This window comes from Sander lucioperca, chromosome 21, assembly GCF_008315115.2.
Source record: "Sander lucioperca isolate FBNREF2018 chromosome 21, SLUC_FBN_1.2, whole genome shotgun sequence".
NCBI lineage: Eukaryota > Metazoa > Chordata > Actinopteri > Perciformes > Percidae > Sander > Sander lucioperca.
The window spans coordinates 24,415,074-24,549,449 of NC_050193.1; the positions used below are offsets into that span (position 1 = coordinate 24,415,074).

At 41.5% G+C, this 134,376-nt stretch overlaps 9 protein-coding genes and 1 long non-coding RNA gene across 18 annotated transcripts in view; 5 read left to right on the forward strand and 5 right to left on the reverse strand.

Moving 5' to 3' along the window:
* The window catches only part of map3k3 (mitogen-activated protein kinase kinase kinase 3), a 16,206-nt gene extending 14,688 nt beyond the window's left edge, over nucleotides 1-1,518 (reverse strand). The window contains exon 1 of the mRNA XM_031318947.2: nucleotides 156-1,518. The gene's annotated coding sequence lies outside the window, so the exon portion shown is untranslated. The remainder of the gene's footprint in view (nucleotides 1-155) is intronic.
* A 715-nt stretch (nucleotides 1,519-2,233) lies between these two features.
* On the reverse strand, nucleotides 2,234-20,774 carry limd2 (LIM domain containing 2). The gene is made up of 4 exons (XM_031318950.2): nucleotides 20,528-20,774; nucleotides 5,486-5,530; nucleotides 5,106-5,242; nucleotides 2,234-5,004 (listed from the first exon to the last, which is right to left on the reverse strand). The coding sequence occupies exons 1-4, from the start codon at nucleotides 20,528-20,530 to the stop codon at nucleotides 4,845-4,847; spliced, it is 345 nt and encodes a 114-aa protein (XP_031174810.1). The 5' UTR covers nucleotides 20,531-20,774; the 3' UTR covers nucleotides 2,234-4,844.
* Nucleotides 20,775-53,597: 32,823 nt separating this feature from the next.
* On the reverse strand, nucleotides 53,598-64,260 carry ddx42 (DEAD (Asp-Glu-Ala-Asp) box helicase 42). Of its 3 annotated transcripts, none has more exons than XM_031318927.2 (18): nucleotides 64,141-64,260; nucleotides 62,309-62,527; nucleotides 62,028-62,178; nucleotides 61,813-61,874; nucleotides 61,370-61,406; nucleotides 60,851-61,003; nucleotides 60,646-60,750; nucleotides 60,327-60,446; nucleotides 59,205-59,381; nucleotides 58,956-59,084; nucleotides 58,746-58,845; nucleotides 58,616-58,663; nucleotides 58,419-58,516; nucleotides 56,924-57,200; nucleotides 56,508-56,734; nucleotides 56,311-56,421; nucleotides 55,265-55,375; nucleotides 53,598-54,859 (listed from the first exon to the last, which is right to left on the reverse strand). In XM_031318927.2, exons 2-18 carry the CDS (start codon nucleotides 62,518-62,520, stop codon nucleotides 54,239-54,241), a joined length of 2,739 nt encoding a protein of 912 aa, XP_031174787.1. In that variant the 5' UTR covers nucleotides 62,521-62,527; nucleotides 64,141-64,260; the 3' UTR covers nucleotides 53,598-54,238. The 3 variants fall into 3 exon arrangements, with proteins under 3 accessions (XP_031174787.1, XP_035852832.1, XP_031174788.1); XM_031318928.1 differs by lacking the exon at nucleotides 64,141-64,260 and adding an exon at nucleotides 62,689-62,814 and having other exon boundaries at nucleotides 54,239-54,859; XM_035996939.1 differs by lacking the exons at nucleotides 61,370-61,406; nucleotides 62,309-62,527; nucleotides 64,141-64,260.
* On the forward strand, nucleotides 64,157-83,363 carry strada (STE20 related adaptor alpha). 3 transcript variants are annotated; one of them, XM_031318935.2, is made up of 13 exons: nucleotides 64,157-64,372; nucleotides 73,159-73,216; nucleotides 74,106-74,163; nucleotides 76,313-76,341; nucleotides 78,848-78,950; nucleotides 79,378-79,499; nucleotides 79,755-79,863; nucleotides 79,991-80,114; nucleotides 80,709-80,880; nucleotides 81,082-81,186; nucleotides 81,419-81,672; nucleotides 81,775-81,817; nucleotides 82,359-83,363. In XM_031318935.2, the coding sequence occupies exons 2-13, from the start codon at nucleotides 73,205-73,207 to the stop codon at nucleotides 82,512-82,514; spliced, it is 1,287 nt and encodes a 428-aa protein (XP_031174795.1). In that variant the 5' UTR covers nucleotides 64,157-64,372; nucleotides 73,159-73,204; the 3' UTR covers nucleotides 82,515-83,363. The 3 variants fall into 3 exon arrangements, with proteins under 3 accessions (XP_031174795.1, XP_031174796.1, XP_035852833.1); XM_035996940.1 differs by lacking the exon at nucleotides 76,313-76,341 and having other exon boundaries at nucleotides 64,238-64,372; XM_031318936.2 differs by lacking the exons at nucleotides 74,106-74,163; nucleotides 76,313-76,341.
* Nucleotides 83,364-83,410: 47 nt separating this feature from the next.
* Nucleotides 83,411-86,245, reverse strand: rnf113a (ring finger protein 113A). Its single transcript, XM_031318938.2, has 10 exons — nucleotides 86,064-86,245; nucleotides 85,552-85,631; nucleotides 85,376-85,474; nucleotides 84,915-85,022; nucleotides 84,457-84,566; nucleotides 84,239-84,345; nucleotides 84,042-84,131; nucleotides 83,863-83,956; nucleotides 83,670-83,776; nucleotides 83,411-83,556 (listed from the first exon to the last, which is right to left on the reverse strand). Exons 1-10 carry the CDS (start codon nucleotides 86,167-86,169, stop codon nucleotides 83,489-83,491), a joined length of 969 nt encoding a protein of 322 aa, XP_031174798.1. The 5' UTR covers nucleotides 86,170-86,245; the 3' UTR covers nucleotides 83,411-83,488.
* Nucleotides 86,246-87,128: 883 nt separating this feature from the next.
* rundc3aa (RUN domain containing 3Aa) lies at nucleotides 87,129-100,625 on the forward strand. 2 transcript variants are annotated; one of them, XM_031318932.2, is made up of 11 exons: nucleotides 87,129-87,382; nucleotides 96,058-96,185; nucleotides 96,435-96,568; nucleotides 96,690-96,775; nucleotides 97,051-97,140; nucleotides 97,761-97,841; nucleotides 97,929-98,094; nucleotides 98,203-98,360; nucleotides 99,100-99,213; nucleotides 99,323-99,429; nucleotides 99,815-100,625. In XM_031318932.2, exons 1-11 carry the CDS (start codon nucleotides 87,276-87,278, stop codon nucleotides 99,955-99,957), a joined length of 1,314 nt encoding a protein of 437 aa, XP_031174792.1. In that variant the 5' UTR covers nucleotides 87,129-87,275; the 3' UTR covers nucleotides 99,958-100,625. The 2 variants fall into 2 exon arrangements, with proteins under 2 accessions (XP_031174792.1, XP_031174794.1); XM_031318934.2 differs by having other exon boundaries at nucleotides 96,058-96,173.
* LOC116063926 lies at nucleotides 91,350-95,213 on the reverse strand. The gene is made up of 2 exons (XR_004896247.1): nucleotides 94,778-95,213; nucleotides 91,350-92,042 (listed from the first exon to the last, which is right to left on the reverse strand). It is a non-coding gene; the product is annotated as an uncharacterized LOC116063926 (long non-coding RNA).
* Nucleotides 100,626-101,995: 1,370 nt separating the features above from the next.
* fam117aa (family with sequence similarity 117 member Aa) lies at nucleotides 101,996-112,578 on the forward strand. Of its 4 annotated transcripts, none has more exons than XM_031319022.2 (8): nucleotides 101,996-102,548; nucleotides 103,901-104,046; nucleotides 106,511-106,606; nucleotides 106,789-106,902; nucleotides 109,213-109,329; nucleotides 109,700-109,931; nucleotides 110,062-110,236; nucleotides 111,219-112,578. In XM_031319022.2, exons 1-8 carry the CDS (start codon nucleotides 102,425-102,427, stop codon nucleotides 111,430-111,432), a joined length of 1,218 nt encoding a protein of 405 aa, XP_031174882.1. In that variant the 5' UTR covers nucleotides 101,996-102,424; the 3' UTR covers nucleotides 111,433-112,578. The 4 variants fall into 4 exon arrangements, with proteins under 4 accessions (XP_031174882.1, XP_031174881.1, XP_031174884.1 ...); XM_031319021.2 differs by having other exon boundaries at nucleotides 101,997-102,548; nucleotides 111,213-112,578; XM_031319024.2 differs by lacking the exons at nucleotides 101,996-102,548; nucleotides 103,901-104,046 and adding an exon at nucleotides 105,239-105,757 and having other exon boundaries at nucleotides 111,213-112,578.
* An 842-nt stretch (nucleotides 112,579-113,420) lies between these two features.
* Nucleotides 113,421-121,632, forward strand: slc35b1 (solute carrier family 35 member B1). Its single transcript, XM_031318894.2, has 9 exons — nucleotides 113,421-114,006; nucleotides 114,963-115,066; nucleotides 117,230-117,360; nucleotides 117,467-117,497; nucleotides 117,865-118,025; nucleotides 118,166-118,292; nucleotides 120,017-120,123; nucleotides 120,270-120,423; nucleotides 120,872-121,632. Exons 1-9 carry the CDS (start codon nucleotides 113,882-113,884, stop codon nucleotides 120,922-120,924), a joined length of 993 nt encoding a protein of 330 aa, XP_031174754.1. The 5' UTR covers nucleotides 113,421-113,881; the 3' UTR covers nucleotides 120,925-121,632.
* A 631-nt stretch (nucleotides 121,633-122,263) lies between these two features.
* Nucleotides 122,264-124,282, forward strand: ndufa4l (NADH:ubiquinone oxidoreductase subunit A4, like). The gene is made up of 4 exons (XM_031318895.2): nucleotides 122,264-122,513; nucleotides 123,174-123,262; nucleotides 123,532-123,592; nucleotides 124,012-124,282. The coding sequence occupies exons 1-4, from the start codon at nucleotides 122,472-122,474 to the stop codon at nucleotides 124,066-124,068; spliced, it is 249 nt and encodes an 82-aa protein (XP_031174755.1). The 5' UTR covers nucleotides 122,264-122,471; the 3' UTR covers nucleotides 124,069-124,282.
* Nucleotides 124,283-134,376: the final 10,094 nt, after the last annotated feature.

Here is a 134,376-nt window from a genome sequence, read left to right on the forward strand (position 1 = left end):
CATGTTGGAAAATTATTTTTTTAAAGAAAAAAAAAAAACATGACATATGGATATAGTATTTCAAAACTCCTGACTACAGTTACCATTTTCCCCACATGACATGAATGCAGCATTCATCATATACCTGTCAACCCTGTCACGTGCACAACCCTCACCTGTCGCCTGACGACCTTCGTCACGACAAGACCGCTTCTCCCGCGTGCAGCCGACTCCGGTCACCGATGTCTCGCGGCAGGGATGACGCAGTAGGTCCAGCCGTTGCTCATGTCCATCGGTGCCCTCAGACCGACACACCGGAGAGTGTGTGTGAGAGCGGGGGCGCCATGGCGGGGCTGACCCCCCCAGGTAACTCGTCTTCTTCAACGGGAAATTAAAGCACTCAGACAAACGGATAATTTTCAAGTTGTAAAAACAAACACATCAGACAGCTGTGCGTTTTACAGAGAAATTGTTCCGATGGAAAAAAAAAAAAAGCCTACATCAGGCTGCTCCAGCTGTGGCCCAAAGACAAACTTCTGCTCCACTGCAGCCTCGGATCTTTGAAAAACTTAAATTTCCAAAACATTTTCACATTTGCCACACACGTTATCAACGCTTTCGGGCTTGCAGGACAGGGATATGTATCCCATAAAATACGAACAAAAAACTACCAAACAAGGTGTAACAATAACCGTGTGGCCTGTATGAAATCCATCTGTGAGTAACGGCTTCGCCAGAGGAAAAGACCGAACGATTTCCGTGATTTTGATAGTCTCTCTTCCTGCTAAGTTTGCAGATTTTCCTTCTCTGTGTTGCCAGGGTTAGAGTCCAAAACAGTCTAGGCTGCAGATATCTTTACTTTTGCATAAAACTGCATCGCATTGCAGCTTGAATATGATCATAACCATATAAGAATGCATATAGGCCTATAAAAAAGGACAATTTGATTTAGCTCGCGACATGATGGAGTTCAACCATTTAGCAAAAAGTGACTGAAATGACACTGGCAGAAAAAATACATGTATACATTTATTATACACATAACCTCGATTTATGATGTCAAGCGAAGCGAAGTTGGGTAAACTCCATCGATGTTTAAACTTTGCAGCTTCGGACTCTTATATTAGCCTACGGTTCCTTAAGTATTCGTGTGAGCTCCAAACTGACTTTAACGTGAAAGAGAACGCAGTCTTTTCTCAGAATCACAGAGTCATCGCGCGGTTAGTCAACTACAGTCCACAACTTTCCCCCCGAACCAAAACAAAGTAAGAAATAATCTTCAGCCGAATACGTCAAACTTCCTGACAGAAAAAATATCGCTACCGGAACCCACTTTTAAGATTCCAACATGTCGTGACAAAAACTGTACTTCAAAGTCGCGTCCATGTTTTCCGAATGCTTCACTCTCCGTCGTCCATACGTGTGTAATAACACGGATTTATTCCCATGGGGGATTTCTGGTTACTAAACTATCCAAATAAGCGACGCGCAGCTGCGGGAGCGCGCTGTTACTCGGTCGAAGTCTTTCTACAGGCAAGCGCACAATATTATTAATGGGGCGTACCAGCTGTGACGTAGTTCGGGTTTTGCTGCATTCATAACTATAGGAAAATCGGGCTTTAAGTCTTCATTGTCATTTTACTGCTGCATCCAAAACCCAGCTTTTGGCCACTTAATTAATGCCATAATACTTAAAAGTACTCAACGTAGAAAAATGTCCCCTGACTAATGTATTAATACTCCTGCATTATTGTACTGTTGTAGTTGGTTGAGGTAGAGCTATTTTTAAAACTATTTTGTATAGGACTGAAACTAATGATTATTTTTTCCATTATTCAATTGATTGGTTTACAGAAAACAGTGAGAAATGCCATCACAATTACCCAGAGCCCAAAGTGACACCTTCACAATGTTTGTTTTCTGCTACCAACAGTCCAAACCTTAAAAAATATTAAAAAGAAATTAAAATAATTTAAAAAAATAAAAGCAGCAAATCTTCTGGAACCATGAAAGTTTTTAACTAATAACTTAAGCTGTCAAATACAGTAAATGTAGTAGAGTAAAAAGTACAATATTTCTGTCTAAATAGTGCAGAAGAAATAGAAATTAACTGATAGTAATTTAGCCATAGAACTGAAAATGTTGAGATCCTTGAGTCAATCTCCTGGGAATTCAAGAATTTAGCCACCTTTACATCAATAAACACACTAAAATCACTGAATTAAATCAACACCAGCATTTAATTTTTTTTCTCCAAAAGCATGTAAAAAAAAAAAAAAAAAAAAAAAGAGAAAGAAAATGCACAGGATGATTGTGTATATTAGCGTAGAAAGGGGGGCGCTTACATTTTAAAATGTTACACTTCCGTACCACAACTAAGCAACAAGAGAGAAGAGAGAATAGAGGAGAACGACTGAAAACAGTCCAAGCGTTCTTTTGCTGTAAGGCCACCTCAATCCACAGGTCAAGTCTGTAATACAGAATACATTTTCAAAGATGTATACATTTAAAATGTCTCGATGACAACAGCATTGAAAAGTAAGTTCACATCAAGATAAGCACAAAAATGAAATGACTCACAGGTTTAACATTTACAACGTTACACTGCAATCATTCACCTGAGCCTCTTGGCACCAGTGTTAAGTGTACCTTGTCTGCTCTGTTACACTACACAAAGTTGCAGTTCACAGATTCTGCAGTACCTTGGCGAACTGCTAACGGAGAATGACAGACAGCATTTCTAGATACAATACTCTGTAAAATGAAAAAATAAAATATACATTGTCACACAGAATTATTGTACATTGTATGTGGATAAAAAGTGGTTAGATAGGAAAAATGGCTGCTGGTTGATTATAATCCTATGCTAAAGTGTGGGGCTCTAGAGTAAGCAGGTCTGTTTTTATAAAGGCATGATCAGGAGATTTCTTTGTAAAGATCTGTGCACTCAAAGGAATTTTTTCAAAAAGCAGTAAGGTTAGCTATTTATTTCTAAGGCTTCTCTTTAAAAAAAAAGTAGCAGATATTAGTTCTTTAAAAAAAAAAGTAGCAGATATCCATCTGTTTCCATTTAGCTTTCTATTCTGCACAGCATGCTCAAATTCACAGTAAACCTTCAGTCACAAAAGTACTTTGTCATTCAAGTGTCATTTTCTAAAATGAGATATTTGAATGGCTTTAGACTCATTCTTTGAATAGAATAAAATATTGATGTGGAAATCTTGTCTTAACTGGTTAGGAGGCAACATATTCAAAAACTTTGAATAAAGGCTACAGTATGTTGAGTTCAGGGGCAAGTTATTTTTTCTCTCTCACACACTAGACACTACTGTCACACTTTCCCCAGCAGGGGGTGCTCTGCAATGGGTTTTGCATGCGGCAGGCAGGAGCACATCAGGTGACCTCCCCCCCACCCCCAGTAAGTAAATTCAATACTAAGATATAGGTCCAGGTGCTAAGATGCATTTAGCTAATAAGACAGGAGATGAGAACAGGAAGGCATTCATTTAAAAAAGAAACCTGTCCACGCTTACTGGTGGTAACAAAATGATGGATGTTGAAGACACTGATTGGGTCTGTCTACATCCCCCATAAAAACTGTCCAGCTATATGAACACACTCAAATACAGCAAGGGAAAAAATCACTACAAGACGCCAACAACTGACAAAGGGTGAAATGACGAAGGAACACTGTTGTGTGGTTTTCATGCAAGGCTTAAGCTCCGTCCATCAACATCCTCATTTGTGACAGAAGTGTAATTGTAGTAATTAAATTTCACGAAATGTTTACAGCTCCTCTTAAGATGTTTCATCCAACGGAGTGAGGGATGTTTACGAGCGAGGCCTCAGTTTCCCAGTGATCATCTTGTCTGGTCATCGTGTGTATGTGCAAGACGAGAGTACAGTAAGGTGGGGAATGTTCACTAATCACAAACTACAGCTCTACATACACATAGTATACAAAACACAATCTGAGAATTCCATTAAAATTTCAACCATTAATAAAAGCTCAGAGAGGATCAAACTTATGCCATAACATCAATAAAATCCAAACTCAAGTGTTTCTAAAAAAAAAACTTTAAAAAGTGAGCTGCTATGCATCAATGAAACAAATCAGATTATTCACAACACAAAAGATGGATACAGTCATAAGATAAGGCTATTAAGACCCAGTCATCCCAACATGCAAGGACGAGACTTACAGTGGTCGATGAAATTAGAACAAACCTTGGGATGAAGCGAACAATAATTAAACTAAACACAAAGCTTTAAACACGAGAGGTGAGCTGTTGCTGATGTGCACGGTTATTTTACAGTACTCTGTACCCTGTCTGTTCCTCAAATATATATAACCTAACAAACTGACATAACTGTCTGACAGCAAAGTCACAATACTGAGGACTATTATTTTGATTTGTGTTTTGTTAAAATGAGTGAAACTATGCCATTTGTTTTTTTTAAAACCCTGGGTGAAAATTGACCTGAGTGTATGCTCTGTAACCCCTCGTATGTTTGCCTGAGCATACGGTTTAATTATTCAAAAAAATAAAAAGGGTGCAAATTATTTTAAAAGAATAAAAAAAAAAAGTGATTATTATACTCCCCATACCAGAGAAGGCTTTTGGTCACAATCAACTCCCGAATTCCAAACATGAGATTGAAAATAAAATACAGATATCAATTAAATTTAACCTTAAATCCCCACAATTACATTTTAAGTGGTATGGATTATGACTGGCCAGTCATTTTCTAGCTGTTTGTGCATGTATCTGTTCTGATGGCATTTAAAAAGCAAGTGAGCGGTAGGGTGATTGAACTGTGCCCCAGCATATGAGACATATGTTCATTGTGATGTATTGGAGGTGTTATGCCGTCTTTGTTATATTATCTGTCTCCTTGGAGGCCCAGAGCTCTTTGTGCTGTTTGCGTCCGAAGCCCTCGTCGTAGTTGCCTTTGCTTTTGAACAGCTGCTGATAGTGGGGTTTACAGTAAAATTCACCTTGAAGAGCTGCGAAGGTGCCAAGGCTGCAGGGAAAGGAGGAATGAAACCGTTATATACGAACAAAAAGGAGTCAGGAGAAGAAGAAAGTCAAGTAAACAAACAGGGAAACAGTGTATATAGTCACCTAAGTTTGGCGTTGCAGTGCTTGCAGCAGAAGCATGTTGAATGGAAGACCAGGTTGTTGGCAACCAATCTCTCCATTGGGTAGACCGTCTTCTCACATGATGAACACACTTCCTTTGGGGTCTTAAAGCTGAAGGACTGAGCACATACATATATACCGATTTGCTACCAGACACACAAACAGGCGGTGATCTTTTCCTTGATCCTCAGTGAGATGAAAGCTGGCATTTACAAAAAGACACAAAATGCAGGAAAGACTTCCCTTGCTCTTTTCGGAGATCAAAAGGCTGATGAGAGTGAAGTGGGGCAAGAGTAACGCACACAGAAGAAGAGAACCATGAATGAGGGATAAGAAAGAAAAGACAGGCGATGCATATTTACCTTAGATCGCTGGACAGGTTTCTCTTCCGTGGTGTTCCTGGTGTCCTGGATAAGTAAACAGAAAAATAAACAAATGTATTCAAATGTGTGTAAAGACTATTACTGGGATAACCTTTCAGATGAGGAAAGTGACAGTTTAGCAGATGGCGGTAATGCAACGCTTATAGATGTCAACCGCCATAAAACTCAACAGAAGAAGAAGATGGGGCGAGGCCGGATGTTCGTGTACGTGGCGGTCTCTTATTATTTTCAGGATCATGGCAGGCGCGGAGCCGTTTTTGTCTGGTGCCAATGTTCTTGTAAAAAAATTTGCTTGTTTGCAAACAAAAGAACTTATATTGCTTGTTAGTTGTGAAATCACCGGCGAAAGCATTGCCATTAATGCTAAACCGTAAACAAGTCAAAGATTTAAATGTGTTGTGATTGGTTTGCTCACTACAAGAGAAAGAGTCTTTTGTCAGATGGACGTAACCTTTTACGTTCTTGTCCCTGCATTGTTACCGTTTTCATTAACTAGCAGCCGTACCAGCATTTTCCCTGACATGTTACTAGGTCTTGAGGTGGGAAACTGGCGGTACAGATTTCCCTGAATATCGATCCCTGCTCCCTTTCACACATGACCCTGTGCAGGAAATCTTCCTGAACATTTTAGGTCTATACTGCACAGTGTTTCCTCTATGTTGATAAACACGGTATCAGAAATAGGGCAGACGCACAACAGGGTTTCCGCTATGTACTAGGGGTGCAAGATATATCGACTCAATATCGTTATCGCAATATATCGAAAGTGTCGCAATAAGTATGCAATATTTATTTTATTTTGTGCAGCGATGCGTTGCGTCCCGTCCGTTGGCTGTGTGGCTTAGTTAGTGTCCGCTTGAAACACTATAATGATCAGGTTTCATTGGCCAGTTACCGTGCCACTTGCACATGTTAGTGCACGTCAGTGCACGGGTCCACTATGTGACAAACCCTATGGAGCGTACCATATTGTGTGCATATTTCAACAGAGTGACAGTGTAAGTGAAGAAATAGATAGACAACAAAACGGAACAAATCATGTTGGACCAGTCCAATATGACAGTCAAATAAACCTTGTGTTGTAAGAAAACTTGTTTAATTTGTTAAGAATATATTTTGATGCATTTTCCCGTAACTTTTGTAATTTTACATAGGTTTAAAAATATCAAAATTAATATCGATATCGCAATATCACATTTTGTCAATATCGTGCAACCCTACTATGTACACCGCACACCTTCAGCTGTTTATGAAAAGTCATAAAGTCGTAATTACACGACTCTGCAGAGCCGGGTGCTCTACTGAACGCAAGCCAACTGTCATCGGCTCTCTCTCCCCTTTAGGGTGAGCAACTGGAACAGTGACAGGACGTCACCACTCACGAAGTCATGGCAACCAAATAAACAACAGGGCGAGTACTACTTGTCACTCAATCTTAGGCAAAGTGACAAACAGCGACGAAAGCCGCGACATGAAATTTGCACTCACGCGGGTCCCGTGAAATATGACAGCTACAGTTTACTGGAAAATAGCATTGTGGACACTGAATTTGATGAATTTACTGTTTATCAGACCCCAGATGAGACAAGAAGCTAACGTTAGCGAACGCTGCGGTCCCTCTGCCTTTGACTCCCCGCTGCAGGAGACTCTGTATTCCTTCGACACGCTGTATTAACGTTACTGTTTTAAAACCGTTTTCCAGGCTAGTGGGGGTGCATACCACTCAAAATCAACATGAAAAACGTAGCTAGTAATGTTCACTCTGCGTTTTGTTGTTAAACTGTGTGTAAAATGAGCGGTGGCGTTAAATCACCGGTTTCAGGTAACGGCACCCTGCGGTACTGTCTATTTGCTGGATGGTTTCAAGGTAACAGTCGGTAGCTAACATTAGCAGATAAGCCCTTTGACAGCGACATTATTGTTCATATTTTGGCACAATGTTTCTGACCGTAGTAGTGGTCATAGTGACTGAAAGTGTCATGTGAGATGCTAAAAAGAAACTACACGCTGTTTTCAGGTAACGTTGCTTTTTGACGTTCAACAACCCCCCCCCCCCCCCCCGCCGCCACCTGCTGCTGCTAAAAAAAAATTCTAGAGGAAACACTGCTGCATGTGTGAAAAGGGCTTTGGATTACATGCAACAGAAGAACGTCACCAGGATGGAAGAATGTATTTTTTTCACTGACCTCTTATTACCTTTACCAGTGTATCAGTATTGTCAATCTGATCTCTTTTTCTCCCCCACCCTTTTTCTATTCGCTCCATCTGTCTCTTTGCACCCCTGGGAGAGGATCAGGTGCCTTCTGTCTGGTCATGTGAGCTGAGCTGTGGGACGCTCTGCATGGGGCTGCCCTCAACAAAGCAGAACAGCTCAGACCCAGCCTTCTAGTTAAGAAACTTCACAGGGAAATATTACATGAAGTCTCTTACAAATAGTAGGAGATTTCTCAGTGAAATAACATGACTGACACCTATTCTGCCGGTCTTTATCTTTGTAATGCATGAATGTATTGAAGCATTTCTTTCACTCAACCCCTACAATCATAGGTCCACTCTTAAATTCTATGGCTGCCATTTAACATAGGTCACCACATTTCCCTGCACATTATAGGTGTCAGGTAATTACAGTTTGGTTCATGCTGACAGGAAGAATTGAAAGACTTCCCCAGAGGTGCTCAGAAGGTTAAGAAGAAAGAAAAAAAAGCTTGCACCATCTCAAGCTGGAGGAGGTTACATACAGTATGACTGTATCTGCCCTCTCGAGTATAGCAGCCAGTCCCCAGCAGCAACAAGCACGGCCACATCTTAAAGCAAGGCTAACAGGTAGTTCAAGCAGATAATAAACAGACAGAGAGATATTCACACAGTAACTGCCATGGAGCAGCCAGTGTGCAGGGAAGAAGGGCAGCCTCTGTTTAGGCAGGGGAAAAGTCCACTGCAGACTTTGCTAAAACCCTGTTATGTAAGGCCATTTGGCTGGAGCTGGAGGAAGTGGTGGAGGTGGGGTGGGGGGGTTCAAGTATTGCTACCAGAGTTGCAAAGACAAGGAGATCTTTGGCAACTGCTGATCTTCATTTTTGTAGGTCTATTACTCTCTGACTTGCAAAATGTCTTGCTTTGTAAGCAAAATCACAAATCAAGAATCCGTCACAGTGATGGAAATGAAATAATGAAGTATGTACCTTCCTCATAAAAATGTTGACCTGCTTAATGTGAGTTGAGATCAAAAGCTGTTTAAGTGACCAATTAATGAAGTGTGTTTCACTTACAAAGACTTAAGGAAAAGAAGGGGTAGACAATCACAATACATGTGAGACATTAGCAATTAAGGTACTTCTTCATAATGACCACAAACATTTAACTTGTTGATTGCCACTAGGTGTATGTGACACTTTTGTTTAACTTGCCATGAAAATACACCAATTGTGTTCAAAATATGGGTATAAAATCATTGGAGCTTAGGGTTCGGTCATCTTCTCTTCAAAAGATGTTACGGCCATGATCAGCATAAAATGTTCAGTGTGTATTAAGCACACAATTCATGCTGACAGAGGCCCTGCTACTACTGAGTACTATTGCTGACCCTTTAACCTTAATGCACCACTTAACTCAGTAGGAAAAGCAGCAAGGGTGGTGTCTGCACTTATGAGAACCGGATGACATGCTTTTTAAACGATTGGCTCATTAAGTGAGCTTCCTGGAGATGCAATCACATCCCAACAGTCTCCTCTTCATCCCCGAACCCTCTCGAGCTCAGTTAATGTGTTGGTGCTAAGCTAGCAGACAGCTCACACTTTGCTGGTTATCTAGCAGATTGCATGCTAGACCACTTCCTGTTGCTGCAGCACGACTGCTGAGCCAACATGACTTTGATCTTCTCAACATTATTGAACTTTGAATGTGTGAGGTTCTCACAGGACATTTTTGCGGCAGGTTGTAAGAGCAGGAAAATTAGGTCAATAAGGGCATCATTTGTACGTATGAAATCATGATAATAATGCTGCCAAAAAAGGAAAACTGATCTGATGAAGGCACGGAATTGCCAAAAACAAAACACAGATTAGTTACCATGTTAGGAGATAGGCATGCATTCCAAGCACACAGACACACACACATACACAGGCATCCCGGAAGAATTCAGATTCGCTTGTGCCATCTCGTCTTCTTTTACCTTATATGTGCATGATTCTCAATTGCCACCAAACAGCTCAAATGTGGCAGGAAGCTGTTATGACACATACGGCTTCCTCTGTCTCTCTTTCAGAATCCGTACGAGGACAGCAGCAGCAGCTAAAGTCCTAACTGACTTTCATCCCCAAAAAATGAATGCTAACGACCACTTGTTCTGTATGAATGCTTTAGCTGCAGAGTGAAACAACCATTGCCGATTTTAGACCCTTTTTAGGGGGGCTCAAGCCCCTGCTAAATTTCATCTCAACCCCCCTAAAAATTATAATAGTAAAAAACATTTCTTTTTCTTTTTTTAAATCAATTTTAGTGCTTCAAGTTAGAATTTGCAAACTTGTCTGTTAGTGACAGAGGACAAACAATTACAGGTTCAATGAGCTCATAATATCCTGTTTTGCTGTCGCTGAGGCTATGCATCTGTAACCCAGTCAAGGAAAGGGTTAACAGAAACGTAGTTTTGGCCAATCGGAGGAGGTTGTGCCAGACTCCCGCCTTCGGCTGAATCTCTATCTAATCTGTCAGAGGGAGAGCCGGAGTGTGGTTGAAAAGTTTAACGTTAGTCCGTTAGTCAGAGAAGATGTTGGTAATTGTATGGCACAGATTAGAACCCAAATTGAAACGTAAGCAACTAAAATTGCTGAATGTTAGAACATTGTGTCAAATTGGTCGTTATTACTGTGACTTATAAAGTGTCAGGTTTAGTTCCATCACAGTGTCAAAAAACGTTAGCTGACGTTGTTGTTCAGTAGCTAGCTCAAAGGTTATTGGCTAATGAAATTACTGATTTAGCAAGGGGGGTTAACACTTTTGCAAGGCACTGTATCCGTGTCACATTCTCATTAGGGGGCTGAGCTAAAGGTCTGGTCCTAGAATCGCCCCTGGAAACAACTCCAAAAGATGTATGATCTCTGTTTAGAAGCATACAAATTAGCTCAAGAGTCCTCCTGGCTAAGTAAAGAGACAAAGGATAATCAAATACTTGGAGGGGTAGGAAATGAAGGGCCTTCATGAGCACAGGACAAGGTGTTCAATGTAAACATCAATAAAAGGTTTGCTGTGTAGTTGATTAGCTATGTACAACACTGTTTTAAATGTGAAGCAATTAGACATACCACACCACTGTGAGAAGTTAGAGCCAGCTGAGGAGTTGTGTCTTTAATAAGACCATTTTCACACAAGTTAAATTTCTTGAACAGAGGGTTCAACTCATTCCCTCACTTACATTTTAATCACGCCTGCACATGTCTGCGTGTGTGTGTGTGTGTGTGTGTGTGTGTGTGTGTGTGTGTGTGTGTTTCTATGTTAATGTTGCAGCCACACAGAAGCTTTTGGTACGATAGTGCCAGGTTTCCTTTTTCCATTTTAATTTGTTTAGAAGAATAGATCATTTTGGGAAATTTATTTGCTTGCTTGCTGAGGGTTGGAGAAAAAGATCAATACCGCTCTTGCGTCTGTACGGTAATTATGAAGCTACAACCAGCAGCCAGTTGGCTTAGCTTAGCATTAAGACTGGAAACAGGGAAAACAGCTATTTGTCCGGCACATACCCACCATGAAACCACTTTTTTTACACTTCAATTTTTGTATAGATTAAACAAACAAGATATAGCCTAGCTTGTTATTTGGTGAGCTATAGAGGTGCTATTAGGTGGATTTTACCGCTTGTTAGCCATTTCCCCCTGTTCCAGTTTTTATGCGAAGCTAAGCTAACCAGCTGCTGGCAATAGCTACATATTTACCCTACAGACAAGAGAGTGGTTTCAATCTTCTCATCTAACTCTCATCAAAAAGCAAATAAGTGTATATTTCCCAACTATTCCTTTAATCCAGCATCTCTATCTGTACACTGAAGAACGAGTTTGGATTTAACCTTTTGTGTTGGGGATCAACATGTTCCTAGTGTTGATGGACACAACACAATTACACCCCCCTCCCCCGATATACTTGATCATCACTGAATTCTGAATACACTGTGGTGCACGATTCACTGCAACAGGCCCCTAGAAGGGAAGGCAGGCGCTATGTTAACAAACGTCTTATGTCATTCATCTAAAACGAGGCTCCCACACTCTCTCATCCTTTATTTTTAGAAACGTGATTTAACCAAACATCATTTTCCAGTCCAGTACTAGCAACATAAAACCATGAGTCTTAAGTTTAAAGGACAGTTTCGGTGCAAAATGAACCTAGGGGTTAATAACATATGTGTACCAGGTCAAACGTTCTCTGGGATATGTTTTCATGCTAATTGAATGTGTCTCTAGCTTGAAACAAGCTACCGCAAACCGGGGGTTAGCTGCTAAGGCTAGCTTTCGGGGTAAATCGCTATTTGATACCACTAACAAGGCTCGAAATAGCACCACACTTAAACGGTAGCATAATGAGGGTCCATACGTGTAAACCGAAGCATTGAGAACTTTGTAAGTGTACAGATAGTTTATTACAAAGATAGATTATAAAGATAGTAGCGTCAAAGCCCGTCTACGGAAAGCCGTTCCACTCCCTATTAAGCCCCATTGTACCTACGTTGGTTGCAGTTCCACCAGAGTTCCACTGGGGGTGATCACGGACCAGTGCAAAATGAATGGGACCCTATGGAGCTAGACGGCTAAATTTGTCTCTTTCGCCTGATTGTTGTTGAGAAATCTCAGATTTGATTGTAGTTTTTGCAAGTTCAACTTGGATTATAGGTCAAAAGTTGAATGAACGAGTACTTATGCCCTTTCGATTTGTTACAGGTTGAGTCGTTGTTGCCCATAACACGCTAGCATTCTGCTAATGAATGCTGATTGGTCAGTGAAGGACTGATTACGATCGGAGATCCCGCTTGACAGCATCCGAAGCAGAACCAGAATGTCAGAGTGAATATTTTGGCGTGGTCTTAGCAAACCTCTTTCTAGCACGTGTATTAACAGGGAGAGTCTAATCTGTCAGCTGTGTTGTCGACGCCTCGAGAGAAAAAAGGAAGCAACTCAGAGCTTGCCGTAAAGCAGAATCTCTGGCCGTATATGTGTATGACGTCATTGACATTTTAAAAGGCTTTTTAGAACAAAAAAGCCACTTTAAAAAAATCTAACACCCAGCAGTGTGTATTTTCTTAGCCTCCCCTTTCAAATGCAACATTCAAATTACTAGACAAAAAATGATATCCTGAGAAAAGTGGATTTTGAGGGGTATAGCTCCATAGAGTCCCATTCATTCTGCACTGGCCTGTGAGCGCCCCCTATATGGAAATCTGGTGGAACTGCAACCAGTTCAGAAGCCGGAAGTAACGAGAGAGTGTAACTTCTTCCCATATTAGAAATTCTTTGGTAGCATTAATGATTACATGCGGCCACTATCTTGGATAACAGTCATGACCAGTCGAATGACGAACGCAGTGCAACCAGTAATATAGCTCAAGCACAGCGTTCGTGTACTGTCTGTACACTTACAAAGTTCTCAATGCTTCGGTAGCTTGTTTCAAGCTAGAGACACATTCGATTAGCATGAAAACAGATCCTAGAGAACGTTCGACTCGGTACACATATATTAACCCCTAGGTTCAATTTGCGCCGGAATTGTCCTTTAATATTTTTTTGCAGATAACATCTTACAGTATATATTGCACTTTTTAGACATACTTAGCCATGGTACTGGTCCAACAACTAAAACAGTTGCTGCAGGGATGATATATAGGCTCCCCTTGACAGCAATCTTCCATCAATAACTCAACATGAAGCAAGTTTTGTGGACAAGAAAAAAAATAAAAAATTGGCACGTGGCTAATAAAACAAAAAAAAATACTTTCTGTGATGGAAGAGTACGTATTAGCTGAGGTTTTGACACTTGACTGGCTGGGGAACTGATGAAACTAAGAATGAAACCGTCTGATCCTGGAGAGTGCAGATAGAGGTTCACAGTCTGCAGAGTAATCACATCTGTGAGTGTGTTGTGCCGTTTGGTCAGCCACTACTTCTCTTCCCTTTTTTTGGCTTCCTGTATGCAACCAGAAAGTGACGGGGCAGTTTCTGTGTTTGAAGGCACAGGCCATCAAACGTCTGCATGTCTCTGTCTTTAGTCAGCTGATGTTGGCACGCTTGTTTTTTCACTTCCTATCTGGAGAGACTGTTTAGGTCCAGATAAAACCTTTTAAAAAGAATTTATCTAAATATGTGGCTATGTTGCTGTTGTATGACAAGAGCTTAAAAACTGCCCAACTTAAGAGGTGGAAAAAATTAGGGCTACAACTACCGATTATATCCATTAACAATTCATTTACCAATTTTATTTTTTCAATTTAACAACTAATTCTATATTAAATGTTAGAAAAAAGAAAGAAAAATGGCAATCACAAAAGGCGATGCCTTCAAATGTTCTATCAACAGTACAAAGCCCAAAGATATTCAGACTATAAAAACAGAGAAAAGAAGCAATTGGAGAAGCTGGCACTAGGAATTGTTTGACATTTTTGCTTTAAAAAGTACTTAAGGATTACTTAAGGATTAATTGATTATCAAAATACTTGCAGATTATCTTTTTGCTTACCCACTAATTAATAATCAACTAATGATTGCAGGTCTAGATTACTTTAACACCATTAAAAAAGGCTGCATTTCAGACGTGTTATTGTTCTTTGCTGTTTTGTTGATTCAAAAGGAGATCTACAGTCTTTCAAAAGTAAAAAAACTAAATGCTCACATTTTACCATAATTCCGAAGGAGCTGCTGCCCTTTCAGATCAAGAAAGTGATCCGGATTTTCCCCTTGTAATTAGTAGTCAGCAACCTTTGCTCACAGAACCTTAGGTTCTGCACTGCATTGTCTGTTTAACTATGCTGAAAAGGCCCTCAGTGTTTCCTTGCGTCACTCCTTCGGAGAAGCTGCCTGAGGGCACAATTAAAACTACTTAAGTCCTCTGATCGTTTGTCAGAGATCTGTCTATTACCAAGCAAACATCTTATAAAATCAGATACTAAAGCCAAAAAGCCAAATACAATGTCTGTTCTTCAAGAAAAATTGCATTACATCTCTCATTTTTGTCCCTAAACCAGTCCTTCCAGAAAAATGCGGAGTTTTTTTGTGATTGTTGTGGGCAAAAATCCTTGATTATGCGGCACGTTTTCTTAAAAAATGCGATGGAATATGCAGGATATTTATGCAATTTTATGCGATGAAATTGCGGGAACTTGCAAAAACTGCGGTTTCATCACGGGGTTTGCAGCTTTTCGATGATGTTCACGTCGCGTAATTACGTCACTTCATAACGTTCCCATGGCAACAGGGGAAAATGGCTGCTCTTGTGTGAAGTAAACGCAACATTTTTCAACTTTCTGCTAAGATATATGTGACTTTTTTGCAACGAAAATGCGGGGATTATGAAATCATGCAAGCCCCGCATATTTTGCACGGAAATCGGCAATTTAAGTGCGGCGTATTTGAAAAAATGCGGCCCCCGCATAAATATGCGGACTTTGGCTGATTATGCATTGAATTATGCGATCGCATAATCACGTTTTCCTGGAGGGACTGGTAAACTAAATGGTGTTCAAACCTGCGATGTTCATGAAAACTCATGGTTGATGCTGGTATGCTGCAGCAGCTGGTCTGTTTAGGTTTTTTCTTTTAAATGGCAAATAACAAAACCTGCGATGGCCTGTAAAAGAATGTGTTGAAGACTTTGTAGAGCCTGTGTTGACTCGACATAGCGAGAGGCTGCTGCCTTCTGCAACTCACTTAAGGTAGAGAAAAAAACAGCTTCAAGTGCTAGATGTTATCACAGACTGAAGAAGAGAGAAATGTTTCTGCTATGTACATTTAGCAGCCGCTCGTCCCATGCCCCAGCCTTTCTTCAAAAAACAAAATCTCACATGCAAATATCTGCTTTGAGATCAGAACATTTCCATCATAAACTGAAGGCTCCTTAACTGCAGACTGAGACGTTGTCGACTGGGACAATGAAGGCCACAGGGACAGGGGAATTAATGTTTTAGACTTTTTTTTCCACCAAATAAATCGTCTTAAGTAGTTATTTCCCAAGATTAAATGTGGATATTTTAAGTTACAGCGAGTACATTGCCACAGAGCTCTGCAGACTTCAAAATGTGCCTCTTGGACGTTTGCTGTTGACGGAAAATACTGTAGGAAACTCTACACGTTGAGTCTTTCTAAACAGTCACTGCCCTAAGGTCCTTACAAACCAGATAGCCTGCATTAGATCAGTGCTGACAGCCACAGAGATGCAAAACAATGTGAGTGAATGGTTGTTGTTTAGACAATACGGAGAATATCCACATAAAAGATTTAAACAGCTGAGAGCTACGGATTTAAAAAATATATATAAAAATAATGCCAACAAATAAAATCCCTTTAAAGCATTAAATCACACAGTGACACATCTACAATTTTTCCAGGTCTGAAATAGGCTTTATGCTTCTTTGTTCACACAACCACCCTGACTATATTTCTCATTTTCAAAGTAATGCCTAACTAACACAATAAATGATTGGAAATGGGAAAGAAAGGGACGGCCAAGCAGCTAGTTAAAACTATTGCCGTTTTTCAATTACATGGTACCTGCTCGAGTCTACTCTACTTGGCTCGACCGCGGTGTCCCGTCCTCCATTTACCATTGCAGATTTAGTACCGCCTCATGCCTTTAGGTTAGCGTGGCTGGTCGTCATAGCGACGCCGCAAGAAACTGCCGTGACCTAACTAGAGGTCGACCGATTCATCGGTTTTGCCGATTAATCGGCAGCGATAGTTGATTGGTAGAACTATCGTTATCGGCAAAAATCCATACCGATGGTTGCGGCAGTTGCTGGAGCGGCTGAGAAGCGCGTGCTGTCATTCATTACACAGTACGCGAGAGCTGAGAAGGGTCTGCTGGCATCATACATTACAGAGGCGAAATAAAAACTATCACTGATGCCTCGTGTTGTTTATTTTCGACACGTGTTACTGTGCGCTGCACGGAGAGCACATGTTGTGCGGAGAAGGCTGACATCAGATGCTCGTTTAAACCATCGACCGCAAAAAGGTATGTATACAGTACATATTAATTTGTTGAATAGACGCTGCATTAGTAGAGAAAGAACAGCACAACAGTATGTTTGCTTTCGAGGCTGAGATGACGCTAAACATTGGTAGTAGGCTAACTTACCTCAAGCGGTTAAAACACTGACAAAAATAAACGCTAAAAAGTCCGACCCAAATGTCAGAATCAGAACCCTAAAGGCTCGTCCACGATCCCAAACGGCACCTCTGATTCATATTAGGTAAATTAATAACAGTTAAACGTAGAGACTTACTGATTGCTGCAGCTAAAAGCTACCGAGTTAGCCGTCACGGGGGTGTCTTTGGTGTCTTTCTAGCCTCTACAGGTGATTTTCTATCCAGCCTGGAACTTGTGCCTTTTTTCGGGGTTATTGAGCATTAAATCCAAACTGTTATATCCAAGATTTATCCACTTGATGTCCATAATTCATCACATTTTCGGTCATTTCTGCCGCTAACTCCGTGCTACCCATAGACAGTAGGTGCTACCGACAAGGGGATCTCCCATGATGCCTTTGTTTATGTTTTCAACCAATGGGAAGGCAGGTCCGTCATACATTACGCCTTATATGGGCATCCAAGCGAGAACAAAGAGTATAAAGTGGGAAAGATAGATCCCTCCAGGTCAGAGATCGTCTGTTACCGTTCTAAACCGTTACTCTACTACTCTACAGAAAAGAATGGCATCACTGTTTTGAGATTGTTTGTCCTTTATATGAATTATAATGCTCATTATGTTTATTTTTGCACTGGATGACTCCAAATATGTAGGAGAACTGTTTTAGACAACACACATGCTTGTGTAGCATTGCTGTGGGTTTAATATCAATAAATATGACATTATTATTTTGATTATTGCCAAAAGCGTCTGGACTTTTTTTGAAACAATGTATGTATTTTGTCAACTGTATAAGTTATAAATACTATCGGTCGATTAATCGGTTATCGGCAAATACGGCCCAACCTAGCTATCGGTATCGGTAAAATCCACTATTGGTCGACCTCTAGACCTAACGCGACACACACACAGAACGTCGAAGGTGCGTTGTTTTTGATTCTCGGCATGTGGCTGTTGCCACAGCCAGAAGACAAATTTTGTTTCAAAAGAAGCTGGAGGCAGCAAAAAAAAAAAAAAAAAAAAAACACCGCTTGCTAAACTATTTAAAAATGGCATGATCTCACTAATTGGCGTATGTATGACACGCCAATTCGTATGCCATTTTGGCGTGTTATCAAGATGCATAATCGTTTTTTAGCATGTTTATCAATGCCGTTTGGCCTCCATTGACCTACATTACATGTGAATTATCGCTGTAGTGAGTAGTATGAAAGGACGGAGGTTGGTTGGGGTGGCGGATGGGTAAAACACAGGACTTTTCACCCAGGAGAGCCGTTTTTTTTTAAATGTAATAAAGCCTTCCCCAATATTCTTTTCCTAAACCCAACCGTTTATTGTTTTCCTAAGCGTGTGACGTTAGTCACCGTCGTGTTTTTGTCATTTTTTTTAGTGTTACTAAAGCCTTTCCCAATGTTCTTTCCCTAAAACCAACTTTTTTTTTTTTTTTTTTTTTATACACGCGTGTGACGTATCTCGCAATAGCACGGCACGTTCTTGCAATAACGCGTGTGTATGTTTACATCCGCTGTATACAGCGTAGACATACACGTGGATAGCTCAAAATGGGTACAGATAACACGCCATTTGGCTTTAGGAAAGGACAGGACACCCCCGTCTGTCACTAGCAATGATGACGAAGTGATTAGTGACGATTCTTTCTGACCAATCAGTAGTCTGCAGGTTTTCACGTCACCTTCTGGTATCGCCTCAGCTCGCTTGGAACCTCAATGGAGGTGATACTAAAAAAAAATACCTGTTAGCCGGTACCAGGGACTTTTTTTTCGTAATGGAAAACCAAAAAAGGCGAGTAGAGTCGAGGCGAGTCGAGCAGTTACCATGTAATGGAAAAACGCCATATTAGTCTAGCCATTTTAGCTCACAGCTCTATCGCCTGAGCCTGGTGGCGACCCATTTAATACTGTTCTGCACATCTGAAAGCATGAAAACACCCCCCCTCCCAACATATGGCACTTTTGACATGACCAACAAATCAGGTTAGTGTGCCTTTAATGGCAATTGTTTTACAGAAGAGCATATGGTGAAACAAAATAAATGGTATTAGTCCTCACTGTAGCTTGTACAACATGCTTTGTCTAAATCTGCATTATGTGGTTATATTTTGGACAAACAAGTCAAATTGCAACAACAGCCTCTCAAATCCACCAGAATACTGACGTAAATCAGCCAGCCGAGCAGGGTGTCAATGTGTGCTGTCAACTCTGACTGAAAATACAGTCAGGCAGCCCACTGACGATGGCAGGAAATGAAAATGAACATATACTACTTACTTAAGCCTTGTCGCCATATGCCAGGGCTATAATGACAGACTGTTGTAAATGTGGTGCCCTGGATGGATAAAAAGTGGTTTTACCAGACCACAGAGCCATTTGTAAACTACTCGACAACACAAACACAAGACAAGAGATTTGGATAAAAGAGTGAAACACGTGTTTTCTTCAACTGATGTAGAGTTTTAAATTTAATGCTGAATTACACAGGTTTAATCCAGTCACTCATCCATTTGGTATTACTTGTATGACAATCTCAGGAGCTGTAGGTGAGTTCATTAGCTGCAGTGGACATTTTGCACACTGGTATCCCACTTACTCTGTTTTTTAGACTATATACACCTCTATCCCTGGGTTCAAACGTGGATACGTTTTGAGAAAACCTGGGTATGCTAGCTGGAGGATACTGTGACATGTAAAGACCTCAGTGGTTTCTGATCACTCTCGACAGAAGGGAGTGGCTGAGAGAGATGATCAAAAACCTGGATACTGTTATGATCATGTATATGGTGATATGGATAACCAGGTTGCCCCATGTTCTCTGTAAAATGTCATATTGCAAATAAGATTAAAAGTAGAACAAAAAAAACCTCAAAACTAGGATATTAATGCTAATGTCTCAATAAGATCAATGTTGTAACCATGGTACATGGTAACTAATTTATTTGTGGTCTATGGGGTTAAATCCCTATTACGGACTACTTCACTGCCTGTGCATACCGGTACAGTACTTGTACTAAAGACCTTTATGTAACACTTGGCAGGTTGGAGGCTACATTAGGCCAGTTACAGCATATATAATTGCAACAACAACAAAAACACATTCATCTGCTAAGGCTTGTAACTGCTACTCGAACAACATAAGATCAGGGCACATAATATAAAACCACAAATCAATTTACAAATCGGCTGATAGCGGAGGACAATTCAATTAATTATCTGTTAGAAATGTGACTAACGCTACTCAAATTAGCTTGGGTAAATTTGTGTTGGATGTATAATTCAGTGGGTTTGAATCACATTTGATATTAATTAGCTAGCCAGCCAGCAAGCTAGCTAACTAACGTTAATAACGTTACACGTTCAAGCGGCGCTCTGCTAGCATTGAGGAACACGACGGTGACCGTTTAAATTCTACTTAAATTCAACACAAAAGCCTCCTTTAATGTTACTTGTAACGTTACCTAAATAAATACGGCATTTACATCCAACATTCATACCGCGGCTTATATAACAAACTGGCTCCCGGTAAGCTGACCCCGTTAGCGAGTGGACGAATATCATCACCTCACCTCATCTCACAAAAAAAGAGAAGCAGAGAGGAGAGCAGCGCAGGGAGAGAGGGAGGGGAGGCTGCAGACACTAACGGACGAAAAAAAAAAAAATCACTCACCATCTGCGCTTCTTGTCTGCGACACTGGCTGATAACGTCTGTTCACTCAGTGGCTTGAGGTCAAAATGTGCTCTCTCATTCAGTTTTCTGCGAGGCTTTTGTTGTAGACGCTGGCCCCGCTGCCGGTGATTTTTTGCTCTCCGCTTCGCTTCACGTCTTTTTCAATAGAACGTTTTTTTTTTTTTTTTTTTTTTCTTCTTCGGCAGGATGTCGCACGCTATTGGTTCTCATCTGCTATTGATGCATTCACGGGCTGTCGGACAAATCCCTACTAAGGGTGGAACAAGGATGGCACTCAAGCTTTTACATAAATATTAACCCACCTCTCTAAGCCTCAGTGGTGGAAGAATTACAGTGTAGAAATACTATATTACAAGTAAAATTCCTGCCTTCAAAATTGTATTTAAGTAAAAGTACACAAGTATTGGCATTAAAATATACTAACTACTAACATAAAAGTACTTGTAGAATGGCCCATTTCATAATGTACATTAGCTATATTATTGATGCATTAATGACTACATTGTTGATTTGCATTATCAACAACATATCTAGCTAACTAACTAGGTTATCAAATACATGTAGTGGAGCATATTTGTATCTAAATTGTAGTGTATTATAGTGTAGAAGTATATAGTAGCATAAAATAGAAAGGCTCAAGTAAAGTACAAGTACCTCAAAATTGTGCATAAGTACAGTACTTGAGTAAATGTAGATACTTTCCACCACTGCTAACCTTTATTTAAGTTGGTAACTGCTCTCAGGTAAATTATGTTTGTTTTGATGTTAGTGCTTTTATTGTTGATCATATTCCTCCTGAATTTGTTTTGTGTTTTTGAACATACAGCTGGTTGGTCTTCCCATGTCTACGCCATAACTAAGTTGGTACACTAACGGAAGTGCGCGATTTGAGACACACTAAGTCTAAACACTATTATCTACCTAATTATCATGTTGGCTGAAAAATAACACACACAAAAACAACAAGGATGAGTATTTCCATGTTATGCTGCTTTATGCTACTCTACTACAATTTAGAGGGAAATATTGTACAATTTTCTCCACTACATTTATTTAACAGCTACAGTAACTACTTTGCACACAAAACATACAAAATGTGATGCATAATAATATCTTCAAACATGAAGTCAGACAAGATTGGCCATTGTAAGACTTCTGGCCAATACTTTAATACATTGAAAATAAATCTAACTGTAGCAATCAGAAACGTATTAACAGGAATGATGGTTTTAATAGTTCTGTAGTGATCACTGTTGAAGACTACAACTCAACATTATTAGTGTTATCAGTGTTGATAACATTCCCTTTGTCATCAGACAAAAACAACAGGGGGAGTTAAAGGGTTGATTTAAGCCTTGAATTTTTAAAATCCTGGATCGGAAGGGTCCGATATTGGCCAGTGACAGACCGGGATGTGTACGGTATCACCCTGAGGTGAAATGAGTCTGACTTAACAGGACGTTTGGTTTTTAGAGCAGCCGGAAAAAGAGTCCCAACATGGCTTGAATTCCCAGCCCAAATACAGCCAAAGCATAACTTTAATCGGACGTTTAAGCCTTGAATTTTTAAAATCCTGAATCGGAAGGGTCCGATATTGGCCAATGACAGACCGGGATGTGTACGGTATCACCCTGAGGTGAAATGAGTCTCACTTAACAGGACGTTTGGTTTTTAGAGCAGCCGGAAACAGAGTCCCAACATGGCTTGAATTCCCAGCTCAAATACAGCCAAAGCATAGCTTTAATCGCACGTTTAAGCCTTGAATTTTTAAAATCCTGGATCGGAAGGGTCCGATATTGGCCATTGACAGACCGGGATGTGTACTGTATCAGCCTGAGGTGAAATGAGTCTGACTTAACAGGACGTTTGGTTTTTAGAGCAGCCGGAAAAAGAGTCCCAACATGGCTTGAATTCCCAGCCCAAATACAGCCAAAGCATAACTTTAATCGGACGTTTAAGCCTTGAATTTTTAAAATCCTGAATCGGAAGGGTCAGATATTGGCCAATGACAGACCGGGATGTGTACGGTATCACCCTGAGGTGAAATGAGTCTCACTTAACAGGACGTTTGGTTTTTAGAGCAGCCGGAAACAGAGTCCCAACATGGCTTGAATTCCCAGCTCAAATACAGCCAAAGCATAGCTTTAATCGCACGTTTAAGCCTTGAATTTTTAAAATCCTGGATCGGAAGGGTCCGATATTGGCCATTGACAGACCGGGATGTGTACTGTATCAGCCTGAGGTGAAATGAGTCTGACTTAACAGGACGTTTGGTTTTTAGAGCAGCCGGAAATAGAGTCCCAACATGGCTTGAATTCCCAGCCCAAATACAGCCAAAGCATAGCTTTAGTCGCACGATTAAGCGTTGAATTTTTAAAATCCTGGATCGGAAGGGTCCGATATTGGCCAGTGACAGACCGGGATGTGTACGGTATCACCCTGAGGTGAAATGAGTCTGACTTAACAGGACGTTTGGTTTTTAGAGCAGCCGGAAAAAGAGTCCCAACATGGCTTGAATTCCCAGCACAAATACAGCCAAAGCATAACTTTAATCGGACGTTTAAGCCTTGAATTTTTAAAATCCTGAATCGGAAGGGTCCGATATTGGCCAATGACAGACCGGGATGTGTACGGTATCACCCTGAGGTGAAATGAGTCTCACTTAACAGGACGTTTGGTTTTTAGAGCAGCCGGAAACAGAGTCCCAACATGGCTTGAATTCCCAGCTCAAATACAGCCAAAGCATAGCTTTAATCGCACGTTTAAGCCTTGAATTTTTAAAATCCTGGATCGGAAGGGTCCGATATTGGCCATTGACAGACCGGGATGTGTACTGTATCAGCCTGAGGTGAAATGAGTCTGACTTAACAGGACGTTTGGTTTTTAGAGCAGCCGGAAAAAGAGTCCCAACATGGCTTGAATTCCCAGCCCAAATACAGCCAAAGCATAACTTTAATCGGACGTTTAAGCCTTGAATTTTTAAAATCCTGAATCGGAAGGGTCAGATATTGGCCAATGACAGACCGGGATGTGTACGGTATCACCCTGAGGTGAAATGAGTCTCACTTAACAGGACGTTTGGTTTTTAGAGCAGCCGGAAACAGAGTCCCAACATGGCTTGAATTCCCAGCTCAAATACAGCCAAAGCATAGCTTTAATCGCACGTTTAAGCCTTGAATTTTTAAAATCCTGGATCGGAAGGGTCCGATATTGGCCATTGACAGACCGGGATGTGTACTGTATCAGCCTGAGGTGAAATGAGTCTGACTTAACAGGACGTTTGGTTTTTAGAGCAGCCGGAAATAGAGTCCCAACATGGCTTGAATTCCCAGCCCAAATACAGCCAAAGCATAGCTTTAGTCGCACGATTAAGCGTTGAATTTTTAAAATCCTGGATCGGAAGGGTCTGATATTGGCCAGTGACAAACCGGGATGTGTACGGTATCAACCTGAGGTGAAATGAGTCTGACTTAACAGGACGTTTGGTTTTTAGAGCAGCCGGAAACAGAGTACCAACATGGCTTGAATTCCCAGCACAAATACAGCCAAAGCATAGCTTTAATCGGACGTTTAAGCCTTGAATTTTTAAAATCCTGAATCGGAAGGGTCCGATATTGGCCAGTGACAGACCGGGATGTGTACAGTATCACCCTGAGGTGAAATGAGTCTGACTTAACAGGACGTTTGGTTTTTCGAGCAGCCGGAAAAAGAGTCCCAACATGGCTTGAATTCCCAGCCCAAATACAGCCAAAGCATAGCTTTAATCGCACGTTTAAGCCTTGAATTTTTAAAATCCTGGATCGGAAGGGTCCGATATTGGCCATTGACAGACCGGGATGTGTACTGTATCAGCCTGAGGTGAAATGAGTCTGACTTAACAGGACGTTTGGTTTTTAGAGCAGCCGGAAAAAGAGTCCCAACATGGCTTGAATTCCCAGCCCAAATACAGCCAAAGCATAACTTTAATCGGACGTTTAAGCCTTGAATTTTTAAAATCCTGAATCGGAAGGGTCAGATATTGGCCAATGACAGACCGGGATGTGTACGGTATCACCCTGAGGTGAAATGAGTCTCACTTAACAGGACGTTTGGTTTTTAGAGCAGCCGGAAACAGAGTCCCAACATGGCTTGAATTCCCAGCTCAAATACAGCCAAAGCATAGCTTTAATCGCACGTTTAAGCCTTGAATTTTTAAAATCCTGGATCGGAAGGGTCCGATATTGGCCATTGACAGACCGGGATGTGTACTGTATCAGCCTGAGGTGAAATGAGTCTGACTTAACAGGACGTTTGGTTTTTAGAGCAGCCGGAAATAGAGTCCCAACATGGCTTGAATTCCCAGCCCAAATACAGCCAAAGCATAGCTTTAGTCGCACGATTAAGCGTTGAATTTTTAAAATCCTGGATCGGAAGGGTCTGATATTGGCCAGTGACAAACCGGGATGTGTACGGTATCAACCTGAGGTGAAATGAGTCTGACTTAACAGGACGTTTGGTTTTTAGAGCAGCCGGAAACAGAGTACCAACATGGCTTGAATTCCCAGCACAAATACAGCCAAAGCATAGCTTTAATCGGACGTTTAAGCCTTGAATTTTTAAAATCCTGAATCGGAAGGGTCCGATATTGGCCAGTGACAGACCGGGATGTGTACAGTATCACCCTGAGGTGAAATGAGTCTGACTTAACAGGACGTTTGGTTTTTCGAGCAGCCGGAAAAAGAGTCCCAACATGGCTTGAATTCCCAGCCCAAATACAGCCAAAGCATAGCTTTAATCGCACGTTTAAGCCTTGAATTTTTAAAATCCTGGATCGGAAGGGTCCGATATTGTCCAGTAACAAACTGGAATGTGTATGGAATCACCCTGAGGTAAAATTAGTCTGACTTAACAGGACGTTTGGTTTTTAGAGCAGCCAGAAAGAGTCCCAACATGGCTTGAAATCCCAGCCCAAATACAGCAAAAGCATAGCTTTTTAATCGGACGTTTAAGCCTAGAATTTTTAAAATCCTGGATCGGAAGTGTCCGATATTGTCCAGTAACAAACTGGGATGTGTATGGAATCACCCTGAGGTGAAATGAGTCTGACTTAACAGGACGTTTGGTTTTAAGAGCAGCCGGAAAAAGATTCCCAACATGGCTAGAATTCCCAGTCCAAATACAGCCAAAGCATAGCTTTTTAATCGGACGTTTAAGCCTTGAATTTTTAAAATCCTGGATCGGAAGAGTCCGATATTGTCCAGTAACAAACTGGGATGTGTATGGAATCACCCTGAGGTGAAATTAGTCTGACTTAACAGGACGTTTGGTTTTAAGAGCAGCCGGAAAAAGATTCCCAACATGGCTAGAATTCCCAGTCCAAATACAGCCAAAGCATAGCTTTTTAATCGGACGTTTAAGCCTTGAATTTTTAAAATCCTGGATCGGAAGAGTCCGATATTGTCCAGTAACAAACTGGGATGTGTATGGAATCACCCTGAGGTGAAATGAGTCTGACTTAACAGGACGTTTGGTTTTAAGAGCAGCTGGAAAAAGATTCCCAACATGGCTAGAATTCCCAGTCCAAATACAGCCAAAGCATAGCTTTTTAATCGGACGTTTAAGCCTTGAATTTTTAAAATCCTGGATCGGAAGTGTCCGATATTGTCCAGTGACAAACCGGGATGTGTATGGAATCACCCTGAGGTGAAATGAGTCTGACTTAACAGGACGTTTGGTTTTAAGAGCAGCCGGAAAAAGAGTCCCAACATGACTAGAATTCCCAGCCCAAATACAGCCAAAGCATAGCTTTTTAATCTGACGTTTAAGCCTTGAATCTTTAAAATCCTGGATCGGAAGGGTCCGATATTGTCCAGTGACAAACCGGGATGTGTATGGAATCACCCTGAGGTGAAATTAGTCTGACTTAACAGGACGTTTGGTTTTTAGAGCAGCCAGAAAGAGTCCCAACATGGCTTGAAATCCCAGCCCAAATACAGCAAAAGCATAGCTTTTTAATCGGACGTTTAAGCCTAGAATTTTTAAAATCCTGGATTGGAAGGGTCCGTTATTGGCCAGTGACAGACTGGGATGTGTATGGTATCACCCTGACGTGAAATGAGTCTGACTTAACACAACGTTTGGTTTTTAGAGCAGCCGGAAAAAGAGTCCCAACATGGCTTGAATTCCCAGCCCAAATACAGCCAAAGCATAGCCTTGAATTTTTAAAATACTGGATCGGAAGGGTCCGATATTGGCCAGTGACAGACCGGGATGTGTATGGTATCACCCTGAGGTAAAATGAGTCTGACTTAACAGGACGTTTGGTTTTTAGAGCAGCTGGAAAAATAGTCCCAACATGGCTTGAATTCCCAGCCCAAATACAGCCAAAGCATAGCTTTTTAATCGGACGTTTAAGCCTTGAATTTTTAAAATCCTGGATCGGAAGGGTCCGATATTGTCCAGTGACAAACCGGGATGTGTATGGAATCACCCTGAGGTGAAATGAGTCTGACTTAACAGGATGTTTGGTTCTTAGAGCAGCCGGAAAAAGAGTCCCAACATGGCTTGAATTCCCAGCCCAAATACAGCCAAAGCATAGCTTTTTAATCGGACGTTTAAGCCTTGAATTTTTAAAATCCTGGATCGGAAGGGTCCGATATTGTCCAGTGACAAACCGGGATGTGTATGGAATCACCCTGAGGTGAAATGAGTCTGACTTAACAGGACGTTTGGTTTTTAGAGCAGCCGGAAAAAGAGTCCCAACATGGCTTGAATTCCCAGCCCAAATACAGCCAAAGCATAGCTTTTTAATCGGACGTTTAAGCCTAGAATTTTTAAAATCCTGGATCGGAAGGGTCCGATATTGTCCAGTGACAAACCGGGATGTGTATGGAATCACCCTGAGGTGAAATGAGTCTGACTTAACAGGACGTTTGGTTTTTAGAGCAGCCGGAAAAAGAGTCCCAACATGGCTTGAATTCCCAGCCCTAGTACAGCCAAAGCATAGCCTTGAATTTTTAAAATCCTGGATTGGAAGGGTCCGTTATTGGCCAGTGACAGACTGGGATGTGTATGGTATCACCCTGACGTGAAATGAGTCTGACTTAACACAACGTTTGGTTTTTAGAGCAGCCGGAAAAAGAGTCCCAACATGGCTTGAATTCCCAGCCCAAATACAGCCAAAGAATAGCCTTGAATTTTTTAAATCCTGGATCGGAAGGGTCCGATATTGGCCAGTGACAGACCGGGATGTGTATGGTATCACCCTGAGGTAAAATGAGTCTGACTTAACAGGACGTTTGGTTTTTAGAGCAGCTGGAAAAATAGTCCCAACATGGCTTGAATTCCCAGCCCAAATACAGCCAAAGCATAGCTTTTTAATCGGACGTTTAAGCCTTGAATTTTTAAAATCCTGGATCGGAAGGGTCCGATATTGTCCAGTGACAAACCGGGATGTGTATGGAATCACCCTGAGGTGAAATGAGTCTGACTTAACAGGACGTTTGGTTTATAGAGCAGCCGGAAAAAGAGTCCCAACATGGCTTGAATTCCCAGCCCAAATACAGCCAAAGCATAGCTTTTTCATCGGACGTTTAAGCCTTGAATTTTTAAAATCCTGGATCGGAAGGGTCCGATATTGTCCAGTAACAAACCGGGATGTGTATGGAATCACCCTGAGGTGAAATGAGTCTGACTTAACAGGACGTTTGGTTTTAAGAGCAGCCGGAAAAAGATTCCCAACATGGCTAGAATTCCCAGTCCAAATACAGCCAAAGCATAGCTTTTTAATCGGACGTTTAAGCCTTGAATTTTTAAAATCCTGGATCGGAAGGGTCCGATATTGTCCAGTGACAAACCGGGATGTGTATGGAATCACCCTGAGGTGAAATGAGTCTGATTTAACAGGACGTTTGGTTTTAAGAGCAGCCATAAAAAGAGTCCCAACATGGCTAGAATTCCCAGCCCAAATACAGCCAAAGCATAGCTTTTTAATCGGACGTTTAAGCCTAGAATTTTTAAAATCCTGGATCGGAAGTGTCCGATATTGTCCAGTGACAAACCGGGATGTGTATGGAATCAACCTGAGGTGAAATGAGTCTGACTTAACAGGACGTTTGGTTTTTAGAGCAGCCGGAAAAAGAGTCCCAACATGGCTTGAATTCCCAGCCCAAATACAGCCAAAGCATAGCTTTTTAATCGGACGTTTAAACCTTGAATTTTTAAAATCCTGGATCGGAAGGGTCCGATATTGTCCAATAACAAACTGTTATGTGTATGGAATCACCCTGAGGTGAAATTAGTCTGACTTAACAGGACGTTTGGTTTTAAGAGCAGCCGGAAAAAGAGTCCCAACATGGCTAGAATTCCCAGCCCAAATACAGCCAAAGCATAGCTTTTTAATCGGACGTTTAAGCCTTGAATTTTTAAAATCCTGGATCGGAAGGGTCCGATATAGTCCAGTGACGAACCGGGATGTGTATGGAATCACCCTGAGGTGAAATGAGTCTGACTTAACAGGACGTTTGGTTTTTAGAGAAGCCGGAAAAAGAGTCCCAACATGGCTTGAATTCCCATCCCGAGTACAGCCAAAGCATAGCCTTGAATTTTTAAAATCCTGGATTGGAAGGGTCCGTTATTGGCCAGTGACAGACTGGGATGTGTATGGTATCACCCTGACGTGAAATGAGTCTGACTTAACACAACGTTTGGTTTTTAGAGCAGCCGGAAAAAGAGTCCCAACATGGCTTGAATTCCCAGCCCAAATACAGCCAAAGCATAGCCTTGAATTTTTAAAATACTGGATCGGAAGGGTCCGATATTGGCCAGTGACAGACCGGGATGTGTATGGTATCACCCTGAGGTAAAATGAGTCTGACTTAACAGGACGTTTGGTTTTTAGAGCAGCTGGAAAAATAGTCCCAACATGGCTTGAATTCCCAGCCCAAATACAGCCAAAGCATAGCTTTTTAATCGGACGTTTAAGCCTTGAATTTTTAAAATCCTGGATCGGAAGGGTCCGATATTGTCCAGTGACAAACCGGGATGTGTATGGAATCACCCTGAGGTGAAATGAGTCTGACTTAACAGGATGTTTGGTTCTTAGAGCAGCCGGAAAAAGAGTCCCAACATGGCTTGAATTCCCAGCCCAAATACAGCCAAAGCATAGCTTTTTAATCGGACGTTTAAGCCTTGAATTTTTAAAATCCTGGATCGGAAGGGTCCGATATTGTCCAGTGACAAACCGGGATGTGTATGGAATCACCCTGAGGTGAAATGAGTCTGACTTAACAGGACGTTTGGTTTTTAGAGCAGCCGGAAAAAGAGTCCCAACATGGCTTGAATTCCCAGCCCAAATACAGCCAAAGCATAGCTTTTTAATCGGACGTTTAAGCCTAGAATTTTTAAAATCCTGGATCGGAAGGGTCCGATATTGTCCAGTGACAAACCGGGATGTGTATGGAATCACCCTGAGGTGAAATGAGTCTGACTTAACAGGACGTTTGGTTTTTAGAGCAGCCGGAAAAAGAGTCCCAACATGGCTTGAATTCCCAGCCCTAGTACAGCCAAAGCATAGCCTTGAATTTTTAAAATCCTGGATTGGAAGGGTCCGTTATTGGCCAGTGACAGACTGGGATGTGTATGGTATCACCCTGACGTGAAATGAGTCTGACTTAACACAACGTTTGGTTTTTAGAGCAGCCGGAAAAAGAGTCCCAACATGGCTTGAATTCCCAGCCCAAATACAGCCAAAGAATAGCCTTGAATTTTTTAAATCCTGGATCGGAAGGGTCCGATATTGGCCAGTGACAGACCGGGATGTGTATGGTATCACCCTGAGGTAAAATGAGTCTGACTTAACAGGACGTTTGGTTTTTAGAGCAGCTGGAAAAATAGTCCCAACATGGCTTGAATTCCCAGCCCAAATACAGCCAAAGCATAGCTTTTTAATCGGACGTTTAAGCCTTGAATTTTTAAAATCCTGGATCGGAAGGGTCCGATATTGTCCAGTGACAAACCGGGATGTGTATGGAATCACCCTGAGGTGAAATGAGTCTGACTTAACAGGACGTTTGGTTTATAGAGCAGCCGGAAAAAGAGTCCCAACATGGCTTGAATTCCCAGCCCAAATACAGCCAAAGCATAGCTTTTTAATCGGACGTTTAAGCCTTGAATTTTTAAAATCCTGGATCGGAAGGGTCCGATATTGTCCAGTAACAAACCGGGATGTGTATGGAATCACCCTGAGGTGAAATGAGTCTGACTTAACAGGACGTTTGGTTTGTAGAGCAGCCAGAAAAAGAGTCCCAACATGGCTGGAATTCCCAGCCCAAATACAGCCAAAGCATAGCTTTTTAATCGGACGTTTAAGCCTAGAATTTTTAAAATCCTGGATCGGAAGGATCCGATATTGTCCAGTGACAAACCGGGATGTGTATGGAATCACCCTGAGGTGAAATGAGTCTGACTTAACAGGACGTTTGGTTTTTAGAGCAGCCGGAAAAAGAGTCCCAACATGGCTTGAATTCCCAGCCCAAGTACAGCCAAAGCATAGCCTTGAAATTTTAAAATCCTGGATTGGAAGGGTCCGTTCTTGGCCAGTGACAGACTGGGATGTGTATGGTATCACCCTGAGGTAAAATGAGTCTGACTTAACAGGACGTTTGGTTTTTAGAGCAGCTGGAAAAATAGTCCCAACATGGCTTGAATTCCCAGCCCAAATACAGCCAAAGCATAGCTTTTTAATCGGACGTTTAAGCCTTGAATTTTTAAAATCCTGGATCGGAAGAGTCCGATATTGTCCAGTAACAAACTGGGATGTGTATGGAATCACCCTGAGGTGAAATTAGTCTGACTTAACAGGACGTTTGGTTTTAAGAGCAGCCGGAAAAAGATTCCCAACATGGCTAGAATTCCCAGTCCAAATACAGCCAAAGCATAGCTTTTTAATCGGACGTTTAAGCCTTGAATTTTTAAAATCCTGGATCGGAAGAGTCCGATATTGTCCAGTAACAAACTGGGATGTGTATGGAATCACCCTGAGGTGAAATGAGTCTGACTTAACAGGACGTTTGGTTTTAAGAGCAGCTGGAAAAAGATTCCCAACATGGCTAGAATTCCCAGTCCAAATACAGCCAAAGCATAGCTTTTTAATCGGACGTTTAAGCCTTGAATTTTTAAAATCCTGGATCGGAAGTGTCCGATATTGTCCAGTGACAAACCGGGATGTGTATGGAATCACCCTGAGGTGAAATGAGTCTGACTTAACAGGACGTTTGGTTTTAAGAGCAGCCGGAAAAAGAGTCCCAACATGGCTAGAATTCCCAGCCCAAATACAGCCAAAGCATAGCTTTTTAATCTGACGTTTAAGCCTTGAATCTTTAAAATCCTGGATCGGAAGGGTCCGATATTGTCCAGTGACAAACCGGGATGTGTATGGAATCACCCTGAGGTGAAATTAGTCTGACTTAACAGGACGTTTGGTTTTTAGAGCAGCCAGAAAGAGTCCCAACATGGCTTGAAATCCCAGCCCAAATACAGCAAAAGCATAGCTTTTTAATCAGACGTTTAAGCCTAGAATTTTTAAAATCCTGGATCGGAAGTGTCCGATATTGTCCAGTAACAAACTGGGATGTGTATGGAATCACCCTGAGGTGAAATGAGTCTGACTTAACAGGACGTTTGGTTTTAAGAGCAGCCGGAAAAAGATTCCCAACATGGCTAGAATTCCCAGTCCAAATACAGCCAAAGCATAGCTTTTTAATCGGACGTTTAAGCCTTGAATTTTTAAAATCCTGGATCGGAAGGGTCCGATATTGTCCAGTGACAAACCGGGATGTGTATGGAATCACCCTGAGGTGAAATGAGTCTGATTTAACAGGACGTTTGGTTTTAAGAGCAGCCATAAAAAGAGTCCCAACATGGCTAGAATTCCCAGCCCAAATACAGCCAAAGCATAGCTTTTTAATCGGACGTTTAAGCCTAGAATTTTTAAAATCCTGGATCGGAAGTGTCCGATATTGTCCAGTGACAAACCGGGATGTGTATGGAATCAACCTGAGGTGAAATGAGTCTGACTTAACAGGACGTTTGGTTTTTAGAGCAGCCGGAAAAAGAGTCCCAACATGGCTTGAATTCCCAGCCCAAATACAGCCAAAGCATAGCTTTTTAATCGGACGTTTAAACCTTGAATTTTTAAAATCCTGGATCGGAAGGGTCCGATATTGTCCAATAACAAACTGGGATGTGTATGGAATCACCCTGAGGTGAAATTAGTCTGACTTAACAGGACGTTTGGTTTTAAGAGCAGCCGGAAAAAGAGTCCCAACATGGCTAGAATTCCCAGCCCAAATACAGCCAAAGCATAGCTTTTTAATCGGACGTTTAAGCCTTGAATTTTTAAAATCCTGGATCGGAAGGGTCCGATATAGTCCAGTGACGAACCGGGATGTGTATGGAATCACCCTGAGGTGAAATGAGTCTGACTTAACAGGACGTTTGGTTTTTAGAGAAGCCGGAAAAAGAGTCCCAACATGGCTTGAATTCCCATCCCGAGTACAGCCAAAGCATAGCCTTGAATTTTTAAAATCCTGGATTGGAAGGGTCCGTTATTGGCCAGTGACAGACTGGGATGTGTATGGTATCACCCTGACGTGAAATGAGTCTGACTTAACACAACGTTTGGTTTTTAGAGCAGCCGGAAAAAGAGTCCCAACATGGCTTGAATTCCCAGCCCAAATACAGCCAAAGCATAGCCTTGAATTTTTAAAATCCTGGATCGGAAGGGTCCGATATTGGCCAGTGACAGACCGGGATGTGTATGGTATCACCCTGAGGTAAAATGAGTCTGACTTAACAGGACGTTTGGTTTTTAGAGCAGCTGGAAAAATAGTCCCAACATGGCTTGAATTCCCAGCCCAAATACAGCCAAAGCATAGCTTTTTAATCGGACGTTTAAGCCTTGAATTTTTAAAATCCTGGATCGGAAGGGTCCGATATTGTCCAGTGACAAACCGGGATGTGTATGGAATCACCCTGAGGTGAAATGAGTCTGACTTAACAGGATGTTTGGTTCTTAGAGCAGCCGGAAAAAGAGTCCCAACATGGCTTGAATTCCCAGCCCAAATACAGCCAAAGCATAGCTTTTTAATCGGACGTTTAAGCCTTGAATTTTTAAAATCCTGGATCGGAAGGGTCCGATATTGTCCAGTGACAAACCGGGATGTGTATGGAATCACCCTGAGGTGAAATGAGTCTGACTTAACAGGACGTTTGGTTTTTAGAGCAGCCGGAAAAAGAGTCCCAACATGGCTTGAATTCCCAGCCCAAATACAGCCAAAGCATAGCTTTTTAATCGGACGTTTAAGCCTAGAATTTTTAAAATCCTGGATCGGAAGGGTCCGATATTGTCCAGTGACAAACCGGGATGTGTATGGAATCACCCTGAGGTGAAATGAGTCTGACTTAACAGGACGTTTGGTTTTTAGAGAAGCCGGAAAAAGAGTCCCAACATGGCTTGAATTCCCATCCCGAGTACAGCCAAAGCATAGCCTTGAATTTTTAAAATCCTGGATTGGAAGGGTCCGTTATTGGCCAGTGACAGACTGGGATGTGTATGGTATCACCCTGACGTGAAATGAGTCTGACTTAACACAACGTTTGGTTTTTAGAGCAGCCGGAAAAAGAGTCCCAACATGGCTTGAATTCCCAGCCCAAATACAGCCAAAGCATAGCCTTGAATTTTTAAAATACTGGATCGGAAGGGTCCGATATTGGCCAGTGACAGACCGGGATGTGTATGGTATCACCCTGAGGTAAAATGAGTCTGACTTAACAGGACGTTTGGTTTTTAGAGCAGCTGGAAAAATAGTCCCAACATGGCTTGAATTCCCAGCCCAAATACAGCCAAAGCATAGCTTTTTAATCGGACGTTTAAGCCTTGAATTTTTAAAATCCTGGATCGGAAGGGTCCGATATTGTCCAGTGACAAACCGGGATGTGTATGGAATCACCCTGAGGTGAAATGAGTCTGACTTAACAGGATGTTTGGTTCTTAGAGCAGCCGGAAAAAGAGTCCCAACATGGCTTGAATTCCCAGCCCAAATACAGCCAAAGCATAGCTTTTTAATCGGACGTTTAAGCCTAGAATTTTTAAAATCCTGGATCGGAAGGGTCCGATATTGTCCAGTGACAAACCGGGATGTGTATGGAATCACCCTGAGGTGAAATGAGTCTGACTTAACAGGACGTTTGGTTTTTAGAGCAGCCGGAAAAAGAGTCCCAACATGGCTTGAATTCCCAGCCCTAGTACAGCCAAAGCATAGCCTTGAATTTTTAAAATCCTGGATTGGAAGGGTCCGTTATTGGCCAGTGACAGACTGGGATGTGTATGGTATCACCCTGACGTGAAATGAGTCTGACTTAACACAACGTTTGGTTTTTAGAGCAGCCGGAAAAAGAGTCCCAACATGGCTTGAATTCCCAGCCCAAATACAGCCAAAGAATAGCCTTGAATTTTTTAAATCCTGGATCGGAAGGGTCCGATATTGGCCAGTGACAGACCGGGATGTGTATGGTATCACCCTGAGGTAAAATGAGTCTGACTTAACAGGACGTTTGGTTTTTAGAGCAGCTGGAAAAATAGTCCCAACATGGCTTGAATTCCCAGCCCAAATACAGCCAAAGCATAGCTTTTTAATCGGACGTTTAAGCCTTGAATTTTTAAAATCCTGGATCGGAAGGGTCCGATATTGTCCAGTGACAAACCGGGATGTGTATGGAATCACCCTGAGGTGAAATGAGTCTGACTTAACAGGACGTTTGGTTTATAGAGCAGCCGGAAAAAGAGTCCCAACATGGCTTGAATTCCCAGCCCAAATACAGCCAAAGCATAGCTTTTTAATCGGACGTTTAAGCCTTGAATTTTTAAAATCCTGGATCGGAAGGGTCCGATATTGTCCAGTAACAAACCGGGATGTGTATGGAATCACCCTGAGGTGAAATGAGTCTGACTTAACAGGACGTTTGGTTTGTAGAGCAGCCAGAAAAAGAGTCCCAACATGGCTGGAATTCCCAGCCCAAATACAGCCAAAGCATAGCTTTTTAATCGGACGTTTAAGCCTAGAATTTTTAAAATCCTGGATCGGAAGGATCCGATATTGTCCAGTGACAAACCGGGATGTGTATGGAATCACCCTGAGGTGAAATGAGTCTGACTTAACAGGACGTTTGGTTTTTAGAGCAGCCGGAAAAAGAGTCCCAACATGGCTTGAATTCCCAGCCCAAGTACAGCCAAAGCATAGCCTTGAAATTTTAAAATCCTGGATTGGAAGGGTCCGTTCTTGGCCAGTGACAGACTGGGATGTGTATGGTATCACCCTGAGGTAAAATGAGTCTGACTTAACAGGACGTTTGGTTTTTAGAGCAGCTGGAAAAATAGTCCCAACATGGCTTGAATTCCCAGCCCAAATACAGCCAAAGCATAGCTTTTTAATCGGACGTTTAAGCCTTGAATTTTTAAAATCCTGGATCGGAAGAGTCCGATATTGTCCAGTAACAAACTGGGATGTGTATGGAATCACCCTGAGGTGAAATTAGTCTGACTTAACAGGACGTTTGGTTTTAAGAGCAGCCGGAAAAAGATTTCCAACATGGCTAGAATTCCCAGTCCAAATACAGCCAAAGCATAGCTTTTTAATCGGACGTTTAAGCCTTGAATTTTTAAAATCCTGGATCGGAAGAGTCCGATATTGTCCAGTAACAAACTGGGATGTGTATGGAATCACCCTGAGGTGAAATGAGTCTGACTTAACAGGACGTTTGGTTTTAAGAGCAGCTGGAAAAAGATTCCCAACATGGCTAGAATTCCCAGTCCAAATACAGCCAAAGCATAGCTTTTTAATCGGATGTTTAAGCCTTGAATTTTTAAAATCCTGGATCGGAAGTGTCCGATATTGTCCAGTGACAAACCGGGATGTGTATGGAATCACCCTGAGGTGAAATGAGTCTGACTTAACAGGACGTTTGGTTTTAAGAGCAGCCGGAAAAAGAGTCCCAACATGGCTAGAATTCCCAGCCCAAATACAGCCAAAGCATAGCTTTTTAATCTGACGTTTAAGCCTTGAATCTTTAAAATCCTGGATCGGAAGGGTCCGATATTGTCCAGTGACAAACCGGGATGTGTATGGAATCACCCTGAGGTGAAATTAGTCTGACTTAACAGGACGTTTGGTTTTTAGAGCAGCCAGAAAGAGTCCCAACATGGCTTGAAATCCCAGCCCAAATACAGCAAAAGCATAGCTTTTTAATCAGACGTTTAAGCCTAGAATTTTTAAAATCCTGGATCGGAAGTGTCCGATATTGTCCAGTAACAAACTGGGATGTGTATGGAATCACCCTGAGGTGAAATGAGTCTGACTTAACAGGACGTTTGGTTTTAAGAGCAGCCGGAAAAAGATTCCCAACATGGCTAGAATTCCCAGTCCAAATACAGCCAAAGCATAGCTTTTTAATCGGACGTTTAAGCCTTGAATTTTTAAAATCCTGGATCGGAAGGGTCCGATATTGTCCAGTGACAAACCGGGATGTGTATGGAATCACCCTGAGGTGAAATGAGTCTGATTTAACAGGACGTTTGGTTTTAAGAGCAGCCATAAAAAGAGTCCCAACATGGCTAGAATTCCCAGCCCAAATACAGCCAAAGCATAGCTTTTTAATCGGACGTTTAAGCCTAGAATTTTTAAAATCCTGGATCGGAAGTGTCCGATATTGTCCAGTGACAAACCGGGATGTGTATGGAATCAACCTGAGGTGAAATGAGTCTGACTTAACAGGACGTTTGGTTTTTAGAGCAGCCGGAAAAAGAGTCCCAACATGGCTTGAATTCCCAGCCCAAATACAGCCAAAGCATAGCTTTTTAATCGGACGTTTAAACCTTGAATTTTTAAAATCCTGGATCGGAAGGGTCCGATATTGTCCAATAACAAACTGGGATGTGTATGGAATCACCCTGAGGTGAAATTAGTCTGACTTAACAGGACGTTTGGTTTTAAGAGCAGCCGGAAAAAGAGTCCCAACATGGCTAGAATTCCCAGCCCAAATACAGCCAAAGCATAGCTTTTTAATCGGACGTTTAAGCCTTGAATTTTTAAAATCCTGGATCGGAAGGGTCCGATATAGTCCAGTGACGAACCGGGATGTGTATGGAATCACCCTGAGGTGAAATGAGTCTGACTTAACAGGACGTTTGGTTTTTAGAGAAGCCGGAAAAAGAGTCCCAACATGGCTTGAATTCCCATCCCGAGTACAGCCAAAGCATAGCCTTGAATTTTTAAAATCCTGGATTGGAAGGGTCCGTTATTGGCCAGTGACAGACTGGGATGTGTATGGTATCACCCTGACGTGAAATGAGTCTGACTTAACACAACGTTTGGTTTTTAGAGCAGCCGGAAAAAGAGTCCCAACATGGCTTGAATTCCCAGCCCAAATACAGCCAAAGCATAGCCTTGAATTTTTAAAATCCTGGATCGGAAGGGTCCGATATTGGCCAGTGACAGACCGGGATGTGTATGGTATCACCCTGAGGTAAAATGAGTCTGACTTAACAGGACGTTTGGTTTTTAGAGCAGCTGGAAAAATAGTCCCAACATGGCTTGAATTCCCAGCCCAAATACAGCCAAAGCATAGCTTTTTAATCGGACGTTTAAGCCTTGAATTTTTAAAATCCTGGATCGGAAGGGTCCGATATTGTCCAGTGACAAACCGGGATGTGTATGGAATCACCCTGAGGTGAAATGAGTCTGACTTAACAGGATGTTTGGTTCTTAGAGCAGCCGGAAAAAGAGTCCCAACATGGCTTGAATTCCCAGCCCAAATACAGCCAAAGCATAGCTTTTTAATCGGACGTTTAAACCTTGAATTTTTAAAATCCTGGATCGGAAGGGTCCGATATTGTCCAATAACAAACTGGGATGTGTATGGAATCACCCTGAGGTGAAATTAGTCTGACTTAACAGGACGTTTGGTTTTTAGAGCAGCCGGAAAAAGAGTCCCAACATGGCTTGAATTCCCAGCCCAAATACAGCCAAAGCATAGCTTTTTAATCGGACGTTTAAGCCTAGAATTTTTAAAATCCTGGATCGGAAGGGTCCGATATTGTCCAGTGACAAACCGGGATGTGTATAGAATCACCCTGAGGTGAAATGAGTCTGACTTAACAGGACGTTTGGTTTTTAGAGCAGCCGGAAAAAGAGTCCCAACATGGCTTGAATTCCCAGCCCTAGTACAGCCAAAGCATAGCCTTGAATTTTTAAAATCCTGGATTGGAAGGGTCCGTTATTGGCCAGTGACAGACTGGGATGTGTATGGTATCACCCTGACGTGAAATGAGTCTGACTTAACACAACGTTTGGTTTTTAGAGCAGCCGGAAAAAGAGTCCCAACATGGCTTGAATTCCCAGCCCAAATACAGCCAAAGCATAGCCTTGAATTTTTAAAATCCTGGATCGGAAGGGTCCGATATTGGCCAGTGACAGACCGGGATGTGTATGGTATCACCCTGAGGTAAAATGAGTCTGACTTAACAGGACGTTTGGTTTTTAGAGCAGCTGGAAAAATAGTCCCAACATGGCTTGAATTCCCAGCCCAAATACAGCCAAAGCATAGCTTTTTAATCGGACGTTTAAGCCTTGAATTTTTAAAATCCTGGATCGGAAGGGTCCGATATTGTCCAGTGACAAACCGGGATGTGTATGGAATCACCCTGAGGTGAAATGAGTCTGACTTAACAGGATGTTTGGTTCTTAGAGCAGCCGGAAAAAGAGTCCCAACATGGCTTGAATTCCCAGCCCAAATACAGCCAAAGCATAGCTTTTTAATCGGACGTTTAAGCCTTGAATTTTTAAAATCCTGGATCGGAAGGGTCCGATATTGTCCAGTGACAAACCGGGATGTGTATGGAATCACCCTGAGGTGAAATGAGTCTGACTTAACAGGACGTTTGGTTTTTAGAGCAGCCGGAAAAAGAGTCCCAACATGGCTTGAATTCCCAGCCCAAATACAGCCAAAGCATAGCTTTTTAATCGGACGTTTAAGCCTAGAATTTTTAAAATCCTGGATCGGAAGGGTCCGATATTGTCCAGTGACAAACCGGGATGTGTATGGAATCACCCTGAGGTGAAATGAGTCTGACTTAACAGGACGTTTGGTTTTTAGAGCAGCCGGAAAAAGAGTCCCAACATGGCTTGAATTCCCAGCCCTAGTACAGCCAAAGCATAGCCTTGAATTTTTAAAATCCTGGATTGGAAGGGTCCGTTATTGGCCAGTGACAGACTGGGATGTGTATGGTATCACCCTGACGTGAAATGAGTCTGACTTAACACAACGTTTGGTTTTTAGAGCAGCCGGAAAAAGAGTCCCAACATGGCTTGAATTCCCAGCCCAAATACAGCCAAAGAATAGCCTTGAATTTTTTAAATCCTGGATCGGAAGGGTCCGATATTGGCCAGTGACAGACCGGGATGTGTATGGTATCACCCTGAGGTAAAATGAGTCTGACTTAACAGGACGTTTGGTTTTTAGAGCAGCTGGAAAAATAGTCCCAACATGGCTTGAATTCCCAGCCCAAATACAGCCAAAGCATAGCTTTTTAATTGGACGTTTAAGCCTTGAATTTTTAAAATCCTGGATCGGAAGGGTCCGATATTGTCCAGTGACAAACTGGGATGTGTATGGAATCACCCTGAGGTGAAATGAGTCTGACTTAACAGGACGTTTGGTTTATAGAGCAGCCGGAAAAAGAGTCCCAACATGGCTTGAATTCCCAGCCCAAATACAGCCAAAGCATAGCTTTTTAATCGGACGTTTAAGCCTTGAATTTTTAAAATCCTGGATCGGAAGGGTCCGATATTGTCCAGTAACAAACCGGGATGTGTATGGAATCACCCTGAGGTGAAATGAGTCTGACTTAACAGGACGTTTGGTTTTTAGAGCAGCCAGAAAAAGAGTCCCAACATGGCTGGAATTCCCAGCCCAAATACAGCCAAAGCATAGCTTTTTAATCGGACGTTTAAGCCTAGAATTTTTAAAATCCTGGATCGGAAGGATCCGATATTGTCCAGTGACAAACCGGGATGTGTATGGAATCACCCTGAGGTGAAATGAGTCTGACTTAACAGGACGTTTGGTTTTTAGAGCAGCCGGAAAAAGAGTCCCAACATGGCTTGAATTCCCAGCCCAAGTACAGCCAAAGCATAGCCTTGATATTTTAAAATCCTGGATTGGAAGGGTCCGTTCTTGGCCAGTGACAGACTGGGATGTGTATGGTATCACCCTGAGGTAAAATGAGTCTGACTTAACAGGACGTTTGGTTTTTAGAGCAGCTGGAAAAATAGTCCCAACATGGCTTGAATTCCCAGCCCAAATACAGCCAAAGCATAGCTTTTTAATCGGACGTTTAAGCCTTGAATTTTTAAAATCCTGGATCGGAAGGGTCCGATATTGTCCAGTGACAAACCGGGATGTGTATGGAATCACCCTGAGGTGAAATGAGTCTGACTTAACAGGATGTTTGGTTCTTAGAGCAGCCGGAAAAAGAGTCCCAACATGGCTTGAATTCCCAGCCCAAATACAGCCAAAGCATAGCTTTTTAATCGGACGTTTAAGCCTTGAATTTTTAAAATCCTGGATCGGAAGGGTCCGATATCGTCCAGTGACAAACCGGGATGTGTACGGAATCACCCTGAGGTGAAATGAGTCTGACTTAACAGGACGTTTGGTTTTTAGAGCAGCCGGAAAAAGAGTCCCAACATGGCTTGAATTCCCAGCCCAAATACAGCCAAAGCATAGCTTTTTAATCGGACGTTTAAGCCTTGAATTTTTAAAATCCTGGATCGGAAGGGTCCGATATTGTCCAGTGACAAACCGGGATGTGTATGGAATCACCCTGAGGTGAAATGAGTCTGACTTAACAGGATGTTTGGTTCTTAGAGCAGCCGGAAAAAGAGTCCCAACATGGCTTGAATTCCCAGCCCAAATACAGCCAAAGCATAGCCTTGAATTTTTAAAATCCTGGATCGGAAGGGTCCGATATTGGCCAGTGACAGACCGGGATGTGTATGGTATCACCCTGAGGTAAAATGAGTCTGACTTAACAGGACGTTTGGTTTTTAGAGCAGCTGGAAAAATAGTCCCAACATGGCTTGAATTCCCAGCCCAAATACAGCCAAAGCATAGCTTTTTAATCGGACGTTTAAGCCTTGAATTTTTAAAATCCTGGATCGGAAGGGTCCGATATTGTCCAGTGACAAACCGGGATGTGTATGGAATCACCCTGAGGTGAAATGAGTCTGACTTAACAGGATGTTTGGTTCTTAGAGCAGCCGGAAAAAGAGTCCCAACATGGCTTGAATTCCCAGCCCAAATACAGCCAAAGCATAGCTTTTTAATCGGACGTTTAAGCCTTGAATTTTTAAAATCCTGGATCGGAAGGGTCCGATATTGTCCAGTGACAAACCGGGATGTGTATGGAATCACCCTGAGGTGAAATGAGTCTGACTTAACAGGACGTTTGGTTTTTAGAGCAGCCGGAAAAAGAGTCCCAACATGGCTTGAATTCCCAGCCCAAATACAGCCAAAGCATAGCTTTTTAATCGGACGTTTAAGCCTAGAATTTTTAAAATCCTGGATCGGAAGGGTCCGATATTGTCCAGTGACAAACCGGGATGTGTATGGAATCACCCTGAGGTGAAATGAGTCTGACTTAACAGGACGTTTGGTTTTTAGAGCAGCCGGAAAAAGAGTCCCAACATGGCTTGAATTCCCAGCCCTAGTACAGCCAAAGCATAGCCTTGAATTTTTAAAATCCTGGATTGGAAGGGTCCGTTATTGGCCAGTGACAGACTGGGATGTGTATGGTATCACCCTGAGGTGAAATGAGTCTGACTTAACACAACGTTTGGTTTTTAGAGCAGCCGGAAAAAGAGTCCCAACATGGCTTGAATTCCCAGCCCAAATACAGCCAAAGAATAGCCTTGAATTTTTTAAATCCTGGATCGGAAGGGTCCGATATTGGCCAGTGACAGACCGGGATGTGTATGGTATCACCCTGAGGTAAAATGAGTCTGACTTAACAGGACGTTTGGTTTTTAGAGCAGCTGGAAAAATAGTCCCAACATGGCTTGAATTCCCAGCCCAAATACAGCCAAAGCATAGCTTTTTAATCGGACGTTTAAGCCTTGAATTTTTAAAATCCTGGATCGGAAGGGTCCGATATTGTCCAGTGACAAACCGGGATGTGTATGGAATCACCCTGAGGTGAAATGAGTCTGACTTAACAGGATGTTTGGTTCTTAGAGCAGCCGGAAAAAGAGTCCCAACATGGCTTGAATTCCCAGCCCAAATACAGCCAAAGCATAGCTTTTTAATCGGACGTTTAAGCCTTGAATTTTTAAAATCCTGGATCGGAAGGGTCCGATATCGTCCAGTGACAAACCGGGATGTGTACGGAATCACCCTGAGGTGAAATGAGTCTGACTTAACAGGACGTTTGGTTTTTAGAGCAGCCGGAAAAAGAGTCCCAACATGGCTTGAATTCCCAGCCCAAATACAGCCAAAGCATAGCTTTTTAATCGGACGTTTAAGCCTTGAATTTTTAAAATCCTGGATCGGAAGGGTCCGATATTGTCCAGTGACAAACCGGGATGTGTATGGAATCACCCTGAGGTGAAATGAGTCTGACTTAACAGGATGTTTGGTTCTTAGAGCAGCCGGAAAAAGAGTCCCAACATGGCTTGAATTCCCAGCCCAAATACAGCCAAAGCATAGCTTTTTAATCGGACGTTTAAGCCTTGAATTTTTAAAATCCTGGATCGGAAGGGTCCGATATCGTCCAGTGACAAACCGGGATGTGTACGGAATCACCCTGAGGTGAAATGAGTCTGACTTAACAGGACGTTTGGTTTTTAGAGCAGCCGGAAAAAGAGTCCCAACATGGCTTGAATTCCCAGCCCAAATACAGCCAAAGCATAGCTTTTTAATCGGACGTTTAAGCCTTGAATTTTTAAAATCCTGGATCGGAAGGGTCCGATATCGTCCAGTGACAAACCGGGATGTGTACGGAATCACCCTGAGGTGAAATGAGTCTGACTTAACAGGACGTTTGGTTTTTAGAGCAGCCGGAAAAAGAGTCCCAACATGGCTTGAATTCCCAGCCCAAATACAGCCAAAGCATAGCTTTTTAATCGGACGTTTAAGCCTTGAATTTTTAAAATCCTGGATCGGAAGGGTCCGATATTGTCCAGTGACAAACCGGGATGTGTATGGAATCACCCTGAGGTGAAATGAGTCTGACTTAACAGGATGTTTGGTTCTTAGAGCAGCCGGAAAAAGAGTCCCAACATGGCTTGAATTCCCAGCCCAAATACAGCCAAAGCATAGCCTTGAATTTTTAAAATCCTGGATCGGAAGGGTCCGATATTGGCCAGTGACAGACCGGGATGTGTATGGTATCACCCTGAGGTAAAATGAGTCTGACTTAACAGGACGTTTGGTTTTTAGAGCAGCTGGAAAAATAGTCCCAACATGGCTTGAATTCCCAGCCCAAATACAGCCAAAGCATAGCTTTTTAATCGGACGTTTAAGCCTTGAATTTTTAAAATCCTGGATCGGAAGGGTCCGATATTGTCCAGTGACAAACCGGGATGTGTATGGAATCACCCTGAGGTGAAATGAGTCTGACTTAACAGGATGTTTGGTTCTTAGAGCAGCCTGAAAAAGAGTCCCAACATGGCTTGAATTCCCAGCCCAAATACAGCCAAAGCATAGCCTTGAATTTTTAAAATCCTGGATCGGAAGGGTCCGATATTGGCCAGTGACAGACCGGGATGTGTATGGTATCACCCTGAGGTAAAATGAGTCTGACTTAACAGGACGTTTGGTTTTTAGAGCAGCTGGAAAAATAGTCCCAACATGGCTTGAATTCCCAGCCCAAATACAGCCAAAGCATAGCTTTTTAATCGGACGTTTAAGCCTTGAATTTTTAAAATCCTGGATCGGAAGGGTCCGATATTGTCCAGTGACAAACCGGGATGTGTATGGAATCACCCTGAGGTGAAATGAGTCTGACTTAACAGGATGTTTGGTTCTTAGAGCAGCCGGAAAAAGAGTCCCAACATGGCTTGAATTCCCAGCCCAAATACAGCCAAAGCATAGCTTTTTAATCGGACGTTTAAGCCTTGAATTTTTAAAATCCTGGATCGGAAGGGTCCGATATTGTCCAGTGACAAACCGGGATGTGTATGGAATCACCCTGAGGTGAAATGAGTCTGACTTAACAGGACGTTTGGTTTTTAGAGCAGCCGGAAAAAGAGTCCCAACATGGCTTGAATTCCCAGCCCAAATACAGCCAAAGCATAGCTTTTTAATCGGACGTTTAAGCCTAGAATTTTTAAAATCCTGGATCGGAAGGGTCCGATATTGTCCAGTGACAAACCGGGATGTGTATGGAATCACCCTGAGGTGAAATGAGTCTGACTTAACAGGACGTTTGGTTTTTAGAGCAGCCGGAAAAAGAGTCCCAACATGGCTTGAATTCCCAGCCCTAGTACAGCCAAAGCATAGCCTTGAATTTTTAAAATCCTGGATTGGAAGGGTCCGTTATTGGCCAGTGACAGACTGGGATGTGTATGGTATCACCCTGAGGTGAAATGAGTCTGACTTAACACAACGTTTGGTTTTTAGAGCAGCCGGAAAAAGAGTCCCAACATGGCTTGAATTCCCAGCCCAAATACAGCCAAAGAATAGCCTTGAATTTTTTAAATCCTGGATCGGAAGGGTCCGATATTGGCCAGTGACAGACCGGGATGTGTATGGTATCACCCTGAGGTAAAATGAGTCTGACTTAACAGGACGTTTGGTTTTTAGAGCAGCTGGAAAAATAGTCCCAACATGGCTTGAATTCCCAGCCCAAATACAGCCAAAGCATAGCTTTTTAATCGGACGTTTAAGCCTTGAATTTTTAAAATCCTGGATCGGAAGGGTCCGATATTGTCCAGTGACAAACCGGGATGTGTATGGAATCACCCTGAGGTGAAATGAGTCTGACTTAACAGGACGTTTGGTTTATAGAGCAGCCGGAAAAAGAGTCCCAACATGGCTTGAATTCCCAGCCCAAATACAGCCAAAGCATAGCTTTTTAATCGGACGTTTAAGCCTTGAATTTTTAAAATCCTGGATCGGAAGGGTCCGATATTGTCCAGTAACAAACCGGGATGTGTATGGAATCACCCTGAGGTGAAATGAGTCTGACTTAACAGGACGTTTGGTTTTTAGAGCAGCCAGAAAAAGAGTCCCAACATGGCTGGAATTCCCAGCCCAAATACAGCCAAAGCATAGCTTTTTAATCGGACGTTTAAGCCTAGAATTTTTAAAATCCTGGATCGGAAGGATCCGATATTGTCCAGTGACAAACCGGGATGTGTATGGAATCACCCTGAGGTGAAATGAGTCTGACTTAACAGGACGTTTGGTTTTTAGAGCAGCCGGAAAAAGAGTCCCAACATGGCTTGAATTCCCAGCCCTAGTACAGCCAAAGCATAGCCTTGAATTTTTAAAATCCTGGATTGGAAGGGTCCGTTATTGGCCAGTGACAGACTGGGATGTGTATGGTATCACCCTGAGGTGAAATGAGTCTGACTTAACACAACGTTTGGTTTTTAGAGCAGCCGGAAAAAGAGTCCCAACATGGCTTGAATTCCCAGCCCAAATACAGCCAAAGAATAGCCTTGAATTTTTTAAATCCTGGATCGGAAGGGTCCGATATTGGCCAGTGACAGACCGGGATGTGTATGGTATCACCCTGAGGTAAAATGAGTCTGACTTAACAGGACGTTTGGTTTTTAGAGCAGCTGGAAAAATAGTCCCAACATGGCTTGAATTCCCAGCCCAAATACAGCCAAAGCATAGCTTTTTAATCGGACGTTTAAGCCTTGAATTTTTAAAATCCTGGATCGGAAGGGTCCGATATTGTCCAGTGACAAACCGGGATGTGTATGGAATCACCCTGAGGTGAAATGAGTCTGACTTAACAGGACGTTTGGTTTATAGAGCAGCCGGAAAAAGAGTCCCAACATGGCTTGAATTCCCAGCCCAAATACAGCCAAAGCATAGCTTTTTAATCGGACGTTTAAGCCTTGAATTTTTAAAATCCTGGATCGGAAGGGTCCGATATTGTCCAGTAACAAACCGGGATGTGTATGGAATCACCCTGAGGTGAAATGAGTCTGACTTAACAGGACGTTTGGTTTTTAGAGCAGCCAGAAAAAGAGTCCCAACATGGCTGGAATTCCCAGCCCAAATACAGCCAAAGCATAGCTTTTTAATCGGACGTTTAAGCCTAGAATTTTTAAAATCCTGGATCGGAAGGATCCGATATTGTCCAGTGACAAACCGGGATGTGTATGGAATCACCCTGAGGTGAAATGAGTCTGACTTAACAGGACGTTTGGTTTTTAGAGCAGCCGGAAAAAGAGTCCCAACATGGCTTGAATTCCCAGCCCAAGTACAGCCAAAGCATAGCCTTGAAATTTTAAAATCCTGGATTGGAAGGGTCCGTTCTTGGCCAGTGACAGACTGGGATGTGTATGGTATCACCCTGACGTGAAATGAGTCTGACTTAACACAACGTTTGGTTTTTAGAGCAGCCGGAAAAAGAGTCCCAACATGGCTTGAATTCCCAGCCCAAATACAGCCAAAGCATAGCCTTGAAATTTTAAAATCCTGGATTGGAAGGGTCCGTTCTTGGCCAGTGACAGACTGGGATGTGTATGGTATCACCCTGAGGTAAAATGAGTCTGACTTAACAGGACGTTTGGTTTTTAGAGCAGCTGGAAAAATAGTCCCAACATGGCTTGAATTCCCAGCCCAAATACAGCCAAAGCATAGCTTTTTAATCGGACGTTTAAGCCTTGAATTTTTAAAATCCTGGATCGGAAGGGTCCGATATTGTCCAGTGACAAACCGGGATGTGTATGGAATCACCCTGAGGTGAAATGAGTCTGACTTAACAGGATGTTTGGTTCTTAGAGCAGCCGGAAAAAGAGTCCCAACATGGCTTGAATTCCCAGCCCAAATACAGCCAAAGCATAGCTTTTTAATCGGACGTTTAAGCCTTGAATTTTTAAAATCCTGGATCGGAAGGGTCCAATATCGTCCAGTGACAAACCGGGATGTGTATGGAATCACCCTGAGGTGAAATGAGTCTGACTTAACAGGACGTTTGGTTTTTAGAGCAGCCGGAAAAAGAGTCCCAACATGGCTTGAATTCCCAGCCCAAATACAGCCAAAGCATAGCTTTTTAATCGGACGTTTAAGCCTTGAATTTTTAAAATCCTGGATCGGAAGGGTCCGATATTGTCCAGTGACAAACCGGGATGTGTATGGTATCACCCTGACGTGAAATGAGTCTGACTTAACAGGACGTTTGGTTTTTAGAGCAGCCGGAAAAAGAGTCCCAACATGGCTTGAATTCCCAGCCCAAATACAGCCAAAGCATAGCTTTTTAATCGGACGTTTAAGCCTTGAATTTTTAAAATCCTGGATCGGAAGGGTCCGATATTGTCCAGTGACAAACCGGGATGTGTATGGAATCACCCTGAGGTGAAATGAGTCTGACTTAACAGGATGTTTGGTTCTTAGAGCAGCCGGAAAAAGAGTCCCAACATGGCTTGAATTCCCAGCCCAAATACAGCCAAAGCATAGCTTTTTAATCGGACGTTTAAGCCTTGAATTTTTAAAATCCTGGATCGGAAGGGTCCAATATCGTCCAGTGACAAACCGGGATGTGTATGGAATCACCCTGAGGTGAAATGAGTCTGACTTAACAGGACGTTTGGTTTTTAGAGCAGCCGGAAAAAGAGTCCCAACATGGCTTGAATTCCCAGCCCAAATACAGCCAAAGCATAGCTTTTTAATCGGACGTTTAAGCCTTGAATTTTTAAAATCCTGGATCGGAAGGGTCCGATATTGTCCAGTGACAAACCGGGATGTGTATGGTATCACCCTGACGTGAAATGAGTCTGACTTAACAGGACGTTTGGTTTTTAGAGCAGCCGGAAAAAGAGTCCCAACATGGCTTGAATTCCCAGCCCAAGTACAGCCAAAGCATAGCCTTGAATTTTTAAAATCCTGGATTGGAAGGGTCCGTTATTGGCCAGTGACAGACTGGGATGTGGATGGTATCACCCTGACGTGAAATGAGTCTGACTTAACACAACGTTTGGTTTTTAGAGCAGCCGGAAAAAGAGTCCCAACATGGCTTGAATTCCCAGCCCAAATACAGCCAAAGAATAGCCTTGAATTTTTAAAATCCTGGATCGGAAGGGTCCGATATTGGCCAGTGACAGACCGGGATGTGTATGGTATCACCCTGAGGTAAAATGAGTCTGACTTAACAGGACGTTTGGTTTTTAGAGCAGCTGGAAAAATAGTCCCAACATGGCTTGAATTCCCAGCCCAAATACAGCCAAAGCATAGCTTTTTAATCGGACGTTTAAGCCTTGAATTTTTAAAATCCTGGATCGGAAGGGTCCGATATTGTCCAGTGACAAACCGGGATGTGTATGGAATCACCCTGAGGTGAAATGAGTCTGACTTAACAGGACGTTTGGTTTTTAGAGCAGCCGGAAAAAGAGTCCCAACATGGCTTGAATTCCCAGCCCAAATACAGCCAAAGCATAGCTTTTTAATCGGACGTTTAAGCCTTGAATTTTTAAAATCCTGGATCGGAAGGGTCCGATATTGTCCAGTACCAAACCGGGATGTGTATGGAATCACCCTGAGGTGAAATGAGTCTGACTTAACAGGACGTTTGGTTTTTAGAGCAGCCAGAAAAAGAGTCCCAACATGGCTGGAATTCCCAGCCCAAATACAGCCAAAGCATAGCTTTTTAATCGGACGTTTAAGCCTAGAATTTTTAAAATCCTGGATCGGAAGGGTCCGATATTGTCCAGTGACAAACCGGGATGTGTATGGAATCACCCTGAGGTGAAATGAGTCTGACTTAACAGGACGTTTGGTTTTTAGAGCAGCCGGAAAAAGAGTCCCAACATGGCTTGAATTCCCAGCCCAAGTGCAGCCAAAGCATAGCCTTGAAATTTTAAAATCCTGGATTGGAAGGGTCCGTTCTTGGCCAGTGACAGACTGGGATGTGTATGGTATCACCCTGACGTGAAATGAGTCTGACTTAACACAACGTTTGGTTTTTAGAGCAGCCGGAAAAAGAGTCCCAACATGGCTTGAATTCCCAGCCCAAATACAGCCAAAGCATAGCCTTGAATTTTTAAAATCCTGGATCGGAAGGGTCCGATATTGGCCAGTGACAGACCGGGATGTGTATGGTATCACCCTGAGGTAAAATGAGTCTGACTTAACAGGACGTTTGGTTTTTAGAGCAGCTGGAAAAATAGTCCCAACATGGCTTGAATTCCCAGCCCAAATACAGCCAAAGCATAGCTTTTTAATCGGACGTTTAAGCCTTGAATTTTTAAAATCCTGGATCGGAAGGGTCCGATATTGTCCAGTGACAAACCGGGATGTGTATGGAATCACCCTGAGGTGAAATGAGTCTGACTTAACAGGATGTTTGGTTCTTAGAGCAGCCGGAAAAAGAGTCCCAACATGGCTTGAATTCCCAGCCCAAATACAGCCAAAGCATAGCTTTTTAATCGGACGTTTAAGCCTTGAATTTTTAAAATCCTGGATCGGAAGGGTCCGATATCGTCCAGTGACAAACCGGGATGTGTATGGAATCACCCTGAGGTGAAATGAGTCTGACTTAACAGGACGTTTGGTTTTTAGAGCAGCCGGAAAAAGAGTCCCAACATGGCTTGAATTCCCAGCCCAAATACAGCCAAAGCATAGCTTTTTAATCGGACGTTTAAGCCTTGAATTTTTAAAATCCTGGATCAGAAGGGTCCGATATTGTCCAGTGACAAACCGGGATGTGTATGGAATCACCCTGAGGTGAAATGAGTCTGACTTAACAGGACGTTTGGTTTTTAGAGCAGCCGGAAAAAGAGTCCCAACATGGCTTGAATTCCCAGCCCAAATACAGCCAAAGCATAGCTTTTTAATCGGACGTTTAAGCCTTGAATTTTTAAAATCCTGGATCGGAAGGGTCCGATATCGTCCAGTGACAAACCGGGATGTGTATGGAATCACCCTGAGGTGAAATGAGTCTGAATTAACAGGACGTTTGGTTTTTAGAGCAGCCGGAAAAAGAGTCCCAACATGGCTTGAATTCGCAGCTCAAATACAGCCAAAGCATTGCTTTTTAATCGGACGTTTAAGCCTTGAATTTTTAAAATCCTGGATCGGAAGGGTCCGATATTGTCCAGTGACAAACCGGGATGTGTATGGAATCACCCTGAGGTGAAATGAGTCTGACTTAACAGGACGTTTGGTTTTTAGAGCAGCCAGAAAAAGAGTCCCAACATGGCTGGAATTCCCAGCCCAAATACAGCCAAAGCATAGCTTTTTAATCGGACGTTTAAGCCTAGAATTTTTAAAATCCTGGATCGGAAGGGTCCGATATTGTCCAGTGACAAACCGGGATGTGTATGGAATCACCCTGAGGTGAAATGAGTCTGACTTAACAGGACGTTTGGTTTTTAGAGCAGCCGGAAAAAGAGTCCCAACATGGCTTGAATTCCCAGCCCAAGTACAGCCAAAGCATAGCCTTGAATTTTTAAAATCCTGGATTGGAAGGGTCCGTTATTGGCCAGTGACAGACTGGGATGTGTATGGTATCACCCTGACGTGAAATGAGTCTGACTTAACACAACGTTTGGTTTTTAGAGCAGCCGGAAAAAGAGTCCCAACATGGCTTGAATTCCCAGCCCAAATACAGCCAAAGAATAGCCTTGAATTTTTAAAATCCTGGATCGGAAGGGTCCGATATTGGCCAGTGACAGACCGGGATGTGTATGGTATCACCCTGAGGTAAAATGAGTCTGACTTAACAGGACGTTTGGTTTTTAGAGCAGCTGGAAAAATAGTCCCAACATGGCTTGAATTCCCAGCCCAAATACAGCCAAAGCATAGCTTTTTAATCGGACGTTTAAGCCTTGAATTTTTAAAATCCTGGATCGGAAGGGTCCGATATTGTCCAGTGACAAACCGGGATGTGTATGGAATCACCCTGAGGTGAAATGAGTCTGACTTAACAGGACGTTTGGTTTTTAGAGCAGCCGGAAAAAGAGTCCCAACATGGCTTGAATTCCCAGCCCAAATACAGCCAAAGCATAGCTTTTTAATCGGACGTTTAAGCCTTGAATTTTTAAAATCCTGGATCGGAAGGGTCCGATATTGTCCAGTGACAAACCGGGATGTGTATGGAATCACCCTGAGGTGAAATGAGTCTGACTTAACAGGACGTTTGGTTTTTAGAGCAGCCAGAAAAAGAGTCCCAACATGGCTGGAATTCCCAGCCCAAATACAGCCAAAGCATAGCTTTTTAATCGGACGTTTAAGCCTAGAATTTTTAAAATCCTGGATCGGAAGGGTCCGATATTGTCCAGTGACAAACCGGGATGTGTATGGAATCACCCTGAGGTGAAATGAGTCTGACTTAACAGGACGTTTGGTTTTTAGAGCAGCCGGAAAAAGAGTCCCAACATGGCTTGAATTCCCAGCCCAAGTACAGCCAAAGCATAGCCTTGAATTTTTAAAATCCTGGATTGGAAGGGTCCGTTATTGGCCAGTGACAGACTGGGATGTGTATGGTATCACCCTGACGTGAAATGAGTCTGACTTAACACAACGTTTGGTTTTTAGAGCAGCCGGAAAAAGAGTCCCAACATGGCTTGAATTCCCAGCCCAAATACAGCCAAAGAATAGCCTTGAATTTTTAAAATCCTGGATCGGAATGGTCTGATATTGGCCAGTGACAGACCGGGATGTGTATAGTATCACCCTGAGGTGAAATGAGTCTGACTTAAAAGGACGTTTCGCTTTTAGAGCAGCCGGAATAAGAGTCCCAACATGGCTTAAATTCCCAGCCCAAAAATAGCCAAAGCATAGCTTTAATCGGACGTTTAAGCCTTTAATTTTTAAAATCCTGGATCGGAATGGTCCGATATTGGCCAGTGACAGAACGGGATGTGTATAGTATCACCCTGAGGTGAAATGAGTCTGACTTAACAGGACATTTCGCTCTTAGAGCAGCCGGAAAAAGAGTCCCAACATGGCTTAAATTCCCAGCCCAAATATAGCCAAAGCATAGCTTTAATCGGACATTTAAGCCTTTAATTTGTAAGTGCATTTCTAATCATGGGTGTTAACTGTCCCCTAGTGGTCACAGTGAGGAACTGCAATGCTACATTTTCTCGTGGCTGTGTTGTATAGTTATTTAACTCAATATTTACAACTTATTAGTGTTATCATTTTGCAATAATAATATTAGCTATGCTATTAACTCTACAAATTAACTCTTGTTTTAACAATTTTCTGATCTAAAGATCAGTTTAACTTGTTAAAAGCGATAGCTTCCGGTGTCATTTGGAGAAATATGATAGCATACTAGTGCTACCGGTAAATACTTTCAAAATAAATAAATTTCTTTCCAAATCTGCACTAAAATCTGAATACATACATAGTATTTTATGGCAATATTATAACCAACAAAAATACTTTTAATGCAACAAGTCTTATGACATCTATTTTCTCACGGTGCTCTGTTTCACATCTAGGGTTAAAAAATGTTTGTCTGCCAGCCAAATGGCTAGTGAATGTTCATATTTTACCTGCCACTCAATAGCTTACCATTGTTTTTTTGGGCTGGTGAGTGAAGCAAATCTACCAGCCACTTGCATATTTTACCAGCATTTGGCTGATTCTAATTTTGAACCCTTCTTACATCTCATGCCTGATGCTGTCTGCCCCAAGAATGGGACATTGTAGGACAAAATAAAACAATATAAAATTGATATAACTGCACAAAATAACCAATTCAAGCAGTGCAGTGGTTTTCAGTCACAAAAGAGTGACATAGTTTAACTGTCATAGCAAGCAGATACAAAAGTAGATGCCAAAGGAGTCTTTTAATCAAAACTTCACATTTTCCATGTTTGAACACTTCCTCTCATACAAACAAATGCATCTTCTTGAAAAACATTTCAAAAGCATAGACAGACTAAATGCCAAAAAAAGGCACTTCACTAGAACTTGAATACAAGACACAAAAAGAGCTATACATAGTTTAAACGTTTATGTGTGTGACTGTGAATCATCACAGAGCGCTTTCAAAAATAAAACAATTACAAGAGTTAGCTTTGTAGATTAACAAAATGCAAACACACAAACACACTTGGCAAAAAAATAAAGCTTCAGGTTTGCAAGCACAAAAGAATGTTAGGAGCTCAGTGATGGGAAACAAGGCAATAACCAACATGTCCTATAAGTACAGTGACTGTCTCTGAGCTGTTTGTGTTTATCTGTCTGACACACACTGTTGAGCTCTGACCAAATCATGAGGTCCTAACCAACCTGACAGAAGTGTCAGTACACTATTATTTGAAATAAGTCCACAAAATTCACCCTACAGTCCTGTGCTTTTGTCCGTCTCTGACATGCTCTGATATCTGCCTACACAACAGACAAGCTCATCATTGAGCAGTTGGTTGCACATATTATTCTATTGATGTGTTTATTTATTTTTTTCCTTCAGTTGTCCCACCTGCTCTTTCTACGCTTTGGTGGTTCAGGGACAGCAAAGCTATCATCTCCTCTGTCCCTGCCCTCCCCATTCCCCCTGTCTCCCCCATCCCTCTCACTCCTCCGGTCATCTCTGTCCCTCTTGCTTGCATCTCCGTTGCGACTATCGCTGTGGCGGCTGCTGCTGCTGCTGCTGTAGCGGTCCCGGTCCCCGTGGCGGTCCCGATCTCTGTCGCCATAGCGATCCCGGTCTCCGTCTCCATGCCGATCCTGGTCTCCATAGCGATCCTCTCCACTGTGTCGATCGCTCCTGTCGCTGTGGCGGTGGTAACTATCATGGCGCCCTCGGTCCTCACCGTGTCTGTCTCGTGGGATGTCTCTCTGTGGGGGAGGTGGAGGGTAGCTCTGCTGTGAACTGGTTTGACTGGTGGGCACAGAGCTCAGGGAGCCAGCGCTGGTGAAGCCAGACATGCACAAGGCGGCGCTCTGGGACCTTTCTGAACTGTTAGGGGACTCAGTCGGCACAGAGCTCAGGCTGCCGGCACTGGTCCAGCACGAAGAGCTATTAGACTTAGTGGTGAGCTTTGGAGGGCCGCTGGACGCAGCCACAAAGTGGCTTTTATACTGAGCCTAGAAGAAAAAGAGCCATTGAGAGGACAAGATTAGCTGCCTGGGAGGCAAAACAAGAAATTCTTACTTTGAAACTTTAAAATAAGGATTGCACATAGACTGTTAAAAGGAATTACCCTGCATCACGACACAAAATGACCAAAATATAGTTGCAGGATGGTAATAGTAGTAAATAAATGCTGATTTATATATTTCTTGGCCAGGTGCTGAGATTTCTGCTCCTGAAAAGTCACTCTGCTGCTTATGCTGTTTGAAAATTTCAAGACCGTGTGCTAGGAATGACTGACTGGCACAACACAACTGTCTCCCTCATAATACAAGTTGAAGTAACAATACAATCGGTTTTTAGTAACATGTTAAAATGAATGAACTCAAGGCAGAACAACAGAAAGGAGAGAGTTCTACCTGGAAGGCTTGTTTCATCGCAGACATGCGATCTCCCATAGCCCCAGTGGCTGGTTTGCTGTAACCTTCAAAGCTGCTAGTGGAAGACAACAAGCTGCTGCTGCTGCGTTCCTGCAAAAACAACATAGTTGCTCACATCTCTTAATTTTCTCCAACTATCACCATGAAACTCAATCTAAAATAATTATCTAAGCCATCATAGAACATTTAATGCTGTCAGAGGAGAACATTTACAGATGTCTGGAATTTTGTTTAATTTGGTTCATTTTACAGTGCATAATAATAACTATGAACAGGGACTGAAGTTAACTTTTTTGGCCACCAGCCACTGTGGCTAGTGGATTTTAAAATCATTTTTATCAGCCATTTTTTTTGCCTCATAAATGAAATCCACAAGCATCGTTCTTGAACTTGTTAAGAATACACATTTAAGTGCTGTCAAGTTATTAATGAAATCAATATAATTAATGACTCTTATCAAACATATTTTTTTTTATCTTTTTATTTAATGATTTCCCCTGTCAGAGACAGTCCTTTTTAGCTCAAATCCAAGCAAATGGCAGACTTGGTTGAAATGTAAAAGAACAACAATGGCAACTCTGAATCACTCAATTGTCATTGGCTGCCAAGGTGGCAGGTAGATTGACAGTTTTACCCGCCAATGGCAAAATTCACCCGCATTTGGCGCGTGGTCGGGTGTTAATTTCAGGCCCTGACTATGAATATTAGTGCAATTCAGAGAAAAATATTGCACAATTTTCTCCACTACATTTATTTAACAGCTACAGTAACTACTTTGCACACAGAACATATGATCTGCTTACAAAATATGATGCATAATAATATTTTCAAACATGAAGTCAGACAAGATTGGCCATTGTAAGACTTCTGGCCAATACTTTAATACATCAAAATAAATCTAACTGTAGCAATCAGAAACGTATTAACAGAAGCTATGGCTTTAATAGTTCTGTAGTGATCACTGTTGAAGACCACAACATATATTAGTGCAGAAAAAAAGAACAGTGTGGTAAGTAGTTACTCACAGAACTTTCAGCCCCCAGGCCTGGTCTCTCTCTGTAACCAAGACCACCTCCACCAATATTCATCTTTTTTCCTTTACCACCCTTGAATCGGGATTTCCTGAACCAGGGATTCTGGGAAATAAATGTGAAGAAAACAAAGTTGAAAATATTCAATTGACTTTACAGCTTTTTTTATTCTTTGACATATTTATTCTCACCTGCATGGCTAAATCCATCAGTTCTTTGGAAACGGCTTGATTAGCTCCCTCTAGATTTCTGACGAGGTCACCAGCGAATGTGGTGTCTTTGTTGGTGAGGAGAGTGTAAGCGACACCCTTCTCTCCAGCGCGACCAGTTCGACCAATTCTGTGTGTGTGCGTATCGATGTCTCGTGCCACGTCGTAGTTTACCACTGTGCGAATGGATGGGATGTCCAGACCACGAGCTGCAGAGGAATGCAAACAGGAAGCAGGAAAGTGTTGATACTATAGTTTTGACACTCGGCTCTCGATATGCAGTAGTCTGAACTGTCACTTCACTGAGCAAGTGTTTGAAATGGAAAGCGATGAGGGGGGAAAGAAATGGGAGGTAGAAAACTTCTCCCATTAACCTCACCATCTCCTCTTGTACTCACCAGCTACATCAGTGGCCACCAGAACAGGCAAATTCTGCTTCTTGAAGTCGCTGATGACCTTGTTCCTCTCACTCTGGTCCATGTCTCCGTGTAGGAGGCCCAGGCTGTAGCCCTCCTGAGTCAGATTAGTAGCCAATTCCTCACAGTTTGCCTTCTTGGTAACGAAGATGAGAACTGAGCCGGAGGAGGTGAACTCGACCAGCCGCCGAGTCAGCCAGCCCCATTTATCTGTCGAGCTGGGCAGCATTTCCACCATCTGGGTGACATCCTCATTGGCCTGGTCAGAGAAGTAAGGTAATTAAAACATGGGATCTGCATGTTAAAGCGCGTCTTTATCGACATTTTATTACATTTTAATAAAAGTGTAATACGCCCCTAAAAACATAAAACTTTTGCTACCTCAATATTTTACCAGGACAGAATTATCTGTGCCTTTCAACTTTTTCAAGTCACACTTAAAGGTCCAATGTGTAGGAATTTCTCCCATCTAGCGTTGAGATCATATATCAACAAGAACTAAGAAAAGAGATCACATTTCTCCTGTATTAGCTTCTCTGCATTGGCTTCCTGTAAAATCCAGGATTGAATTTAAAATCCTTCTTCTGACCTACAAAGCTCTAAATGGTCAAGCACCATCATATCTTGACGAGCTCATAGTACCTTATTGTCCCACTAGAGCACTGCGCTCCCAGAACGCACAGTTACTTGTGGTCCCTAGAGTCTCTAAAAGTAGAATGGGAGCCAGAGCTTTCAGCTATCAGGCTCCTCTCCTGTGGAACCAGCTCCCAATCTGGGTTCGGGGGGCAGACACCACTTTTAAGAGTAAACTTAAAACTCTCCTCTTCGATAAAGCTTATAGTTAGGGAGTGAGGAGTTGCAGCATTCTCCTAGCCTGGCGGGGGAGGGTGTGTTGCCACAGTCATGGCGCACCCCCTCCCTATCTCTGCTTCTCTTCATAGAAAGCTTACGTATATTTATATATATATGTGTGTGTGTGTGTGTGTGTGTGCGCGTGTGTGTGGTCCTCCATGTTTCCCTTCTTCAACCTTGCCGGGGCCGGGAAGCTACGATACCCATTAGCAGCATTAGCAGCACCTGCGAGTTTATCATGTGACAGCGAAAACATGAAAGGCGGAGCAGTATGTCCTGTATGTCCCTTACCAGCTAACGTATTTCAAGATGGCGCATGAATATGGAGCGTCTACCCCAGTTCATGTGAATGCAGATGTAAAATTTCAAGCCAAAAGGAATACTGGGAATTGATGGTGGGGGTAAATATTCATGAAAAAAAGGGGAACACAGATTTTGATAATGAACAACTAAACACGTTACACACTAAAAAAAATTAATTAAGAGTATTGTAACTGTGTTTTCATTTTGTAGCCTTGAATTTGTGTTTTGGGAATTTGAGGCACAGTGAACAAGGAATAATTTATCTCTTTGTGTAGCTACATCTTTAAAAAGTTTATTTGCAGATATGTATGATGTTGCATACCTCTCCGATGTCTCCCTGCACCACACGAATAGGATCTACCAAGATGTCTCTGGCCAGTCTCTCTATCTTCTTTCGGAAAGTAGCGCTAAACAGAAGGGCTGAGAAGGAAATCATATTGAGAATCATACAAAAAAAACGCTCTGAAGCCTAACTATCTATGACAATGAAACACTTAATACTTAAGGAAACCCACTTACTCTGTCTGTCTGGGCGGACATGGCTAGCAACAGATCTAACCTGATATTCTGAAAGGGAAAAGAGAAATAAGCTGCAGTGCACAAAACAGGTTTAAACATCTCTGATACAGCACTGATAATGCCAACCCACCAAAGCCCATATCAAACATGCGATCTGCCTCATCAAACACCAGGTATGACACTCTCTGCAGTGACGTGGCCTTCTTCTTAACATGGTCAATCAGACGACCCTGTGAAAACACACAGAAACAGTAAATATCTCATTTGTTGCAGCAGTGGAGTGTGAATTTTCTTCTTAGAAGGTGGGTTAAAGACAAAAGCTGGTTGTCTCTTCTCTTACCGGAGTGCACACCACAATCTCTGCTCCCTCCTGCAGAGCTTTGGCCTGCTCCCACATGCTGCCTCCTCCATAAACCGCCACAGAACGCAAAGAGTAGGCTTTCCCAAAACGCTTACATTCTGCATGGATCTGGCAATGTGACACACATCAGTGGAACAACTCGCTTAACAATGTTTATTTTCGTTAACACTACAGCAAATATCCTCTATACGTTCACAAAGCCTGACTCAGTCCCTTCCCATTTCTCACCTGCTGACAAAGCTCTCTGGTGGGACACACAATGATGGCGATGGGCCCTTCTCCTGCCTCCAGTTCCTTTTGGTCCATGATGTGAACCAGCATGGGCCAGATAAAAGCTGCAGTTTTGCCACTGCCAGTTTTTGCAATACCAATCATGTCACGTCCAGACAGAGCTATGGGCACACCCTAAAACCCAGATTGAGAACAAAAACAATAAAGATTATTTATGAAATCATCAAAAAAAATTGATATTAAACTATGTTGCAACATTAAAGAAGTATTGTACCGCTGGAAAGTGTCTTTTCAGTAACCTGGGCTGTCTATGCAGTAGAATGGCGCAAACATTTTTTTTTTTTTTTTTTTTTAAATTGGTGCTACATGGCTAGAAAAATCTGAGAAAAGGGGCTATGGTATTCCCTTTCACTCAAAAAAGTAGAAAACCTACAACTACCAGAATACACTGCGCCGCAACAGACCAATCAACGCACCCACTGGTGGGTGACAAGCACGTCACAGAATCAATAGGGCGGTGGGCTGGTAACAAGCAACCATGTCTTACAGTTCAACGGTAAGCTAGAATATGTTTCTGAAAACATTTCAGGCGAGACATAGGCAATACATTAACTGATAATTGGTTGATATTTGATTAGAGCTGCCTAGTTTTACCATTTCATCTGGGTTTTTTTGCCTCGGTTTTCGCAATACAGGAAACAGTAAGGAACCCACTTTCTGTTCCCAAACTCTCACATTTCAACCAAACAATGCACTGAAATATGTTTCTGAAAACATTTTAGGCAAGAAATATTCAATACAGTAACAGAATTTGGGGTTTATATTTGATCAGCACTGTCTGCTTTTAGAGTTTAATCTGAGTTTGGTTTGAGTTTGAGAAAGAGAGAGAAGGGCAGCTGTCTCTCCCAATCCGCTTCTATAATCTTTGTATCTGCATGCGGAAGTACAATCTGTAGTTTGAGCAGCAGCGTCATTTGGCGTTTTTCTGCTGGCCTGTGAGTAGGGAGATCTGGGCACTGGTAAAATGGAGGGAAGTTACACATACTACCAACATTATTATGGTACAAAGTTGGTTGAATATTGCCAAAGTATCCCTTCAAGGTAAACGTGCAGCATTACCTGGCACTGAATCGGTGTGGGCTGAGTGTACTCAGACTTGCGGATTTGGTGCATTAGTTGCTCATCAAAGTTGAAGTGGGCAAAGCTAGTGCAAGGTTTTGGAGGGGCAGCACCAGATACCTGAAAAAGACAACAAATTTAAAGACATTCAAAACAATTATGATGATGACAGTTTACACATGATGAAGTCTCTCCAAAGAGCAATAAGTGTTGCTAAAAATTTGACCAAAATAACTGAATCAAAGTAATAATTACTATAACGTGTATCATTTCAGCCATATAACATTTATTTACTTGTGTGCATAAATCCCGGACTTACCCTTAGGTTCAATTTGTGCCTTAACTCTAACACTTGGGTTCCAGTCAGGTTGCTGACCTCTTCATGCTCATTGTAGAAGTTTTTCTCAAAAGGTGGGTAATCAATCTATAGGAAAAACATGACACACGTTAAAGACATAAAATGGTGATCCATTGTTGAGACAACTAAAACTGTCTCTGTGCTCAATCAATAGTGTCAACTGTACCTCGGAGTGGTCAATGGGAGGAAGCGGCAAGATTATTTTCTTGGTAGTAGAGGCGATTGGGTTACCATCACTGTCATAGTCAATGTTTTCATCCTCTTCCTCTAGGGTCAGCCCGGCTGTGGGATTCTCTGCCATGTAGCGAAAGTAGGCTTCCTGCAGAGAGCACAGCATTTCAAGGTAAAATTGAGCCGGTGTGCTGCTTACCACAGCGTCCAGGCACCAGTAACTGACAGGAGACATTCAGCTCAACAGAAGGACAGCTTACTATTCACAATCTGATATCATCATATGACATTTCCTGACATAAACATGCTTTTTTTAACACTTTCTAAACAACAAGAATATTCTACACAAAACCAAATCCATCACAATACTCCTAAATGCAACCTGCATGGTCAAATAGATGGGAAGGCAAGGGGGGGCTTTATAACATTAGAGGGGGTAGATTTAGAGAATGTTTGGTCTGAAGACCTCTGATCAACGATGTAGTGGATGAAGAACTTTGGAGGGCTCACTCACTTGTTCATCTTCTTCTTCAATGTCATCACGAATACCCCTGAAATGACAAGCGGAGAAAAAAAAAAACTTCCCTGCGGCTCGTTCATACACCCAAGACAGCCCACATCCCATTATGACTAAGGTCAGTGCTTACCTGATGATATCTATTAAGCCAGCAAAAACATTGCTGGATGTGCTATGCTTTGTGCCAGAAATTGAAGAAACTTAATATATAATGTCTGCATTTGCCACATTGCTACTGGTAGTTAAGACAGTGAATAGTACAGGAGTATACAAATTAACATTATTATTATCATCATCATCTCAAATTAGTGGGCTTATAATTTCGCTCACAAAATAATAATCCTTTTCTTTCCCCTTATGGTCAAATTTAAATTTAAGCACATACATAAGGACCTCAGAAATGACTAAAAATCAAACAAATGAAAACATTTGAATCTTACTTGGCTGACTTTTTCTCTTTTTCCTTTTCCTCCAGTTTCCTCATGTCTTTAGCTGCTTGGTCCTGGAGGAGAAAACAAAGCAAGATTGTTAGAGCAAACCGCAGATTAAGCATTTGGAAGCATATTCTAGTTTGCCTCTTATCTGCCGAACGGCAGATAAGAGGCAAACTAGAATATGCTAGAATAGAATAATAATAGAATAATTCTCTTCTCACCTCAACCTCTGCCATGAAGGCATCCAGTGGGTCATCTTCACTGTCTGACCCACCACCAGACTGCATCTGCTGCCGTGTGGGCGAGTTCTCAGCTGGGATGTACGGAAGATCCACATTGCTGCTGGATTCCTCCTCATCATCTTCAAAATACCTTGTTGAAAATGACAAAGATGCAGTTTTCTAAATATTTAATACCACAAATCACTTTATATACTGATAAGGAGTTGCACTGAACATATGTAAAAGTGTATACGTATGTATGGGAGAGATGTAATACTCACGCATTTTCCTCATCAAAATTAGCTCTTTTTGTCCCTATTTTGTAGAACGATGGGAGCTGCTGGCCCCTCCCATATCCACTTGATCCTGGAGGTCCTCCAAATGTTGTGTGAGATTTCTGAGGAAGGCTGGGTTCCTCTTTTCGCCCTGCAAGGGAAAAGCCTCCAAACCCAAACCCTCGCTTCACACCCGGACCACCTTTGTTCCAGTTCATGGCTGTGCTGTGAAAACATAGGGGGGGAACAAGCATTTAAGATACCTCTGTTATTACACCAAATCTCGTTGCATTCATTTGTTCTTGGCTTGGTTCTTTATTGACGGTACTACCAATTAAACATGACTTAGCAATTGTCTGAATCATGGAAAACTCTTGTCAGCTTGCCATTTAGTCAACAGTCCGAAGCCCCCCAGGGATGTGTTTTGAGTCCACTGCTGTACTGCCTGTACACACACGACTGTGTAGCCACTTTCGACGCCAACACCATCATCAAGTTTGCTGACAACACAGTTGTGGTGGTCCTGATCACAGACAACAATGAACAGGCCTACCTGAAAGAAGTAGAGAGCCTGACCTGCTGGTGTCAGGACAACAACCTACTCCTGAATGTCAGCAAGACTAAAGAGATGATAATGGACTTTGGGAAGAAGCAGGGAAGGAACTTCACCCCCTTAATATCAACAGGTCCTTGGTGGAGAGGGTGGACAGCTTCAAGTACCAGAGAGTCTGACCTGGGCGCTGCATACAGTAGTGACTCAGTGGTGAGGAAGGCAACGGTTTCATCTCAGGGGAACATCACAGCCTGGTACGGAAACAGCACCGAACAGGACTGCAAGGCCCTGGAGAGTGTTTTTCCCCCCAACTGAACACACAATAGGCAGTGCCCTACCATGCCTAAAGGACATATACCTTACATCTTAATTAGCAAAAAACGTGTACACTCCAATTTCTTAATTTTTTAATGTTATAGAATTGACAATTTCCTAACCTCTCCTTAAGTTTTGATGTTGTGCACGCTATCGATTGAGCAACAGCAGACTTGAGTATATGGTGGGTAGGTGACACATGAATCCTTAATGTTGCCTATGGTTTTCTGTATCACCTCAAATTACTTCAGTTTTCACATTTATCATTAGTCAAAAGGCCAAGTAGTAAATTATTAGCCCTGACTGTCATTCATTTTGCTAGTTGATTTGAATTGCAACTAACCAAAAAAACGACTTAACTAGCAACCTCACAGAAAAAACCCTTTGAATACGTTTTTACTGACTAACGTTACCTCCAACGCAGCAACGTTAGTGCAGCATTAGCTTAACAACATAGTGTGTGCATAGCTACAAGTCATATCTACGTAGATGTGAGAAGGCATTTCCACTCACGTCCATAGATAAACGCATGTTTTCCAAAAAGCAATATTACATTAATCAGGCATAATTTAAGTTGGACTTTGCAGCAGGAGACACCGTTATCAGGCTTAGAAACTGACGTAACCGCGTTAACATAAAGCTAATTAGCCATTAGCCATCTTAACACGGCGGTACAAAGCAAGACAACATTATGATTTACTTGCTGGCTTAGGGCGGTTTATTAGATTTAGAGTAACTTGATAACACGACAACATTGGCCACGATGATCTAGCTAGCCACACATAACGTTAGCATTAGCTCAAGGCCGCAAAATGCACTAGGCCGTGATGGGGGTGTGCCATATACGGTTGTGCGAAGCTAGGGTCAACACCGTGAATTTAGTGTAGTTGGGCTGCATTTGACAACCGATATACGATAACATTATTCGTTGACTGAATGTATCAATTATTTTGTAACAGGGCTTATTTACCTTTTTCTGATGCCAGTAAACGCTCCAGTGTTTTCAGTAGATCAAGCGGTGCTTACGTCATCTGTACGCGCAAAGTGCCTGTCGTTGTTGTTAGTGTGCGACGACGACGATCAACCAAAGCGTAGTGGAGAACTGCCAAAAACATCTCGTTGGAGAGAATAGCTAGCTGAATAAGTTATCATAAAATACAACAGCACTCCAGCCAGGCATTGCTGTTCTAAACATCATATAGGTAAGTTATTAAGTCAATAAAATAATGCATTTCTTGTTGCTAAAATAATCCCAGGTAGTTGCTTTAGCTAACGGTAATCTACTATTGCTAGCCCTGCGCATTTTATTAGCGAGCCATTAGCAAGAACTGAGCTCTACTTGGGACGATTTTGATATTAATGATTTGTTGGTCTGTTCAGATTACTTCGTTTGCTATCGTTGGAAGTCAGCATCTCTGTGTTTGCATTTTAACCACTATTTTTCAAGCGTGAATGTGATTGGTTTCAGCCCCACATTAGCATTGATAAAGATATAATCACTCAAAGCCAGCACTAACTACTGAGAGATCATCTGGCTGGTGGATTTTACTTTACTATATAAGGTTTAATAATCACTCTAATAACGTATATGCATAACATGCATTAGGCATGACAAGTTAACATGTTTGCCTAAAACACAAGTAATTTCACTAAGTATCACTTACATTTTAAAATGTTTATGTTCTACAGATGTGTGCTGTTTGTCAGGGTATGTTTATTCTATGATAGAATTCTAAACTGTAGTAATGATAATCGCTCTCATTGACAAAGAGGATTCAATTAAAAGTTAATCCTCACCTGATTCAGTGTTACCATTTATTTCTTACAAATAGAGTACATGTAGTTAAAGAAGGGAGGGAGGTATACTTTATTAATACCTCGAAGGGGAACTACATTTTTCACTCTGTTATATATTCACACACACACACACACACACACACACACACACACACACAAACACACAGAATACACACATGCACAAACAGGACCTATACACATGCATTAATGTATGGAGAGATGTAAGCGTGGGGGTGTGCCCCATAGGATGGCGCCCCGAAAGTTTATCAGATATATTCCACACCCCAGGTACCCTTCTATGGAGGAAATATTTATTCATAATTCAAATTGAAAGTCCAAAGAGAAATTGAAAGTCCAAAGAGAAAACAAAGCAAGATCAAATTAAAAATATTATTTTTTTTAAATTTTCCATTGATCAAATTAAAAATATTATTATTTTTTTAAAATTTTCCATTTGGCTTTTCCATTTGGATTTAATATTTGGCTTTTGAATTTAAATTTAACATTGGCTTTTCCATTTGGATTTAATATTTGGCTTTTGAATTTAAATTTAACATTGGCTTTTAATTTGGATTTAATATTTGGCTTTTGAATTTAAATTTAACATTGGCTTTTAATTTGGATTTAATATTTGGCTTTTGAATTTCAATTTAACATTGGCTTTTAATTTGGATTTAATATTTGGCTTTTCGATTTCAATTTAACATTGGATTTTCATTTGGATTTAATATTTGGCTTTTGAATTTACATTTAACATTGGCTTTTCATTTGGACTTGACACATGTCAATGTAAATGAGGAGGCGTGGCCCAAAGGCTGGTAGGAGGGTCTGAAACGAAAGGGGTGCAGAGGCACCTTATGAACAGCAGGGGGAGCTGACTGCTGGGGAGCTCACTGTTGAGCATCTGTCTACAGCTTGGCCACAAGGCTGGCTTATCCTCTTATTTCACATGATAGAAACTGATGATGTAGGCTAAACACAAACGACATTTCATGCAACAACAGTGAAGTTTTCATGTAGATACTATAATTGGGCCTGTGTTAGTGAGGACTAGATTAGGACTGTATTTAAAGCTGATTCTGGTTTCCAACTTCGCCCCAGGTGTGTCTGTTTAAAACACGGACGGAGACAACTTCTCTCTTCTGATGTTTTATTTAATTAAGCAACAGTACAATCTCAACCGGGTAGTCATCGTCCGAACTGCGACCTCTCCTTTTTCTTTCTCTCACTTTTTTCTCCGGGTGGTGCGCGCAGTGTGAGGTGCGTGTCTGCGCTATTCTCCGACACGTACTCACAACAATCACTCCTGATTGACGGCCTTTTGTACAGCCTGTGTACTTTTTTGTTCATTTGATTTCCGATTTTGAAACGATATCCAAATTTGAAAAATGGGTCATTTTAAACCTTGTTAATATTGATGACAATGTGTTCAAACGGAAAACAAGCCATATTTCAGGAAATAAACATGATTCTATTGAGAGACTTCCAGCTGACAGCGGTGTCTGTGAGCATCACTGGCCGGCCGGCAGAGAGGCGATCCCGGCCACCACCAGCTGGCTGTCCCGTCAGACTGGAGCTTCTGACAACATCGGAGAAAATGTGCAGTTGGCCATCAATGTTTGTGAAACTGCCCATATTCAAACTCTACACAGTTAATTGCTCGCATAAAAAAGTCTAAATAGTGAATTTAGTGGTGAAATAGCAGACAAAAATTGTAAGAAGTTTCCAGTTGTTTGCTGCTGCTGCTACGGCAAACTCCGATCTAGATTATAGAATTGATTTCTTTTTTATAATTTCCATCTGCTGTTTCACACACGTTTTCCGTTTGAACACATTGTCATCAATATTAACAAGGTTTAAAATGACCCATTTTTCAAATTTTGGATATCGTTTCAAAATCGGAAATCAAATGAACAAAAAAGTACACAGGCTGTACAAAAGGCCGTCAATCAGGAGTGATTGTTGTGAGTACGTGTCGGAGAATAGCGCGGACACGCACCTCACACTGCGCGCACCACCCGGAGAAAAAAGTGAGAGAAAGAAAAAGGAGAGGTCGCAGTTCGGACGATGACTACCCGGTTGAGATTGTGTGTGTGTGTGTGTGTTTGTGTGTGTGTGTGTGTGTGTGTGTGTGTGTGTGTGTGTGTGTGTGTGTGTGTGTGTCCTTGAGATCTGACAACACACAAACACATGTAGCAGAGCTACCCACACCCATGTTTGTACTGTTGCTTAATTAAATAAAACATCAGAAGAGAGAAGTTGTCTCCATCCGTGTTTTAAACAGACACACCTGGGGCGAAGTTGGAAACCAGAATCAGCTTTAAATACAGTCCTAATCTAGTCCTCACTAACACGGGCCCAATTATAGTATCTACATGAAAACTTCACTGTTGTTGCATGAAATGTCGTTTGTGTTTAGCCTACATCATCAGTTTCTATCATGTGAAATAAGAGGATAAGCCAGCCTTGTGGCCAAGCTGCAGACAGATGCTCAACAGTGAGCTCCCCAGCAGTAGGCTCCCCCTGCTGTTCATAAGGTGCCTCTGCACCCCTTTCGTTTCAGACCCTCCCACCAGCCTTTGGGCCACGCCTCCTCATTTACATTGACATGTGTCAAGTCCAAATGAAAAGCCAATGTTAAATGTAAATTCAAAAGCCAAATATTAAATCCAAATGAAAATCCAATGTTAAATTGAAATCGAAAAGCCAAATATTAAATCCAAATTAAAAGCCAATGTTAAATTTAAATTCAAAAGCCAAATATTAAATCCAAATTAAAAGCCAATGTTAAATTTAAATTCAAAAGCCAAATATTAAATCCAAATGGAAAAGCCAAATGGAAAATTAAAAAAATATATATATTTTTAATTTGATCAATGGAAAATTTAAAAAAATAATAATATTTAGGGCCAGAGCGCCGACAGCGGCGAAGGCCCTATTGAAACTGAAGGAATTATTAGGGCCCGAGCGCCGACAGCGGCGAAGGCCCTATTGAAACTGAAGGAATTATTATTAGGGCCCGAGCGCCGACAGCGGCGAAGGCCCTATTGAAACTGAAGGAATTATTATTATTAGGGCCCGAGCGCCGACAGCGGCGAAGGCCCTATTGAAACTGAAGGAATTATTATTATTAGGGCCCGAGCGCCGACAGCGGCGAAGGCCCTATTGAAACTGAAGGAATTATTATTATTATTAGGGCCCGAGCGCCGACAGCGGCGAAGGCCCTATTGAAACTGAAGGAATTATTATTATTATTAGGGCCCGAGCGCCGACAGCGGCGAAGGCCCTATTGAAACTGAAGGAATTATTAGGGCCCGAGCGCCGACAGTGGCGAAGGCCCTATTGAAACTGAAGGAATTATTAGGGCCCGAGCGCCGACAGCGGCGAAGGCCCTATTGAAACTGAAGGAATTATTATTAGGGCCCGAGCGCCGACAGCAGCGAAGGCCCTATTGAAACTGAAGGAATTATTATTAGGGCCCGAGCGCCGACAGCGGCGAAGGCCCTATTGAAACTGAAGGAATTATTAGGGCCCGAGCGCCGACAGCGGCGAAGGCCCTATTGAAACTGAAGGAATTATTATTATTATTAGGGCCCGAGCGCCGACAGCGGCGAAGGCCCTATTGAAACTGAAGGAATTATTATTATTATTATTATTATTATTATTATTATTATTATTATTATTATTATTATTATTTTCCCGGCAAATGAATTGGCTTTTTGAGGGGCTTAACATATTCAAAAACTCACCAAATTTGGCGGTCGCATCAAGTCTGGTGAAAATTTACGTATTTTAAGGGTTTCGGGAATAGGCGCGCAAAAATGGCTCGCTAGCGCCCCCTACAAAGTTAACAAAATTGAGCCCCTGCAGTGCATTTAACGTAGACTCACGAAACTTGGTACACATATGTACCATGTCAAGACGCACACAAAACGTCATTGGAGCCATACCCTAAACCCAACAGGAAGTCCGCCATTTTGAATTGAAAGTTCGAAATTAGTGCGATTTTGGCCATTTCCACATGTCGTACTTTAACGAACTCCTCCTAGAGATTTCATCTGATCAACTTAAAATTCGGTCTGTACCATCTTAAGACATTAAAGATGAAAAGTTGTTAAAAGAAAAACTTTTCGTCATAAGGCGTGGCCGTGGCGGGGCGGCCATTTTGTGCGTTTCGCCGCCTAGTGGCAACAGGAAGTAGGCCTAAAAGTCAAGGTGCTATACTTTAACGAACTCCTCCTTGAGATTTCATCCGATGTACTTCAAACTTGGTCTCTATCATCCCAACACCATAAAGATGAAAAGTTATTAAAAGAAAAACTTTTCGTCAGACGGTGTGGGTGTGGCGTGGCGGCCATTTTGAGTGTTTAGCGATGAACAAAGAAGTTGTTGTAACTTGAGTGTACGTTGTCGTATCTGCCAGGGTCCAGGCCTGAGGACACCTACAGGCCATATTTGACTTTTGGTCATAGCGCCCCCCGCTGGCAACACGAAATGCGCCTTATATGACAAACATCATCCGATTTACATGAAACTTAGAATGTGTGGTCTACATGTGATAATGAGCCGGCCCCTATAATATAACCATGCCCACTTACTCAGGCCACGCCCCCTTTCATAACATTTGTACCGTTTAAGGTAGAGTCTTGTGTGAGGTGTCATTGAACTCAGCAGAGAGTTGCTTCTTCATTGGTGATGGTTTGGCCCGCCCCCTATGCTTAAGCCACACCCCCTTTCATGAATGCTGATCCATCTAAGGTAGAGTCTTGTGTGAGGTGTCATTGAACTCAGCAGAGAGTTCCTTCTTCATTGGTGATCGTTTGGCCCGCCCCCTATGCTTAAGCCATGCCCCCTTTCATAACATTTGAACCATTTAAGGTAGGGTCTTGTGTGAGGTGTCATTGAACTCAGCAGAGAGTTGCTTCTTCATTGGTGATGGTTTGGCCCGCCCCCTATGCTTAAGCCACACCCCCTTTCATAACATTTGAACCGATTAAGGTAGACCCTTGTGTGAGGTATCATTGAACTCAGCAGAGACTTCCTTTTTAATTGGTGATGGGTTGACCCGGCCCCTATAATTTAGCCACGCCCCTTTTTATAACTGGTGACCCATTTAAGGAAGAGTCTTGTGTGAGGTGTCATTGAACTCAGCAGGGAGTTGCTTCTTCATTGGTGATGGTTTGGCTCGCCCCCTATGCTTAAGCCACGCCCCCTTTCATAACATTTGAACCATTTAAGGTAGGGTCTTGTGTGAGGTGTCATTGAACTCAGCAGAGAGTTGCTTCTTCATTGGTGATGGTTTGGCCCGCCCCCTATGCTTAAGCCACGCCCCCTTTCATAACATTTGAACGATTTAAGGTTGACCATTCTGTGAGGTATCAATGAACTCAGCAGAGAGTTACTTCTTCATTGGTGATGGTTTGGCCCGCCCCCTATGTTCAAGCCACGCCCCCTTTCATAAATGCTGACCCATCTAAGGTAGAGTCTTGTGTGAGGTATCATTGAACGCAGCAGGGAGTTCCCTTTTCATTGGCGACGATTTGCGGTGTCTGAGTGCCGCGCAAATGCACGGTCGCAAGGAGCGGCGACCGCCGGTGACCCCGACGCGCGCAGAGGAGCGAGGGCCCGTCCATCGCTGCTCGCAGCTTTAATTATTATTATTCTTTTTCCCGGCAAATGAATTGGCTTTTTGAGGGGCTTAACATATTCAAAAACTCACCAAATTTGGCGGTCGCATCAAGTCTGGTGAAAATTTACGTATTTTAAGGGTTTCGGGAATAGGCGCGCAAAAATGGCTCGCTAGCGCCCCCTACAATGTTAAAAAAATTGAGCCCCTGCAGTGCGTTTAAAGTAGACTCACGAAACTTGGTACACATGTGTATCATGTCAGGATGTACAAATAACGTCATTGAAGCCATACCCTACGCCCAACAGGAAGTCCGCCATTTTGATTTCAAAGTTCGAAATTAGTGTGATTTTGGCCATTTCCACATGTCGTACTTTAACGAACTCCTCCTAGAGATTTCATCCGATCAACTTCAAATTCGGTCTGTGCCATCTTAAGACATTAAAGATGAAAAGTTGTTAAAAGAAAAACTTTTCGTCATAGGGCGTGGCCGTGGCGGGGTGGCCATTTTGTGCGTTTCGCCGCCGAAACAGGAAGTGAGTGTAACTCGAGTGTACATTGTCCGATTGGCTCGAAACTTTTCAGGATTCATAAGAGTCCAACCCTGAGGACAAATAAAGGCCGATATTTACTTAAAGTCATAGCGCCCCCTAGTGGCAACAGGAAGTAGGCCTAAAAGTCAAGGTGCTATACTTTAACGAACTCCTCCTAGAGATTTCATCCGATGTACTTCAAACTTGGTCTCTATCATCCCAACACCATAAAGATGAAAAGTTATTAAAAGAAAAACTTTTCGTCTGACGGTGTGGGCGTGGCGTGGCGGCCATTTTGAGTGTTAAGCGATGAACAAATAAATTGTTGTAACTTGAGTGTACGTTGTCGTATCTGCCCGAAAATTCTCACGATTGACAAGGGTCCAGGCCTGAGGACACCTACAGGCCATATTTGACTTTTGGTCATAGCGCCCCCCGCTGGCAACAGGAAATGCGCCTTATATGACAAACATCATCCGATTTACATGAAACTTAGAATGTGTGGTCTACATGTGATAATGAGCCGCCCCCTATAATATAACCACGCCCACTTACTCAGGCCACGCCCCCTTTCATAACATTTGTACCATTTAGGGTAGAGTCTTGTGTGAGGTGTCATTGAACTCAGCAGAGAGTTGCTTCTTCATTGGTGTTGGTTTGGCCTGCCCCCTATGCTTAAGCCACGCCCCCTTTCATAACATTTGAACGATTTAAGGTTGACCATTGTGTGAGGTATCAATGAACTCAGCAGAGAGTTACTTCTTCATTGGTGATGGTTTGGCCCGTCCCCTATGTTCAAGCCACGCCCCCTTTCATAAATGCTGACCCATCTAAGGTAGAGTCTTGTGTGAGGTATCATTGAACGCAGCAGGGAGTTCCCTTTTCATTGGTGACGATTTGCGGTGTCTGAGTGCCGCGCAAATGCACGGTCGCAAGGAGCGGCGACCGCCGGTGACCCCGACGCGCGCAGAGGAGCGAGGGCCCGTCCATTGCTGCTTGCAGCTTTAATTTTAATTTGATCTCGCTTCGTTTTCTCTTTGGACTTTCAATTTGAATTATGAATAAATATTTCCTCCATACCCTTCATACTTTATACAGATGCTTGTAAAACTGATATTCCACATTTTTTTTTTAGGTTTTCAGATGACACTACACTGTTGTCTTTGTTATGCACTGAAGATGATGCTATTCATCACTATTGTACAAATAATTGTTGGTCTCCCTGTGAACTCTAATCCTCTACCAGCTACTGTCCATAACACACACAAATTGAACATGTTTTAATATTCAGGCATCTATGCTGCTTTATCTTGGAGTTTAAATATAGGTTATATCTGTGGTAAGGTACAACAACGTATTTACTTCCTTAGGAGACTGAGGTCATTTGGAGCAAACACACTGATTCTGTTATTGTTTTTCCAGTCTATAATAAGGAATATTATGCAGTATGGAATCAGTGCATGGTTCAGTTGTCTCTGTCCAGCTCAAAGCTAAACTGCTATGTATCTGTGCGTCAAACGCTTAAGTCAAGTTTTCAAACTGTGTATAATAAAAGACCCCTGTCTCTGGCTGGTAATATTACATCATAACCCTGTCATATTTTATTAAAGAATATCAGCTTCTGCCATTAAACAGAAGGTTTACAGTACCACAGGCTCCACTAAACAGACTGCGGAACTCTTTTGTTACTATTGTATCAGAATTTAGGTCCTGAGTAGGCCTTAATGTATTGACTAGGCATTGAATGTGATAGTGAGTGATTACACTGCAGCTACTTATCATAATGTCTGATGCAGTATATGTTTGTAGTATTTGTTTTGTTGTTTGGTTTAATGTTGTGTTTTGTTAAGTATGTGAAACAGTATACGCCTTGGGATGCATTTATTAAAGATTCTGATATTAAAGTGAAATCCCATCAGATAAAATCAAATACTTAATATGATAGACCAACCACAAGTGACTTTTGTCCCTAGCAGGAGGAGACCAAATGAAGACATCTTCTACTTCACATTTTTTTCACTTGTCTTCACAGGTATTCCCTGGATGTGTTTTCACGTGTAACACACTCAAGAGGATCCATGTCTTTTCTTGTAAGTGTTTGCCAAGTACCTCCTATTTTAGACATAGGCCAATTTAGGAATTCAATTTAATCCTAGATCTAGGATTAACTAGGATTATCTACAGTACTTGTATGTTTTTAATCAATATTTTCATTGAAGCCTAATCCCTATAAGGGAAATCTGACATATATAATTACCATGTCATCATATGACAGCTTTCATTGCAAACATCCAGACACTATTGTTATCATGACAAGACAATAACGTACAGTTATCTTTATAAAGTTCTTACACAGGGACAGAGAGAACAGTTTGCCTATTCACTCAGTCACTTCTCTTCAGACAAGAAAGTAGAGGTGCAACGATGAATCGATTAATCGATTAGTTGTCAACTATTACATTAATCTCCAACTATTTTGATAATCGATTAATCATTTGAGTCATTTTTTTATTAAAAAAAATAAGATTTCTCTGATTCCAGCTTGTTAAATGTGAATATCTTCTAGTTTCTTCTCTCCTCTGTGATAGTAAACTGAATATCTTTGAGTTGTGGACAAAACAAGACATTTGAGGACGTCGTCTTAGGCTTTGGAAAACACTGATCCACATTTTTCACCATGTTTTGAAATTTTTATAGATCAAACAACTAATCGATTAATCGAGAAAATAATCGACAGATTAATCGACTATGAAAATAATCGTTAGTTGCAGCCCTACAAGAAAGGATTGCTAGGCTTTTTTTTTGTTTTAATTGAACTTTCTGTGATATTCTCTTAATAAAAGAGACAGAAAACTTTTACATCTGCAAATTTGGAAGTCAACATGAATCATCTTTATGTTTCTGTGGAACATTTCTTTATTCTTGCTTGCATTTGCTCTCTTCTCTCCATGTCTGGTATTAACCCTCTGTGTCCGTCAGCGTTGGGTATCTGAGAAACTGAGTGTGGAGAGCCTGCGGGATTTGGAGTTATTTGGAGGTGAGGTCCAATGCATACGGAGAAACTAAATGTTTCAACATTCCCAAACCACTGCTTACACACTAGGCCCTTCATGAGCACAAACAGAAAACAATATTCTGCTCTAGTTGAAGCTTTGCTCTGCTTCTCAGATGTCCTCCTAGAATTATTTTGAAAGCTTTCCATCCAGTACTCATTGGTTACCTGTCTTAAGTGTTACTGCCTTATTGTTGCTGTTTGCTACAATAATTTATCAGAAAATGGCCATTTTATTTGCCTACTTGTTTTTGGCTGTGAAATATTTTTAATTTGCTATTATACCTAATTAATTCTGAAGTTACCTCTTGTGGTGACTCATGCCTTTAACCACATTCGCTTTATTGAGAAATAACGTCTGAATTTAGTCAGAACTTTTGGCTCTTCAGATAAAGGTACAACAAAGTATAGAACTCAGTGTGGTGCTATAATGAAATTACTATAAATATGAGCTGATAACTGGGAAAACTTATACATCAGTGGTAATTACGAATAAGATATACATGTTTTTGTGTGGGCTGGTGTATCTCCTACATGGTATCATGAAGGGGAGAATAATAGCAGTCCAGGGGGAGAAGAATCCGAATCAACAGTTACATGTAAATGGTGGTACAATAAACATCCATAGTGTTATCAGCTGCTGCGTGATGCGCAATAACCGGCCTAAAAGAGTTTGATATGCTGAACTCTGTACAGCAGCAGCAGGACACCTTTGTTTAAACTAGAGTATCAGACAAGCGGGTTGTTAGAGTTGAAGACTGTCACATACTCATTTCACGACCGGTAGCTTTTCATTTTCGTTCTGACAGTGTGTGCGTAATATTTTTGTCACAATAGAAAACATGAGTGAGTATACTGTATGTAATATCGACAATAGTTAATACATGTGTTGGGGCTTAGGTTTGCCCTATAATGTGTGGTATTATGTTGTGTATGAGGGCTCTAGACCATTCACAACAAATCTACACATCGTCCCTGTCAGGCAAAAACCTTGTATGTCTAAAACCGTTGCTTTGTGGGGAATGAAAAAAAGGCTAATTTGAAAAAACTTGTGTGGATCTATTTACCTCAGATGAAATTGCTTCGTCACTGTTTAAATATTTGTAAAACCCACAGACCAAGGTAAGGTAAGGTTTCTGCCTGACGGCGACAAAATCTACACTGTATGAAACCCTCACAAAGACTCTCCAATGATGAGCAGACATAGATCTTCCTGCTGACACATTTTGTCAAACATTTCGTTGTGGGGTGGATCCTTAGACCACCATAGCTACACTTATGTTCACACAGTTGTAGAAAAACAAACAGAAAATGGTTGACATTGTACCTGAACCTGTGACTACCATAACTATTCAGACTGGGATACTTACTGCTTTAACTAGTTTCTCACCTTTGGCTTGGCTCCAGAAGTGCATCTCTGGAGGGATTGGAGGTTAAGTGTCTAGGAACTAGTTTAAGCAAATACGATAAGAAACCTTTTTCCAATCAACCTGTGGCTGTTTATCAGTGGTTTGATTATCTGTTTAAGTGTAATGTTTCTCCTCATTAATAATTAGTATAATTTGTGGCACATTATTAAAGCTTTTGTGTATTATGGAAAGGTTCTGGGGTGCTTTAATTCTTTGCCTTATTTTCTTGCTGGCAGATCGTTGCTCAACGTTGCATGCTTTTTGAAGTCTATCATTTCTCATATGGCTGTGCTGTATTGTCATTGCTGCATAATATTTGGGAAGAACCTGCTGGGTTTAGCTGGATTGTTTTTCTTTTTTTTTTTCATCTGCTTTGGTAATAAAATATTTAAGTCTGTTATGCCGATGTAAGCAAATTACTGGGGTGAGAATTTTTGCAGTTGCAGTTTAATCATAATCCCACAAGTTACCATGAAAACCATCTGACTTGATAATGATGCGTCACTTTGTGTGTGGTCACGTAAGACAAAGCTGCTGGTTCAGACAAAACCTGTAAGTGGCAGGGAAACCATCACCGGTTGTCTATCAAATCCTGCAGCATGCGGCAAAACTCCCACTGCCAGATGCTGCACTTCCCAGTTCAAGAGCTGTTCTAAACACGGGTCCTTCTCTTGTTTTGTGTTTGTACATGTCTTTATGTCATTGATGTGGTTTTTCTACCCCAGAGCAAGCTCAGGGACTCTCTCACAGGAAAGTAAGTGTGGTACTCCTGTCATCATCATCTCCCATCTGCCCTTTGTGTATGGGCGTGCATGCATGTGTATGTGCGCACACAGATTTAGATGTAAAGGAATCCACAACCCCCCCCTTGAGGCTTTGCACATGTATGCATGCATGGGTGTCTAGTTCATGACACACGTTGTACGTGCTCATAGCTCAGAAGGTCACCTCACTCACCAGTGGAATAGAAGGAGAATAATTAAGTCTAATCTAAAAAGTCCTGTCTGAGTCCTCTGTGTGCTGTTAAAATGCTGCGCTCCAGGTAACTGCACTGTGACACTGTTTTGGATTTTGGTGTCCCCTCACTAAGAGTCTAATTTTATGTTGTGAGTGTTATGCGTTTTGACACTGCTATCTGTGCTGACAGTCTGTTGAGTTGATGGCGAACTGCTTGTGTCACACTTTGATGTCAGACACTTTGATGTCAGACACTGTGTGTCCGTGCAGGGTCTATATGGATGGAGTTCCATGTGTTCAGCTTTAGCAATGCATGGCCAACCCCTTCTGAATCTGATCAAGATGGCAGTTTGTACAGCGACCTTTGTGATTAGATCAACATTTACAGATGTTCCCTTACCTGATGGCTACCACAGCATGTTTGGCTTTTCCGTCATGCCAGTTTTAATGTAAAGTCTGTAAAGCTATAGTAGTATAAGTATGGCAAAAGGCATCGTTTGGCTTCACATCCAGAGAACTGGAGCAATTCTTTTTTTTTTCTGTGAGGATATTTTCAGAGTTCTGTGTCTGATCTTGATCTTGAAGCCACTTCCAGTCCGTAGGATACTATTATGCTCGAGGAAGTGCACTATTCTGATTTTGAATGTGAGTCTTCATTCTGGTCACCATAGAAACAATCCAAATATTCATTCAGCTTGCCTTCATTTGCCTTCACAGCTTGCTACTGCAATCTGTCCATTTCCATCATTTGAATGGCAAAAATTGATGGAAATCAGGAGTCCTCACTGCCAAGAATATTGACTTTTCTCTACATGTGTTTGTGATGCAACTAACACAGGGCGGCTTAGGCTACATATGTGTAGACCACACTGTGGGATTCTGTATTTGCTATTCTGTTTATAGTATTATTATTATTGTTGTTGTTGTTGTTGTTGTTGTTATTGTTGTTGTTGTTATTATTATTATTATTATTATTATTATTATTATCATTATTATTATAGAAGCAGTAGTTCATCTGCTATCATCGTTTCACAAATACTGATCAATTCATGGCGTCATTCGCCATAAAAACAACAGTTTTATATTAAGGGCATCTGGTATTGGAATATTTTTTAATTACTAGACCGACAGTAGACACTTGTATTCACTAAATATTTTTTCCGATGATGGTTTGAGTGCCGGTATGTGTTACCAATGTTTTTTTTCTTTGGCTAGTGCCAGGGGTCACGCTAACGCACCATGATAACACACCTCCACGCCTGTCTAGTGATCTTTTAACAGTTCTCGCACTACCTTCTTACACTACCGTTCAAAAGTTTGGAATCAGCTGTTATATTTATGTTTTCTTTCCTTAAATAATATTTTAACAGAGATTCAAAAAAAAACAGTATAATTAAGACAGCAAATGTATTATTTACATATGAAATAGTTTTGGTCCGAAAAGAAGAAGAATTAGATGATTAAAACTTCCATTTAGTCGACATCCCCACAGTGTTACATGTCTGGGGAGAATACTGTTGGAACTTGGATTTTGGATTTGTTTTTCAGTCCAGAAAAGCGCAAGTGACCCTCGGCCAGTATTGAATGACAACGGTGCAATTTGACTCTTAATATTGAGTTAGTGCGTTTTTCTTTGTCCTCTGCAGTCTACTTCCTGGTTAGATTAAAGAGGTTAAACTGGGATTTGTCAGTCCGTAGTATGTTCAGCTGATATTCCTTGATCCTGTTCCAATAGTACTAACCCTAGACTAACTTATTTCTATTGTGAAGTCTGAAGAACAGTTTTACTAAAGCAACACATTGCCTGTTAATTCCAGCTTGTTCTAGACTGTATTATTGTGCATTTGACACTTAAACAGGAAGCTGTTATTTAAATCTGCACACATTTTGATGCTAAGCTTCCAGTTTATTTTACCAAGGACTGCTGATTTCTTCTATTATTCAACTGTTGAGAGGGATCTTTGTCTCTTTCTGCCCTTTCAGTTGTCAGTCTGGTTGAATCATTGAACAGCGTTTTGTTCTCCATGTACAAAACAAACCCTTCATACATATTTGTAAAGAGGACTTTCTACAACCTAAAAGCATCAAAGACTATTCAAAAGTATAGAGTAGTCCTCTTAGACATCTGACTTTACACAATCAAGCTTCTGTGGCAGGAGATTATAAACCTTTGAACGGTAGTGTATGGCCAACCCTCCAGTAGTCACTCACAAGTTCTTTAACACAGTCCTGCACTGTAGTTAGTGAAGTCATGTGTCACAGCCCTTCTTCAGTCACTCTTGTTTCCTCCCCTCTACCTTCAGGCCCATGAGGACAGCCAGGAGAGTCTGACCCCCCTCCCACGTCAGGACACCATGGGCAGCTTCCTCCCTGACAGCAGCTCCTACGAGCTCCTCACCGTTATCGGTATGTAAAGGCTAAGACACAGCCGGACTGGGCTGCGTATATTGATTTCAAGGCGCATACGTTTCATTCTCTTTTTCTATTAGCAGAAAGGTATTAGAAGTAGTAATATAATAGCATTAGCTAAAGTACAGCCTCTTGTGACATACTGTTTTCATACAATGAATTCACTGCATCATTATATTAAAAAATAAAACGCCTTCAAAACATCTTTTTTTTTTTTTTTTTTTTTGAATGGTATCTAAATGTTAAAATGTTATTCTTTCACTTTGACAATATAGTTTTTGAACAGTAGCTAAACAGCACTATTGCCAAGATATGCATTTGTTGTTGTTGATAACATACAACATAAATACTCGTCCCCCAACGACTGGAGCATACTTGTGTAACAATGAGATGAGTAGTTTATTAAATGAAGTCTGTGTTTTAGGCCGGGGCTTGGACGACTTGATGACAGTGAACCTGGCTCGATACAAACCCACCGGGGAGCACGTAGCCATCCGACGGATTGACTTGGAGCCATGCACTAATGACATGGTTACCTACCTGCAGGTCTGTATCAGCACTCGATCCCATCACTCTGCCATGACTCAGCTCCTCCCAGTGTTTGTCTCTCTCCTGTTTAAAATAAAATCCCCCTTCTTTCATCTCACTGCTGCACTGGGTATACTTATGTAACCCTTGTGTCGGTGTTCTCATTAACTTTTCTGTCTTTACTGCTCACCCTCTAATGCCTAATTAGATTCACAGTCATTTGCCTGTCGTCTTGACATAATAAGATGTAGTTTCCTTTTCTCTGCCTCCTAGGGCGAACTACATGTGTCAAAGTTGTTTCACCACTCCAGTATTCTACCCTATAAGAGCGTCTTCATAGCTGAGAATGAGCTGTGGGTCATCACCCCCTTCATGGCTTATGGTAAGAGATAATACACTTAAACTGTCACTGTATTTTATTATTCATAATAAACAACATTTCAAAATAGCCTGCACTAATAGAGGACAGCTTTCAACTCATGGTTATCTGTGTTTGATGGTGCTTTCAGGGTCAGCCAGAGATCTGATCTGCACACATTTTGCTGATGGTATGACTGAGCTGACAATTGCATACATTTTACTGGGCATGCTCAAAGCTCTTGAATATATCCACCACATGGGATATGTGCACCGGTAAGATACACTTCCACATTAGGTTTTGGGTTTTTATGTCTTTTTGTATCACATATAATTTTACACCAAATCAAAATTAAACCAAAGTGTTTGGAAACTGTTCAAGAAATATTAAATGTTTCTCCTGGAATTGTGTAACACAGTATGTATGCCACCATGGGACACTCAAACACTCTGCTGAAAGCCAAACTAATGATTTTTATTAGGTTTAGGGGAGGGTGGAGGAGGTCTTGTTGCAGGTTTTATAGATTGACACCATTAAGCTGTTGCATAAGATCAACTTTGACCTAAAACAATAAAAGCAACAAACATATTCCAACAGCTATCAGGAATCTAAATAAAAAAGCTGCACAAGGTCATTACCATTGTAGCATTACTTGGTTATTGGCATGACTAACCGGTTGGGGAGATATTATGTCATAGTTGGAGATTAGTCAGTATCTCTCATATACAATAAGATGCCCAATATTTCTTGTTTTCTTGTGCTGGTTTCTGGACCTATGCATTGTGTTTTATTATATTGACAGTATTGATAAACCAACATGCCAGTCTACGTGACATTCAGTGTCTTAAACTGTCTTTGGTTATGTGTAGGAGTGTGAAGGCCAGCCATGTGTTAATCTCAGCTGACGGACAGGTCTGCATGTCAGGTCTACGGAGCATCTTCAGTCTGATCCGTCATGGCCAGAGGGACAGAGTTGTCCACGACTTCCCCCAATACAGCGTTAAGGTGCTGCCCTGGCTCAGCCCTGAGGTGCTGCAGCAGGTACAGCACTTCATTCCTTCACAATCAAGCATTTTATAATACTGTGATAATACCGTCTTTGCCTCTGGTCCACAAGTTTTGGAAATGCTGTTCTACAGCCAAAGAATAACAGTTCTCTATGATGCATTTAGCAGAAAAATTCAAATGAAATAGAAGCGAAATAGTGAATTAAATTTTGAATGTGAATGTTTTCTTTCTCAGAACCTGCAGGGCTACGACTCTCGGTCAGACATCTACAGCCTCGGCATCACAGCCTGTGAACTGGCCAATGGACATGTGCCCTTCAAAGACATGCCAGCTACACAGGTGAGTAAAGACCTAGCAACTGTTCTTCTGGATCACATTACATCTGTTTGTAGCCAGAAATGTAGTGACAAATGAGACAAACTGTGGTAAAATAAATCTTTTTCAGTATTAAAAAAATTACAAGGATGAAAGGGTTATATCTTTTAAATTGAAAGGTAAAGGTCTGTATGTTGTTTTCCTGAAATCAAAGGGTAGGTTAACTAACTCCTACATATCCACTTCATTTCCACAGATGCTGCTGGAGAAGCTAAATGGAACGGTGCCGTGTTTACTGGACACTACCACTATCCCACCAGAGGAGCTATCAATGAAACCGTCTCGCTCTGGGGCTGACTCCGGGATCTGCGAGTGTCCAGGAGCTGGAGGTGGTCGCCACTCCAACGGAGAGCCCTCCTCCTCGTCAGGGGGACACCCCTACAACCGGACGTTCTCTCCGCACTTCCATGCCTTTGTCGAGCAGTGTCTACAGCGAGAGCCAGAGAAGAGGTTGGCCTATCTCTTCCTATATGCTTAAATATAGTACAGGACATGTTGTAGGATATTTATGGTTCAAGGCACTAACTCTTTTCCCTTTGTTTTCCTTTTCAGACCATCTGCCACCACTCTCATAGGCCATCCCTTCTTCAAACAGGTGTGTAAAATACCAGGTTAATCCTGACATTATCACTCATGAAAACAACTACTTTTCCTACTATTAGTTTCTACTATTTTTATTTTATGTGTTACCTTTTTTTTTTTTTTTTTTACCTCTGGTGTAGTCTTGCATTGCCAGACTTATCTCCAGCGACGTGTCAGCACTGGAGCATGGTCTGGCTAAACGGCAAAAAAACGTCAATCACAACCGTCTTGGGGGTCGCTAAGCCCGAGATGCAGCGACAGTGCCCTTGCAAAATAGATAGATGGGGAGGGACATGTGCCGGATGTCAGCGATGTACATCCGGTGAACTAGACTACCTCTGGTACAACAAACTTATCTTTTTAGCTCAGCAGCTAAAAACCAATACAATTTGGATGTCTTTTCCTGTAACTTACTATACTTCTGGTTGAAACAGAACTTTGTGGTGTTATAGTACAGAGATATGGTTTTTTTTATTGTACATTTACTGTATGGTGACATTAAAAAAGTAATATTTAAAGATTGTCCTCCAAATGTTATTTCTTCCCCCTCTCAGATCAAACGCCGGCCTTCGGAGGCGCTGCCTGAGCTGTTGCGGCCTGTGTCGGCAATCACCAGCTTGGAGATCTCCCAGCTGCAGGACTCTCCCTCTGGACTGGCCAGTCTGGAGTCAGGTCTCAGCCACCTGGAGGTGGACGACTGGGACTTCTGACAGTGGAGGACTAGGTGGGGAGTCGCTCGTGGTATTGTGATGAAAACCTTTGTGAGCATACTGGACGAGATTTGTTTTTGTAATGTTCCCCTTGTAAATAATTTAAATCTCAAACTAAAATGAGTTGCTGTTCTTAAAAGCCAGTAGCCATTTTTTGGGGTTTTAATTCCTCACAAACTTTTGTTCTCTACATATAAACAGACTCTTGCCATCAGCAATGCACTGATGACCTTTCTCTCTCACTCACTCACACACAGAAAATGTAGTCACAAATTACAACCCCACCTGGAGCCAAAACACAACAGGACTCCTCTTTTCCTCATGCTGTTGCTGAGGTTTCAGAGGACAATCTATGGAAGTAGATGGAGCCTCAAACGTTTAAGTTGGTACTAAATATTCAGAGGGGACACTCCACCTCTTGTTTGAACATGGCCACTTGATGTGGCCCATCTGCTCAGTGAGACCACCATAAGGGTGCACACCGGTCGTCACAGCTCACTCAGCACCTCTCTACACCAGATGGAAGGTTTCGACTTTGTCCCAAGGGTCAACTAAACAAACAGCATGTATACATATTTCTTAGCTCTCTCTGCTTTTGTTACAGTGTAACCTACATCTCATGCTTTACACATTGCTTTTGTCACACAGAGGTTAAGCATAACATCAGTTTTCTTTATCCTTCAGCATAGAATTATGTATTTCCTTGAACTTACTCTGGGTGTGTTACTTATGTCAGAAGTGAATATTACATTGGTGCTTGTTTTGTCTGCATGTGCATTTGAAAGTGAGGGCAAAGCAAATTGTTGCAAATGTCAAACTTGACTTTTAACAATAAACATTGTTCACTTTAATGTTTTAACTTGATGGTACCACACAGTGAGGCAGTTGTCTTTAAAAAAAAAAAAAAAAGTAATTTTATTCAAAATGTACACAGACAAACACATAAGGGGAGGGTTGAAAAGGTTCAGATGTTGCTAATCTTCCTCATCCGATGGTGGCTGATCTGTTGCGGCATTGCGTTTTTCCATCTTGGCCATCAACTCTGGAATAACAGGAAAATAATAGATTGAAGGGAATCATTGAGTTGCATTCATCATACAAATTTAACGTAGTTTATTCCCCCATCTCAAAGGTCTTTTGACAGCATCTACTTACCCTTTGCAGGGTTGAAGACACCATTGGTTTGAGTGTTGCAGACATAGCAACGCTTGGACTTGCGGTAATGCTGAAGAGCACAGACCTCACAAAAGTAGTGCTTACACCTGGGAGATATTTAACTGGTTAACAGATTGCAGCTGGTAATAAACAAGGCTCTGTACAGTCAAGAAGTAGAGGAAATGAGGCTTACTTTGTGATGATGGGATTCTTAAAGGACTCCCTGCAGATGAAGCATTTAAAGGGCAAATCCTCATCATCACTGCTCACCTCGTAGTTCTCCTCATCTAGATGAAAGCACAGTATTGTTCAGGAAATGCTGATGCAGCAGGCACAAACAAAAACGACATGAAATCACCCCCCTGAACTCACCATTGGCTCCATATCTGCCCTCTTCCAGTTCCCGCTCGATCTGCCAGCCATGTTTGTAGTCTGATCTGTCGTGGAGAAACTTGCAGCTGTCTAATAGCAGGAGAGAAGAACACTACAGTAAATGGTCAATATGTTAAAGAGTTTTAGTTATTCAACATATGGCTTCTACGATTTAATGGTACAAATCTCATACCCACCTCCAAAACCACAGAAACCAGTCTCCTTATAGTCTTTGCAGATGTCTGGCTGGTAGTCCCACCTGACTGTGGCTCTCAGGTGTTCAGGGGCTCGGATTGGTCCTTTTCTGTTCAAAAATGATATGCATCGACAATAATTGATTACACATTAGCATTCATAGGTGATGAAGAGTGTCTCATGAAAGCATGTGGTGAATATGTCTTGCCTTAGTACATACCTGACCATGCCAGAGGAGGCATTGCCCATGGTGGTATCTTTGGGCTTGATGAATTTTTGGTAGTTATTGATGCCGCGGTAGATTTTGTCATCCTCTTTACCCGTCAGCTCCTGTTGAAGGGGTACAAAAAGGATTAGCCAGTCAGTAGGAAACTTTATAATTATTTGGCAGAAAAACTGTGTTAACATTTAGGAAGATGCTACTTTTTACCTTTTATGAAAAGTTTTGTGAGGAAAAATCAAATCACAAATTTGATATTTCAGGTATTACTTTGTGTAGTTATACATTTTCAACTCTTTCAGTTTAAAATGTAATATTTGTTGCTACTATACCAATACTGAATATTTAACTAAAACATCTATCAAAATGTACAATGACACACTCCATTAATGTAGATTAAAATGTAGCTTTTTGCAAAGAAATTTGCCATTAAGAAAACATCATGTAATCTCCTATACCTCCTGGATTTTCTGACTCCTCTCAAAGATCGCCTGAGCGTCGTTGTCTCTCTCTGTGTCCAGCTCATATGTAGCAGTTGCACCCATGTCCTCAGGTCCCTCTGGTTTCTTTTTTGGGGCAAGATTGAGAGAATAACAGAGTGGAAAAAAAGATTAGTACAGTACTTCCATCAAGCCAAGATATTGTGGCTTCACAACAACATACCTGACTGTGAATGGACAAAAACAAATATTTTAAGTTAACTTAACAGAACTCAGACAAACATGGATGCAGATGGAGAACAACACTTTTCGGCCACTGAGCAGCTTCACTGGGAGTAGCTGGGAGGTTACTTACCTCGCTCATTGGCACCTTCATATAGTTGCTGTTTCTCATATACTTTCCCTGACAGGGGGATTTAAACTGTATAGTTCCTGCCACTCTTACAAAATGCAATAAGATAAAAAATACCTCAACTTACTGCTGACCGTGTGGACTTGTAGGCAACAGTGATCTTCTTCTCCTCTTTGTCTCCTTCATTTTCACTGGACGATTCTTCATCTCTCTCCACCTTCTTTGTCTGAACAGGGACAATACCAGGGTCAGGCCTTACTATTAAACTCAAAATGGATTTTGAAATAATTATTATTATTGTACCCTTTGAATCATGGGGTTGACTCGAGTGTCTTTCTTTCCTTTTCTGACCACAGAGCTCTGGTCCTCATCACTGTTGCCATCTGAAAAAAGAATGAGTTAAACTTATTTTTTGCATCTTCTCTTGAAGTCGGAATGCTGTTCTCCATAAATGAAAGCTCAAACTGTTTACAGGCTGCACAAACATGTCATACCCTTCCGAATTCCGAGGGAACTGGAACGCAGCAAAATTTAGGGAATTGTTGTTGTTTTTGTGTGTGTGACGAACATTTGAACAACCTGCCCACAATTTACAGAGTTGCTCTCATCTTTCGGTTCGTTTGGCTCTTATCAGGTGAATGTTATTGTTTTAATAAATAAATAAATACAAAAATGGACAAACACTTGCCAGTTAACGTAAATGTTAAGATGACGTAGTTTGCGTTTGACAATTCAGGACCGGTGACAAAGCCACAGCGTTCCTAGCCCAAGGGATTCTCATCCTGAAAACCATTAGCTAAATGATAAATGACTACCTTTGTCGCTGTCGCTTGCTTTTCTCTTTCGTCCGGAGAATTTCTTTGTAGATTTTTTGAACAGAAAAGTACAAGGACCCGCTTTTGGCTCTTCAGACTCCGCCATCTTGCCTTCTCTGCTATATAAATAATCGCTGTCACCACAGCGCCCTCTAGTGTCTTGGAGTCTTGGTTAATGGCCTCCTGCTGGTCAAGATGACAATCACTACTGTCCATAATTTACCTGTATTCTAAAACCAAAACATATTCAACATATTATTACATTAAACAACATTCTTAAATGTACTTTTTTTCTCACAGAACACACGGCGTATGATGCCTTCACTGCTCACGGAAATATGGCAATAGTATAATAGATTATGCTGTTTATTGCTGTATTGTTTTTCTGCCTGTGTGGTATGACACCATATACTGATACTGAAGTTGGGCCTCCTCTGTAAACCAACTTTCCTTAATCAGCCAATTAATTATCCATGTAGGCCTACAATATTTTTGGATGTTCTTCTTAAAACATTATTTTTTACACTTTATTATATATAATAAATATAAATATATGTATTATATATATGCAAAACAAGGAGATATCAGATAAAAGTCTAGCCTACATAGCAGCTCTAGAATTGTAATATAAAGCAAGTGCAGTTAACATAAACAAATGAACTATAATAGAAAATAAATAACAACGATTTTACAAAATATCAAATGTGCTTTACTTTTACCAGAAGAGAAAAGAATTGGGGATTTTATTTATTCTGTATTTTTGAATATGATACTTTCCTAACAGTAGGTAAACTGAAAATTAACAAAAATGTATTTTAGGGGTTTTTGAAGAAGTATTTAGCCTGAAAGCAATTTAGTACGAGTATACAAAAGTACGTGAAGGCATCACTTATCTCAGCTGTGCCAAGCAAGTGCATGACGTTCGCTGAATACAACCGGAAATAAAGGTGGAAATAAAAGTATCGTTATTCGACAATCAACACAGTAAAACGCAAATGAATGAGGGTGATTTTATTTCGAAAGTTCTAACCGGAACTTATACATTTAGTCATCTCTGGTCGTCGCTGTTCTGTCCTCCTCCTCCTCCAGCAGCAGCAGCAGCATCCGTGGCTCCCCGAAGAGGACAGCGGGTGTTTGTAGGACACAGGGCCCGCGGAGGGAGGGGTCCTGGCCTGGGCACGGATCCCGAAGAGGCCCCGGGGCCGCCGCTGGATGGAGTCGGGCTGCATTCACACAGCAATGGCTATGGGTCTGACATCGAAAAAGCCGTCTGCTCGGAGCGTCGGTGTGGAGCGAAAAAACCTCATCACGGTTTGCAGGTATAGCCTTACCTCACGACTCCATCGATTTACAGCATTGTGTACAAGTAGCCTACCAGTCCCTGCATGCTGCTCAGTTCATAATTTTAATAATCTGACGACCACAGTGGAGGATGTTTATTTATTCCTGGGGTGAAACAGCGGACAGCAGTACATACAATATATGGAAAATAATGCAGAAAAAAATGACATTTCTAGAAATGCTAGGAATGAAGAGGAGTCAGGTGCATTTTCACCTTCACACACCCCTGCTATCACACCCGCTTCTGTAGACCTATATTCCCTTAATCTTAAATGTTGTCCTTTGAATTTCCTGGATGCACTTTGCTGTAGCATAGCTCTAAATATCATATCATTGGTGTCACGTTTATGCAGGATCACTAAAACCTCTTAGAGGAAAGTCTCTTTTAATTTGAACAGGTTGAGACACCTGCTTGATTCCTGTCTATACAGCTAGATGCAGCTTCAAAGGATAAAACATGAGACTAGTCAGCTAATTTTGTCTATAATAGAGCTGGACAGAAAATACAACAGCCAACAGCAGGTTTCCTCCTCCATCACAGTGAGGTTGAGTGCCTGAATGGGACAAGGGCATTGGGAGCAGTGCAAGGACTCCTCCCCCCATCAGTGTCCCTCAACCTACACAGTACAGCGAATGCTGATGGACCGCGATGTGCAGTCTCATAAATCACTGGTCAGAGTGGTTAGGGCTGTAAACGCATGTGCATCAGAGAGCTGAGATGACCCTGAACTCACCTTATGAGGTATCCAGTTGCTCACGTAAATTACATCTCTTAATAATGAGGCTTCTTTCACAGTGGTGGCATGTTGTTGTTTTTTATGTACATAGTTGACATTTTAAGTCATCTGTTGTGTATCTCAGTATGATCTAAATTAGTAGTTTCCAACCTTTTTTTGTCTTGTGACCCCCCCCCTAAAATGAAAATGTAACCCCTAATTGGAGATTGAGTCTGTAATGTGAACATGATTGGTGAGTAGTTTGACCAAAGACTGATTTTTGTTTTTCTTATTTTGAATATGATTTTTCAGGGGCCCAGAGGATGTGAATGTATCCAGTACCTCACAAGAAAAAAAGCACACATTTAGAGAAAAGACAGAAATAATATATATATATATATATATATATTTTCCTTCTTATCCCTTAAATCATCTTTTGACCCTCAGATAGGATACCCCTGATCTAAATAGCCTGCATGAAGTCTTTAATTAAGTACGCTTAAAATCTATTGTAGTATTTCTATAAATATTCTTTTTTGGATGAAACTGTCCCTGATGGACTCAATAATATATTAGTGATGACATGTTTTATGGTGTTTTAGTCAAATAATGTAATGTTTTACATTGATAATCACTCTTGAATCAATAATAGTATTCTTAACAGGTACACTGAGTAGCTGTTCTGTTTTGAGGATGCCCCCTTGATATTATCTGCTGGATGACTATAATTATTAAACTGCAAATAAACTGCAGTCACGAATGGTACTTCTGAAAATACACAGTGCTGATTATTTTTTTTTATTAATTAATTAACGGTTTAGTATATAAAATGTCTGAAAAATACTATAAAATATTTATCTTCTTAGAGATTAAGGTGACATCTTCAGATAGCTTGTATATGGCTTTTATTCTATTTCACTGCAGACAGGGACGTAATTATATTTGGGAAGTGTGTGCAGGCGTTCTGCCAAAGTGACGTTATGCATCCACATCCTGCTCTTACCTCCTTTCTGTTTTATTTTCAAGGAATTCAAACTGTCTTTGGCCTCATTCATGAACATAGTCAAAAGTAAAAAAAAACAAAGTCAAAGTCCGGACTCTCAAATAGACACACAATCAAGCGTTTTTTATTCCAGTACCTTTCTGTCCAAGGTCCTGTCTGCATTTTAGTGACACATACAGTGAAACAAAACACAAAACGTCACACAGAGCATGCCTGCAAAGAAAGAGAAGTTTTCACAAGAGACTCACAACACAGAGAAAAATTAGCGAGGGAACAAAAACACAGGTTCTTTTCAGGTTGGCCTGACCATGCTAAGACCAATTTAATCATTTAAGCATTTTAATGACAAACACACACGACAACACAGAAATAAATCTCAAACTGCTTTTCATCAGTACTGCTTACTACACAGCTTCTTTCCACTTTCTAATGAACAACATGACATTGATTAGGTTCAGTTGGAGGGAAACTTCTTCCAGGCATGTCTGTGTCGCTGTCAGATCTGCATCTCCTCATTCATGATGTTTCTGACCTTTTAAGATAAATGTTTTTCTTCTTGATGCCATTCTGGTCAGAGTTGATTCAAGTAGTCAAAGGTTGTTGTGTGTTTGTACAGTCTCATTGGAGAGAGATCCTGAATCAGCAGTGGGCCCCTGGCTGTGCATTAAAGCAGGCTGGGCATCACGTTGGTGCAGGATACAGGATCCAAGCTCTGTCGTGCTGCTGAGACACAGCTACTTCCACAGCTTGAACTGCTGCCTGGCTACAGTAACTAAGCTGACGTTAGTGCTAGATTAGTACACCAGGCCAAGCTTTTATTTTCCCCCAATACATGTATGTGTATATATAAAGTCTGACCTCTTTCCCCTTTACTGTCACATCATACATGTTTAAAATACAATCAGCACACACAGAGATTAACATTTTCACAAGTCATTTGATGAAGTTATGTTTTTTTTCTGGGACTTTAGAGAAGGGGGCTGTTTCTGTTCAGGTTTGGGGGTCAAGAAATTCACTTGTTGTTGTCACGTTCCCCTGTCTGTTACCGGGGGTCTTAACAAAGACAAACTGGCATCACAGTTCTTTAAAAAAAAAAAGAAAGTGTATTTGCGTGATCTGGCATAATGTGGGTCACAAGTACCAGGCACAGAGGTCTGCTCAATGTTTCAGTGCCTTGTGTTTACAGTGTATACTTAACAGAATGAGCCCACTTGAATAGCAACACATATGTACAGCAATAGACATTTGTGTATAGTAAAAGGAAAACCTGATCAAACATTTGCACCACCACAGGAAACTGTTTCTGCATGAGGCCTGTGTCACTTAAAGACCTTATAATAAAGACTTAAAATTAAGAATAATAATGGCAGAGAAAAAAATAATAAAAGAGACTGGTGCGGTCAGGTGAAAAAAGTTGCAACTTCAAAATGTCAACTAAGAAGAATATTCAGGCATTTTTGAGTTCTTCAAAATGTTTTCACCAGGTTAAAACTTGTCTTGTTAAAAAAAAAACTCCTGTAGAGGCTTGTACCAGCCTTCACACTGAGGGGTAATACATTAAAACAATAATGATTTTAGCTGCAATGTTTTTTACCCGACAGCATCAGAAAATCCAAAGATGCTTTGTCTTAATTGCTTTGAAGAGACTTGGGTGATATTTATCATGTCCACAGTGACAGCAGTGTCATCATGATCTACTGTATCTTTGTGCTGTTGCCATTAGCAACAGGTTTTTAGCTTTACATGGCAGGGCTGAGGCTTCCTGCAGACGGTGGGAATTTTCATGCAGGTCCAGTTTGTTTATCTGAGCCAAAATATTGAAGATCAACAGTCACAAGGCACTTTGTTTACAGGCAACATGCTGTTCTGTAATGTTTAAAATTTACTGTTTTGTTGCCTTAGTCTGGCTAAGAGCTCTCATGCCATCGTCCGCGAATGGAGGAACAATGTAGCCGTGGACATGGTGAACCTAAGAAAACATAGATAAGATGAGTGAGACTTGATGTAAGGCGCTATCCCTTCAGCTGCTTCCTGTAAACAGAAGGAACGGGGAGGAAAAGGAGTGAGGGAGGGTGGCGATGTGGTGCATCTTGGCTGAGGTTTGAGCTCTTCTGGGGCGTGGCTCAAGAGTAGAGAATAAAATGTCCTGCGCGCTAGTAAACTCGTCCAAATATTCATATCTCATGGACATGCTTCTGCAAGTGGGTGGCTCTTTGTGCTTTACTTTTTTTTTATTCTATACAATAGTAATGGGTGCCACTTTCCGCCTCTCAATTCCATTTTTATAGAATGATAGGAAATGTCATCTTTGCATGTCTGGAATAACATAGTTCAGTTTCTGTGCAGCCTTCTTTTGCATTTTTACTGATTTCCGGAGCTACACTTATTTTTACCATCAAGTATGTGAAATAACAGCAGAAGTTTCTGTAGGTTTGACTAAACATTCGGGCGTCTCTCATCTGTGGATCAGCCTACTCTCTCACCACCACTTTCACTTATTCTTCATTTTACTCCCCCTGTCAGGTTCAAACATCTGCTTTACACTCTCAGCACTTCTCAGCCCAACACCCTCACTGTCCATCTTGCACACTTATCCCTCTACACCTCCTCTGACCATGAAACACTTTGCCCGGACGCTTATTCACAGATGGGGCCGGTGAGAGAGAGACACACCCTGCTATAGTTTCATTTTTACGTTTTTTAGTCTGTTCGGATTTGGCCCAAATTATTGTTCTTGTCTTAATATTTATCAAAGCACATGCATTTTTTTAATCTTGGCTGTTTGTGCAGATCCAGTACAGGACAGGACGTCTCCCCGACAGTCCAGGCCGATAAACAACAGCACTGGCTGGTGTTACACAATGCTGCGGCCAGTGAGGAGTCTGCCTGTGTCATCTGATCCTGCTGGTTATGCCAGGACTAAAGAGAGAGACAGAAAGAGGGAGAAGGAGAAAGGAGTCAGGGAAAAAAGAATAAAATGAAAGCTAAGAGAGTTAATGTGAAGCATTGTGTGTTTGGATAAGGTTTCACTGCTGATAAATGTAATTTTGGTTATCCTAGGTGGTGCTGCAGATCAAACACACTTGTGTAAGTACAGTAGAGGGGTGAGAAAGGAGAACAAGAGGGCATTTAAAGAGAGCTGAGAGTGGGCTTGGCAGCGATCCATGCTGAGTGAGAGGGGGCACAAAAGAAGCTTGTCAGAAGGCCCTGCAGTTGTTTTTCAGTGTCAAATCGTACCAAGAGCATGTTGCCATTCCACTCCATTCATTTGCATTTGAGGCACGCCAGCAATTCCCCTTCAGATCAAAGGACTTCAGTCAATTTAAAATAATCTGCTGTAATGTTCCTCTTGAGGGAACGCTGCCACTTTATCAGGTCAGAGAGGCCTTTTGCAATAGTTGACTTTCTTCTGTTATGATTTATATGCTATCACATCAACAAATGCATAGCCATTAATCAGTGGTTCCCATACTGGGCCCTGGGAACCACTGGGGACACTTGGCACTCTGTATAATGAGGAATTGCTTGATTTCATAAATGTTTCTGTCTTTGGAAGTCTTCACAAATATGACCAAATTTGACCCTATGTTTCACTACCCACTTTTCATGTTAAGTTTTAGACAGAATAGTACAATTTTCTACAAAATCAACTTTTCTGATGGAATTACTTAATAAAGTCATGTCAAGGAGCCAATCTCTTTGGGGAGCTTAAATGTGGCAATGGTTGTGAATCTCTGTCCCAACACACACTATTTGTGCTAACTGGCAAACTGACATCACCTGCCAAGTGGATTTTTTGTTTGTTTGTGGGTCATGGTGGAGTAGACATTACAGCACATAACATGCTGGAGCTCTGTTATACCTTGAAACCTGACCTACTTGGTCTTTGCAGATAACATTACGAGACAGAATGTAGATGCCACTGACCTGTTTCCTCGATAAATCCGGCATGACCAAAAAACAAGTCAAAGGTCCAAAAGTAAATTTAATCCAGTTTTGGCTCTCAGTTGGAACAGGCCTTGTGCAGATGCTGTAGTGGTGTCCAAATGTTCTCTGTGATGGTGCTTCTTTCTTCTTCTTTCTTGTGACATTTTGTCCCCCCACCCCGCGACTAGGTCCCCTCTCATCTAGAGCGTCTTGCGTTTTGGGAAGATGGCTTTCCGAAAAGAGGTGGTGGTGGTGCCTCTGCTGAAAGAGGCGCCCCCCAGGGCAATCTTGGTCTTTCCGCTGGTGATGGTGGAGGAGCCCAGAGATGTTGTGCTCTTTCCCCTGGTAATGGAGGAGGTCCCCATGGCAAGCTTGGACTTTCCCCTCTTTATGGTGGTGTTGCCCAGAGTTAAGGCCGTCTTCCCCTCGGTGAAGCTGGTGTTGCCCATTGAGGAGAAGCTCGTCTTCCTGACCCAGATTCGACGACGGGGTTTGGGGCTCACTCAACGCAAAGCATCGCACACTCATGCAGCACGTCCTGCTCTGCCCCTCGGGGGTAATAGTAACATCAGCTACAATCCAGAGCAGACCAGAATGCTAAGCGTGGATAGTGCGACCCCCGTGTCGCATAATGCCTTCGTTGAGATGATCGACGTGGGCTCTGGAAGGCCACATACCACCCATGTGTCCCTGTGAATGGACAGAGCCAGCCGTAGGTGGCCACAGCCTATCTGGGGGGACAGGGACAGTGGAGTGATTGTCCCATCTCCACGACGACACCGGCCGGTTGAAGGACACATTGTTGCAAAAGGGGCAATCTGTGGTGACATCACCTTCTTCCGAGCCATTGTTCCCTATAGCCTCTGATTGTAAGACATAGCCTCTGTGTGTGTACGACTGTATACAGTATACCATATGTGAAATAAGTCACACAGTGTCAGATTTTAAAATGGGAAAGGATGAATGTGTTCATGTTTTCCACATGTAGTTGAGGCTTTGATTGCACCACTCCTGTATTTGTGTCGTCCTTCCGTATGAAATATGGGTGTCATTCCCTCGGTTGATGTTTACTACCCATTTGTGTTCTTGCTGAACTGATCATTTGCAACTCATTATAGCATTATAGCACTATTTATGTCATTTAGCTCCTAGAATATCTCCCATATACTCAGATCTATTTACAAAACAATCAAGCCAATCAGTGTTTAGACATGTTACTTTTATAAGCATTGTTACATCAACCAGCTTTTACAGTTTTCTAGTTCAAAACTGTGTTTTCTGGTGGAAATATGGCAGCATATAGTTATGGAAATGCAGGCAATCAACCAATCTTATCAGCGTGCACAAAAATACCACATTTGTACCAAAGATGTAGACATGGTGATGACTGTACATGCACAATATACAGGAGAACAGTGCTGATGAAAAACACACACTCTAGTGTCTCCACATACATCCCACACGGCTGTTTCACACAGTTTCCCTCCCTTCCAAGTAGACACACCATAAACCATCATCTCATCGCTGTCACATTTGCATAACACGCTCAGCATGGCTTTGGAAAATCTCACTCTTGATTGCAAACCCATTAAATCTGCAACTCACTTAGCACTTTCTTGCTCGGGAATCTACCTTACGCAAACAGGTAACGGATGATGTCATGCCACATTGGCCTGTACACACATTGATCAAAAAACATAGCAGCTCTTTTTTTATTGACTACTGACCTGCTAAAACTGACCAGATAGAAAAATCCCTGGGTTTTTGTTTAAAGTGTGTGCAGGAATCATGTGTGAAAATCCCAGTAGATGTTGCTGTGCGTTTCTTTGCCCCTGATGAGGGTGGCTTTGACCACAGACACAGACTTGGTCCCATGGGTGAAGGTCAGGGTGGTAAGAGAGCTTGTGGTCTCCCCTCGTGTAACAGAGGTTTTGCCCACCGCTATGCTGGTGTTGCCCGAAGTTATGGTGGTTCTGCTCCAGAAGATCGATGATTTACCCCAGGAGATGGCGTACTTAGTCCTCAGGATCGAAAACCTGCCTTTGGTGAAGGAGGTCTTGCTTGACAAGAATGAGGTTTTCCACTCATTGTTAGAGTCTTTTTTGGACTGCTTGGTTGCTTTGGGTGTCTTAGCCCCGGCTTCAAGGGTCCTTTCCATCTAGGTGTTCTTGCGCTTGGACATCAAGGCTTTGCGGAAGGAGGTGGTTGTGGTTCCCCGGCTGAAGCTTGCCCGTCCCAGAGCCACAGTCGTCTTTTGCCTTTGGATGGTGGAGTCTCCCATGGAGGTGGTGGTCACTCCCCTGAAGATGGAGGAGTTGCCCATGGCTACAGTAGTCTTTCCCCTGGCTATAGAGGTGCTTCCCACTGCCAGGGCAGTCTTGCCCTCGGTGATGCTAGTGTTGCCCATCGAAGCAGAGGCAGTCAGCCCGAGCCCGTGCCTGGATGCCGGCTCCTAACATGCAAGCTGCATAACTGCCTGTGGTGCAGCAGGGTCAAAAGCCAAACTAAAGCTGCCGCAGCGGCTGCCCTAAATAGATCAGACCACCATGTATAGATGAGGGGGAGGGAATTATTTGATCATTCTTTGATGCTGACCGGTCCCTCAGAGAGACAAGACCCAGAGGGACCTGGAAGCACAGCATGCACAAAGGCTGAAAAGACAGGGGGTTAATTGTATTGTTTTCATGATAACACTGCCAAAGCACTGAAGGGGTACATTGTGCAGTACACAAGACAATTGGGGTGACCTCAGTATGATAAGATGGCGTGGTTCCCAAAATAAGAAAAAAAAACCTGCCTCGCCGCTATTGTTGCAGGATTTAAATACAGTAGTACATTTGTCTGCTTGGGTACAGTACACGGCTGCATTTCATCGGCTTGTGCAGCACACAACCAACAGAAAGTTTAAATCCTTCACATTTGTGTGAAGGATTGTGAAGTAGTGTTTTATCCATTGCATTGTATTGGGTTTTTGTAATTCCTCTTTCTCTGTGTGCTTCTGTTTCAGATTCTCTGTAAAGACTCTCCTAGAAAAGTACACTGCAGAGCCTATAGATGACTCATCTGAGGAGTTTATTAACTTTGCCGCCATTTTAGAGCACATCCTCAGCCACCGCTTCAAAGGTAACACTGCAGGTAACATATGGCACAGGAGAGGATGTACAAATCAGTTAATATGACTTGGAATGAATGAATGAGACAGTAAAAACCCAGATATGTAATATTTATTCTAAATCTGGAATAGACATTTACAGCATAGATTATACTGCAGACATTAACCAAAGTTAAATGTTTATCAAAAGGGCAACAATTTGTATGATTGTTCAGTTAGCTGCACTGCTTGCAGAAATGATTCATTGCTGTGTTTGAATCTTTTTGGACCAGGTTCAGGAAGCTGGTTCAGCTCAGATGGACAGCGCAGTTTCTGGGAATATATTCGGCTGGCGTGCAGCAAGGTGCAGAACAACTGCATCGCCAGCATCGAAAACATAGAGAACATCAGCACATCACGAGCAAAGGCAAGGACATTTGTATGCAGAATTGTGTGCATGACTGAATGTGTGTGTATGTGGGATATTGCAAGAGAGAGCAGCAAAGAAAGCTCTTCTGTTCCTACTCACTTCTTGCGTTGTCCTACAGGGGCGTGCATGGATTCGAGTGGCGCTGATGGAGAAACGTCTGTCTGAATATGTGTCCACTGCTCTGAGGGACACGAGAACAACCAGGTCAGAAAGGGACAATCGACCAATTTAGTTTATTTTAGTTTTTGATTCTAAGTGACCCCTGCTGCAGGGATGCTACTCCTTCATGGTGGCTATGTCTGTTCATTCTAATCACTCAAAGTAAAAGACATCCCTGTCTTTACACCAGAGGAAAGTACATGCCTGCTATGATGCTTAACATGAACTATATATCGTAAAATACAGGCAAAATCCCAGTTGTATCAGTATTATATCTGAAAGTTAAAGTTAAAGATTATTACCACCTCTTCACCTGGCAGGAGGTTCTATGATGATGGAGCCATTATGCTGAGAGAGGAGGCCCAAGTCCTGACTGGCATGCTGATTGGACTGAGTGCCATTGACTTCAGGTGAAGACACACACTGCAGATGCTGATGTACAGAGTGTTTCAATATATAAGTACCCCAGTACACCCCCTTTTATTTGTTTCAACAGTTACTGTAGGTGGTATATATTTGTTCACTGTTTTAAGTATCCTAAGTAGGTTAGACTTCGAACATTCTCTGCCCAATATTTAGGGATTACAAAGTCGTGAAGTAGTATTGTGAATTTGAGTGTAGCATAGTACAGATTAACAGATTATATTGAAAAAATTAGGTATCTCAAACCTATTTTTATTACTTTTTTAATAGGACTATATCAAATAAATATAGTACCCCACATGAAGTCGCAATATATTTCTAACTCCTTTTCTACTCTATTAAAGTATTAGCAGGTAGAAGATGTATATGTACTTTCTCATGTTTAATGTATTTCTGTATCAATTATGTAAGTGAAAGTATGTCTGACACATATACAGTACAAAAGGAGCCATTATATATAGTATAGTGCATGCACTGTATACATATAAAGCCAAACATTTTTGCATATGTGACTTTCATACTTCATTTCAATAATTGATATTTACTGAAAATATACACAACTCTTTTTCAGTCACAAAGCAAGTTAGTTTTTTTCGTCTTTCTGCAGTTTTTGCTTGAAGGGGGAGACTCTGGATGGGAAATCCTCAGCTGTGATTGACTACACACCTTACCTGAAGTTCACTCAGAGGTAAGACTGATCCTGTCACTACAATTTTAGCGTCACATTTTTTATGCATGTGCGACGCTGCAACACTGTCCCCTCTCTGCTGTGTAGCTACGACTACCTGAGTGATGAGGAGGACCGTCGTAGTGTGGACAGCAGTAACAGCGAGGAAAGTGTCCCCGAGCATCCCTACATCCCCTTGGTGACTGACGAGGAGAGCTGGAGCAATAAGTGTCGCAAAATGGAGCAGAGGTTTAAGATCGTCTATGCCCAGAAGGTGACTACCAACAGCTGCTAGAACCAAGTTAAAGCTGTTAAAAAATCTTGTTTTTCACTATGGGCTTCTACAAACACAAATCCCTGTCTATTTACTTTGATGTCGCAGGGTTACCTGGAGGAGCTGGTGCGTCTGCGGGAGTCGCAGCTAAAGAACGTGGAAACGGAGAACAAGCGTCTGAGAGCCAAGGTGGAGGAGCTGACGGTCCAGACCCAGCAGGAGAAGAAGGAGCTGGAGGCCGTCGTGCTCGAGCTGCAAGCACAACTGTGAGAAACACAAACCTTTGGAAATACATTCACCAAATGAAAAAGCTCCAACAATAACTGTGTGCTCCGGACTTTATCACTCAAGATCCTGTTGGGATAACATTTATTTGTTTGATTCATCTTTCCAGCATTATACATTATGTACATGCAAGGGTTAGAAGAGGAGTTAAAGTTGGAGTTTTAAAATAACCTTAAAACTCAAAAAAATTGTTATTTTTATGGTTATCTTTCCTCAGTAGAAAATAAAGTATTGCTCTATTAACCTAGTTAATGTAGCTAGTCAATATGAAAAGAAAAATGTTATGCAGATGCAATTTCTGATTATGCCAGTTTATGATGCAATACTCATATACGGTAATACGCGATATTTTGCTCTGACACATCTGATTTGAATTGTTTTAAGATACAATAAAAAAACAGACCTAAAGGTTCAATACTTGATATTGTTACAGCACCCAATAGCACCTCCAAATCCCAATATTTCTTCCCCAGCTTACCGTTGATGTTTTAAAGTCAACTATGAACTTTGTCGATTTTGAAATTTGGGGGCACTATTGGTTGCTTTAACAACATCAGGAAGTAGCGTTATATTAATAAGACACAAAAAAGTGTCTCGTTGAAGTTCACGAGAGAAGTGATTTATTTAACTGCCACCTTTGTTGTTCAGGTACATATTTGCTTGCTAAAATGAAAGGTATTACTTCTGAAATGAATTATTTTTGCTCTGTGCTTCACGCAGCTCTGCCCTCATGCCCTGTGATTCCTCCCATCTGGCTAAAGATCTCTCCATCCCGCTAGTCAACCAGTGGTCCACTATCACAAACAACCAGGGCGATGTCAAGCTTTTCCGCAGGTAAACTTACACAAACAGTATGGTTCTATTTTTAGCAGATGCTTTTAGATGCAATTAATGTAGAGAACTTTAGATATGCGTGTCATGATGTCATGTTTTGTCCATGCAGAAGGAGTTTCCACAGTTTGGAGCAACTTTCTGCTGAAGTCAGTCTGAACTCCGACTCCCAGAGGACTGATGGGATACAGAATGGAGATGCTGCCTGGACTTCAGCAGGTAAACAATACTTTTCACTGCTACTACATTCATCATGCAACATGTTCATGCAACATTTAAACCTGCAGGGATTTGTAGTGTACTGTAAATCTGTCAGCCATGTTATGCAATAATTCCTGAGTAACTGAACAAAACATTTTGAATCAGCTACATTTTACTTGTTTTACTCCAGTATAGAAAACACAGTAGTAAAGTAACATTTCTGCTTGAGTAGGAATATATTTGCATAAAAGCCTTTCAGAGGCAGCCACCCATGCACATGTACATACATACTCATACAAAGGCAGGCTTGATGGCTGTTTATGGTGTTTAATGTGGGCAGCTTGAACTATGCACGATCAGAGGCTCAATTTTATTGTGCTTTTTCTCTGTTTTGTCCCTGTAGGAAAAGACAACACTCCCTCCATGCTGGGTCTGTGTGGCTCTCTGGCCTCTTTACCAAGCTCCAAGTCCCTGGCCAGCCTCAAGTCCAACGAGTGTTTGGTCAACATCAGCACTGAACCCAGCCCTGCGCTCACTCCCAGCTAGGAGCTCCAGAACAACAACAACAACAACAACAACAATGGAGATTTAACCCCCAACCTGTCTGCCTGCCTGGTGATGCTGCGTTGCCCATAAACCCGACTAAAACCCTGCTCCCATAATCTACCAAGACCATCAACAGCTCCATGAGAACAGGAAAGTCTTCTCTGGATTTTTGTACACATGAGAGTGAAGTCACTTCTTTCCCTTCTCTTCGCCTTATCCGCTCGACTCCTCTCTCTCACAACCACTTTGTACTATCTGTGAATCCCTTCATCCAAGATCATGCGATTCCTCTGCAAACTTTTGTCAGACCTATTTTCTAAAGCATCCGTTTATTTCCTTAAATTGTATTGCCACCTTGCCCCTTATTTGAACATCAGTGTTCTTCCCTATGGTGTCGCCTCTGTGTTTGTAGGCCTGTTTTTATTAAGTTTCATGTCAAAATGTAACCAAACTTGCAGCTACTGGCAAAGAGAGATGTGATGATCAGATACAGATTATCCATATAAAGTAGAGGATGGGTTGTACAGACTGTCCTCACACCACTGAGAAGTAAGTTTTATGGGTGTGACTGAACGGTGCCTGAGGTCTGCCACCCCTGAACGTGCACATCATTCCTGCTTCAGCAATCGACCACTGTTTAAATCTGTGCAGCTATTTATTGAATTTATCAAATCATAAGCTACCACATATGTTTATTTATCTGATGTTATCAAATGTAACAGCAGTATGTTCTTTCAATATGTATGCAATGGGTTATTTTTGTTTGTTTTGTGTTGCAATAAATCTTTTTCCATTATGTGTGTCTGTTTGTGTAGGAGAGTAACACAGGAAGATGCCAAAACAAAAAAGTGATTTTAAAGAAAATGGTTTCAAAATGGGAGGCAAATGGAGATGTTGGATGGGGCAGCCGGTTGCATGGGACAAATGTGCTCTAGCTCCATCTTGTGGTTTACGATTATAAGGTGTAATATATTGCATTAATGCCCAGATTGCTTATTAATTCCTAAGAACAATCTGAGGGTATTAAAGAGAAAAACATAGGTAGCTAATTTATAAAAAGCCACACCACCTTTCAGAGAGCACCACAGTTAACAACGCATGAGATAGTGTGAGAACGCTTTATTCATGCAACTGAAATGAAATGGCTGTCAAATACAGGGTTTATAAAACATCTACACGCCCACTGGATTCATTTTTCCTCATGTCATTTTACATGATGCTATAACCATATACACATGCTCAATATCTTTCAGGAGAACAATAATAGAAATACAAAAATGGTGCATGATACAAAAAAAGTTACCTTAAAGCCTTTTGGTCATTATGCAAACAATATCTATACATCAATATTAGAGTTGAATATGCTGTAACTAGTAGGAACATATACATCGTTAGTATTATTGAATAATGTGGATGAGATTGTATTGCACTTATTGGCTATAAAACACAGTGCACTCTTTACATTTGGTCTGATTTTAATTATGTTAGTAACTTTGACAGTAACAGTTGAGGCCTTTTTTTGTGTTTCGTGTGGTTTTGTTGCATCAATAATAACAAATCTAAACAAAAGCTATTGTTTAAAGTGTGTAAACGGTACAAAAAAGACCCCAGACTGACATTTTATTAAGGATAAGCAAGTTAAAAACTCACTGTGAATGCATGTGTTATGAACAAATGTGCTTATTTAGATAGGGAAAATGAGTTGTTGGGAGACTATATGACAATGCTATGATATCAAACTGAATATAATTTTCAAGTGTTTATTTTATGAGTTTGGACCCTCTGTAATGACCTTTGTGGTCCCTGAACCACACTTTGGGGACCACACATACAGCCACACACAGACAGACCCCATGGTTGGTGTGTGTGTGTGTGTGTGTGTGTGTGTGTGTGTGTGTGTGTGTGTGTGTGTGTGTGTGTGTGTGTGTTGGGGGGGGGGGGGGTCCTTTAGGAGACAGATGGATGTGATGACCAATAAGTGTTCAGTAGTATTCTGCAGCAACCAACCAGATCGTCCTGCCTTGGAATCATATACTGCACAAGAGTTGCTCAGGTTGAGCAGAGCTGTTGGCTGTTGTGTTGTCACTTTGCATACATGGTAAGCGAACAGCAGTGTGTGAGAGCAGCGCGTGGTCTCTGCTGGTGTTCTCTTCAGACAGCAACGTGAAGGGTAATATGTGCGATTTATTACGATGCGTTAAACTGCAAAGCTGCACTCCGCTCGTCTCTGCTGTAGCTCCTTCGACCCGAAAGTAAGCAACAAAAATCATGGTCATCATCATCATCACAAAAGAAAGATCAAGCTGGGTGCCCAACAAGAGGCCCGATCACAGTTTTGAATCATAACTGTGGATGAACTGAATGTGGGCAGACAGAAAGCTAGCGCCGCGCAGAGTTGCAGTGAACGACGGGACGAAAAAAAGCAAAGCCGTGTGAGTGTTTTCATAAGCGGAGCTCGGAGTGGGGGATGTCGGGCAGAAGTGGAGGAGCGCCTCGGGGGTGCAGCAACCCCAGCCTGCAGCCCCTCAGAGCCACAGTCCCATACCAGCTCCAGAGGGGTTCCGCTCTCCTCTGCAGGGAGGTCAAGACGGGTAAATACACACTCAGGAGGAGGGGGGTTACATCTGCATTCACTTCCATGTGGTCCACTGTTAAAAAAGTTTATTATCAATATCTAAATGATGTTACTTATGGCCAAGGGTTTAATTTACTAACTTTATTTCCTTCCCTGTCACTTATTATTGTAGGCCTACCACAAAGGAAAGTAGAGCTGAGATGATCAGTCGATCAATCAATTGACAGAAAATTAATCAGCAACTTTTTTGATAGTCCATTAATCGCTTGAGTCATTTCGTCAAACATGTGCTTCTCCAGTGTGAAGATCTGCTTCTTTTCTTTGTCTTATATCATTGTAAATTCAATATTTTTTAGAGTTTGGACAAAAACTGGGGCTCTGAAAAATTGTGATGGACATTTTATAGACAAAATCGGTTAATCAAGAAATTAATCAGCAGATTAATCAATAATTGCAAATATTGTTAGTTGGTTGCAGCCCTAAAGGAAAGCATATAATATCAGTCACAGGCACTCGCCAAATGAAATGAAAAAAAAGTGTTGATGAAGCCATTTTTAAATGAATAAGTTCTTCATTCATTATTCAGAAATAATTATTTAAATAAAAGGGAAATATTAACCAACTCAAACTTCTCACTTGTTTTGCGGTCTAAAAAGTAAAATGCCAACATGCAATGAGAAAGTTAAGTCAACAATGAAGGCTGCTAACCCTGAAACAGAACACTGTTCTCATAATATTATTAGGACACTCAGTCGCCCTTTTGCACTCTGACCTGTGGGATCTCTGCTGCATGCTTCACGCTAACACAGCAGCAGCTTTACAAAGCCTCTTTGTCGTCCTTCAACTGTATCCATGCAAGTGGCATCTGCATGTAGTGGTGTTTATTTATACATCCTGTCTGCCCTGCAACATGACAACATACTGTGTGTGTTTTTTGGTGGTAGATATACTTGTATAGCGTGTGTCGACTGTTGCCAGTGTTGTGTAGTTGGATGGCTTTGCAGGTCAAAGGCATGGTCCACACCTGCCAGAGATTACAAAGAGCCACACACACACACACACACACACACACACACACACACACACACACACACACACACACACACAACTCTGCATACTGCATGCTCATTGGTAGGGAGAAAGCCTGGGACCAAGGTTATGAACAGCTACCACTGGTGTTAAAATACTATTTAGCTTCTCTAAAATGAGTTTTTATACATCTGCAGTGTTACTACAAGCTAAACGTGATCACACAGGCATGAGTTTTTATTACGTCTGCAAGACAGACATTGTTCAGACAAGTATTGAGGCTTATACAACACCAACATGCTCACTGACTTTAATGTGTTTTATTCATGTTCTTTAAAGCTGACAGGACCACAGCTCGCCCACCGAAACCCACCATCCGCCGAACTCTTTCTTTGGACGCCATCGTCGGACCCTATCTGCAGGGACAGTGGCCCAAAGAGGCAGAGAGCACGGCTGTTACCTGTGTCAATGACAAAGCCACACAGGTGATTCATATATATTAATATATCATGACACTGTCAAATTATTGTTGATACCTTGGTGTAATTACTGTAATAACTAGGTCTAGATGAGTGACAGGCTGTTATACCAGTGCTGATACTGGTATAAGAACACTTTCCCCATAAAACCTGTTGCTTCATGTTGCAGAAAAAAAGCAGACAGGAGACCAAATGTTCTCTCTCTGTCTTGCTTTTCTTGTATGTTAAGGATTTCTATAGAGGCAAGATATCTGATGTTGGCTCTGCAGGTGTCTGGTGGTTCCAGTTTGACGCTGAGGATGGAAGGCAGCCAACTGGAAATAGTCGTTTTTGTTCTTCTTTAAATTCTGCTGTTCTTCCCTCGCTCCCCCCCGCAACTGTATCTGCTCCTAACTAGTGCACAAAGCCCCGACTAACATCACCAAGCTCCGCAGCTTCGTCTTCGTCTCCTGACACAATTTAAACTCGAACGAACCCCCTTTGCTTCCATTGTGAGGAACAGACCCCTTCTGACCTCATTATACAGACACCCCATCCCCCAGCACTCTCCTCAACCACATACACACATGCACACCAACACCACCCCACCCAGCACCTCCTTCTGCCATAGTTCTTCTGCATTACTTTCATTCTTCATTAGGTATGGGATTACAAGACACCACTATTTATCAAACATTATCAAACACACATCTTCCATTAATAGTTACACAAAATCAAAAGAAAAAATCAATATACTTTCAAATAACATACTTATGTGTAAGATTTCTAATAAATTGTACACGGAATAACCCTTATAAATGTAGTTAACCCTTTTAAACTATGCTGTAATTCGAAAAGCTTTGTGCTACAGATGTGCATATGTACGTGTGCGGGCAACCTTTCATACAACACCACTGTTTAATGCTAAAATGAATCAATAATTTAAAGAAAAGAATTGCCAAGAATTTGAATAACCCAAGTACATGTGTAAGGCATTTATCAAGCAAAAATGCTAAATATTATCTGCCTGCAGCCTTCCAAATGTGTGCTTTTTTTCAAATTTATATAATTTTAAGTTGAATATCATTTGGTTTTGGACTGTTGATTAGCTAAACAAGCAATATGATTTGACATTTTGCGGACTGATTAATTAATTAATAATTCTATATTTATAATTATATATATATAATAATTAATTAATTGTTAGTCAAAATAATCCTGTTCCTATTATTGTGGCCATATTGCTAACAGGAATTAAGTATACATGAATGAGTTGTCCAAGCTAGAAACACTATCAGACCAAATGTTCTGCTACCTTTGAGTCTTTTTATAGGTTTGTGTCCTATGATCCCCATGTTCATGTTTTGAGCAGGGTGGGGTTGTTGGTGTTGGATGATTGGGGGGGGTTGGCAGCTGTAACTCTACACCGATGTCACTGTATGACGACTCCTGCCGCGTTCTAACTTATTTAGCCAGGCGATGCACTACATCCACTGAACAGGACAAGATGGTGTCTCTGTTTTCCTGCAGGCAGTGATGGCACCAGTATTTCTCTGAGCTTTGAGGCTGACACCTAAATAACAGGTTGTATTTTGGGGACAGAAAACCATGACAGAGCCCTACTGCAGAGAGTGAGAGCTGAATGTGTAATGTCAGCTGTCTTATGAATGGCATGGACACCAGTGAGTGGATCATTGTCTGCAGCTGTGTGAAGCAGTTGACTGGAGGCACCAGAACTGTGAGTATCTGATCCTGTGGCTCAACTCAGCCTGGGTTTCACCTGGTGATGATGAACTGCCAATCGTCTGCTCCCAGCCAACAGCCGGGAGCGGTCAACCAGACTCCCTCTGGTAGAAAATCAAGAGTCAATGTGAAGAAATCGGTACGGTCATATGAGTGAAAGTGATACGTTAAGGAGTTGTGATTGACAAAAGAAGAAGTGTACAAAAGTCTCCTTGTTTTCTGTTTGCCTTTGTTGTTTTTCCTCTACAGTACGTGACTTTGTGAATAATAAGGTTACTGTGTGTGTCATAGTGTGTGTGTGTGTGTGTGTGTGTGTGTGTGTGTGTGTGTGTGTGTGTGTGTGTGTGTGTGTGTGTGTGTGTGTGTGTGTGTAAGTGCACTGAGGTGTTGAATGCTGATACTTGCACTGTATTTATAGTCTTTACAATGATTGTGGTTTGGATGTTTTCAAATGTGTGTGGAAGCGGGGCTGTTTTGCAGTTCAGGGTGGTTTTCTCTTAGCCTTCCTCTGTACAGCTGTTGTGGGGCAGGTGCGCAAGACAGCTGTGGGGCTACACTTCTGGGTTGTACTCTCAAGTTGTACTGTTGATTGGAGTTCACTGGGTTTAACAGAAAGTATAAGAGGCTTCCAAAAGGTTGGCCAGAATTACTGCCAAAAAAAGGCCATTTTTGACCAAAGCCTCCAAAGGTTTGTGAGAAAAACACTGGACTCTTTATTCATCACACTGTAATAATATTTTTTTCAAAGACTCCAAGTTCCTGGGCAGAGGAGACCCGAGGGAGGAAAAGTGCCGGCAAACACAAGCGCTCAGCATCGTGGGGCAGTGCAGAGCACCTGAGGGAGGCAAGTACTTGTTTATCACTACAGCAGTTCATTAATCAGGTCTTCTCACCCTCTTTATTCTGCATCCTCCCACCGATGGCATGAAGCATTAACAGCCCCTTAGGGGAAAGTGAGTAACCTCTCCCTTTTCAGAATGAAAAGTAGTGACTCCTGAATCATTTTTCTTTCTACTCTGCCCTCAGGTGGCCAAGCTGAGGAACCAGTTGCAGAAGCGCTCCCGCCATGTCCCTCCCTCAGCAGGATATGAGCTCCCCCAAAACCCCCTGCCAGCAGGTCATGCAGCAGGCATCACTCAGGTAGCCCATTGCTCTTTTGTCTTTTGATGACACAAAGAACAAAGTTTTCATGACGACTACTGATGCCAAAACGGTCTACAAACAGGCAGACTTGGAAGTGCTTAGTAACAGGGATATAAAAAACAGCAGTGCTTTTCTTAGGAACTGCTGTCATCACGTCTCTGTGTTGCCATGCTGTCACAGAAAGACATTCTGAAACCAGCATATCATGCTGTCACAGGGGCAAAATGCTCAGTCAGACATGGGCAGGTCTATATTATATATATTTAAATGATTTATAATCCATTAAAGGGGTGATAGAATGATTATATAGGGTATTTCACACTGTTCCTTAAGGTCTCCTAATAGGGTATGTAACATTGGTTGGGCTGAAAATTGCTTGAATGCTATTTTATGGGTCCTTAACTACCCTTAATGGCCCTATAACAAGAGCTTTTCTTCCAAATATGGTATGCTCATGAATATTTAGATGAGCTGCGCGCTGATTGGTTTGAGCAAACCACATACACATCCATTAGAGACTAGATAGCAGGTCTCATATTTCAGACACTGCAAAGGTATACATGGTTTGTCTGCTATTTCGTTATTAAATTCACTTCTGAGACTTTTTTATGCGAGAAACAACTATATAAAGCTCAAATATGGGCCATTTTACGAAAATTGATGGCTAATTGCAAATTTGGTAAGACGTGTCGGACTTTAGGAGCTCCACACAGTCTGACGAGAAAACAGCAACCTCCATACCCAGTGAAGGTCACCGTTTCTTGGTTACTGGACCACTGGGGCTCGGGGCGATTTCTACCCCAAGGTCTTATAAAGCTAACAATGGTGTCTGATTTCAATTTAATGCATTTTTGTGAACATTAGGGATTTCGTTAGCTGCTACTGTCCCTTCAATCCTATGTGTACAGATCGCGGCTAGTTAGCTTCACTTTCAGCATAATTAGAGTATATTTACAGTTTGAATTTCATCACGCCACTTATATAACATCTACCCCAAGGTTTTATAAAGCTAACAATGGTGTCCGATTTCAATTTAATGCATTTTTGTGAACATTAGGGATTTCGTTAGCTGCTACTGTCCCTTCAATCCTATGTGTACAGATCGTGGCTAGTTAGCTTCAATTTCGGCATAATTAGAGTATATTTACAGTTTGAATTTCGTCACGCCACTTATATGACAACTACCCCAAGGTCTTATAAAGCTAACAATGGTGTCCGATTTCAATTTAATGCATTTTTGTGAACATTAGGGTTTTCGTTAGCTGCTACTGTCCCTTCAATCCTATGTGTACAGATCGTGGCTAGTTAGCTTCACTTTTGGCATAATTAGAGTATATTTACAGTTTGAATTTCGTCACGCCACTTATATAACATCTACCCCAAGGTCTTATAAAGCTAACAATGGTGTCCGATTTCAATTTAATGCATTTTTGTGAACATTAGGGTTTTCGTTAGCTGCTACTGTCCCTTCAATCCTATGTGTACAGATCGCGGCTAGTTAGCTTCATTTTCGGCATAATTAGAGTATATTTACAGTTTGAATTTCGTCACGCCACTTATATAACATCTACCCCAAGGTCTTATAAAGCTAACAATGGTGTCCGATTTCAATTTAATGCATTTTTGTGAACATTAGGGTTTTCGTTAGCTGCTACTGTCCCTTCAATCCTATGAGTAAAGATCGCGGCTAGCTGCAGGCCCTGGAACTCCATCAGGGCCTCTGCATTTTGTAGTCCAGAAACCCAGAAACGCAGGTATGGAGCGCCGCAGGCTTCCCTTCGTGACGGAGATCCAGCTAGCTCACAGCGAGCCGGAGTCTATGAAGTAGGACACGCCGGGCGGCGAGGCAGCACCGCCCACTGTCACGTAGCCTGCTGAGCTCCTGCTGAACTGCGACACACAGTCGGACAACATTTGCAATTAGCCATCAATTTTCGTAAAACGGCCCATATTTGACCTCTACATAGTTGATTTCAAGCATAAAAAAATCTCAAATTGCTCAAATGTATCCAAATATGCACAAATCTGACACACACACACACACAACCGGTATACAAACACATTTTGTAAAAATAATGAAACACTAAGTGTTTCTCTGTATTTCAGTATAAACTAAAGCCAGTTTTTGATATTTAAAAAAAAAAAAAAAAAAGTGGTTATGCGCTTGTAGTGTAAAATTTAAACACAGCCAGTATAGAACCAGAACCACAACACTATTTTACACAAGTGAAGAAACACTATTGCTTTTAAAGTACACCATTAAGCACACTCTCTCAAGTTTTGCCTGTATTTGACTTTTTTCTCCAGACACTGCCCCTGATACCCCTGAACAGACTCGCTCCACGACTGCGACGTAGTGTTGAAGGCCTCAACTTGGAGCTGGAAGAGGTGTTTGTTTCTGAGAAACCTGAGGATCTGCACGAGGTTAGGACAGTGAGCTATGCTTACAACCACTGAGGGTTAGGGTAAAGATTAGTAAACTATTGAAAGTAAATCATTACTTTTGTATCTAACTTTTGATACTGAGACTGTTTTATAATACCCAGGGGGCCTACATTTTGACCTAATGTCTAAGCAGCTGCATAGCACAGGTTAGCAATCCTAAGAGGATCAGCTTATTGGCATGAAACACCTTAATTATAATCGTGAAAAAAAAAGAATTAAAAAGTCATCTTTATCTACATACTTTCTAGCCTTTTTTTTAGTAAACCCTGACTCCCAGAAAGGAAAGCCTATCACACTCTGCCCTGTATTGTTTCTGACCCCTTCACTTGTTTTCTCTTGAATATTCCAGATTCTGGATATCCCAGATGGCCACAGGGCCCCTGTCCCTGTCCAGAGATGCAGCAGTGGCTCTCAGAGTGAGCCCTCCCCTGGCCCCCTGGATCTGGATCCTTCCCTCCTCTCTCCTTCTCAGTCCCCCTGTCCTTTAGATCCATCGCTTGTGTCTCCTTCAAATTCCCCTTCTCCATTGAACCCATCTCTTCTGTCTCCGTCACTGTCTCCCTGTCCCATGGGAGAGCCAGGTTAGACAACTCTATAGACTTTTTTGTGATGTACTTTTGAAACTGAATGATGAGGTTTAAAAACAGCTATGTATAATTTTCGTATTATTAATAAGAGTTTGGGTATTTCTGTCCTGTTTCTGTCATGCAGAGCCAGTGGACTGTGAGACACTGTGTCCCGCTCCGTCCACATCACTCCCTTCATTTGCACTGGATCCTCCTTTGTTGCAGCCCTGCTCCTCCGCTCCTCGGCCAAACAAAACTCACGGCTTCCAGCGCGAGCCGCCAGAAGGCTGCGAGCGAGTACGAGTGTGCGAGGAGGCGTTGTAAGTAAACACCTTTTCAGACCAGAGCATTATGCATAGATCACATGATCATGTATTTCCTAGTCACTGTGGCCGGTAAGCCAATAGGGGCCAAACATTTACTTTGGGAACCCACCAAAACCCCCTTAAGTACCAAGAAAGCAAAAGAGCATATCATTAAAGCTCTACATCAAGATCAGATCAAACCAAAACAAATTTGAGACATCTATCTACACCAGTATTTTTAGCATAGGTTGGCAGAAGATCACCGTTAATGTGTGGATATATAGTTTACATGATACAAATTTCTGTAACTTCGGCTTTCTGCAGTCCATTTTTAAATTTCAGCTTTCCAGCATGGGAACATTTTTTGATTGAAATTAGAGCTAAACGATAAGTTGATTATTTGCTTAATAAATTGATCTATAACTATTTTTATGATATTTAAATATTTTGATCAAGTAAATATGTCAAACATCACTGGTTCCAGCTTCTCAAATGTGGGAATTTCCCTGTTTTTATATATTTCTAAATTGAATCTATTTGGGTTTTGAACTGTTGCACAAAACAAGACATTTGAAGACACTATTGTTTATTTTATAGACTAATCAATTAATTGATTAATAATTATTGTAGCCCTTTATCAGCCCTTTATTAAAACTTACAAAAATGTTTATCCTTTTAATTCACGCACTTCTCTAATTTGTTTCTCAGACCATCTAACAAGAAATCACAGCTTCATTTATTATCATGTGCAAATTTGCCTTATCTTGGTAGAAGAATGCCAAAGTGAGCAAACGCTTTCTCCAGTCACAGTATCGATGAAAACTCACAAAAGAAAAGGTTATCCTTTTAATGGGTTGCGTCCTTGGCTTATGGGACCTTGTGAATGACATGTTTGACTATATTCTTACATTTCATGGACTAAATAATTCTTAATTTATTAAACTATACATGAAAAGCTGTGGTTTTACATGCCAACTCTCCATCTCTTTACCTCCAGGGCTGCCTGTCAGGATGAGCCTCTCCTTCAGCCATCCTGCCCTGACCCCAACAAGGTCAACTTTACCCCCCATGGAGGCTCCGCTTTCTGCCCTGTCAGTCTTCTAAAGCCCCTCCTGCCCTCCATGGACCTCCTCTTCCGTGGGCTGTCAGTCTCTCCGGTCACCGGCTGCCCAGGTCAGGCCTCTCCTACCAGGCACCTGGGCATGCAGTAGGTGGATATCTGAGCAGAGCATCATCTCAGGGCTAAACCACACTGCACTGCCAGAACCTGCAGAAACTGGATATGCTTTACAGATACACCTGGCTCATCACTGCTGTAACGTGCCATGATCACTGTGATCAAAACAAGAGACTGTGATTTATACTTCAGATTAACTTTAACTAAAATCTGTCTGTTTTACTGATTATTTCCACCTGCAGGATGCTTTGTTTAAGCTGATATTTACCTCATCCGTACTTAGTATTCCCTATGTGAGCTGTGGATTAACTACAGGACTGGAAATGTGTGTTTTTTTTGTTTGTTTTTTACGGCTGACTAAGTTTTTGATAAAACTTAATATTGTTTTAGTTGTGCATCAGCAGTTCAGACAAAGACTGCAGTCTGCTGGGGATGTTTTCATTTTGAATTTAAAATAAGTGAATTCAGAGTAAAAAAAAAAAAACCAAGCACTTACAACACACAAGTATTACTTTCTTACTATCCTTTACTGTTTATTAAAGAATTGTTAAGTTTAGATGCTTTCAGCTTAATTTGAGAAACAAACTTGATAGGTTTGATCCTGAAATTTCAGTTTGTTTGAAGAGACATATTTTTGGCCCATAGTTTAATGGTGGCCTGCTTTTCTACAGATGTATTTCTAAGAAGATATATATTTTTGTATCTTTTTAAGGAGTTATGAGGCTGGTAATACTGTTGTTGTATTCACTGAAAGAAGCTGACTTCTGTCTATACTTTGTTTTATAAGCAGGAATGGATGTTTTATTAGCTTTACTTGCCAAACGATTGCAATTTTGTCAACTTTTTAAGAATTTGAGTGGGTCAAGCTGAGTTTAAAAAAAAAAAGTTTTAATCAGAGCCTCTTTGGACCACATGGTTCTGGTCAGATATGGATGTTAAAGAGGTTGATTCCATCTGCTGGAGTTAATGTTCAAATGGATAAAACACTGTCTTTGTCAGCATGATCCTATGCAACACTCATAAAAAAACATACCTATAGTTGAAAAAATAGGTATTTTTTAATTAGACCTGATTATGCACCCTTTTCATACTTTTATTGTTTAGTGTGCTGTTGTTGGCATTGTGAAGAAAGTAAAATAACCAGATGTTCTGGCCGTTTAAATACCTTCTGTACTCCTTATCATTCCTGTGGTGTTGTTGTTACTTGCCTTTGACACGTGGATTTGCGGGGTTTTAATCAAAGCACCGCCTTTTTTCACCAAACTCTGCTTTGTGATTGGTCAAGAAAGGATCTGTATTGCCTTACATGGACCAATAAGTGTGATCCACATCCTAGGACGACAAAAAGGCACGCAACGTTTTCGAGGAAGGACCTCATTTTTGTAATAGCTGCCTTTGCAACTGCCACACGACATAACACAGCCAATGAAATTATAACAATTCCTATTTCTGCAGTGGTGGAAAGTAACTAAGTACATTTACTCAAGTACCATACTTAAGTAAAATTTTGTTGTACAAGTACTTGAGTGTCTACTTTATACTTCTACTCCACTACAATGTGGAGGCAAATATTGTACTTGATTTGTTACTCCACTACATTTATTTGACAACTTTAGTTACTTTGCAGATTTAGATTATTAATACAAAATATAAATCAGCTAACAAATTATGATGTATTATTATATGTTAAGCTACCAGCAGTATATACAGCAATTAAAATAAAATGCAACTGCAACATAAGTGATGTACACATTACAATAATATAATATATATCATTGTGAAATGGGCCATTCTGCATAGTGAGTACTTTTACTTCTGGTACTTTAAGTATATTTCGATGCCAATATTTTTTTACTATTATTTTAGTACATTTATTTTAATCGTTACACTAAAGTTTAGTGTCTACACACACACACACACACACGCATATAATCATGTATTTGTGTTCAAGATTTAATTTATTAAACTAATAACAAAAATCTAATTGTTCAGGCATAGCTGTTGACACCACTGAGGTCCTTTCATAAAATCCATTTTCCTGACGCTACCTATGGACGATACCGCTTTTTTCTCTACTAATTATAGTCTTTAATTTCTAAATGAAAATACGAACTGGACTTGCCTGACAGGACAGCTCACTTACAGAAACCAGGTGGGAATGGGATGTTTATGATTTTACAGCTGTCCTGGAGGAGAAATTTAGATACATCAGAATGATTCAAAACAAACAATTGACATGATATGTGAGTGTCTGTGCAGCTCCAAACAATTCAAGGTAACGTTACCGTTAGCGAGCTTTGGCAATTAACAATTACTGTGCACAAGAAGGTTTGAAGGCAAAACCTTTACTACCACAGAAACAGCTAACGTGAAAACGCGAGCACCATATACCGGCTCGCCTCATCGTGGAGCGGGACGTCGGTGTGAGGGGCGCGGGGAGCGGAGCGGTGTCGGTTAACATACCCGGGCTGTTGGACGATAGCATGGCTGTGGGAAAGGGAGCTGGGAAGCCTGCCTCGATGTGGGACAACATGCGGATACGGTTCATCGTTTGCTTCCTCGGAGTCTTCGTGTGTTACTTTTACTACGGAATATTACAAGAAACTATGTAAGTAACAGTTAGCTAATTAACCTGCTTGGTTTATTTCACAGTTCTGTTCTGTGCTAAACTCCATTCAAAAATCCGCCAATTGTAATGGTGGCTTTCATGCCGACAGTTCCCGAATCAATACGAGCCATTATTTTTAATTTGACGTAGCTATATATAATGCACAACACAGTACAGCATATGCTAGCGCGTTACTTGCTAACTGTTAACTAACTGTGATTGCTAACTGTTCGTTAATGCAACGTCATCCGAGGTATTAACGTTGCCTTTACCAACGCAAAAAGGCAAATCTGACATTAAATTTTGTAATGGAGTTTGGCTTGACATTCTGGTCATATTATAAATGCACCCTCTATTTATAGTTCACTAAAGTTGTGTCATTATTGTTCATAGATAGATTACTATCTGATTAAATGTTTATTAACATTCAACTGTAAAAAAAAAAAAAAAAACGAGTAATTTGTGGTTCTCTATAAAAAGTGAATGAAATAAGGGGAGCTCAGTTTCTATTGCATGTCACATACTGAGGCATGACACAGATGGTATGTTGTCACTAACAGGGATCATATATGGTTTCAAAATGATGACTCGAAACTGGTGTCTCACCCAAGCAGCCCTTTCACAAACCTAAATGATTGACTTCCATTGTTATTAAACAACATTACTGTTTCCTATGAGTTCCTGGTGATGATTGCCCATTGACACCAGCAAGCAAGCTGCTAAAGATTCTTGCCCCCCTAACAAAATGTCACCACCACCAGCCCACCCTGTCAGTTGTAACTTAATGCATTATGGTCTCTCTTTTCTGGGGGGCCTTTTCATAGCTTGGGGACTCATGAGAGCACTCCACTCTTCAACATATAAACACCCATGCTTCTGCCAGGAATGCCATTGTAGGTTACTTAAGATTGTCTGTGATCTGTTGCACTCAACTGTTGTCTCTCTGACTCTTCCAGCACGCGAGGTGATTATGGACAGGGAGACCAACAGGAGAAGTTCAGATTTGCCCGGACATTGGTCCTTATCCAGTGTATTGTCAGTGCTCTGTTTGCTAAGATCTGTGAGTATGTGCTGCACACAAGAACTAATAGGCATGGAAAAAAAATGTGTATGTATAATGGATTCTTTTCCCTAGAATGTTGATTTTCTATTTATTTATTTTTTACCAATGATTCGCCTAAATATTTTCTGTTTGTACGTTACCGCTGACGGCGACTACATCATACCCGTTTCCAGCAAAACGGAGCAAAAGCAGAAATACATGTTATGTACTTCTTTACAAATGAAATAAATGTCACACTGACATGTGGTGTGCATTCATCTTAGAAAGAATAGTTTTTAGAAATGTGTTATGATACAGTGAGGAAAATAAGTATTTGAACACCCTGCTATTTTGCAAGTTCTCCCACTTAGAAATCATGGAGGGGTCTGAAATTGTCATCGTAGGTGCATGTCCACTGTGAGAGACATAATCTAAAAAAAAAAATCCAGAAATCACAATGTATGATTTTTTAACTATTTATTTGTATGATACAGCTGCAAATAAGTATTTGAACACCTGTCTATCAGCTAGAATTCTGACCCTCAAAGACCTGTTAGTCTGCCTTTAAAATGTCCACCTCCACTCCATTTATTATCCTATAATTAGGTCCTAGATGCACCTGTTTGAGGTCGTTAGCTGCATAAAGACACCTGTCCACCCCATACAATCAGTAAGAAACAACTACTAACATGGCCAAGACCAAAGAGCTGTCCAAAGACACTAGAGACAAAATTGTACACCTCCACAAGGCTGGAAAGGGCTATGGGGAAATTGCCAAGCAGCTTGGTGAAAAAAGGTCCACTGTTGGAGCAATCATTAGAAAATGGAAGAAGCTAAACATGACTGTCAATCTCCCTCGGACTGGGGCTCCATGCAAGATCTCACCTCGTGGGGTCTCAATGATCCTAAGAAAGGTGAGAAATCAGCCCAGAACTACACGGGAGGAGCTGGTCAATGACCTGAAAAGAGCTAAGACCACCGTTTCCAAGGTTACTGTTGGTAATACACTAAGACGTCATGGTTTGAAATCATGCATGGCACGGAAGGTTCCCCTGCTTAAACCAGCACATGTCAAAGCCCGTCTTAAGTTTGCCAATGACCATTTGGATGATCCAGAGGAGTCATGGGAGAAAGTCATGTGGTCAGATGAGACCAAAATAGAACTTTTTGGTCATAATTCCACTAACTGTGTTTGGAGGAAGAAGAATGATGAGTACCATCCCAAGAACACCATCCCTACTGTGAAGCATGGGGGTGGTAGCATCATGCTTTGGGGGTGTTTTTCTGCACATAGGACAGGGCGACTGCACTGTATTAAGGAGAGGATGACCGGGGCCATGTATTGCGAGATTTTGGGGAACAACCTCCTTCCCTCAGTTAGAGCATTGAAGATGGGTCGAGGCTGGGTCTTCCAACATGACAATGACCCGAAGCACACAGCCAGGATAACCAAGGAGTGGCTCTGTAAGAAGCATATCAAGGTTCTGGCATGGCCTAGCCAGTCTCCAGACCTAAACCCAATAGAGAATCTTTGGAGGGAGCTCAAACTCCGTGTTTCTCAGCGACAGCCCAGAAACCTGACTGATCTAGAGAAGATCTGTGTGGAGGAGTGGGCCAAAATCCCTCCTGCAGTGTGTGCAAACCTGGTGAAAAACTACAGGAAACGTTTGACCTCTGTAATTGCGAACAAAGGCTACTGTACCAAATATTAACATTGATTTTCTCAGGTGTTCAAATACTTATTTGCAGCTGTATCATACAAATAAATAGTTAAAAAATCATACATTGTGATTTCTGGATTTTTTTTTTTAGATTGTCTCTCACAGTGGACATGCACCTACAATGACAATTTCAGACCCCTCCATGATTTCTAAGTGGGAGAACTTGCAAAATAGCAGGGTGTTCAAATACTTATTTTCCTCACTGTATATTGTCTGAAGTATATTATTCAACTGTTGTTTTTGTTAAAGAAGGAAATGAAAATAGCAATACTCAATACTATGGAATCACAATACTTCTAGAGTCGCAATAAATAAAAATCGCAATACAAATCAAATCAGCACCCATGTATCATGAAAGAATCCAATCGGGACAGAAGCATATCGCCCTAGTCCTAAAAACTAATAAAAGTGGTTAATATAAAAAAACTTTCTGAAGCCAGCTCTTCCTCTTTATCGTCAGTGATCCAGTTTTTTGAGGGCTCCAAGCCGGATCACACCAAGAGCTGGCTCTATGGGCTGTGTTCCCTCTCTTATCTTGGAGCCATGGTGTCCAGTAACTCTGCCCTTCAGTATGTCAACTACCCCACACAGGTGAGTCTGCCCCTTTAGATAGGGCAGTGTTAGTTGGTTAACGTGATTCTTATGGATTTATTAATGCTTGGTGCCATCGTATCCTAAAGCTATGTTTTTCTGATAGGTGTTGGGAAAATCCTGCAAGCCCATACCAGGTAAATCTGATAATATCACTTGTAGTTAGCCTTCTGCTTTCTGCCTACACACAAGCGTGATTCTGATATCGTTCTAAACTGATCAAGGATACATTAAGTAAGCAAATTCTTTTCACGTATTGAGTTGAGAGCACATATGGCAGGTTACAGTATGTTCTGTTTGTACATGAAGGTTATATCTCGCAGCTCACAGCTAGTTATCTCTTGTTACAAATAGAGAAACACACACACACTCTTTCACAATTTTCCACTCTCAGGGGTAAAGGTCTGACATTGTGTCCAGGGTAGGATTACCTCAAACCCTAGAGATGTCTCCCTGGTATCCATTGTTAAAACCGTCCATCATGCTGTTGTTGTGTTGTTGCAGTGATGATCCTCGGTGTGACAATACTAAGGAAGAAGTACCCACTGGCTAAGTATCTGTGTGTGCTGCTTATTGTGAGCGGTGTAGCGCTGTTCCTCTACAAACCCAACAAGAGCTCAGCTGTTGCAGATGACCATGTTTTTGGGTTTGGAGAGATTCTGTTGGTGAGTTAATATAGCTTTATGTTCCATCCATTTCACTTGCACCCTGATCCATCTATGTCTTCCTACTGTAGCCATAGTTACTGTGACATTTCTATGGCATTTGTCTCATGGCTTGGATGGTGCATTTCGCTCTGCCGTAGCTGATCTCTCTGACATTGGACGGTTTGACTGGTGTGGCCCAGGACCACATGAGGGCTCGCTTCCAGACAAGTGCCAACCACATGATGCTGAACATCAACATGTGGTCCACTCTGGTGCTGGGACTAGGTGAGTCCAGCAACCATGCTTTTTGCCCAATTCTCGTCCAAATGAATATGTGCCGTGAAGTGCCAGGAAGCATGGAAGGCTTCATCCCAAACCAAAACTACACCGGGCCAATTGGCACACCTGCAGCCAGAGAGGAGAAACTAATCAGCAAAATTACCTTGATATGGTTCAGTACTGCCAAAATATGGCCACATGAAACAGAAACACTGGTGCACTGAACGTCCTGTTGCGAAGCAACGGCGAATTGTCAGAGAACGCTAAAAGCAACGATTTTAATATTTGTTAGGCTTTTTGATCATTTTCAAACCCCAAACAATTTAAACATTGTTGTTATTAAACTGATGTAGTGTTTTTATATCCTGCCATTTGGTGGCACATATTTGCTTGTTCTTGAGCTAAAACTTTTAATTGTCATATTGTGTTAACATGCTCACCAGTGCCACATTATACAGGTTACTTGGGTATTCTGCAGTTTTGCACATGTACTGTAAAATGTCTGACAAGACTGAAAAGGTCTAAAATAATCTTAAGTGAAGGCCCAGATTAATTAACATGTCTTGAATACAAGTTGAGGTATTTTATTACAGTGCTGGTGTATATGTCATATCGCTTTATGGTGGTTTTAGTATCAACAGCTGAATTATATTATTGCTGTCACGTGCTGTAAAGTGTTACGTCATTATTAGTTGTGTTGATTTGTAGTGTCATAAAAATAATTCAGAAATGGAACGCTGCTGGGATGCAGTAGCTAATGGCAGTCCGACTAAGTAAAAAACCCAAACAAGAGGCTCTTTAAGTAAAGCTGAACACTATTCTCTCAGGAGCCCAAAACTCATTAATTCAGTCAAATCAAAGTGTTCAGTGTTATCTTTATAGATAAGGAATCCTGCACCTCAAAGCCTGCAGTTCAGTGAGGAGGTTGCTGTAATATGCTGAAGAGTAAAGCACATAAAAATAATACAATTTAATGAGGTGCTTTCTAAGGTTAAGCACTTATGGGCTGTGAGATAACGATCAAAAGGTCAAAGCCAGTGTGAGAACTGAGAAACTTTTTTTTTTTAGATAATTTTTTGGGCATTTCCACCTTAATGATAGGAAAGCAATGAGAGGGGGAAGACATGCAGGAAACAATCCCAGGTCGGATTCGAACCCTGCACCTTTTGCATCGAGGCATGAACCTCTGTATATGTGCGCCTCCTCTACCGACTGAGCTATCCTGGCCACAGAACTGAGAAACTTTTATCATTCTTATAGCTAAACTAATTGACAGTGCCTGCTATCTCTCTAGTAAGTGTCCATCTCTACTGCACATCTGCCTCCCTCTTTCATAGGACGCATTACATTAAAAAACATATTTTTTTCAAAGGTGATAAATTCAGTTCCAGGCTGCATTAAAATGCCGTCCTCAGGTTTAGTTTCTGCACACACCTAAAGACACTCCTGCTGCCTTTTATCAGAAGTCGATAAGCTTTGAAGTGCTGTTATTTCCCCAGATACAAAGGTATTCTTATACTTCCACTCCCACGAATCCATGACACCTCCACACCAAGGCTTCATCTAACTGCTGTTACTGTATTACACCACTTGGTGATGCCGTATGCCCACACTATGATCTGATTGTCTTAGCACATCAGTGCCAAGGATAAGGCAACTATATGGAAGATTATGTTCAATTACTGAGTTGTTTTTGAAATGACATTTTCTGACTATTTTCTTCCTCTCAGCGGTATTGTGGACAGGGGAGGTATGGGAGTTCCTACAATTTACTGAACGCCACCCGAGCATCATCTACAACATTCTTCTGTTTGGACTGACCAGTGCTTTAGGCCAGGTGGGTGGATGGATACTTGTATGAGATGATGGATGGTGTTGTGTTGTTCCCTTGGAAGAAATCCTTTACTTTGATAAAAGATTTTGTCTAAAATCTAAATTACATTTCTTAATGTTTTTTTGTTTTTTTCTAAATTCCTTTACCAGACCTTCATCTTCATGACGGTGGTGTATTTTGGCCCTCTGACCTGCTCCATCGTCACCACCACGAGGAAGTTCTTTACCATCCTCGGCTCCGTTATTCTGTTTGGCAACGTCATGAGTATGATGCAGTGGCTTGGCACCATCCTGGTGTTCCTTGGTGAGAGTTAATTCTGGTTTAACACACTGTTGCCCTCTCTGCATTTTTCTCATTAATGCATTGTATCACTGAAAAGTGGATGACGGACTATAACACTAGAAAATGCTTGCAAAAACATGGTTGAAGACTTCAACCGTAGTCTGAGGCAGTTACTGTATGTGTTTATTACAAACAATTAGGTCCAATTGGGGAATCCTCCCACACAAACAATTTGGTTGAGTGGTAAATTATGCATTGAGAGTATAGCTGAAGGGGAGTCAGTAAAATATAACCCAGACATTGTTAAAAAAAAAAAAAAAAAAAAAAAAAGGTGGAATGCTCAAATTATTTGTTTTCATTGGCTAAATTAGTAATTTTATTGTTTAAATCCCGAGTGTACAATCCTTTCTGTTTAGCTGCTAAGGCTTTTCTTTGCTCCTTAATCACACCTTTGGTTTTCTCTCTTTAGGTCTCGGATTTGATGCTAAATTTGGCAAAGTACCCAAGAAGACGACGCACTAAAACATCTGGAGCACACGAGAGAAAGACAAAAAACATTGCAAAAGGAAACACTCTATAGCCAGTATTTTATTTTCATAAGACGTCCTGCACAGGCATACTGTATGTGCCTATGATTTGTTTAAGTATGGTCAGATTTTTAACTTAACTGTATTTAAAAGAGAGTCCAGCTTCTGTTGTGTACTGTTGATATATCGAAGAGACACGTTTTACTTGGGATCAAGTCCTGACTGAACTTTGACCACAAGATACCACACTTTTGTGGGGGAATTTGGACTGACTGAAAGACACAGGTGGAAAATACTGTATTTAGACAAATCTTATGTTTCTGAAACCAGCTCACCTCCCTTGGGTGGAAATTAAAACCAAACAAGGCATAAGGCATATGTTTTCCATCATTTAACTCATGAACTTGCCACCCAATAAGGCTTGGTTTACAAATTATTGCTTGAATATGTGTAATTATCACATATGCAGTTTATTTCTTGGCAAACAATCAGCCAAGCATCATGCCATTTATCAAATATAAACTGTTGTACGTAGCCTGTTGTGTTTTGTCCAATCTTACTATTGAAATGTTTTTACTTTTATTTTCTACAAGTTGAAAATTACTTGCCATAAAAAGGGAAATTGTGATATTTCATGGTGATTTACTTTTTATTAAACAGACAGCATTTGATTGGTTCAGTCGTCAGTCAGTTGAGATACTCTGATTGGGTGCTGCTTGGTGGAAATGACTGTAAAATAGCCAACAAACACTTACTAAAGCTACAAGGAAAAATAATAATCACCAGAAACGTATGGATCTGTTAGCCAACCAATTAAAAGTAGGAAAAGGAAACACCGCCCCCTACTGTCACACAATGATATAGACAGTTCACCTGCTCACACACTGCAAGAGACAGGAGCAGTAAACTATTTTATCTCCATCATGTCACTGACATATCAATTCAATCGACATGTTATTTATTTGTCATTGAATGCTGCCATTTTAATTATCTAAATATAATTAAACTAATGCAGTATGAGATACAGTTCATCATACTACAACTAGATAAATAAAACGATCAGATGTAGCCACAGGGACGTTAGTGAAACAGGATTAAACACATACATTATATACGTTTAGAGTGTAACGGCTCATTAATGAGAAGACTATCTGTGTTACATGTAACGTTAGGTGTATGAATGGGTTTTGTTTTTGTGTTGAAATCTGGTGATTGTAGCAACATTTCAACCACTAGCTTTGCCAGTATAAAATACTGTTTGAAAATAAAAAAATGAAGCGAAACATCAGCATATTGATGAAACCCTACAAAATGAATCGACATTTATTACATCCAGTATGACTTAAAAACCTCTACATAGTACACATAATAATGAATAATTACGTGTTTTCGCCACCGTCAGTCAGGCGTTATGCCTAGCATCCCGTCTGTGTTTCTTTGGCCTTTTTTTCCGAGCTCGCTCGCAGATTAAATAGTGCGTTTTGGCAAGACAGTCCGTAATCCGTTTATTTCTGCTCAAAGTCGGTCCTCGCTAGCGTCGAAATGCTCGCTACAATGCGCAAACAGCTTAGAAGTCACCCAGCTGTAAGTATAGCCCGGTTATATCCACTAAAGATTCATGTTAGAGGTTTTAAACCTTGATCTGGGAATTTGTGTTGCTAACTTAACCTAGCTTTACTAGTTAGCTAGCTTCAGCTAGCTAGCTAGCTAGCTAGTACTCTTGACTTTGACCCCTGAGAAGTTCTGTTAAATATGAAAATATGCTTTACTGTTTATTTTATTCTGCAGCAATTATAGAGTAACACACGGTTTGCCAATGTAGCAAGTGCCAAGACCTTTGACAGATTATGTTTTGGAGTCAAATCAGGTCACAGCTTCACCCACAAGACGATAGCAACTGATTACTAGCCGAGAAGAGGGTCTGCTGTGCTAAAAAAAGCAACTTGTGCTAACGTTACTCGTTAGCTGGCTAGGTAGCGTTAGCAACTAGCATTTCTAAGTGTTTACTAGAACTTTTTCAAGTTGATTCTGTACAGTTTATTTGACTTGAGTAAGTTATCTTAGTCAATAAGTGGTGACTGAAGGAAAGTTGTACACATTTTATATGCAACGGTCAGTTTTAATGCTGTTTTGCAGGGCAGTATTTTCTGTTTACACAAGATGTGAGCAGGCTCCGTGTGTTTAGCTTCTTCCTTGAGCTGTGACGGTTTGCCTTTATGTTGATGGTTTCTTTGTCACCTACAGCTGATCCCCCTTTTATTCTTCATCGGTGGAGGGGCAGCCATGTCCATGATGTACCTCGCTCGTCTGGCCTTGAGAAACCCTGATGTCAGGTGAGGACTCTAGTCATGACACGAATTCTTCTTGTGGCTTTAATTCTACTTTTTTTTTTTTGTTGTTGCCCTTTTCCAAAATAGCAAATGGGGTGGATGGGGAGTGCATGTTATCTGCATATATTAAGATTTGCAGATGAGAAAAAAGGTAAAGAAGCTGACGGCTGTTGTAACTCAAGTAAATATGTTGCTACTCGCCCATGAATGTCTGTCAAGTTACAGTCTCTGTTGATTAATCTTTCATAATGTGTACCTGATTTCTCCTCCAGCTGGGATCGCAAGAACAACCCAGAGCCCTGGAACAAGATGGCCCCAACTGATCAGTACAAGGTGTGCCTTAGTCACCTCTTCAGAAATCTTAATTATCATGCTGTGTTCCAGTCTTGATTTGTCTTTGCTGAAGTGTAGGTGGTTATATTCAGGGTTTACAGTATGGATCTTTGCCAGACTATTTGCTGAGCCATGGATTATTCCTTCAGTTGAATTAATCAAATGACATAATCTGGTTAACGCTGATTTGTAGTAACAAATCCGATCAAGTCATTAACTGCTCACACTTGATCAAAAGTAAAAGGTGTTTCCAGAGGACAACAAGAAGGCTAAAGTATTCCATGTACTTTATTATGAGACCATTTTATGAATCACCTTTTGAAATTGAACGATTCTGTAACATGGAGGGAAAGTATTGCATTATGTTGTGCATTTTTTGTGAAATATCTGTTGAGTAAAGATTTGTTTTGTATTCTCAGTTTTACGCAGTTAACTTGGACTACAGCAAGCTGAAGAAGCAGGGCCCTGATTTCTAATCAGCTAGACCAAACAAACCACAAAGATGAGCTGATCCGCACAGACCCATTTGGAACTTCCTCACAACAACCTGAGGGATGCAGAGGCTAAACCCGCACACTGAATCATATTTAAGTTTCCTCATTGCATTCTATTGGCATTTGGAAGCCATGTCTCTTATTTCTCATTTTCGATGGTCATCAATAAAGTGAGAGTCTCTTCTCCTCCATATAGAAAAAAACCTGTTTCATTTATTCTGATTTTATTTTTGGGCACTTTGAGTTCCATGTCATTGATCTTGGTTCATGTCTTAATTTGTGTTGTCACTTTAAGGCATGAAACGTATACATATTTGCATGACCACCCTCCACGCTGTGTTTACAGTTATGTCATGCTCTGCTGTTACTATATGGGCTGGGCTTTCACCTTATTTCACCTTGTCCTGCCTTCACCCAGCTGCTGGTGAGTTATGTACTACTCTTCTTGGCTGCTATCCAGTCTTGGTATGGCGGGAGCGGACTTTAACCTGGTCACATTTGAGCAGTGGGCTCCCTCTGGTGGCAGTCCGGTCGTTGTGATGAAACCTCATCAGTATTTAGTCCGGTTTATGAGGCCTGCTAGCTGCCCCTTGCTTTTTTTTTAATTATTCTTTTAAGATTATTTTTTTGAGCATTTTTGGCCCTTATTTTTGACATGACAGCTAAAGACATGAAAGGGGGGAGAGAGAGGGGGAATGACCTGCAGCAAAGGGCCGCAGAGTCAAATCCGCACCCCCTATGCGAGGAGTAAACCATATATATATATATATATATATATATATATATATATATATATATATATATATATATATGGGCGCCCGCTCTACCAACTGAGCTATCTGGGCGCTCTGCCCTGTGCTTTTAATGCAAATGTGTCTAAGCATCAGAAGTGCTGTTTAAAGGGAAGAATGACAGAACATGGCTCTCTCCCTGCAAAGGTCGACTCGTGTTTGTTTAAAGCAATAACCTGTTCATGTGTAACACTGAGTGGTGGAAACAGTGGTAGGACATGTGGAGGTGTTTCTCCTTATAGAATGCCATCACTCTCAGCCAGATGAGTATGTAAATGTCAACAGGGCGGGCTGGCCCATATGCAGCTCAGGGAAAATGCAACCAAGATGAGCTGCCAACGCAGTGCAGAAAATGTCAAGGAGACCTTCATATTTGAAAAGAAGCCCACATCTAAATCTTCACCCACCCTTTCCACGACTGGAGCGCTCACATATCTCTTTTTCTTCACCTGGGGAAATAAGAATTAACTTCTGGTACAGCATGTAGCCATGCTTCATTTTGGAACATTTGAGTTGTTTCAGTTAAAAGTAATAATAGTCCTTGAGATTGGAAGTAACACAAAAGCTCCTTTATTTTCCTGAGCTCAATTTGTTGATGTAACCTGTGGTTTTCATCTTAATGGAAGCAAAATGAGAGCAAGTGACATGCTGTGGCTCAATGTTTTGAGGGCAACAAAAAAATCAACACAAAATGAATGAATCATTTTCAGATAAAACTTTTCTTCCTTAGTTCAAGCTGCCACTGCAGAGTGGCAACAAAACTAATTGATTCCATCGTGAAATGTGAAAAGGTCAAGGTTTCCTGAATTTAATTGATACGTTATTGTAATAAACAGTTAAATTGCAAAAAGAAACATCTCAGAAGTAAAGTCAACGCAAAGTTGGCCATCTAGCGTCTGTACAGTACAGAAAATCTTGCAAATCAGGGCTTTGATATACTTTCTAAACCTTACAAATGTTTAGATGTTTTTCATCTGTGATTTTATAAGTCATTATTGCTACAACTGAAGAATAAAATTCCTTGAAATGAAGTCTGTTGTTATGGCTGTTGAAATCAACAAGGCGAGTAACTGTGACGCTGTACTTCAAAATGCTAACATGCTCACAATGAAAATGCTAACATGGTGATGTTTAACTGGTGTATGTTTACTATGTTCACCATCTTAGTTTACCATGTTAGCATGCTAACGTTTGCCAATTAGCACTAAACACAAAGTACAGCTGAACCTGATGGGAGTGCTTTTAGTTAGCAAGTATTTAGTCATAAACCAAAGGCTTTGGCACTAGGTGGAAAGTTAAGGGATCAGCAAGAGGGGAGTGTAATGTTTGTATCAAATGTTATGGCAATCCATTTGGTAGCTATCAAGACATTTCACTCAAAACCACAAATCTAAATTGTGGTGGCGTGAGAGGAAAAGTACAAGGATCAGTAGGATACATCCTCTGGGGATCATGAATGTCTGCAGAAAATTCTGTGTCAATCCATCTAATAGTTGTAGACATATTTCAGTCTGGACTACAGTGCTGGACCGATCAACATTGTTTTATGTAGACGTTACAATGAATTTGTAGAGTCATAAAGACTGCCTTTATTTGTTTTTGCATTTGCCCTGAGAGATGTTGATTCAGGAGTATAAAGCATTACAGAGAAAATTAATTAACCTTGCACATGTTGAGTGTTTTGTTGCCCGACATTAACGCTCTGTAGCCACTGTCCAGGCTTTCCTACAGTCAACAGTCAACAAGGTCAGCTTTTGACAGACAGCTTGAGAGTTAAGAGTTCAAATGGCTTCCTGGCATTGAATTCTCCGAGGACACTGGCTGAACACAACTGTAGAACTAATCTGACCTGCATCTTTACCCTCCTCCTCCTGACCCCTCGATCCCTCTGTTGAATCCAGCTCTTTTCTGCAACACTGCGAAGGTAACATTGAAAAAATAATGAGGGAAAAAATTGTGAGGCGAGGCGTAAGGCGATTTCTGCAGCAAATTGTCTTCTAAAGGTCATGCCAAAGGTCAGGTAGTCCAGATACGGGGGGAGTGCAGAGAATCCTGCATCATTCATACTAACAAAGTCCTTACTAAAGCATCTTCATAGTGCCTGTGTAAGTTTCAATGTGTGTTCAAGGGAAGGAGTGATAAATAAACGTGTCATCTTACAGCCACATCCATGCACAGATGTCTTGGTTGCTTAGTAATATTGTTTCCTTATAAAAACCCACCTTATATAGTTGAAATTTTACTGTCATTTCCCTCCATAATATGGCAACTGTGATTTTCCATTAATGACAGTAAAGTGCTCATAAAGCTTATGCAATGCTGACCAAGTACAGTCTGTCAGCGGCAGCTAGACTCCTGTGTTATCTTTTCGTATTTTTTGTATTTTTATCTTGAGTAGGCCTACTCTAATTTTATCGCTGCGACTGGAGTGAAGATTGAAGATTATGCAGAACCAGATGACATTTAGCTTGCTGAAATTACTGCTTTTTATCATTTATAAGAACCATCGCTGGCTAGAAATAATGTGCAGTGTTTTTCATTTTTTTCCTTGACAGCTTTTTTCCCCCACAGAAGTGATGTTACTGACTTTATACAGATTTTTACATACGTTCTGCTGCTTTAAAATCTATTGACCTTTTTGTTACAACAAGCTGAAAACATTCACATATTATCTCTTGTAAAGTTGTTGTGCTCAATGTGTTTTCAAATAGTTGCCTTTTATGCATTTCACCGCTCTCATCAGTCTCATTTCCAGCTGCAACAAGCGGTTGTTTTCAGCAAACTGATACTGAACTGAACAGATACAGAGCAACATTATAATTAATTTGTTTTTGGCCATCTGGTGAATGTAAGTCCAATATTCACTCTCTTTTTTTAAGCGCTGCAGGTAGTGCACATGTAGGCAGTTTGTTGAAAACAATCACCTGTTGCAGCTGGAAATGAGACTGATGAGAGCGGTGAAAGTGAACCAAAACAGTGAAGTTGTGTTAAGATTGATTCATCATTTGTTTTTGTTTTTTAAATCTGTTTGTCTGTTTTAAAATCTTATTTATGAAATGTATATATTGAATGTTTATATATATATTTTTTTTCTTTGGTAAACTAGGTTCCAAAATGTGTCAATCTTTATACAATGATATATATAACTGCAACATCCAATTTTGCCAAAAATTCATTGAAGACATGATTCAAATTGCTTTAGCCATAATTAATCAACCAAATTAAATCACACATTTATAAACTTTCCATTGGCGCCTCCAGACATACACAAAACAATGCTGATGCATCATGTTATCATACAGCGTCGGCTGTTAGTAATATCTCCTCCACTTTACAGCTCCTCTTGTCACTAAACACTAAAAGATTATGTCACCTTATCTTTCTAACTCCTGTTTTTACTCCCTATGAACTTCAGATCTGCAGATGATAATTATTCTGTGCTGTCTCAATTAAACACACAGGACAGAAGAGTTCAATAACATGGCCACAAATGAATACACCCTCTTCAGTTTATTATTTTACCAGTGATCTGAACCCAAGAGAAGAAACCAGTCATTGCTTTCATCCACTGTTGTCTTCAGTGTCAATATTGCCTCTGTAATGCCTTAGTTACCTCTCAATTACATCTCTATTTTCTAAGTCTAACACATACACAGACATACACACTTACAGATGCATTACTGTGGGAATGAACTGCTTTCCCCTCCCCTGCTGTGAGCTGTGTTGAGTAATGAGTGAAAGCCTTTCTCCCTGTGATTCTCGCAGAGGGAGTGTCTCTGAATTTTTGCCATTTGGTGCTCAACTCTGAGCTGCTCGGCACTCTTTCCCTCTGTGTTTCACCCCTTCGTTGTCCTTTCTTTCTTCTTCTTTTAAGAGTTATCCAGTTTCATGAAGCCCAGACGTGGACACACACTTCTTCTGCATCATATAAGTTTTATTCCAACAAAATCACATTGATCCTTGAGCTTGCACACTCAGAATGACAAAGTGCCATTTGCAGCAGATGCACAAAAAGGTCAGGGTTGTCGATGTATTTCTGCATGAAGGATTGAGTAAGGACGCTGCAATTTAACAGCCATTTCAACGGGAATACCACAGGAATTAATCATCTCCGATACCTCAGGGACAGAGAAGCTGTGCGAGCATGCTTTATGTGGTGTTTCAGAGCATGCATCACTCACTTTGCAGCCAATTCAGTGCTGGGCTGGCTGGATGGTTAGATATTGTCTCATAAATACAAGGTCTCACATTTGATCTCTGAAACAATCAGGGTGTCTTGTTAAAGTGTCCTTGAGCAAGACAGCGAAGGCCTCGGGATAGATTGTCAAACAAATGAAATGTCTGAAATGAAAAAGGAAGTTAAAGAGAAACATCTAATGTGTCTCTTAATGCTTTACGATGATGGAAATATATGAAGATTTACATGTTACAAAAAGTAGCAGACACGCCAGATCCAAGTTCCCATCATCATTGGCATCTGTGTTTTGATGAAATCTGTTTTTTTTCTTCTTCCTTTTTGCATCCATGGTAGGAAAGCAGGTCAAAATTTAAATAGCTGAAAATAGAACATCTGGCTGGGCCTTGTCAGTCAGCAGTGTGTAATGAAATATGGAAATTGGGGCGCTCTTCAAAGAGATGTGGGCCTCTGGGTGCCGTCCTGGGTCTCCAGCAGGCCCCTCAAATGCCCCAGTGGAGCCCCGCCCCTCTGAAACGTGTGCTACATTTCCAGGTGCTGCCGCCGCGGCCCAGTCCGCCGCCAGTGCCAGCTCGTTAGCACTCACAGCCTGGTGGAGCTGGCAGCTGGCATCATTAAACTTCAAACCGGCTTTCGACCCGGGGTGCCGCCGCGGGGAGAGACCGCCCGCTCATTCGCCTGCCAACAGCTGATTAGAGCCATGCTGACACCAAGCAACCACACTCCATCCACACACTATCCAAACAGCATATCCACACACCACCAAACACACCACAAACAATCCAAACATCAACCTCTGAGGACTAACTAGTGGCCGTGACACCAGTCTGTCCCACAGTCCTCCAGAACCATCTCTTAGCCTGATTGAGAATCATTTAAGTTTTGGCAGTTTTGATCTGTATGAAGAAGAGTAAAATCAATTTGGAAGCAGTAGGCTATATAAAAAAAATATTCCATTGCATTCAAACTCAGGTCAATGCGCATCTATACAAAGACACGTTTGGTGATGTGACAAGAAGCAAAACTGTCCTAAAACCAAAAGCTTCCAATGTTCATTCTGAGAAACAGTAAATACACTCAAATGGCAAAAATGTAGGCCTACTTTTAATAAGAGTCAAGTTAGAGAGAGTTAGAGAAGATCAATTCAATTAGATCAATAATATTAGCTTAGCACAAAGACTGGAAACAGCTACCCTGGCTCTGTTCAAAGGTAACAAAATTCACCTAGCAACACCTCTAAAGCTCACTAATTAGCATGTTATATCTTGTTTGTTTAGTCGTTTAAAACCCAAAGTGTATCAACAGCATGTTGTGGTTTTACGGAGGTTTACGCCCATGTGCCAGACAATGGAGCAGTCACCTTCTGAAGTCTCTGCAACCTTGCAGCGATGACAAGACTTTAGGAAGTCGCTGCTTCGGGTGCTCCACCTTTCAGGTTTGCTGTTTTCCCTGTGTTTCTGTCTTTGTGCTAAGCTAAGCTAGCCGCCATATTTAACAGATACAGTACGAGAGTGGTATCTGCCTTCTCATCTAACTCTTGGCAAGAAAGCGAATAAGCACATTTCCCAAAATGAAGAATTGACATTTTGGGAAACTGAACCCTTTGTCTCCTGAAATTTGGCTGATAAAAGTCGGACTGGAAGTAGAGTTTAGATTCTCGGCCCAAGCCCGAGCCCGACCCGAGCCCGACCGGACCTCGGGTTGGGCTCGGGCCGTTATTTTCCGCCACATCCTCGGGCCGGGCCCGGGCCGGACCGCGCCTGGGCCGGACGCTTGATCAAGCAATTTTTTGTTTTTATCCATTACCTTATTATCCTATTTGGGTGGGGAGATAGCTATGCCATAATCAGAAATATTATAAATATATATATATATATATATATATATATATATATATATAGGCTATATAAAAGTAACAAATGTGTACAAAAGTTAGGCTGCAGTTACAAAATGCAGCACGTGTCATGCGCGGAGTCTCCTCCTCTCGCACGCATCACACCGGGAGCTTGAAGATGTAAAGAAAAAAAGAAAAACAGGAGAATTAACTTTGAGCAAGTGTGGAGGAAAGTCGGAGGTATGGAAGCAGTTTAAACAAGTCCTGGGCAGTGACAACAATATGTTGTTCATCATTGTTTCTTTTTTTTTTTTACGTTTCTTCACTCGGATCCACTTGCGATCCGTTCCATTCTAAACAAACAGCCCAGTTTACATGCTTAGTCCTTGTTGTATTATTCTAAACAGATTTCTGCAGTTCAAACAACTCTGAATTGTAGTTGAGAACGTCAGTTATAACGGCCCACGTATTAAAAAATTGTCGGGTTTAAATCGGGCTCGGGCTCATAATTACAGTTAATGTTTCGGGCCGGGCCAGGCTCGGACACAACGTGCTCGGGCTCGGGCAGGTTCGGGCTTGATTTTTTGGGCCGATCTAAGCTCTAATTGGAAGCACATGCAGGACCTTTTTCATATGTTGGTCTCTTTCCTCCATCCACTTATCACTATGACCTCTATATCCCTGACCATGCAGTTCACACAACATTATCCTTTTTTTTTTCTTCCAAATGTCACTTTTTGGGGCATCACTTTACAAAAACATATCATATCTCACCAAAACTTCCAAAGCAACCTTTATTGACTTCATATTAGGGATAAAACCGAACACCGACAGACTTGCACAATGTTTTGTTGTTGTGATAAGATATTAGATATAATTCACCAAATGCACTGAACATGATCCCTGAATTCTCTTCTGATATGATTTTCTTTACAGATATTGCCTCCAAATAGATTGTTGGCCATTTTCTCTCATTCTTTGCCTTCCATTCAAATGATGAAACAAGATTTAATTTGCACTCAATCAGACTCAGGAATGGCAGAGCGCCCATATCTCGCCAACCTCCAGTGACGCACATGAACAGTGGTCCCACTGGAGCCACAAACTGGTTTGAGCTCCATTATCATCCTTTTGTTTCCTCACGTCTGTTCTTTTTTTCCTTCCACATTGCTGGGCATAAGCAGAGACTTGGTAATTTCCACTGTGATTGAGTCATGAATGATAATGGCTTGATTATTTGGCGAAAATTGGTCTCTTTAGATTCATTTCATGTTCGGTGATAATTGAGAAGCTTTGTCCGTCTAGATAATACCAAACCGTTGGACTGACTGCCTTTACACATTTCTCATTCAATTCTTTGGGCCATTGAAAACTCATTTCATTTTTTGTGCGGTGGGAAAATATCCAGATTATTTCCATTAAATCAATGTATTTCAATACCGCAAGGCTTTAAAGGAAACCTAAAAGGCAATGCAAGAAACCTCTAAGTCTATACCCTCCTGTGAGTATAGACAGACCTCCCATGATACCTTGCAGTTTCTTTAGAGACCTCTCAAGGAATTTTGTCCCTCCCTTTGGGCTCCAGGTTGTTTTTGAATTGTTCACTCTGTCACTCTCTAGAGCAATAGCCTGAAGTACGCCACTGTCACTTCTTTACAGTAAAATACCAGATACAAAAAGCCTATTTAAATATCGATAACTACCTTGGGATTTAGTCCGATTTGTTTATCGCTGAAAGGAAGCTTTTGCTACGACCATAACTTTCTTCCTGAATGGCAGAGAATCCATTAATGTGCTCTAAAGGCACCTCTGGGAGCAGCTTGGAGGAGAAACAGCCCAGTTATGCTGCTTTTGGAGAGATTAACTTAGTCATAATTCAGCTCTACCTTTTAATGAAACAGACGCTCACAAATATCAAGGCTGATATGAGCTACTACAACGACTACATTTTAGAATTTTCTCCTTTCTCCTTCATTTGGACCAGCTCCTTTTAACGAGAGCTGTGTGCATCGTTGGAAAAAATGAGGGAGGGGGGGGGTTTAATAGGAGGTCCAGTAGAACAACTGGTGTGGGTGGCTTGCTTCTTAAGGGATCCCTAATGAGCTGGCAGTGCTTCTTTAGAGACTTCATGCATTGATTTATCACCAAACCAGTGACATAAAGGTCACCAAGCCAGTGTGACAGAATTCAGGACTTTGGGGTTTGACACAACCTTTTGACCTCCACCATGCATCATGATGCTTTTCGTATCATGCTATCACACAGTCCACATGCATCACTATACATCCAAAGCACTCCCTAGGGATAATACAGCTTCACATCAATAAGTACGACATATTCAATTTGGCACCTCTCCCTCTCTATCTCATTGAAAAACGAGCTGCTTACATGAAGCCTCCAGTCTTGATCATTTCAAAGCTGGCATCGCTGAGAGACCTTGAGAGGGCATGTTTTTGTCTGAATAAAGAAAAGCCTCTGCTCAGACTTCAAAGCAAACATGTAGTTGTTGCTTACGTCCACGGGGAGGCAGCACAGTGTTTGTGGGATAAAGATGCGGCAGGGCGACCCCTCTCTGTAAAGCAGTTGACCCTTGTGGCGGTGGAGGTCCGGGTGCAGGGCGCTGCCCCCATTTTCCCCTGGCACCGTGCCATCAGGCTGGGGCGGTAGAGAGCTGGACAGACTGAAGAAGCAGCGCTGGGACCAGAGCAGAACTCGGACTCCATCTGTTGCTTTCTTCACAGTGGAGAAGAGGGAGACGGGGAGAGACAGGTGGGCCCACCCCCTACCAGCTGGCACTGCAACCAGCATCTGCCCACAGCCAAGGCAACTTTCCTTTCTCCCCGTCGTCACCCATCAGACAGCTCACAGTCCTTTACTCTCAGCCTTTTCCTTCACTCATCCCTCAACCTTCTACATTTCTTTTAGGTGCTTGTGGACCAGCAAAATGAGGAGTACTTACGTTTCAGCACACTTCTACGCTATTCTGATCAGATTTGACTCTACTACCTGCTGTTCCACTACTGCTGCTGCCTTCAGTCCACAGTTCCACAATTCAATACTAAATCAATAACAGCCAAAAAAAGGAGTATGTGAGGGGTCTGCAGAGGAATGTAAACAGATGTATATTTAGTAAACAGACACAGAGAGAAATCTGCAGTCCATGTTTTAAAGTTAGAGAGGGATCCGGTTCTTTCTGGAAGTTTTTTTAATTTAGGGGCATATAATGCCTTTTATTAGGGAGTCAGGAGGTAGAGAGGAGGCAAGAAATGAGGAGAGAAAGATGGGGAATAACACGCAACAAAGGTCCCTAGCCAGACTCTAACTGGGATCACAGAAAATGGTTAGTGCCCCAGGCCATGGGGGGCCCTCCAAAAGCTTGTTTTTGAGAGTCTCTTAACCTAGTTTTCATCCAGGTGTTATTGAATCTACTTTGAAAAACCATTCAAAAGATAATTGGGCCTTATTTTTTC

Coding starts and splice junctions, on each gene's coding strand:
- strada (XM_031318935.2), top strand. Junction 76,342..78,847: donor AGGGACTCTCTCACAGGAAA/GTAAGTGTGGTA, acceptor CTCTACCTTCAG/GCCCATGAGGACAGCCAGGA. Junction 79,500..79,754: donor ACATGGTTACCTACCTGCAG/GTCTGTATCAGC, acceptor TCTGCCTCCTAG/GGCGAACTACATGTGTCAAA.
- limd2 (XM_031318950.2), bottom strand. Junction 5,243..5,485: donor AACCTGTCCAGCGATCTAAG/GTAAATATGCAT, acceptor GTATGTGCTCAG/TCCTTCAGCTTTAAGACCCC. Junction 5,005..5,105: donor CACTGCAACGCCAAACTTAG/GTGACTATATAC, acceptor CTTTCCCTGCAG/CCTTGGCACCTTCGCAGCTC.
- rnf113a (XM_031318938.2), bottom strand. CDS start 86,169: ATGGCGGAGTCTGAAGAGCCAAAAGCGGGTCCTTGTACTTTTCTGTTC. Junction 85,475..85,551: donor TCAACCCCATGATTCAAAGG/GTACAATAATAA, acceptor GTCCCTGTTCAG/ACAAAGAAGGTGGAGAGAGA. Junction 85,023..85,375: donor ACAAGTCCACACGGTCAGCA/GTAAGTTGAGGT, acceptor GCCCCAAAAAAG/AAACCAGAGGGACCTGAGGA.
- ddx42 (XM_031318927.2), bottom strand. CDS start 62,520: ATGAACTGGAACAAAGGTGGTCCGGGTGTGAAGCGAGGGTTTGGGTTT. Junction 60,447..60,645: donor GGCACAAATTGAACCTAAGG/GTAAGTCCGGGA, acceptor TGTCTTTTTCAG/GTATCTGGTGCTGCCCCTCC. Junction 59,085..59,204: donor CCAGAGAGCTTTGTCAGCAG/GTGAGAAATGGG, acceptor TCACATTGCCAG/ATCCATGCAGAATGTAAGCG.
- slc35b1 (XM_031318894.2), top strand. CDS start 113,882: ATGGCTGTGGGAAAGGGAGCTGGGAAGCCTGCCTCGATGTGGGACAAC. Junction 114,007..114,962: donor GGAATATTACAAGAAACTAT/GTAAGTAACAGT, acceptor TGACTCTTCCAG/CACGCGAGGTGATTATGGAC. Junction 117,498..117,864: donor ATCCTGCAAGCCCATACCAG/GTAAATCTGATA, acceptor GTGTTGTTGCAG/TGATGATCCTCGGTGTGACA.
- ndufa4l (XM_031318895.2), top strand. CDS start 122,472: ATGCTCGCTACAATGCGCAAACAGCTTAGAAGTCACCCAGCT. Junction 122,514..123,173: donor AGCTTAGAAGTCACCCAGCT/GTAAGTATAGCC, acceptor TGTCACCTACAG/CTGATCCCCCTTTTATTCTT. Junction 123,593..124,011: donor CCCCAACTGATCAGTACAAG/GTGTGCCTTAGT, acceptor TTGTATTCTCAG/TTTTACGCAGTTAACTTGGA.
- fam117aa (XM_031319021.2), top strand. CDS start 102,425: ATGTCGGGCAGAAGTGGAGGAGCGCCTCGGGGGTGCAGCAACCCCAGC. Junction 109,330..109,699: donor AACCTGAGGATCTGCACGAG/GTTAGGACAGTG, acceptor TGAATATTCCAG/ATTCTGGATATCCCAGATGG. Junction 109,932..110,061: donor CTGTCCCATGGGAGAGCCAG/GTTAGACAACTC, acceptor TCTGTCATGCAG/AGCCAGTGGACTGTGAGACA.
- rundc3aa (XM_031318932.2), top strand. CDS start 87,276: ATGGAGTCGGGCTGCATTCACACAGCAATGGCTATGGGTCTGACATCG. Junction 87,383..96,057: donor AACCTCATCACGGTTTGCAG/GTATAGCCTTAC, acceptor CTTCTGTTTCAG/ATTCTCTGTAAAGACTCTCC. Junction 99,430..99,814: donor TGCTGCCTGGACTTCAGCAG/GTAAACAATACT, acceptor TTGTCCCTGTAG/GAAAAGACAACACTCCCTCC.